Source organism: Ovis canadensis, chromosome 24 (genome assembly GCF_042477335.2).
Source record: "Ovis canadensis isolate MfBH-ARS-UI-01 breed Bighorn chromosome 24, ARS-UI_OviCan_v2, whole genome shotgun sequence".
In the NCBI taxonomy this organism is placed as follows: domain Eukaryota; kingdom Metazoa; phylum Chordata; class Mammalia; order Artiodactyla; family Bovidae; genus Ovis; species Ovis canadensis.
The window spans coordinates 43,265,608-43,396,481 of record NC_091268.1 but is presented as its reverse complement, the minus strand read 5'-3'; the positions used below and the strand labels follow the sequence as shown (position 1 = coordinate 43,396,481).

The window sequence follows — 130,874 nt, the reverse complement described above, 5'->3', positions numbered from 1 at the left end:
CTTTACCGGAAAATGGTATTTAGGTTGGCATTCTAAGCCTTTTCCCTGGTTAGCTCCTGTGTACATGTGAAGGATACATGTTAATACATTTCTGTTTTTCTCTTGTCACTCAAGGATTTCAACCAACTCAGAAAAGCAGAGAGAAAATTATTTTCCCTCCCCTACCACACCTAAAGTGTGCTCTGCTGAGGATAGGAGACTATTGAGGAAAAAAAAAAGTACCTATGCTGAGAAGCTTACATTCTACGGGAGAGGTGCAGGAGCCATTAATAAATCATTTACAATAGTACGTAGGATAGTGATCATTCCTATGGAGGAAAATAATGCAAGGGAAAGGGGTAGCGAGTCCAACCAAGAAATTTGACATTTTCAGGTGAACAAGAAAGCCCTGGCTGAGAAGATGACTAGAGCAAAGGGTGAGGGAGCTAACTATACCACTGGGTTGGCCAAAAAGTTCATTTGGGTTGTAACATTATACAGAAAAACCTGAACAAACTTTTTGGCTAACTCAGTACTACGCAAGTATTTGGGCAAGAATGTTTTAGGCACAGGGAATGGCAAGTGCAAAGGCCCTCCTGACACCAATTTGAGTAGCTGTAGCAGAGTGAATTGAAGGGAGGAAGAGATCAAATGGTAATGGGCAAAGCAAGTAAGGGGCTAACCCCAAAGTCAGTGTGGGAGGGCACTAGCAAAAAGGACACTAGAAGGTCTGACTTGTTGAGGCCATTAATGGAACTAGCACAAAACTCGGAACAGGCAATGGCACCCCACTCCAGAACTCTCACCTGGAAAACCCCATGGACGGAGGAGCCTGGTGGGCTCCAGTCCATCCGGTCTCAAAGAGTCGGACACGACTAACGTGACTTAGCAGCAGCAGCACAAAACTACCACATTCCCCCCTGGGAGAAGGGATAGTGGTGGTGGAGACTACTGGGAAAGGCAACAAAGGTATAATTAACTGAGGAAGCAATGTTTCAGCTCTTGAGTTGGATGACAGGTATATGGATAGTCATTACTTTATTCTTTATTTCAATGTATGTTTTGTTTTTGCCTCTGTGTGTGTGTGTGTGTGTGTGTGTGTGAGTCGCTCAGTCGTGTCCGACTCTTTGTGACCCCATGGACTGTACAGCCCACCAGGCTCTTCTGTCCATGGGATTTTCCAGGCAAGGATACTGGAGTGGGTTGCCATTTCCTTCTCCAGGGGATCTTCCCAACCCAGGGATTGAACCTGGGTCTCTCGGATGCTTTACTGTCTGAGCTACTAGGGAAGCCCTGTTTTTGCATACTAACTTATAAAAATCAGTCTCATTGGGAAAACTGAAAAGAGGGTGACAGTAAATCCTGGAGTGGGTCAAAAGGAAAAGAGCCAGCAAAGAAAAAAAAAAAAGGCAACAAGAAGAAAACTAGAAAAGAGGAGTAACATGGAGGCTAAAAGGGGAGAGAAAGCCAAGGGACTGATCAGTCAAATTCTGCAGAGAGGTTAGATAAGACGAATCTACCCAAGAGAAATAAGAGCATACTAATAGAAGCGGTTAAAGTATGCATCCTCACCTTGTTTCCAGCCTCAGTGAAAAAACGCAGTCTTGCACCATGGTCTGATGTTACCACAGACCCATGGTCTGTGGGTTTTTCATACATGGCCTTTATCATGCTGAGAAGTTTCTTGCTATTCCTAGTTTACTGGGTGTTTTTAATCATCAAAGTATATTAATTTTTAATGTAATTTTTATTGTAAAATAGACATAATGTGAAATTTACATGCAAAAGAATGAAGTTGGACCCCTACCTAACACTGTATACAAAAAATTAATTCAAAATGGATCAAAGAACTAAATGTAAGAAAATTTAGAAGGAAGCACAGAAAAGCTTCATTACATTGGCCTTGGCGATAATTTCTTAGATATACACCAAAGGCACAGGTGATAAAAGAAAAAATAGACATATTGGCACAAAATTTAAAACTTTTGTGCATCCAAGGTAACAGTCAACAGATATAAAGTCAACTCACAGAATAGGAAAAAGGTTTTGCAAATCCCTATCTGTGATAAGGGATTGTTATCCAGAATATATAGAGTACTCCTAAAATTCAACAAACCAATTTACATGATATGTCTTTCAATTTATTTACATCTTCTTTCTTTCATCAATGGTTTTGCCATTTTCAGTCTTTCACCTCCTTGATTAAATTAATTCCTAATTAACTTGTTAATTCCTAATTAATTTTGTTCTTTTTGATGTTATTTTAAATGGACTTCTTTCCCTACTTTCCCCTTTGTTCAGTATTAGAAATGCAATTGATCTCAGTGTGTTGATTTTGTACTACTATATTGCTTGATTCATCTATTGGTTCTAACAGATTTGTGTGTGTGTGTGTGTGTGTGTGTGTGTGTGTGGAGTCCTTAGGGTTTTCTACTAAGATCAGATCATCTTCAAAGACTCCTTCCTTTCCAGTTTGGATGCCTTTTCTTTCTCTCACCTAGCTGCTCTAACTAGACATTGAATAGAATTGGCAAAAACAGGCATCCTTAATCTAGTTTCTTATTTTAGCAGATAAGCTTTTAACCTTTCATCATTGTGTATAGTGTTAGCTATGTGGTTTTTACATGTGCCTTTCTTATATTTATATTCCTAGTTTTTTGAGTGTTTTTATTATGAAAGGGTATTGCATTGTGTTGCAAGCTTTTTCTACATCAAATGAGAAGACTGGGTAGTTTTTTCAGTATCAGTTCAGTTCAGTTCAGTTCATTCACTCAGTCGCATCTGACTCTGTGACCCCTTGGACTGCAGCATGCCAGGCTTCCCTGTCCATTACCAACTCCCGGAGCTTGCTCAAACTCATGTCCGTCCAGTCAGTGATGCCATCGAGTCGGTGATTCAATATAGTGAATAACATTTGATCAATTTTTATATGTTGAACCATCCTTGTATATTCCAGGAATATAGTTCACTTGATCACAGTATGTAACTTTTTTATATGCTTCTGAATTTGCTAGTATTTTGTTGAGAATTATTATTAGTGTTCTTAAGGAATATTGGTCTGTATAGTTTCCTTGTATTGTCTTTATCTGACTCAGTATTAGGGCAATGCTGGCTTCACTGAATAAGTTAAAAAACATTCTCTCCACTTTCAATTTTTTTTTTTGGAAGACTTTGAGAAGGACTGATATTAGTTCTTCTTTAAACTTTTGGTAGAATTCACTAGCAAAGCCATAAAGTCTAGGGCTTCTATTTGTTGGGAGGGTTTTGACTATGGATTCAATCTCCTTACTAGTTACAAGTATTTTCAGATTTTCCATTTCTTTGTGATTCAGAGTTGGTAGGATTTATGTTTCTAGGTATTAGTTCATTTAGTTATTCAATTTGTTGGTGCACAAATATTCACAGAATTCTCATAAATTTTTTCATTTATGTAAATAGTAATGACCCCTGTTCTTTCTGATTTTAGCAAATTGAGTTTTCTCTTTTTTGTAGTCAATCTAGCTCAAGACTTGTCAATTCTGATCTTAAAAAAAAAAACTTTTGGTTTTGTTGATTTTCTATATTCTCTTGTTATCCTATTCTTCATTCCATTTATTGCTACTCTAATCTTTACTTTCTGTCTTCTGCTAGCTTTGGCTCAATTTGCTCTTCATTTTTCTAGTTCCTTTAAGGTGTTTGGGGGCTTCCCTGGTGGCTCAGATGGTAAAGAATCTGCCTGCAATGTGGGAGACCTAGGTTCAATACTTGGGTAGGGAAGATCCCCTGGAGAAGAGAACAGCTACCCACTCCAGTATTCTAGCCTTGAGAATTCCATGGACAGAGGAGCCTGGCAGCTACAGTACAGTCCATGGAGTTGCAGAGTTGGACACGACTGAGCGACTTTAACTTAAGGTGTATAGTTACAGATTTGAGATCTTTTATTTTATAATTTTACTTATTTCTGGCTGTGCTGGGTCTTCCTTGCTGTGTGGGCTTTTCTGTAGTTGTGGGGAGTTTCTAATGTCCTTATCTCATAACCTTTTTAAATGTAAAATCTGTTTAATAATATAACCACCTCAACTCTCCTTTGCTTTCTGTTTTCATGGAATATATTTTTCCATCCTTTTACTTCCAATCTCTTTGTGTCTTTAAGGTAAGTTTCTTATAGACAGCAGATAGATGGAACTTTTTAGGAAATATATTCTGCCAATCTTTGGCTTTAAACTGGAAAGTTTAATCTACTTACACAAGTAATTGCTGCTAAATGATGACTTACATCTGCCATTTTGCTACTTGTTTTCTAAATCTCTTATGTTTTTTCCCCTCAATCTTTCATTACTGCATTTTTGGGGTATTTAAATGTTTTTCTGTAGTCTACTATTTTCATCTTCTGTAAATTTCTAGTTATCTTCTTCGTGGTTACTTCTGTGATTACAATTAACACTTTGAACTTGTAACAACTTAGTTTGAATAATACCAACTTTATTGAAAATAGTATGTACTGTGCTTCCAAAACAACTATGTCCTTCTCATTTTATCCTGTTGTCAGATTTCATCTCTATAAATTGTTTGCCTATCAGCACAGGTTTATAATTAGTGTTTTATGCATATGACTTTAAAATCAAATAGGGAAGTTGTTTAGTCGCTAAGTCATGTCTGTCTCTTTTGCAAACCTATGGCGTGTAGCCCGCCAGGCTCCTCTGTCCCTGGAATTTCCCAGGCAAGAATACTGGAGTGGGTTGCCATTTCCTTCTCCAGGGGATCTTCTCCCAATCTCCTGCATTGGCAGGTGGATTCTTTGCCACTGAGCCACCAGGGATGCCCATAGAAGAAAAGAGAGGAGTTATAAATGTTTAGTACAATGACATTGACCTTTACATTTACCTAGGTTTTCATCGTTATTGGTATTGTTTACTTCCTCATATGACTTCTAGTGTCCTATTTTCTTCAGTTTGAAGAAGTCTTCCTAGCATTTCTTATAGAGCAGGTCTACTAATGACTGAATCCCCTTCTCTCCATGCTTTCAAGATTCTTCTTTGGCTTGCTTTGATTATAATCTGTTTTCTGTGGGTCTCTTTGAATTAATCTTACATGGAGTTTTTTGAGTTTCTTGAATTTGTAGATTTGTCCAATTTTCTTTATCATTTGTGCTCTCTCTCCCTTTTTTCCTGAAGAACGTAAGACTAAATTGCAAACACTTACATATTTCAGTGTGTGTTTCCTAAGAATAATCTCTGAGAAAAACCAAAGCAAAATTATCAAAATCAAGAAAAGTAACATTGATAAAATCCTCGAACTTAATCTATAATCCTTATTCAATTTTCATCAATTGTGCCAAAGATGTCTCTTATAGCTCTTGTTTCCCTGGTCCCAAGTCTAACCCAGGATCACTTGTCATGTCTCTTTGGTAGTCTTTAATCTGGAATAGTTCTTCCATTTAAACTTGTCTTCCATAATCTTGACATTTTTGTAAAGTATAAGTGAAGTGAAAGTCGCTCAGTTGTATCCAACTCTCTGCGACCGCATGGACTTTACAGTCCATGGAATTCTCCAGGCCAGAATACTAGAATGGGTAGCCTTTCCCTTCTCCAAGGGATCTTCCCAACCCAGGGATCGAACCCAGGTCTCCTGCATTGCAGGCAGATTCTTTACCAGCTGACCCACAAGGGAAGCCCAAAAGTATAAAATGGTCATTCTAAAACATGTCCTTCACTTTGGGTTTCTCTGATTTTTTTCTCATGATTAGATTCATACTATTCATTTTTTGGGGGGTGGGCACAGAAAAATCACATAACGTTGTGTTCTTCTCCAGACAGCAAGATAGGTGATGGACATGACGTCTGTCTGTCCCATTTTGGCTAACGACATTGACTGATGGTGAAAGTGGAGTCCTTCAGGTGTCTCCACTGTGAAGTCACTGTTTTTACTTTATAATTATTTAGTAATATATAGGAAAATACTTTGAGACTATGTAAAGATCCTGTTTTTCTTAAAAACTTATTTTAGAGTCCACTGATGATGAATGATGATTCAGTTCTAATTATGATATTTACAAAATGGAGTTCTTTTAATGGGGGTTTTCTAATGCCATCATTCTTTCTATATTAGCTGACATTTTATGCTAATTAAGAACTTTCCTTTCTGTCTCTTTTATGCCATTACTTATTCGTGTCAATATGAATTCATGGATTCTTATTTTATTCAATGGGTTATAACCCATGGGTATAATTAGTTATTTAAAAAATGTATCTGGCTGCACCGAGTCTTAGCTGTGACATGCAAGACCTTCTGTCTTCATCACGGCATGTGGGTTCTTTAATTGCAGCATGCAAACTCTCAATTGCAGCCTGTGGAATCTAGTAATAAATAGTTCCCTGAGCAGGGATTGAACCTGGGCCCCCTCTACTGGGAGTGTGGAGTCTTAACCACTCGACCACCAGGGAAATCCCTGTAATGATTTAGTTAGGTGTTCAAACTGTCCCATTTCAAATTTTAAGAATGTGTGCCTAAGACAGGAATTTTGACTTAACACTGAGCCATTATTTTCTACAATAATTCTATAGTTCCCTGTGCTATACAGTAGGACCTTGTTGTTTATCCATTCTAAATTCAGTCGTTTGCATCTACAAACCCTAAATTCCCAGTCCATCTCTCTCCCTCCCCGACTCCTACCCCCAGCAACCACAAGTCTGATCTCTGTGTCTGTGAGTCTGCTTCTGTTCTGTAAATAGGTTCATTTGTACCATACTTTAGATTCCACGTATAAGTGAGACGCTGCAAGGGGAGAGATGTTTCCTTTCTGGTTCTGGTGTGCTTGCTCACAGCTCATATAGCTTCTCCCACACCCAGCTGCTTCCACACAAGGTGGTCTGCAGTCACAAAAAGCTTTCCCCAGAACTCCCAGGGGTGGTTTTGTAGTAGAGAGCCCCTGACAAGACACCTCCAGATTTTTCCAGCACCTCAGAGGGTAGATTTCCAGCAAGTTTCACCAGCACAGCACCCCCATGACTTCTCTGTCATTCAGTGAACCTGGCCATGCCTTGTCCAAAAAGGTCTGGATACCAGCTCTTGGGGGAGGGGGTATTCATCCTTGGACCCTCTATCTCAGTCTTAGTGGCTGCTTCTTAGCTATTCCTATATTCTTTATAGTTATCCCTACTCTTTATTAGCCAATCCTTCATTCCTCCAATTGTATTATAATTAGTAACTATTTATATTCAACATATAAATTATTCAAATTACTGTGTAGCTTTTTTTTTTTCTCCTGACTGATACAAATGACTCCAAATGCAATTCAGGAACAGAGACCTTATAGGTTGATATGTCAGATGTAAGGTCCAAGAAGTCTCTGTTATTTTCCATTTTGAATGGGTGGGACGTGAAGGCACATGGATGGCAAAGAGGTGAGCAGGTGTTCAGCTTCCTCCCCTGGCATGCCCATCAGCTATTGTAAGAGAATATTGTCCCTTTTCGTGTCCACTCTGGGAAGCTCTGGGTTTTGGCTGGCCTCTGCTGCACAGGTGGCTCAGTGGTAAAGAACCCGCCTGCCAATGCAAGAGAGACACAAGTTCAATCCCTGGGTCAGGAAGATCCCCTGAAGGAGGGCATGGCAACCCACTCCAGTATTCTTGCCTGGAAAGTCCCATGCACAGAGGAGCCTGGTGGGCTACAACTGAGCAAAGCAACTAAGCACTGCGGCACGTGGGCACCTGCCTGCAGTTTGCAGTGGCTTCGCTCCGCTGCAACCAGAGCCAGAGTCCTCTGCTGGCCTCCTGGGGTCTTGTACATGTAACATAGCCTCTTCTGAAGCCAAAGTGTTTGGAAAACCAGACCCGCCCTCATTGTGTGAACCAAGTTGCCAGTTTCACCTTGACCACTCCAGACTGCTGCAGACACTCCCTGTAGGGGTTCTTTCACAAGGCGCCTCTGGACCTTGAATCTGTTTATTATATTGCAACTCTCATACCTGGAAGGATCGCCGGCCTCAACCAACTCCAGCATCATGAAGATGTAGGGACAAGGGCCAGAGGCTACTCATGCTGGTGCCTCCTTGTGACCCCCATCGAGGCACTGGAGTGTGTCTTGGGAGTGCAGGCCCAAGACAGGAGAAAAGAGGTACAGGGCTTTCAGCAATGGGGATTCTGGGTCCTCAGTGAAGGATCAGGTGAACCCGCTTCCTAAAAAGATAGAATGGTCAAGGGAGGAATTTGAGGGTCATGAACAAATGGTCAGTACTGCATAAAAACCCCAGAAATCCAGCAGCACAGGTGGGTATGCCTACCAGGACAGAGATCAGGTGAGGGTAGTTGCAGAGGGACCTCCAGGGGGGCCCATCCCCCTTTAACTTCAAGTCTGGGTGGAAGTTCAGCCACATGTCACAGGGAAGGGTCTGCTTGATTTAGCATGGCAACATCAAACATACCACGTTTTAAGCAGAAATCAACACATATCCCAGCAGCCTGGAGGGTGAAGGAGCGACAAGAATACATCTCTAAATAAGAAAGGCACGACACCCAGGTTCTAGTTCTTGACTTTAATGCTAGTGAGGGTACCGAGGCTCTGTGGATCAAAGCGCTCACGGACAGGAAGATGAAGGAACACAGTCAGCATCATACGGCGTACACAAACCCAACACTACAGACGACGAAGGACCCGTGACCTCCCACACCCAGAGGCAACTGCCTGCTCCCCCTCTCGGTCTCCATTCCCATCTCCCGACCCCTCAGCCAGCCCACCCTACCCCAGTTAACATATGTGTATACACGTATGATTCTTCCAAAATTCCAAAAAGTGCCTCTCCCGCCCCTGCTCCCACAACTCTGGCTTCTGATGAATAAACCCTCCCTTGTAATATAAGCATCATGAGGCAGGCACCACCTTCTTGAAAGAGCCACAGCAAAATGGTACCTGAGAGAGCTTACGTCAAATACGGACAGAAGGTATGCAGAAGGAAGATATCTGAAATCCTAACTGGGATCAAAATGCTGGGTGTGAGTGGTTTCTGTTCTGTTGTTATCTGTCTTAACCATTAGAGGATCCAGCTTAGACCAAGATGACACCCTGAGGCTCACCCAACACTGTGGCTTGCGGTTGTCAATTTCCAAGTCCTCCAATGAGTGACCCAGAACAGGAAGATGACATCACCTGAGCAGCCGGAGGCACAAGACTCCAGACAGCTCCCAGAATGTCCCAAATCCCGGGGAGAAAGACAGAAAATTGCAGAGCACAGTTGACTGCCTTCCACATGATAAGCCCTTGACAGCCTGGTGAGCTCACCAGAAGTTGAATAAGGATGCTGACGACCCCTTTATTTCTTCGATTTAGAGCATTACCCAAAGAATTCCCCCACCGTGGGATGGTGGGATGGGTCTCGCTGTGTTGTTGTGTCTCTCTCGTTGTGTTTCAATCTTTGCAAACTGAGTTGCTGTTAAGTTTTTCATTCTTACTAAATTGCAGCTAGCATTGCACCATGCAGTCCTATCTCCTAAAACTTGCACCGTCCCAACAACTGAGCAGAGCTCCTGGGAGAAAAGGTACCCAAAGTCAAACGTAAGGGAAGCTTCAAAGTCCTTTGGTTTGACCAACTGACGTTACGCACAAGAATTCCATGAACATGGACTTCCTTTCACTCTGGGAAGCAGTTGTCCTCTGGAACCCTCCTTCCTGACCCAACCCTTCATATGCTCTGGGCCTGGCCACTGACAGCCGAAAAGGGAACCCAACTGGGAGAGGTCACTTCCTCAGAGATGACCTTTATTTGGAGGCCATCGCCACAAACCCCCATGTCCAACAGCACTTTGCAGCCTGGCCTTGGCTCCTCATAAGAGGATGGCCCAGCGTGGTCATCAAGTTCTCTTACTCCATGTGGAAAGAGCTCTAAGCTAGCTGCTGGTGTCTCCACCCAACCTGGTCTACCGGCCTGTAGCCTTGTCTCCCCACGGAGGCACGGAGCACCCCAACACGAGGAAAACTCAGGGAGCAGAGAAACAGGGGTGTCTCCAGCAAGAGGCACAGGGCCAGTGTTCTTACTCAGTGCCCCTGGAGCCCCTGGCAAGTCTTAAGGGCCTGATTTTGAGCAAACCTGCATTTTCGTGAACCAGTTGCTCCCTGTCTTTTGTGTGTGGACTCTAAACAACTGAGTGCTAACAACAACAAAAAAATAATAAAATAATAAAATAAAATAACAGTGCTGTGATGCTCTGCGCTGAGGAGTGAGAGAGAAGGGGCAGAGGTGGGATTACTGAAAGCTCTGGGCTTCACTGTCTGCTCTCTCCTCACACCGGCTCCCTCCTGAAGAGCCTGTCTCACTGTCTGTCAGAAGACAAATTTTTATAGGAGTTCAAGCTACTGGCCAGTCTGGGCAACTTAAATCAGAGACTTTCCTGTGAGAACAAGGCAAGGGCTGTGCTACTGGGGTCCAAGCAGGGATGTCAGCTCCAGAAAAGTGACAATCCGTTTGTAGATGAGAACAAGGAGAGGATGCATTATTTCGGAACCCGAAGCACTGACTGGACCACCCCTCCGATGTTGGCCTGGACGCCTGCTCCACGCACACGAGAATACAATGTACGAGTGGGAGCCCATGCCTGGAATCTTCTCACACAGTGGCCAAGGGGTCACTGCGTGAGGGAATTCAGCCGAGGTCTGGCCTGCTTCTCCTCAGCTCCCGCCCCCCTCACCAGTCTCCTCCTGGAAGAATGAGACCGATGAGGCTCATAGGAAAAAAATCTTGTAAGAGCACTCGGGAGCGGTTAAGTTCAATTGCGATTGCAGGGAATGCCCCGCTCCAATGACTGGGGCCGCAGAGTATTTCCTGGGGACGCAGGCCCACCCCCGACTGGCGGCCCCAGGCTGCAGACACAGCAAGAAGGAAACACAGTGGAGCAGAAGCTGCTGGATCTTCTTCTCTCCAAACTGGCTTCCTGCTTGTCATCCCTCAGCTCCAGGGACAGCTGCGCCTCTCCCCCAGCCCCTTCTTCCCTTCCCCAAGTCAGACAATCTCCTGGAAGGAGAACACTGACGGGAAAAAGCAACAGGGGTTCCCCATCCAGGGAGGTTCACCGTAAACTGGATCCTAACACGTGGAATAGTGGCCAAGCAGGGATTCTGAGCCTCTAGAAAGGATGTTACATCTCAAAGAAGATCTAGGCATCCTGCCTGCTTGACTGACTTCAGAAGGAGTCCCTGAAATGTACACTCCAGTCCCGGGAGGCAATCACCCTTCAAGCAAGGCAGGTTGGTGGAAAGGAGAAGCCCAGACCCTGAGGCAGGGCTGTAAACATTGTGCTTTTCTAAGGCCAACCTGGTGCATGGCTTTGGCAACTAGGGTAACATCTCTGAAAGGTGGTGAAGAGTATGTCTCGGGAGGAAAAGACTCTTTCCACATCCTAAAATGAAGCATGGGGCCTTCGCTGGGGGAAGAAGGAAACAAGATGCTCCTTCTTCAGCCAGGGGCTGTGGGGGGGCCCGCGGGCAAAGTCCCCCCCACCGTGTTCTAGGTTCTCACTGAGACACTGAGGACGAGGGTGGAGAGTGGTTATGCCTACATCAGCTTGGCAACGTGGCTCTAAAAGGGCACAAACTCTCTTGCAAGGTCAAGAAAATGACAAAACCTCTCTGGACTTGCTGGTCAAGCCCTTGCTAACCGGACCCCATCAGCCTCGGGCAGAGACCGCCATGCCTTGAGGTCCTCCGGGGACCACCAGCCTCGAGTCTGGCCCCGAGGTGTAGCCGGGGAGCCCGGGGCTGCCCCTCCGTCCTCCTGGAGCCGAGCCTCAGGACCCGTCCTCGCCTCAGGAGGTGCTGGGGCAGCCAGGAGCCCCTCCGGGGACCACGCTCCCAGAGCCACCACGGGGACTGGCTACCCTCCCTGACGGGACTCTGCTCCCTGCCAGCGCTACTCACCACCACGTGATCTTGAACTCATAGATGGGGCGCTTGCAGTAGTAGTGGTTGATGAGGTGCTTGTCACACACCCCGATGCACTGGTGGTCCACGGTGAGGCCCTGGGCCGACAGGTCTGTGACCAGGCAGTGCAGCAGGTCGTAAACGTCAGCCACGGCCTCCCAGGGCCCAAAAGACACGTCCACTTCACAGTGGTGCTCAAAGAGCTGCCCATCACTCTCGCTCCGCTCAAACCGCAGAGAGTTGAGCAGTGGGCACTCGTAGGGGGTGATGGGCATCTCCTCCTTGAAGACACAGACCTTGAGCTTGGCAAAGCGGGCCTTCCGCTGCACAGCACGCAGCCGGGCAATCTCCACGATCCGCTCCAAGTGGTCTATGGGGGGTGAACACAGAGCCCATCACTGGACGAGGCTGGAAGGTGGGGTAGGGAGTAGAGAAAGACCACCCCAGTGATGTCTGGAGGGAAGAGACAGATCCCCAGGGAGGGCACTCTGTGGGCCCATGAGGGGCACAAACTTTACCAGGGATGGTAGGCGGTTCTGCAGGGCCAAAGGAAACCAATGGGACAGGATGAAGGTGTCTTTCTGAAATGCAATTTGATGACGCTGCAGGCAAGGTGGGCCCTATTTCACCTGAGTCTCCCCCTGTGACTGAGGATGGCAGGAAGCGAAGCGGGACTCGCTCCCATCCCAAGTATGACAGGTGTGTAGGAAGCCGTGACCCCCCTCTCCTGGTGGAGATCCCGACACTGACAGATGCCTCGCAACCCTCCCTCCGCGCACCTCGACTGCCCCGGGTTGTGGCCCCCTTACCTTTGTAGTAGGGCATGAGCCCCAGGAATGCCTGGCGCACCTTCTCCCCCTTCAGTGGCTGCATGTTCTCCAGCTGCTCCAGGAGGGGCCCGATGGCATAGTACTGGGCCTCCTTGTACACAGCCCGCACGCGCTCCCGGGGTGGCAGGTCCCCTGAGCGCAGGAAGTTCAGCACATCGCTGAGCAGGAAGGAAAGAGGGCAGGTGAAGGGGAGTTAATGGACCCAGACAGGGCCTCCCAGAGGTTAGAACACAGGCTCTAGACCCAGGCGGCCCACTGTGTAACCTCAGGAAAGAGAATTTAATCTCTCTGTGCCTTGATTTTCTACTCTGTAAAATGGGGAGAAAGTCAGAAAACTACCCCACCATGTTATGAAAGGGTTAAATAAGTTAACATATAAAAAGTTCTTAGAAAATACCCGGCACAATGACTTCTAGTGGTTAAGACTCCATGCTCCCAATGCAGGGGCCATGGGTTCAATTCCTGGTCAGGGAAGTAAGATCCCACATGCTGCATGGTGAGACCAAGAAAGAAAGACATCCGGCACAGAGAAAGCCCTCAATAAGTGTTAGTGGTTGTTATCAGTACCATTATTAATATAATTATTAAGTACAGGAAAGTAATATAGGAAAAATGAAAAGATATATTTAACCTCTTTATATATTTTAATTGAGGTATAGTTAATATTACCTATGAATATACCCATAACAACCACCACCTACATCAAGATACAGAACACGCCTGGCTCCTTCCCTTCAACCTAGTGTTTTTGAGATTAATTTCCTACATCGTGTGAAGCAGGATTTCCCTATCTTTGTTGTTTTTCTTCCTTTTACTGCTAAGTATCACACCGTTATATGGGTGTGCTACAAACTATTTACCCATTCTCCTACTGATGGACGTTTGAGTTGTTTCCGGTTTGGGGTCTCTTAAGAGTAAAGCTGTGATAAATATTACCTGTAAACATTTTTGTGGACTTGGGGACCAATCCCTCTTAAGTAAATGTCAGCAGGAGAACTTTTTGGTCATAAATGCCTGTTTGACAAAGTGGCTGTGGCATTTCATTCCCACTAGCCACGTGGATGAGTTCTGCACCCCCCACCCATCCCTGCCATCAGTATTATGCTATACAGAGAAGATGACTGCCGAGCCCTGACACCTGAACAAACTGGTTTCAGGAGTGAATAAAAATGACACACTGTATTTTCTTAAAATAAAAATTCAGCTCTTTCAGTTCTCTCTTTAGATTCTGCAGTGCTAAGTCATTGGACCTATCACCGGTAGGTGTGGAAGGGCTCCTGTGAGGGTGCATGAGTAAACCCCAACATCAAGCTGTTACCTCAATAGTTCAGTTTATGACCATGACGCAACACCAGCCAGAACTCACTAACTGATCATCTGTCGGCCACTGTTCAGGCGTTCTCCCATATAATCCCTTCAATGACATGGGGTAAGTGCTCTCTTGCGTCCGTTTTATAAATGAGGAAAAACTGGAGCTCAGAGCGCTTAAGGAACACTCTTACTAAAGGAGCCACGGCTGCTGGAGGCCCAGATGCAGACACAGGTGACTCCAAGCTCACACCCACAATGGTCCAGACTTTAGTCCAAAGGACTGTGTACTGAGCCTAACTGGAAACCAGCGCAGGGGGAGGCCCAAGCAGCCTCCCCAGTGGGTGCTGGGGGCACATGTGCTCACCCACGGAGAAAAGCCCCAAACTCTTTTATCTGAATCTTTCCACAACTTCACAGGCTGCTGGTGACTCACAGGCCACTGGAGTCCAGTAGCCTGAGGATGAGTGCCACGATATCCTGTTTTCTGCCACACCCTTGCTTGGCCCTGCCACTCTCCAGCTGTGGCCACCTGAGCATGGGCACAGCAGCCCAAGGCCATACCTAGTGCCCCCTCCCCATCACCCCTTCCAAAATTAGTCCTTTAGGCTCGAAGGCAAACTTCAGTGAGCTCTGAAAAACATAACCCTGTGGCCAGGCCCAGCGAGGAGTACTGTGGGAGATGCCAGCTGGGGCCAGCACTTTCCTCCCTCAAACAGCCTGCAAACAAAAATCTTTTTATAGCTCTGCAGAGAGATGTGACACTTTGTTTTCTCAGCATTGGAGGCAGCTGACAGCCCAATGGGGAAACCCAGATGCTTCAAAGCAAATTATTTGACCAGAGGCTCCTTTCTGAGGATGAAAAATGACCCTCTTCCCAGTGTGGGCAAGCCTACTTGGAGGCTGGCACAGAGATGTAGCAGTGGAGCATTTCCTTTTGTTCAAGGTCAAGGACCACGCTAGTTCTCCAGTCATCTCCAAAGTTAGATGGACGGGGCAAAGAGCTTCAGCCATATATGCAAAGGATCCGGCCAGAGGTCACACCAAGACTCTATTTAATAAACATGACAGGCCTGCAAAGCAGCTATAATTATTTCTCATTTCACAAATAAGGAAACGGAAACACAGAGTCTTTAACTTGAGTGTAAAGTTGTCAGAAGTTATTTCTGGGAAAGACTTTTTTTTTGAGATTATGTCTTCCCATGTTTTACTGTTAAAATGACAGTAATAACTGAAGGTTTTTTTTTTTTTTTTTTTTGAGACTTGGCAATACTCTAGGATGGCAACCCTATGTTGGCCCTCCCCTTACCTGTTTTATTTTTATTAATTTATTTATCACTGCACTGTGCAGCTTGTGGGATCTTTAGTTCCTCAACCAGGGACTGAATGCAGGCCCTTGCCAGGGAGACCATGGAGTCCTAACCACTAAACCACAAGGGAACTCCCTGTTTGTTTAAAACTATTGAAAGAAGTCTGGGAACCACCACCATACACCATGTTCCTCCCTAAGGGTGATACTGACACTGGTGGAATTCCACTTTCCAGTCTTTGCATAGCAGAGAAGGGGTTTCATCACACCTACCCAACGTGTGTTACCTGGGATGTCTGGGGCTGTCCTTGCCTCCTCTGGGAAAGAAACTAAGAAGGCCGATCCAGTTCAGAGTGCACATTTATTAAATCCCACCAGCAGGTTATCTCCTCTTCCGGGTGTTACGGAAGGTATCACGGTCCTGGGCCCCAGCCCAGGCCCCTCACTCACCAGGACCGCAGGTGACGGCAGAGGGAAGGACGTACCCGAAGTGCGCGCCGTCGCGGTCGATGAAGTAGCGGCCCTCGGCGTCGGTGGGGATGTAGTGTCGCCCGCTGAACATGGCCGCCAGCATGGTGTCCTCGTAGCGCCGCAGGGTGGACAGGCGTGTGGTGAAGTGAGCCCCTCCGATGTTAAGGGGGACGACCTCAGGGAACTGGGGAGGAATCGCCGGCGCTTTCAGTCCGGCGGCTGGGGAGGCGAGCCCCGGCGGGGCGTCGTTCTGACCGCTTCTCTCCCCATCCCCCTACCCCCTCATCCGTTACCAAGTCCTCCCCTCCTCCTTCCACAGCTCTTAAATCGGGTCTCTTCCCTGCAGTCCTCCTACCTCTGCTCCAGAGTTCAAAGCCTTCGCTGTCCTTCCGCTTTCTGAACTTCCCATCTTTGTGCCTTTGCTCATGTCCCCAGTGCTCCTGCCACGCCTTCTGTCCATTCAGCAAATGCAACTGCCCCATATGGCAGTGTGTGCTGTTCACTGCGCAAGGGCACCCCAGCGAGCAGGCTCCGCTAGCCCAGCTGAGCGCCCTTCTGCTAATTCACACCAAGGCACGGTATGGGTTAGCAGCATCCATTCATTTAAGAGCTTCTATTCAAGATCGCCTGCTCTGTGAGAAATTTTTTTCTTTTACTTTCTTTCAAATATTTATTTATTTGGCTGCTCAGGCGTCTTAGTCACAGCATGCGGGTCTAGTTCCCTGACCAGGTATCTAAGCCGTGCCTTAGGAGCACTGAGTCTTAACCACTGGATTACCAGGGAAGTCCTGCGTGAGCAATTCTACTCTGTCGTCCCTTGCCTGCCCCAAGATAGGTTTAACTAAACACTCCCACCATTGTGCCTTCACTATACCCACATTCTCCTCTGTAACAGTGCCTTGCACAATAGGTGCTTTGTGCTGTTGGTGGTTATGTATTACTGCCCAAGTTTTCCGAGGGCAGAGGCAGCATCTTGTTCACCTATTGTGAGGCCACCCAGAGCAGAGCTCACAGATGCTTGTTGAATAACGCCAGGCATCCACTCCTCACCCTCTCTCTGTACCGCTCTGCTTCTCTCCTTAATCTGTGCAGTGAGATTAGTCCCCAGTCCAGTTATAGTTCTGGAGTCAAGGGCAGGGAATAAGGGTACCAACATTTGCCCTGAGAAGCTCTAGGTTTTCCCTAATATGCTCAGGGTTTTGTTTTGTTTTGTTTTCCCCCCTAATCTCTTCACTGCTTGTGGCTTTGAAAGAAACCAGGCCAATTCTCTCTAATTTTCCCACAGACCTCCTCCAGGTTAACTAAAATTGCATCCCACTGCATACTTCAATATTACGACATCACTCTGGCTCTGTGAAAGTCTGTGTGTATTTATCTAGACAGTCCTTTCTCCCAATATTCAAATCCTTTGTGAAATAAAAGTAAGAACAAACACAGTACATCAAAGTGGTCCAGGGTCTTGTGGAGTGTGCCTGGCTCATAGTGAAACCTCAAATAAGCATCGAATGAATGGATGAATCAGACAGACAGGCATTTACAGTTCTGTGAATGTAGGTGATATTACTCATCTGCACCCAAAGGACATAGGAAATGCCTTCTGCTTATTCAACAGCTAGCTCCTCTAAAACTATTCTATGTGCACATCAAAGACTCGAATATTATTGGGGGATAATAATACTTTATATTACTCACATGAAGCCATGTAACATTTTACATTACTCACATGGAGCCACGTACTGTGAAAGAGCTTGCATTGGAGTGCTGGCCTATAATCTCCAGGTCCTATGCTTTTTCTCTCAAAACAGACTGTTTCCCAGTGACAGAGCACACACACACACACACACACAAATGGCACCCCGTGTCTCCAACGGCTCTTTTCTTTCTTCAATTACAAAAGTCCTCCTGGAGTTTTGCCCATCTCACAAATGTCCCATGATGTTTAGAGCACAGCCTCCTAACCCCAAGAGGACACTGAAACTTCCCAAGAGCCTCACCCAGGTCCACCTTGCCCTTCTGGGGTTGAGTCCCTTCATCTAGAATGCTACCTGTCACATGTGTCCACGTCTGCCACTACCTTAACCCCTATCTCCTAGCCTCTGTCTTCAGTGTCCAGCAGGGCCCCTCCTTCTTTCCTCCGGAGGGTCATTTCAGGTGTTCACAAGATAGTGTCACATGCATTCAGTAAGACCAGTGGACACCACTGTGCGTCACAGCACAGCATCTAGGAGGGAGAGCCCTGGAGCTGTCAGGTGGGTAAGGCTACAGCTATGAACTGGCCTGCTTTACATCTGCACACTGCCCCTGACCCCACTCTCTGGGCAGCTGGATACTGGGTCCGCACAAGTACCCAGGCGTCTTCTTGGATTCTCTAGAAAACACTATCATCTCTTGGGGCTCCAAGGGTCCCTTCCCATGGCCTACCCTCCCTCCTACAGTAGATAAGGGTGGGACAAAGGGATGGGAGTACCAACCCAGGGGGCAGTGAATCCTGGAAGGAGGAGGATGGGAGGGCCAGGTGCCTCCTGGGACAGGGAAGACACACCTGGTGCGTTTGACAAGGGGGCGGGGGATCGGTGGGTGGTGGGAGCGGGGTGGGTAGGGCAGCAGAGAGGACTGGCGCCGCCCTCGGCCCGACCCCCACCCTCCACCTCCGCGCTGCTCACAGCCCAAGGTCAGCTCTGCCGGACACTGGCTCCTCGTTCTGCGGCCCTTCCCGCGCCCCCAACCCCTCCCCGGTCCAGGTACCTCCTGCGGCAGCAGAGGCAGTGCGTGCCCCGCCTGCGTGGCCGTCGGGGTGGCAGGCTCCAGAAAGTCGTCTTCGGCGTCGGAGCTGGACATGGCACCGTCCGGGCGACGGCTGTCTGGCTCCCGCCCCGTGACTACCACCATCCCTCTGGCTCTGGGCAGTGGGCGCGGCTTTGGGCGGGCGGGCGGGTGGGAGGGCGGCGGCCCGGGCACTAGCACCCAGCAGCTCCTGGCATGACGCGGCGCGGCCGACAGGCGGGGCCGGAGGGGCCGAGAGCGCAGCGCGCGCAGGCTGGAGGGCGGCGACTCCCTCAGCGCCGACCCGCTCGCCGACCACTGGTGGGGACCACAGGGCCACTGGCCTGACCCGGCTGCCTCACGCTATTGGCCGAACCCCGCTAGCGTCCGCCCCCGATTGGCAGGAAGCTCGACCAATCTCAGGGCAGACAGAGCTTTCAGCCCGCGCCTGAGTAGCCATCAGATGCCAGACCGCTGGCCTTCCCGGCTCTGATTGGCCGTCTGGTCAGCGGGCTCGCCCTCTCCACCAGCTACCACTCGCGCTCCGCGCAACGGGAGCGCGCGTGGCCACCATCTCTAAGCCGGGCCTTCTTGTTGGCGGGGAGGGTGGCTCCCGCATCCCAGTCGACACCTAGAAACTTGAGGAGAGAGAGGGCTTGCGACTTAATCGTTCGTACGTTTCCAGGGCAATGCGTCTTGCGCATCCTTGGGCGTCGAAGGCCGGGGAAATGCGAATCCGGGAGGACCGGGGCTCCTCAATGGAGAACCTGAGCATCCTTTCCTGAGGGAGGAGGCTGAGGTCACTGAGGTTGTCGGAGAGGAAGGGCAGCACTGCGACAGAGGCTGGCCCTCCTCTAACCGCAGAGACAGAACCTGGGTTTCCAGCCTTTCCCGACTGACTCAAGCAGCAATCCGAAAAAGGAAATTCAAAACAGGGGCAATTGAGTTCTATTAAGAATGGCCGTAACTCTTCACCGTCTACGCGTCAGGTGTTCCTCTGGACACCTGGAGACACGGATGGAGACACGCACGCCCTGTCCAAATAAGCTCACAGGCTGCCGAGGCAAAGTCCAGCCTGGCCCAACACGTCTGTCTGCAGCCTTAGATGCCATGTCTCCTGGTATGACAGTCAGCTCAGGGACTCTCCTAGGGGGTCAAGATTTTAGCTCTTTCAAACCATTTTTACATCCGGCTCTTCATTTGAATCTCACATTGTTGTGTCAGAAAAGGAAACTGAGGCCTAGAGGATTAGCACAGCTTCAGGGAGGTCAGCCATGAGCAAGAGGCACAACACTTCCTCTGTTGGACCAATCACACTCCCAGTTGTAGGAGTCTCCCAGGTCAGTGTTTTCTCTAAATACAGTTTCATCAAAATTACTGGAGGGAGAATTTCTTAAAACAAAGATTCCCAGCCCAGTTTCTCAGTCGTGTCCAATTCTTTGTGACTCCATGGATTGTAGCCTGCCAGGCTTCTCTATTGGTAGAATTCTCAGGGCAAGAATAGTGGAGTGGGTTGCCATTCCTTTCTCCAGGGGATCTTCCCCTTCCTGGGATGGAACACTGGTCTCCCGCATTGCAGGCAGATTCTTTATCATCTGAGCCACTAAGGAAGCCCTTCTCCAAATATAGTTGCATCAGAATTACTGAAAGGGTAAAATACAGATTCCCAGCCCCTCCTCCAGAGACTCTGATTTGGTGCATCTGGGGTGAAGCCCTTTAATTTGCATTGCTAACAAACGCTCAGGTAATTCTGATGCTGCAGGTCCTTGAACCGTGTTTTGAGCAGCACTGCCCTGATGACGGCCCCTTGAGGCCATCTCTTAGCTCTCACTACCTGCTGCAGCCTTTCTGAACAGTATAACATAATTTCCTCTTTCCATCCTTAGGAAGTTTCAGCTGTAATAGAAATTGCAACCAAAGGTGGCTGAAATCAGTGGTCCCCAGCCTTTTTTGCACCAGGGGCCAGTGTTGTGGAAGACAATTTTTCTGTGGATGGGAGGGTTTCTGGATGATTCAAGCACATTACATTTATTGTGCACTTTATTTATATTATTATTACATCAGCTTCACCTCAGATCATCAGGCATTAGATCCCAGAGGTTGGGGATCCCTAGCTTAAAATAATAGGAGAAGCTTATTATCTTATGTAACAAGAAGTCTTAGTAGTAGATCCTGGGTTGGTTCAGTAGGTAACACAACAAGGAGTTACCTGGACCACCTTGCTTCATTTATCCCCTCTGCCAGATGGCCTCTCCTCCCCTAGGAATCCTTGGAGAAAACCACAGAGCTAAGGGCTATTGGGGTGACATTTAGTCCTACATCTTAAAGCAAGGCTGTATAAAAAGAATAGGAAGGGAGCCCCAGAGACTTGGGATGTAGGAAAATCCATGTGCCATCATGGTTACGTTACTGAGTGTGTTCGAGTTTTCATCTTCCTTTTTGGTTGAGGAATATATTTCCTTCCAGAATATAGTTTCCCAGTTGGTTTCTGTTTACACGGTGAGGGGACATCCAAGATCAGCTGCCTGGAATGAGGACTTGCTGAGCAAGTAGGCAGGGGTTGGAGCAGGTTTTCTGGGAAAGCAGGGCACTTCACTGGCAGCGGCCACCTCCAGCCTGCAGTGAGATGATTTCCAGGCCAGTCTGCATGAGGTCTGGAGGAAAGGGTCAATGAGCCTTGGAGGGGGCATGGCGTGCAGGGGTGGGTTCTGCTTTCAGAACACAGACACTTACAGTGCTGGGATTATTTTTCCCCCAGGAGTCACTCAAACAGATAGTCCTACAGGCATGGAACCCTGCAATTAGTCAAATGGATTCTATCCTCCATGCCTCATTAAAGAAAAGAACTTTTGAATGGCAACAGATTTCCAAAGTACTGATCCAACTACTGAATTTTCTCTCCCAATTCTAATTCAGTGAATAAGAACAATAAAGGAAATAAAAATGGGAACAAAAGCATCCATTTTCTTTTCCTTCCAGTTGAAGGACTGGCCTTTCCTTTCTCTCCCAGCTTTGAGGAGGAGGCTGTTTGCCAGCAACTTCCCAAGTCCCAAGGCACAAAAGCTTGGCTAAGGACACACTTGCTCAGAACTCAGCTCAGCTCTCCCTCAGCCTCTGACAGACCAAGGACGACTGGAGAGAGAAAGCACAAATCTGTATGGGGTTGCATTGTGGATACCAGTCTGAGTGTTCTCAATTTGGTCATCGTGAAAAAAGGGGAGAAGGATATTCCTGGACTCACTGATACTACAGTGCCTCGTCGCCTGGGTCCCAAAAGAGCTAGCAGAATCTGAAACCTTTTCAATCTCTAAAGAAGATGATGTCCGCCAGTATGCTGTGCGAAAGCCCCTAAACAAAGACGGTAAGAAACCTAAGGCTAAAGCACCCAAGATTCAGCGTCTCGTGACTCCACGAGTTCTGCACCACAAACACTGGCGTATCGCCTAAACTTTTGGCCAAGAGAATAAAGGAGGCCAAAGAAAAACAGCAGGAACAGATTGCCAAGAGATGGAGGCTGTCCTCGCAGAGAGGTTCTACTTCTGAGTCCAGTCAAAAATGAGATGTTCTAAGAGTAACAAATAAATAAGATCAGACATCAAAAAAAATTTTTTTTTCCAATATGATTCCATCAAGTGGGAAAAGAATTTATTAGGAAATATAATCCCCTGTGCCCTGATAAAATGCACCTTGTCTGCTGGTGTCCCTATCTCTTGGGACGGCTCCACCATTCCACAGCCTTTCTCCCCTGCAGGGACCCCCGCCTGCTTAGAAACTGCCCTAGATTTGAGGTTGGGAGTGGCTTGCTCCTCTGAGGCAGTAAAAGAGTATTGGAAAAAAACAATTTGCCATTTGGGGGCTTCCTAGCGCTGATATTTATTCTGACATTTGTTTGGAACTGTCAGCTAAGAGTCCTTTGCTGCTGCTGCTGCTGCTAAGCCACTTCAGTCGTGTCCGACTCTGTGTAACCCCATAGAGTCTGGCAGCCCATCAGTCTCCCCCTTCCCTGGGATTCTCCAGGCAAAAATACTGGAGTGGGTTGGTGAAACGTTAAAATATCCTGAGGCAATATAGGATTAAAGTAATCTATAAGAGTAGGGGGTCTGAAAACTTTTTCTGTAAAGGGCCAGAGAGTAAATATTTTCAATTTACCAGGCCATAGAGTTTGTCTGTATTTAGCTCCGTTGCTGTTGAGGAAAAGCAGCCATGGACAAGACGCAAGTGATGTCATAGGTTACGTAGTAAATTATGTTATAAGACATAAACAGCGTGGTCAGATTCGGCTCAATGCTTGTAGTTTACCAACCCCGACACTTAGCCAGTGGACCACGTTTTGTCAGAGCTCTCCACCATGACCCGTCAATCTTGGGTGGTCCTACACACCATGGCTCATAGTTTCACTGAGTTAGACAAGGCTGTGGTCCATGTGATCGGATTGGTTAGTTTTCTGTGATTGTGGTTTTCAGCCTGTCTGATCTCTGATGGAGAAGGATAAGAGGCTTATGGAAGCTTCCTGATGGGAGAGACTGACTGAGGGGGAAACTGGGTCTTGTTCTGATGGGCGGGGCCATGCTCAGTAAATCTTTAATCCAATTTTCTGTTAATGAGTGGGGCTGTGTTCTCTCCCTGTTATTTACCTGGGGCCAAACTACGGTGGAGGGCTTCCCTACTGGCTCAGAGGTAAAGCATCTGCCTGCAATGTGGGAGACCAGGGTACAATCCCTGGGTCGGGAAGATCCCCTGCAGAAGGAAATGGCAACCCACTTCAGCACTCTCGCCTGGAAAATTCCATGGACTGAGGAGCCTGGTAGCCTACAGTCCATGCGGTTACAAAGAGTCAGACATGACTGAATGACTTCACTTCAACTTCAAACTATGGTGGAGGTAATGAAGATAATGGCGACCTCCTTCAAAAGATCCCATGCATGTACTGCTATACCCAGTGCCCCCAGCCTGCAGCAGGCCACCACCGATCCACACCTCTGCCAGAGACTCCTGGACCCTCATGGGCGAGTCTGGGTCAGTCTCTTGTGGGGTCACTGCTCCTTTCTCCTGGGTCCTGGTATGCACAAGGTTCTGTTTGTGCCCTCCAAGAGTCTGTTTCCCCAGTCCTGTGTAAGTTCTGGTGGCTCTATGGTGGGGTTAATGGCTACCTCCTCCAAGAGGGCTTATGCCATACCCAAGTCTGCTACACCCAGAGCCCGTGCCCCTGCGGCAGGCCACTGCTGACCCGTACCTCCACAGGAGACACTCAAACACAGTTCTGTCCCAGTCTCTGTGGGTTTCTGGGTCCTGGTCCACAGAAGGTTTGTTTGAGCCCTCTGAGTGTCTCTGGTGGGAATGGGGTTTGATTCTAAATGCCAATTCACCCCTCCTACCATCTTGCTGGGGCTTCTCTGCCCTTGGATGTGGGGTATCTCCTCACAGCTGCTCCAGCACCATGCAGCCGCCACTCCAGTGCCTACCGTCTTAGGAGAAAGCAATCTAGAACTTTCCCAATGCAGAGGGTCTAGGTTCAATCCCTGGTCAGGAAACTAGATCCCACTAAAGATCCTGCATGCCACAACCATTACGGAGTCCCAGTGACAAATGGAGTAGTGACCACATCTGTTTCACAGGGAGTCTAGTAGGTTCACAGAAGCATCTGTGGTTATTTCTCCAGCTCACAGTCAGGACGCCTGGTGGCTCACAGGGCACAGCCTGCAGCCATCCAGGACAAAATGTGGTTCACTGGAGAAGGAAATGGCAAACCACTTCAGTATTCTTGCTTTGAGAACCCCATGAACAGTATGAAAAGGCAAAAAGATAGTACACTGAAAAATGAACTCCCCAGGTGAGTGAAGTCAAGTCACTCAGTTGTGTCCAACTCTTTGTGACCCCATGGACTATAACCTACCAGGCTCCTCTGTCCATGGGATTTCCCAGGCAAGAATACTGGAGTGGGTAATATGCTACTGGAGATCAGTGGAGAAATAACAACAAAAAGAATGAAAAGACAGAGCCAAAGCAAAATCAACACCCAGTTGTGGATGTGACTGGTGATAGAAGCAAGGTCTGATGCTGTAAAGAGCAATATTGAATAGGAACCTGGAATGGTAAGTCCATGAATCAAGGCAAATTGGAAGTGGTCAAACAGGAGATGGCAAGAGTGAGCGTCAACATTTTAGGAATCAGCCAACTAAAGTGGACTGGAATAGGTGAATTTAATTCAGATGACCATTATATCTACTACTACTGTGGGCAAGAATCCTTTAGGAGAAATGGAGTAGCCATCATAGTCAACAAAAGAGTCCAAAATGCAGTACTTGGATGCAATCTCAAAAACGACAGAATGATCTCTGCTCATTTCCAAGGCAAACCATTCAATATCACAGTAATTGATAGACTGTGCCCTGACCAGTAATGCTGAAGAAGCTGAAGTTGAAGGGTTCTATGAAGACCTACAAGACCTTCTAGAACTAACACCCCAAAAAGATGTCCTTTTCATTATAGGGGACTGCAATGCAAAAGTAAGAAGTCAAGAAACACCTGGAGTAACAGGCAAATTTGGCCTTAGAGTACATAGTGAAGCAGGGCAAAGGCTAACAGAGTTTTGCCAAGAGAACGCACTGGTCATAGCAAACACTCTCTTCCAACAACAAAAGAAAAGACTCTAGACATGGACATCACCAGATGGTCAACACCAAAATCAGACTGATTATATTCTTTGCAGCCAAAGATGGAGAAGCTCTATACAGTCAGCAAAAACAAGACCGGGTGCTGACTGTGGCTCAGATCATGAACTCCGTATTGCCAAATTCAGACTTAAATTGAAGAAAGTAGGAAAAACCACTAGACTATTCAGGTATGACCGGAATCAAATTCCTTACGATTATACAGTGAAAGTGACAAACAGATTCAAAGGATTAGATTTGATAGAGTGCCTGATGAACTATGGGTGGAGGTTCGTGACATTGTACAGGAGACAGGGATCAAGATCATCCCCAAGAAAAAGGAATACAAAAAAGCAAAATGGTTGTCTGAGGAAGCCTTATAAATAGCTGTGAAGAGAAGTGAAAGGCAAAGGAGAAAAGGAAAGATATACCCATTTGAACACAGAGTTCCAAAGAATAGCAAGGAGAGATAAGAAAGCCTTCCTCAGTGAGCAGTACAAAGAAATAGTGGAAAACAATAGAATGGGAAAGACTAGAGATCTCTTCAAAAAATTAGAGATACCAAGGGAACATTTCATGCAAAGATGGGCTCAATAAAGGACAGAAATGGTATGGACCTAACAGAAGCAGAAGATACTCAGAAGAGGAGGCAAAAAAAACACAAACTATATAAAAAAGATCTTCACGACCCAGATAATCACAATGGTGTGATCACTCACCCAGAGCCAGACATCCTGAAATGCAGTCAAGTGGGCCTTAGAAAGCATCACTATGAACAAAGCTAGTGGAGGTGATGGAACTCCAGTTGACCTATTTCAAATCCTAAAAGATGATGCTGTGAAAGTGTTGCACTCAATATGACAGCAAATTTGGAAAACTCAGCAGTGGCCACAGGACTGGAAAAGGTCAGTTTTCATTCCAGTCCCAAAGAAAGGCAATGCCAAAGAATGCTCAAACTACCACACAACTACACTCATCTCACATGCTGGTAATGTTCAAAATTCTCCAAGCCAGGCTTCAACAGTATGTGAACTGTGAAATTCCAGATGTTCAAGCTGGATTTAGAAAAGGCAGAGGAACCAGAGATCAAACTGCCAACATCTGTCAGGTCATCAAAAAAGTAAGAGAGTTCCAGGAAAACATCTACTTCTGCTTTATTGACTATGCCAAAGCCTTTTGCTGTGTGGATCACAACAAACTGTGGAAAATTCTGAGAGAGATGGGAATACCAGACCACCTGACCTGCCTCCTGAGAAATCTGTATGCAAGTCAGGAAGCAACAGTTAGAACTAGACATGGAACAACAGACTGATTCCAAATAGGGCAAGGAGTACGTCAAGGCTGTATATTGTCACCCTGCTTAATTAACTTCTATGCAGAGTACATCATGAGAAACACTGGGCTGGAAGAAGCACAAGCTGGAATCAAGATTGCTGGGAGAAATATCAATAACCTCAGATACGCAGATGACACCACCCTTATGGCAGAAAGCGAAGAAGAAACTAGAGCACCTCTTGAAAGTGAAAGAGGAGAGTGAAAAAGTTGGCTCAAAACTCAACATTCAGAAAACTAAGATCATGGCATCCGGTCCCATCACTTCATGGAAAATAGGTGGGGAAACAGTGACAGACTTTATTTTGGGGGGCTCCAATGGCACCCCACTCAAGTACTCTTGCCTGTGGAAAATCCCAGGGATGGGGGAGCCGGGTAGGCTGCAGTCCATGGGGTCGCTAAGAGTCGGACATGACTGAGCGACTTCACTTTCACTTTCATGCATTGGAGAAGGAAATGTCAACCCACTACAGTATTCTTGCCTGGAGAATCCCAGGGACGGGGGAGCCTGGTGGGCTGCCGTCTCTGGGGTCGCACAGAGTCGGACACGACTGAAGTGACTTAGCAGCAGCAGCAAAATCACTGCAGATGGTGAGTGCAGCCATGAAGTCAGATGCTTGCTCCTTGGAAGAAAAGTTATGATCAACATATTAAAAAGCAGAGATATTACTTTGCCAACAAAGGTCCATCTAGTCAAAGCTAGGGTTTTTCCAGTAGTTATGTATGGATGGGAGAGTTGGACTATAAAGAAAGCTGAGCACTGAAAAATTGATGCTTTTGAACTGTGGGGTTGGAGAAGACTCTTGAGAGTCCCTAGGACTGCAAGGAGATCCAACCAGTGTATAATAAAGGAAATCAGTCCTAAACATTCATTGTACAGTCCTGAATATTCATTGTACATTCAAAGTACTGAAACTCCAGTACTTTGGCTACCTGGTGTGAAGAACTGACTCATTTGAAAAGACCCTGATGCTGGGAAGGATTGAAGGCAGGAAGAAAAGGGGATGACAGAGGATGAGATGGTTGAATGGCACCACTGACACAATGGACATGAGTTTGAGTAAACTCCAGGAGTTGGTGATGGACAGGGAAGCCTGGTGTGTTACAGTCCATGGGGTCTTAGAGTCAGACCCAAGTAAGAGATTGAACTGAACTGAATCCCCACACAAGAGAAATAGATCTAAGTGCACTGTGATCTTTTCAAATGTGCTCCATCTAAATGCCTTAATAGTTAATACCCAGCTTCATGTCTTTTTAGAAATTTTTCTTTTTTATAAACCCTGTGTCAAGGGCTGAGTTTCAATAGACTGCAACAAGGGAGCTGCTTGTTATGTACAGAAATACCAAAGCTTCATTTCTAATTCAAGTCTCAGCTACTCATTTGTGACGAACAACCGATAGCCAAGACGATTATTAATATTACTGATTTTTCATCAAAAGGACTGGCTAAATAATGAGACATCAAAAAATAAGTGAATGGAAAGTCCCTGTTAAATCTAACTAGATGGTTCGTCTTGGGTAAGTCACAGCACTACTCTAGACCCCAGATTTTCTAAGATTAGGGCATTCGATCCCATTTCTTTTAAAAAGCTCTCACTGCTTTTCACTTCTTTACTGAAAGTAATTCACGCTGATTGTAGCATTTAGAAAACAGGGTTAAGCAGAAAGACAATAAAAATACCCACAACCCCACCACAAAGAGATAAGATTGTTAATATCTTGGCACATGTCCTTTCTGTTGTCTTTCAATTTAGTGACTCCATTTAGTTTTCTATCCATCCTTTAAATAATAGAAGTGGGAGCATACTAAACAGCTTTGTGATTTCAAATTTTCACTTGATGTAATGTGAACATTTTTCTTTGTTATGAAAATTTTCTACAGTATCATATTAGCTGAATATTGTTATGTGGATGTACCATAAATCGTTTAACTAAACCTGCCTTTCATTAGTTTTCCAGTATTTTCTCTAAACTTCATTGCAGTGGACATCTTTGTGGGGAAACTTTTACACACATCTATGAAATATTTCCATATTTCAACTTAAAAACTTTTCTGTACATTCAGCAGTTATTCCATGTTTGACCAACAGAGGGCATTTAGAGCTTTCCATCTCAGGGAAAGGTCATAAAGCCATTTCCACCGGACATAACAAAATAGTGGTTTTATTGTGAAAAATGATTTAATTTTGGATGTCCAGTAATAATCAGCAAACTCCAAAGGGAGAATCAAAGTCATTTATTTTTTTAAGAAACCCTCAGTGTGCTTTATTAGGACTTAAACCCAAAACGAATACAAATTATCTCTTTTGCCCAATTCAGAACAAAAGGAGAGCTCAGCTTTATGCAAAGACCTAAATTCTCCACAGAAGACTGTAGGATAATGACAAACAAGCAGGGAAGGGAGCTCAATGCCCCAAATACAGATCCTGCCAGAGAAAAGCCCAGACAGCCCCAGGATCTGGAGGTCCCTAGGAAGACAAATTTGGGGGCAACACTGGAGTCCTGCCTAGACTATCACTTATCCATCACCTACCAGCCAGGTTGTGGTAGGCAATACTATAGGTTTTGTTAGCTAGAGCCTGAAATAATTGTTTTATGTCCATTCTTCTTAATTTTCACCAAGATCATAAATTTACAAGGCAGCACTTCTTGGCACAACAATTATACCCAGCAAATGACTAAGTACAAGGGAGGTATTTAAATAGTTGTCACTCAGTGCTAATGACAAGTTTCTATTCTAGTAAAAAGATGATTACTGAGAGGCAGAGTGCTGGGTAAGGGTGTAGGCTCTAGAGCCAGATTGCCTGTACTTGCATCCTGATTCCATCACTTACTAGCTGGTCTGGAAAGCTAGTACTGCCTCCTGACCCAGTGTCTGTAAAAATGCAGGTAGAAATAATACCTACCTCTGGTGTGATTTTGAGAATTAAACGAGTTTAGACATGTGCACTCAGGCACAGGGCTCGGACCACGAGAAGTTCTTGATAAATGTTTCTAGAGTGATTACTAAGATTTTTTTCCTCTCATTTTGGAATACTATGACTCTTCACAGATGCTGCTCTCACCAAGCTCCTCCTCAGATGCTAAGGACCCCGGCCTCTCCCTGGCTCCACAGGTTCACCTGATGGCTGCAGCCACGGCTTTGTGGGCCGCAGGCAGCTCTCTGACCTTCACAGGTGACACATCTCCCCTGGTCCCTCACCCGGTTACCTCTTTTTAAATTTTACTCCACGTGTCTTTCATTTGTTCAACAGGAGTTCCATTTGATTCCATCGAATCATAACATTTCACAAATAATAGTCATCTTCATAGGGGTGCTCTAAGATGTTCCATGGAACAGAAAATGTGCTCAGATGGGAAAATCAGGCTCTGAGAAGGAAGGAATGTCAACGGGGATGCAGACACCATAGCGTCTGCTTCTCTAGGCCACTTGTGCAGCGGTTCTTCTTTCCTGAGCCAGCTGTTCTGTGCAGTTGTTCCTTTTCCTATTCCAACACAATCCCAATCCTGAAGGTGGAGTCTCCAGAGGTGGGCAGGCATAGGGAATAAAAATCTTTATGTTCACCTGCTGCTGCTGCTGCTAAGTCACTTCAGTCGTGTCCGACTCTGTGTGACCCCATAGACAGCAGCCCACCAGGCTGCCCCGTCCCTGGGATTCTCCAGGCAAGAACACTGGAGTGGGTTGCCATTTCCTTCTCCAATGCATGAAAGTGAAAAGTGAAAGTGAAGTCACTCAGTCACGTCCGACTCTTCGTGACCCCATGGACTGCAGCCCACCAGGCTCCTCCGTCCATGGGATTTTCCAGGCAAGAGTACTAGAGTGGGGTGCCATCACCTTCTCCGTATGTTCACCTAGGGGTGAGTATTGGAGTCAGGCTGGGCTATAGTTTACAAATGTCCTTGCCTCCCATTCCAATAGGCTCTGGAAGGGTGTGTGACCTCCTCCCTACAATGCTGGTAACATAAGACTAATACAGGAAATAAGGAAAAAACGAAAACACGAATTATGTTATGCTAAAGCTGATTTTATTGCTTTCTGGAGGCTGGAGCAGTAACTGGAGCAGTAACTGGAGCAGTAACAAGCAATGGGACTTAAGACAGCTGAGCCCATAACAGAGCTGGGATTTCCCAGGGAGATGGGAGAGGGACTGGGTTTCTGGGCATCTGGAAGAAGCAGAAAATAGTGTAAGGACCCTGGGAGGAAGTGTGCTGTTCACAAGGGGTGCCAAGGCCACACTGTGGAGGCAGAATAGTTCAGATGTCATGTGTGAGGCATTAGAGAATCAAAGGGTTTTGAACGAAAGAGTGACTTAAGACATAGTGCTGAACAAAGGACTGATCTGGCAGCAGGATTCATTTTCAGTTGAAGGGGACAGGGCTAGGGGAGTGGAGCGGAAAGAAGGATTGTAGGGTCAGGCTTGAAACCATGTCCGTGGCACTAGCTGAGGGGCCTCGTGTAAGTGGCTTGACCAGGCTGGCCTCTGTTTCTTCATCTGAAATGGATACGTTAGAGGCTTCTGGGAAGATTAATCATTTACCAAATATTTTACTAGGTTCTTACAATGTGCCAGACATTTTGCTAGGTGTCAGGAATACAAAAATGAACACAGAAAGACACATCTCTGCCTTCTAGGATCTTACTATCTAATGTAAGAGACAGAGAATTTAAGAAGTTAAGAAACATTAAAAACTGCAAAGTGTGATAAGATATTGTGAATGAGGTTGGCAGAAAGGGCATCAGGGGAAGTCTCTCTGAAATTAGACTTTATGAGACCAGACAATTGAGAAGGAAACAAAAGAACAGGATTCTGAGACAAAAGGATGGTAGTGGGTCTCTCTGAAATAAATTACAGCAAAAACTCCACTCAGAATATCTGAAATACAGGAACTGAAGAAACTTTGGTTTATTAGATCATCTGATACGTCTTATTGCTTCTCTAAAATCACAGCAATGAAAACATGTAAACTAGCAGAGTGCTTCACATTTAAAGCTTTTATTTTGAAAAATAAAATACAAAAGTCATCAAATTGTAAATGTATGTGGTAATTCCTCAACTTCTCAGAAACAATACAATGAGTTATTTAAATAATTAAGATATGTAACATTATCCACATCAAACATTTCAACAGGCACAAGTGTTCTACAAAACATTAGAACATGTACAGACAACCTAGTCCAAGATGAAACTGCCCAATTTTGCTTACAGGATCCCATTTTTAAACCCTCCCCTTGAAAACAAAGTTTGGAATCTGGTAAGAAAAGATGAGGGCCAGAGCAGTTTTAACAGAAAGCACACATCCCCGCTGGGTTCCTTCTCCACAGGGCTGTGCGTGTAATTAGGATCGAGAGCGCTGTACATGGGAGGCAGGTCACTCAGGAGGGTCCCAACGTGTGCTGATATCCCACTCTCTCAGGGGAAGGAGACTGGCAAATAAGCAGGAGATGTAGGCATGGTACATACACTCCACTGATCTCAGCAGGGGACAGCCAGTCCTGGAGATTTCTCTGTGGCCAAAAAGGCAGCAGTCTTCCCTAGGGCAGACAAACAGAATGCATCAGAGGTACGTACTCTAACCTCACTTTGTTCTTCTCTGCACGACACCACTTCCTTTCCAGCTGTGAGCCCAGCACAGCAGGGGAGACAAGCAGGGGGATGGACCATTGAGAACAGCTGCTTCAGAAGGACTACTGGAGAGGCACACTCTCCCTCAGTCTGGGATGCTTTTAGATGCCTGCCAGGAGCTTTGATATGCAAAACAAAAGGATGGAAGCCAAAGCAAGGACTGCTCCTGCCCATTTCCAAATGACTGCAACCGTCGTCTGCAATTGAAGCAACTCTGAGGGCATTTGACAGGGATGTCAAACGTCCAAGGGTTGAATGCTGACTGTTTAATATCAAAAGGTGGATACTGAGGTTCTTTAAAGCAAACTTTAGGAAATACAGTGACTGCTGTTCATACACCAAAGGGATCCCAAAGACAAGACAAAAGACTATGATTTGTCTTGAGATACTTTGGTGTCTTCCTAGCTTCTCCTGAGTTCTTCTCTCATCGCATGGGGGCCACTACAGGCCTCGACAAGCAAACAAGGATGTATTGCTGCTGTAGTGGCAACTCAAAGCTGGAGTCATCTGTCCTGTAAAACAGCTTGTCAATAATGCATCCCTGTATGAATGTTTCCAGGAAGGAATTCATCGAATACTTTTTTTTTTTGGCTGTACTGGGTCTTAGTTGTCGCACGTGGGATCTTTAGTTATAGCATTTGAACTTTTGAACTCAGTGGTGGTATGTGGGATCTAGTTCCCTGACCAGGGACTGAACCTGGGCCCCCTGCATCGGGAGCATGGAGTCTTAGCCACCAGAGAAGACTCTCATCTATACTTTTGAAAATATTTTGAATAAACAAAATTACAAGGCCTGATAACTGCTGTTATACCTGTATGCCCACTGAGTTTAAGTCTATACATTTTGCTCCTTAGCAAAAGACAATCATAAATCCTAAGACCTATGAATAGTATTAATTCACTGTCATTGGTAATTTTGACATGGTATAGCAGTGTTCACTTTTTTCTATCTGTAATCTATTAATACACAGCACATCATAAAAGTTTTATTCAGACTGAATTTTCAATCTCAGTTTTCTCATCAGCAGAACAGAAAAAATACCACCTACTTGCCAGATTTGAATGAAATCATTCATATATATGTGTGTGTGTATATATATGAATAATTCATAGATCTTAAAGATATCATTTATCATATATTATTCATATACTATATATATGTGATGCTTGGTATTTCATGCCTGGTATGGAGTACACAGTCAATACATGGCTATTATATAAAGTAAAAATAGAATAGCAAACAAAACTATGATAAAAATCAGATTTTAATGAAAGCTTTTCAAGTTCCAAATGGTTGTAATGGTCCCCAACCTTTTTGGCACCAGGGACCTCAACAAGCAAACAAGGGACCGGTTTCATGGAAGATAATTTATCAATGGACCAGGGGTAGGGGGACGTTCGAGATGATTCAAGCACATTACATTTATTGTGCACTTCATTTCTATTATTATTGCATCAGCTCCATCTCAGACCATCAGGCATTAGATCCCAGAGGCTGGGGACCCCTGGTCTACAACATAACCACATTATTCAGACCAAAATGGAATCTTAAAATCTGGGAGAGTGGTGTGAGGTCTGAACAGCCACGTCAGGAGGTCTAAGTTCAGAATCAGCTTTGCCACTGGAATCCAAGACATGTACCTGATGATCACTCAGACAGAAAGGGGGCCAAGAAGGCCTGCCCCACACTGTAGCCCTCAACTACAAGACAGCATGGCTTATAAACATATAACACCTTAATGCATTAACATCAGCAAGGACAGACTTGAAAAACCAACCAAGCAAAAGTATTAGCGCAAAAATGTTGGCACATGCCGCACAAAGAGGAAGCAGCATGGGTGGCGAAAGAATCCCTGGCTGGACGTCAGAAGATGGCGCTCATTACTACTGGGTTCTTCCAACCTGTGATGTGACCGTGACCGATAAACTGGTCTCTCTAGGATCAGTTTCCTTATCAGCAAACAGGTGGTTGAGGGTGTTTCTTTCAGCTAAAATATTTTACCATTTAACACCCCTCCTCATACTGAAAATAACAACTGAGTGCTTACCGTGTGTCAGGCTTCTGGCAGACATTATTATGGCTCATTCTACCAATCTCTTATTTACACTGTCCTCACTTTACAGATGAAGAAACTAAGACACAGAGAAGTTAAGTAGTCTGCAAAATGCCAAACACAGTCAAGATTCCAATCCAGGTGAACTGACTCCAGAGCTGTGCTCCCCACCCCACCGCGCTGCCTCCTACAAGAGTGAAACCCAAAGGTCCAGGCCAGCAGTGTCCCCAACCTCACCTCATGTATGTAAGAGGTTCCTGGCTCTGCTACTCCACTTGCTCAGACTGTGGAAGGAAGCAAAAGATGTTTTAAAGTCGGTCAGCATGAGAAGTGACTGCTCTTATTGAAATATCAGATGTAGCCTGCAGGCTCTGATTAGACTTCCTATTGAATTCTGTCTGCTACTGCTGACAGTAAAGAAGACTGGCTTTTGTCTCTGGTTCTTAGTAGGGAGACTAAATCCTAGGAATTTTCCAGGTAACATGAATGTCTTTGTTATTTATGAGCCCCTTAGATTATACCTGAGTATCTGCTAAGAAATAAGATGACTCAGTATGAGGGCTGATCACAAGGAAGACCAACCTGTGATTTGAGGGCTGGGGCCCTGACCCAGCCCAGCTTCTGGGTAGGGGACTTTGGGGATTGAGTTCAATTCTACCACAGTGAGTCAGTCAATCACGCCTATGTAATTAGACTTCAATAAAAACTCTGGATGCTGAAGTTCAGTGGAGCACCCTGGTTGGTGAACACATGGATGTGCTGTGAGGGAGACGTACCCGCCCACCTCGGAGAAGGGCACAGAAGCTCTGAGTTTGAGACTCTCCCAGACCTTGTCTTATGTGTTTCTTCATTGGGTTGGTCTTGACTTGTTTCCTTTATAGTAAAACTATAATCTTGCTTTTTGTTGTTGTTTTCCCACACTGCAAGGCTTGTGTAATCTTAGTTCCCAGATCAGGGATCGAACCCAGGTCCCTGGCAGTGGAATCGTTGAGTCCTAACCACTGGACTGCCAGGGAATTCCCAGAACTGTAATCTTAAGTACAGTGCTTTCTTGAGTTCTGTGAGAATTCTAACGAAAGATCAGATGTGAGATTCTGTGGGCTTCAGTTTTCTCTTTATTAGGAGTTAAATCAAAGCCTTTTATAGGCTCTTTTTCTAAGTACATATGTGATGCATTAAATGAAACTAACCTGAACAGAGGGCTTGAAGTGCCTATATTAAGCCTTTTACTCTATTTTTTGTTATCTTTTCTTTATTACAGAAATTCTCTATATTGATGAATCTTCTGTTTCAAAATTTTCTCCTACTTAAGGTGTACTTTTTTATATGATGCTTTCTAATAAGTAAACATTCTCAATTTTAATGTAATCCAACTTATCCATTTTAAAATTAATGATTAGTATTTTTTATAATGTTTAAGAAATCTTTGCCTCTTAAGGTCATAAAGATATTCTCTATTGCCTCCTAAACACTTTATTATTTTGCCTTTCACATTGAGTTCTATAATAAACCTGGAAAGGATTTTTATGTATGCTGTGAATCAGGGCTGTCCCATTAATTTCAGTCTTAAAGTCCCTTTCTTGACTCCTTCAGATTTATTATGCAAAACAGCCTGTGGATTGGACATTTCTTTAAGACTGCCTCTTGGATTATTCTCCTGCTCCAGCTGCCATAGCCTGTAAGTGACCACTTGTTCATGAATTCATCCAGGTTTCTGGTGCATCTTGCCCAGCCAAGGCTCAGGGCCCCTGTGCCCCCTTGTTTGCAAAAGTTGATCGGAGTCTTGAAGACACATTCCAATTTCTCACACATAAAAGTGATTCAGTAGACAGTTGCTGAATAAATGAATGGATGGATGGATTAAAATTAAATATATGTTAATGAGCATATACCATGAAAGTAGTTTAAAATACTCAAGTAATATGTATCAATTATTAATGGTTGTTTTAAGACAAGGATCTGAGAAGACAGAGTTTTTGACTTTGGTTGAGATACAGCTACTCTTAGAGAAAAGCCTGTTTACTCTAGTCTTGCTTCAGGCAACACAACTTCATACAGTCTGTGAGGTTCCCCTCAACAATCCAGATCTGGAACACTTTTAGCGACTGAATTCAGTGCTGGGTCCTCATTTCCTATTAACAAGCTAATTGCTGTTAGCAGCAACCTGGAAGCGACATGCATTATCACCATGCTGGACAGGGACATCTTCTCTTGGCTCAGGCAATAGTCACTGACTTCTTCCTACGACTACACAGGAACGGCAGGAGATATGCTCTTGCAGGACACTCTGGGCTACTCTACATCTGTTGGCCATTACATCACCTATTCCTCTTCAACTCAAGGAACAATATTGGAATTCAAGTAAGTGATAGTGGAACATGACAAGGAGACCTCTGGATCTGCTCTAATTTTTTAAAAAGTAAAAGTTATAAGCTTTAAACTCACATCACCCACTCCCAGCTTGGTGAACTTGGTAGCTGAGGGCCAATGGCTGTGTGTAAAATGTACTCATAAGTCTTCTAGGCTCCAAATGAGGAAAACCAAAAGGCAATGATGTACACATAATATGAACAAAGGGTGGCTGTACATTATTATTTCAAGTAAGGTATCAGAAGCCTGGAGAAGATTCACCAAGGCAGGTTCCTTATTTGTGCGATACTGTGAGGCTTGTGAGTGACCTCAAGCAATCAGATTTTAGTTATCAATAAAGTATTTCCCTAGCTTTGGAAGACACTGAGCACTCTGAAATTGAGACTATGTTAAGTGATAAAATCAACAATTACCAGAAGCCAGTCTTTCTACCCCCAGCATATATCATTATCTCATTGAGAGGATGACTTCAATGCAAGAACCCATTTATTATTACACCAAGAGGAGGAAGCAGATACAGTACCTGAGGTTTTTCTTTAAGAAATTCAGGTAGCTGAAATTCTCCTTTATAGACCTAGAAAAAAAATAAAAGCCAAGTATAAATTTAAGGAAATAGGCACTGTCATCATCGCTTTGGGAAGCTTGCATTGCCTGATGGTGGGTGGGTTCACTGCTTCACTCTTGGTGAGTTTTGGAATAGGAAGGAAGTCTGTCAGTTCAAGAGCAGCCAGAGTTGAGGACTGAGTGAAATTTCTATTCACTCTGACCCCACCTGCTCTACTCTTGCCTAGGTGGTCCCAAATGTGGGCTGCCTGGGAGAAGGCTTAGAGTCTCTAAAGAAGAAAGAAAAGCATCCTAATATTCCAAGTTCCAATTATTTTATTAATAGCTGAGAAAGTAAGCCCTTGGCCATCTCTCTCCAGCATCCAGCAAAGAAGTCACACTATTTAGGAACAGGCTCCTCCTGATTTCCTTCTGAAATCTCCAGCTTTACTTTTCTTAACGTACCCAATATTCCCATAGTAATTTGAATATTAGGTGGTTCTTAAAATGATATATACTTTTAACCTCATGAAATCTTATAATTAAAAACTTGCACTTTTCAATATGTAAAGTTATGTTTCTAAAAGCAGCCACAATTAGGGAATAGTTTTTAAAAAGATGTGTAGGATCTTTACATAGGAAACCATAAAATATTATTGAGAGAAATCAAAGACCAGATAGACACACCACTTTCAGGGTTTGTAACATTCAATATAATAAAGCTGTCCATTCTCCTCACAGGATTTCACAGGATTTCCAATAAAAACTCTAGCATGCTTTTTGGGGGAAGAAAAAGGGGTAATTTCAAGCTGATTATAAAAGTTGTGTGGAAATGCATAGGGCCAAAAATTATCAAGGTAATCTTAAAAAAAACAAGGTGGAAGGACTTATTCCAAAATATATTAAGACATTATTGAAAGTGAAGTTGCTCAGTCGTGTCCAACTCTTTGCAACCTCATGGACTGTAGCCTACCAGGTTCCACCATCCATGGAATTTTCCAGGCAAGAATACTGGAGTGGGTTGCCATTTCCTTCTCCAGATCTTCCCAACCAAGGGATTGAACCCGGGTCTCCTGCATTGTAGGCAGACACTTCACCGTCTGAGCCACCAGGGAAGTTAAGACATTATTATTCAGCTATAATTAAGTTACATTAAACATACAAAAGAAGTGGGGAAAGTAGAAAAAGTAGAAGCAGTAAAAGTTTTTCTTTTCGTGGGCTCCAAAATCACTGCGGATGGTGACTGCAGCCATGAAATTAGAAGACATTTGCTTCTTGGAAGGAAAGCTCTGACAAACCAGACAGCATATTAAAAAGCAAAGACACAGTCAAAGCTATGGTTTTTCTAGTAGTAGTTATGTAGGGATGTGAGAGTTGTACCATAAAAAGGGTGAGTGCTAAAGAATTGATGTTTTTGAATTGTGGTACTAGAGAAGACTCTAGAGAGTCCCTTGGACTGCAAGGAGATCAAACCAGTCAATCATAAAGGAAATCAACTCTGAATCAGTGGAAAGACTAATGCTGGAACTGAAGCTCCAATACACTGGCCACCTGATGCAAAGAGTTGACTCACTGGAAAAGACCCTGATGCTGGGAAAGACTGAAGGCCAAAGAAGAGGGAGGCAGAGGATGAGATGGTTAGATAGCATCGCCAACTCAACAGACATGAACTTGAGCAAACTCCAGGTGATAGTGGAGGACAGGGAAGCCTGGTGTGCTGCAGTTCAGGGGGTTGAAAAGAGTTAGACACAACTTAGCAACTGAACAACAACAAAACATACAAAAAACACATACATACAAAAAACATAGCTATAATCAAGACAGTAAGGTTTTGGCACAAAGACTGACACATATATTAATGAAACAGAATGAAGAGTCCAGAAACAGACCCTCATTTACAGATAATTGGTTTATCACAAAGGTGGCCCTGCAGAGCAGTGCAGTTAGAATGAATAAATAAATGTGTTTATGTATATAACGATATGCCATCCTGAAGTTTTATTTATTTATTTTTTCATCCTGAAGTTTTAGAAATGAACTAATGCTATACCAACAACCTAGATGAATCCAAATACATAATGATGAGACTCCAAAAAATAATATAACATATGTTTCCATTAAAATTTTGTTTATATTTATTTATTTGGCTGCACTGAGTCTTAGTTGTGTCATGCGGGATCTTTCAGTTGTGGGGCACGGATTCTCTAGATGTGGCATGCAGGCTTAGTTGCTCCAAGGCGTGTGGGATCTTAGTTCCCCAACCAGGGATCAAACTCATGTCCCCTACATTGCAAGGCAGATTCTCAACCACTGAACCACCAGGCAAGTTTCTCCCTTAAAAATTTTTTAAGTTCAAAAATAGGCAAGGGAACTCTGATGTTAGAAACCAGGATAGTGTTTACTGTGGGGAAGAGTGGAGTGGTAGGGCTTGGGAAGAAGGATGAGAGAAGCTTGTAGGGTGCTGGTGAATCTTCTGTCTTGATATGGGTAGTGATTATAAACATGTGTGCATTTTGTGACTATTTACTGAGCTGTGGTTTGTATACTTTTCTATATGTATACTATACTTCAGAAAAAAAAAACAACTGAACAAATTAAGCCAATAGCTTAAGAATTTACTAGGCTTGCTCTTTCACACACACACAATTTATTTAAGTACAAAGATGTCTCTTTCAACACTGTCAACAACAGCAAAAAATTGGGAACTATTCATGTTAATCAAGTGAGGAAGGTTTCCATCAGCAACAGCTTTGATAAATGTTGAGAAACTACAGAAAGAAACTATGGATTGTTACTGAGAAGAGTCAGTGGGTAGCCGCCCCCTCGCCCCCCAAGCACAGAACAATCTTTTAAATGGTGAATACTAAAGCTTACTAACTTAAAGGGTTTCACTTGGGTATAAGCTGGCTTTCACTTCTAAAAGTAGCACTATTCCTTCTGAGACTCAGAGAATGAATGTACTTTTTTCCTGTCTCTTCCTCTGCAATTTCTAAAACCTAGTCTATTCTTTAGGGTCTCTGCTACAGTCCTAGGAAGCCTAAATTAAAGCACCGAGGAGACTTGCTATTTCTTTAGCAACGCATCACACTGGAAACTGAGGTGGGGGTGCAGGATAACAACGGTGCAGCTGTTGGGAAGGTCAAAAGCTGCCCCCACTCCTCCAAACAGCCCCAGGCCGCTGCAGAGCTAGCCTAGCTGCTCTCCAAAGAATCCACAGGTAAGAATCCTATTTGCTTTACCCCAGCCTCAGAGTCCAGAGATTGCTCCAGTTCTGTTCATTTCTCCCTAGTTTTACTGAGATACAACTGACATCTAACACTGTATTACTGCTCCAGCTTTCTGACAAAGGAAGTGTCTGTATCACGCTAACTACCACGGTGCTTCTGTCTACTATCTCTGGGGCAAGCAGACACTATATCAAAACAGAGGCTCAAGCTATCAGAATAGGCTTTTTGTTTTAGCTTTTTACCAGACTCTCAAGTCTTTCCTTCTCCCTCTATTCAGGGACCTGAGTCCGAAGCCCCCTTCTCCAAGCCCTGGGCATAAGCTGCTCAGACCTAGGGTCCTGTACCCTGGCTCCTTTATGAACCAAAACCAGTATCCTTGCCCCAAGACCCCTTCCACTGTTAGCGGGTTTGGTCCCTAACAAACTTCTTATATTCCTCACACCCTTTCAGGAACCGAGTCTTCTCTCTCTCAGCTTCTTCTGCTAGAATTCAAGTGGAAGGTGCAACACAAGCCCACCACGTCAAACGGCTAGTCAGTGCAGCAGGAGGCTCAGAAGCCCCCAGCTCAGCACTCTCCCTTTATACTATGCTCTGCAGCTATTAGTATTAGAAAATTCTTATCGTTAAATTCTTTCTTTTCTTTTTGGTTCGTTGTAAAAACCAGCAAGACATTACAGAAAATATGAGTGGGAACATTAAATATTATAAGTGTCTTCCAGGAATCAATAGTTTCAGAGAGGTAAGGCTTATATGAAGTGGGACAAAAATACACCAAAACCCTAAATATGTGATATCACAAATTTAATAAAAAAAAAAAAAGGGGTCAGAAAGTTCCTAACTTCTGTCAGTACCATAGCTCCTAACTTTTGAAGCATTTTTTTCCCTAAAGGATAATGAGAAGAGACAGTTTTCCACTTATTTGTTGACTGAGCCTTTTGTTGTTTTTTTATATCTGTATCTGAACTTTCTATTGACCAAGCAGTTTCTATTTAGTGCAAGAAACCAAGTACAGAATCACTTATAAAAACAGCGAAGTTAGAAATGGAATTTCCTCTGGCTAAAGGAATAGTGTTTCTGGACATCCTACCCTCTGGTACTAATGAACTGAGGATTTTACTAGACAGAAATGAGCTAGGTACTCAGAATCTAAACGTTCCTAGAGAACCCTCCCACCTCAAGCTCTGCAAAACAAGGAAACAAAAGTAGGCTTCTGATTTAGAGGGTGCACCGGAAATAAAAATAATAACAGCAGCTAAATTTTATTTTCTCTGCATCAGGTTGGTGCTGAGCATGCGTTTCATGTTTCCCCTTATCAAATCCCACAGTCCTCTGAAGGAGGTATTATTCTCTTTTTACAGATGAAGTAACTGAGGCACAGAGACATAAATTTGTCCAGTGTAGTAAAATGGAAAGTTACTAAGTACCATGATTGAACTTCCGTTTTAAAAGGGTCACCCTAATTGCTCTGTTTGGTCTGCAGAGGATCAAGGACAGGGTGTGGAGCAACAGCAGTAATCTGGACAGGACAGGGAGGTGGTGGAGGTGGTGCACAGCAGTACCCTTGTGGATTTCTCCCCCCTAATTATATCTAGATTTCCTAATAGACTAGATGTGGAATGTGAAAGAGCAGAGGGGCGTCAAGGATGACTCCAAAGTGTTTGGCTTAAGCAATTACCAACTGGAAATATGAAGTTGCCATCAACTCAGTTGGGAAAGGTTCTGGGATATAACAGATTTTGAGGGGTTCAATTTGGAAATGTTAAGCTTGAGCCATCTACTGGACAATACATGAAAATGTCAAGTAGTCAGAAATACAAATCTAGGATTCACGGAAGAGGTCTGTGCTGGGATACAGAAATTTGAGAAACATCAACTTATAGATGGTATTTAAAACTTGACACCTGATGAGATGACCTAGGTGCTCAGGGTAGAGACAGGGAGCAGATGACTTAAGACTGAGTCATGGGGGTATTCCAACATTAAGAGGTTGGGAAGAAGAGGGAGAACCAGCAAAGACTGAGAAGAGGCCACCAATGACAGAGAAGGAAAATTTTTAAAAGTGGTATCTAGAAGTCAGGTGACTCTGACTAACGTCAGATTCAAGTTTGTGGAGTGAGGTATAATCAACTCTATTACAAGCAAAGCCTTCAGTTGTGGATTACCTAGAATACAAAGCTAGAGAAGGGAAGAGAATTTATCTAAGCTGCCTGTGAACCTTCAAAAACCCAAGAAAGAAGAGGTTCTGAATACTGACTGAAGCAAGCAATGCATCTTCTTGTTATTTGTCCTCAGGCCACTTTCCATTTTCCTACAAGATTAATTAGAAGCTGACCAGCCATGCCCAATACCACTTCACCTGCTACCACAGCCTCACCTATAGTAACAGTTTACAATTAAGACGTAAACAAAAGTCTCCATGGAGCTAAAATGGATGTTATTAACATACCTGCAGACTGAAGATTGAGTCTTCTATTTAATCGAGTCTTTTAGGTCCCTTTTCCTTTATACACATTTTTAACCATCACAAGTTATTTGGTTTCAACCTATAGCAATCAGATACAGCAAACAGGAAGGTAATGGGCAAGTACTGATAACTGAGAAGTGACAAATGAAACAAAGGAAGACAAAGAAATTGTAAAAGGCAGACAGGAAGCCTTGAGTTCTTTAAGAAAGGGACCCACAGTTCTATATCCTATATAAAGAGAGGATGGGCATTTTCTAACACATATAGTAATTTCCTTTGGATGAAATAAAAATTCAAATTATGATCAATAATTTACTTAAGAAGGTAAAGAAATACATCATCAAAATGCAGAGGAATTCTACATCAAAATATTAAGGTTTGGTCCTAAACGAGACACATCTACCCAGAAACCTGACTTTCTAAAATGATGGGTTCCCCAAGGATTTCAGACAGTCAAGCGTCTACAATTTACAGGAAAAGGTGGCAGACATGTTATGAGGCCTAATTCTGAATCTGGCTTGATCTTATGGAGAATATGAAACTATTTCTAAATTATTTTCATGCTAAAAGTGTTTGTGGCCACATTCCCTGATGATCCCTGTGTCTGGTATTTAAGACCTGTGTAATTCCTTTCCTTTAAGTGTGAGTTGGATCTAGTGACTAGATTCTAACAACTAGAATATGGCAAAAGTGATGGAATGTTATTTCTGAGATTAGGTCACAAAAGTCTGTTTCTTCTGGCTTGGGTACCCAAGATGAACAATGACTTAATTCAAAACATTCTTTCAAAATAAAAAAATTTTAAACAACGTCCAGAAACACACACTAATGACCATACTACATGCACTGCAGATTTTAAAGTGCTGCTTTTGCTCACTGTTTTCTTCAAAGTGTGTGCATGTATGTACACACATGTGTATACATACACACATTCCAAGGGTTAAAAGATCAGTCTTATAACCTCTGGTTATGAATTCAAATTTCTCTGTAAGCTCAAATCTAATTTATTCCTCCTTTCTGCCTTCTTCCTTCTTTCCGTCCTCTTTCCAAGAGCACTCAAGTGCACAGAACTGGATTACTTCTTAGTTTACGACAAACTTTCATCATTGGTCCAGGCATGGCCTGATATTTGTTTTGTTATGCAATTCACTATTTTTAATAATATAAAAAGCATTTCCCCTCGAGAAATAACAATAGTTTCACATGCAGAGAAAACACAACTCCGGCCAGATATGATAATACAGAAAGGAATCTAGATTTTGAAATTTACATCTTTAATCCCGCTGGGCTCTTCTGGCCCACTAGAGACTTATTATCGCTAAAATATAAACATGAAACAGCTGATAACATGCATGTTTACATATTCTCATTTGTCTTAAAAGTATTCTGGCAGCTTTGCAAACCTTAGACTGGGTTTCTGCAGCATTCAACAGTCGTGTGTTACAAACAATGGACAAGTGTTATTAATACATTCCCTATATCAAGAAGAAATATATTAATCAGTTCATAAGCATCATCTACCCTCCAAAAATGTTTTTAAGAAAAGGTGTATTGACTTTTGGGTGAAGCTGTACAAGATGGATTGGAATGTAAATTGAATTGGGAATGTGTAATAAATGTGACATAGGAACCTCTACAAGAAAGCAACATAAATACAGCAAACTTAGCATCAGGGTGTTGATTTCCAGGGGAGAAAAGTTTAACATGCAGGATGATTAAGAAACTGTATCAGTTTACTACGGGATACTTACCAGGCAAGAATACATCTCTATTCAAAGGTAAACATGTTGAACATAATTTTCAGTAACACTGAAGGACAGTTAATACACACAGGTACAGTCAATAATAATTTCATCAATTTCCTTTCACTGGGGTGCTTTTTCCTTCTTTTCTCAAACTAGGAACTTTTAACTTATCCTTTAAACATGACAATCCAGTAGAGCCAGTTCTGTGTTCACATAGCATCCCAAATGCCTTAAATTTATGGCAGTTATCATGTTGAACTACAGTTAGTTACACATCTGTTTTCAGCATACTTCTTAAGGACAGGGACAGATCCTTAATTATCTGTATATCCTGGATGCAGGGATGAATGGACAGTTGGACAAAAAATAAATAAATGAAGAGATTCCTTCATAATGGTCTCCACTTTTACAGATGATGGACCAAGAATAGTTTCTGAGGCCAATTTACAGTACAGATTAAGCAGAGAAGCAGAAGAAGCAACTTCACTGGGCCCTCCCTGCTTGGAACCTACTGAACCTTGAGGGCTACATATGACATTATGTTATAGAATACTGTTAACTCATTCTATTCAATTCTACTTTTGGAAATAAATGAATTCAAGAATCAACCATTAAAAAGAATGAAATAATGCCACCTGCAGCAACATGGATGGACTGAGAGATTGTCATACTGAGCGAAATAAGTCAGACAGAGAAAGAGAAATATACATGATATACCATGTATAAGCAGAACAGAAAAAGAAATGCTACAAATGAACTTGCTTACAAAACAGAAACAGACTCACAGACTTAGAGAATGAGTTTATGTTTATGGGTGGAGGGATAGTTAGGAAGTGTGGGATTGAGATATACACATTGCTGTATTTAAAATTAACCTTCTGTAATATTGCACAGGGAACTCTGTTCATTATTAGGTAACAACCTAAACCACTGGACCACCAGGAAGTCCCAGGAATTTCTATTCTTAAAAAGACAGCCTTAACGGAGAGAAAAGGCAAAGTGGGAGAACATATGTGAGATACATAAAAACATCACACATCAAAATACGCAGAGAATCTCTAAAAATCATTAAGGAAAAAGCAAATGATTTCATAGAAAATTGGGTAAGAGACTTGAAAAAGCATTTCATAACATAGTTCAGTGGCAAATAGCATGAAAAAGGGTTTGCTCTCTTTAGTTATTAAGGAATACTCATTTTAACCATAATAAAACATCACTATGCTCCTATTAGACTAAAATTTTAAAAGATTGACTCTAATATTGACGATGTAGAACAACTGAAATTCTCATACACCTGCTAGTAAGAAAATCTAGTCACTTAGCATTATCTCCTAAATTTGCACATTCAAATGCCCTCTGACCCATATGTTCATTCATTCTGTGATGGAAAAGATTAACTTAGCAGGGCTATTTTGCTCAAATGTTGCACTCCAAAGAAAGGCCTATTTTCAGGACTACTCTTGGCTGGCTCCAGGGATCTGAGCCTAGAGTGTTCTGTCTATAGGAATGTTTTTGCATGTCTGAGGCCTTGGGCTGGCCTGTCCCAGTTTGAGCAGCTAGTTTATGTTAGTAATTTATTTATGGTGAACATCTGTTTTTTCTCTGGGGGGGTCTACATGCCTACATGACCAATCCCCAGTAAAAATCCTGGATTCAAAAGCTCTGGTGAGCTCCCTGGCTGGGAACAATTCACATGTGTTGTCACACATGTTGCTGGGTGAATGAAGCAAATCCTATGTGACTCCACTGTGAGGGACATTTGAAAGATAGCACCTGGTTTCCTCCAGAGTTTTTACCCCATGTGCCTTTTCCCTTCTTAGGTTTTACTTTCCATCTTTTTGCTATAATCAGCTACACTTGGAAGCATAAGAATTTTAAGACTACTGTCTTGGAAAATCCTAATGTAACTCTCAGGCATATTCTTAACAAAAGTGCATACTCATTTTCATCAAAAGACATGTACAAGGATATTGTATATCAACATTAAAACATCCCTACAACTATAAACAACTCAAATGTCCAAACAGTTGTGCAACTATTGTATCACATTAAAAAACAAAAATGAATTACTGTGAAATGCAACAACACAAAACTCACGAATGTTAAAGGACAGAAACCAGACACAAAAGAATACTGTCAGTACCCTCCAGCTAAAGACTACCAGCAATATAGCTGTAGTTGAACATGTTGAATTCATTACTCCTTTAAGCAAGGGAACACACACACCATGGAAACGTGGGATATCTCAGGAAAAGAGCATCAGAAAGGACTCTCATGATTTTGGTTAGGTGATTTGGGGAAGAGTCCAAGGAAATAGGGTTTTGCTCTGGACTGGGGGCTGCCAGCAGGCAGGGATTACTCTCTAAATAGGTAACTTAATAAATCTTATCTAAAAGAAAGGAACACTAGAAGTGAGAATAAAGCTATTTTTGGTTAAGAAGCAAGAGGTGGGTATTTGGTATTTCATTGTTACTACAAAGTGGTCTTATCTTTTCTCAGTTCATCGTAGTTAAAGAGGACTTCTGCCTTGTGTTGGTGCTCTGTGAGATCATTGATATCCAGGAGAAGACCATCATATTTTAGTGTTGAGCACAAAAGGTCAGTTTCTAATCAACCATAGGCTAGAGGTTGTCTCAGATCAGTTTTTTGATATCTAAGACTGCTTTTTTCCTTTCTTCAAAATAAACTGTATGATTTCACTTCTATGAAATTTAAGAGCCAGCAAAATTAAATCCATGATGGCAGAATTTAGGATAGAAGTTATCCGTGGAAAGAAGGAAAGAAGAGGAAGAAATAATTCGGAGGGGCAGGCACAGGGCTTCTGAGTACTCCTACTGTCTCCCTGGAAAGCAGCAGCATCTCTGGGTTGAAAAGTGGTGGAAAAATAGAAAGGAACTGGCAGTAGTCCGCACAGTCTTCATTCGGTGATAAAGCATGGTCAACAGGTTTCCACTACAAGATGAGGTCTCTGTATGCTCGCTTGTCTGTCAAGTCACTATTTAGGAGAACGAGTCACTCAGTGGTAAAGAATCCACCTGAGATGCAGGAGACGCAACACGAGCCGCATTTTCAATCCCTGGGTCAAGATCCCCTGCAGAAGGAAATGGCCACCTACTTCAGTATTCTTGCCTGGGAAATCCCACAAACAGAGGAGCCTGGCAGACTACAGGGTCGCAAAGAGTTGGATATGACTTAGTGATAAAACAGCAACAGTCACTTGTTGAAATGTAAAATGTATTAAGTGAAAAATATATGAAGAATTCACATGAAGCCCACTGATACTTATTTAAGACTTCAAGTCCCAAAAATGAACATTTGAAAAAAGCAAAGTTGAATGTCTATCAGTGTCACCACATTGATTCAACAACAACAGGAAATAATACAGGCACACCTTGGAGATACTGTGAGTTTGGTTCTAGACAACCACAATGAAGCAAATATTACAACAAAGCTAGTCACACAGATTTTTTTGGTGTCCCAGTGCCTATAAAAGTTATGTTGACACTATCCAGTGAATCATAATTATTTTGCTGGTCTTGCCTCAATGCTAATGACTGCTGACCATCAGGGTGGTGGTGGCTGAAGGTCAGGGTGGCTCTGGCAATTTTTAAGAATAAGACAACAATGATGTCTGCTGCACCGACTCTTCCTTTCATGAACAATTTGTCTGTAGCATACAATACTGTTTGATGGCACTTTACCCACAGAGTAGAACTTCTTTCAAAACTGGAATCAATCCTCTCAAACTCTACTGCTGCTTTATCTACTAAATTTATAATATTCTAAATCCTTTGTTTTCATATCAACAATCTTCATAGCATCTTCACCAGTAGTAGAGTCCATCTCAAGAAACCACTTTTCTTGCTCATCCAGAAGAAGCACCTCCTCATGAATTAAAGTTTTATCATGAGGTTACAGCAATTCAGTCGCATCCTCAGGTTCTATTTCTAATTCTAGTTCTCTTGCTGTTTCCACCACATCTTCTTACTTCTTCCACTGATGTCTTGAACCCTTTCAAGTCATCTATGACAGTTGGAATCAGCTTCTACTAAACTCCTGTTAATGTTGATATTTTGATCTCTTCCCATGAATCATGAATGTTCTTAACAGCATCTAGAATGATGAATCCTTTCTAGGAGGTTTTTAATTTCCTTTGCTCAGATCCATCAGAGGAATTGCTTTCTATCTAAGATACAGTATTATGAAGGTATTTCTTAAATAAGACTCAAAAGTCAAAATTATTCCTTGACCCATGTGCTTCAGAATGAATGCTGTGTTAGCAGGCATGAAAAAAAACAATCTCACTGTCCATTCCTATCAGATCTCTTGGGTGACCAAGTACATTGTCAATGAGAAGTAATACTTGGAAAGGAATATTTTGGGCTTCCCTTGTAGCTCAGCTGGTAAAGAATCCACCTGCAATGTGGGAGACCTGGGCTGTTTGCTTTCTTAATATTTGTGTGTTCACTGGAGGAGCACTTTTAATTTCCTTCAAGAGCCTTCCCTTTGCATTCACAACCTGGCTAACTGAAGGTGCCAAGAAGTCTGGCTTTTGCTGTGTCTCAGCTTTCTACATGCTCTCTTCACTAAGCTTAATCATCTCCAGCTCTGATCTAAGGTAAGAGGTATAAAACTTTTCCTTTCACTTAACACTTAGAGGCCATTGTAGGGTTATAAATTGGCCTAATTTCAATATTGCTATGTCTCAAGAAACAGTGAAGCCCAAGGAGAGGGAGAGAGATGGGGGAATCACCAATCAGTAGAGGAATCAGAACACGCAAAACATTTGTCAGTTAAGTTCATTGTCTTAAATGGGCATGGCTTGAGGTGCCCAGAACAATCACAACAGTAACATCAAATATCATTGATCACTGATCACAAGAAATAAAACAATGCATACACAACAGTGCATTACTATTTCTTCCTGGAGGTTCTGCAGGTACAATGCTCAGTATGAATGAAACTACGTAATGTCATACAGGCTCTGAAAAACACTATCAACAACCCTGATTTAATTTCTAATTGATACTTAAAGGACACCACATTCAACACATGCAGAATACACATTCTTATCACGTGCACATTGTACATTCCCTGAGATAGAACAGATGCACGACTATAAAACAATTATCAACACAAATTTTGATATGTTGTATCTTCTTTGTCATTCAGTTTAAAATATTTTCTAATATCTCTAGTGATTTTTTCCTTTGGCTCATTAATTATTCAGAAGTGTGTTAATTTCCAGATTGTCTGGGCTATGACTTCAAATGTTGCCTACAAGAACTTCACATTAGGACACAGTATTTTTGGTCAAAGAAATATTCTTCTTTCTATGTCTAAGGTTTATTTTTGCTTTTAATAATGATCATTTTACTGAACACCTACTAACTCTCAAGTGCTCAAGATACAAAATTTATATATGGTCCATGCCTCTGAAAAATCCTTAGTATAAAAGAAGTAGCAAATAATATAAACGATACTATAACTGCAAGAGCAAAGGCAGGCACGAAGAATAGTAGAAGAATCTGTGGCACATAAGAGGCGTCATGTGAGCTGAGACGCAAGTTAATCAAGGCAAGAAGAGCAAGTGCCAAGTTACAGGGTTATAAGAATGTGCCAAGAGAATGAAAGGCAGGTAGTGTGGTGTGACTAGAAGGATAAAAAGAGATGAGGTTGAAAAGGAAGACTGAATGCAGCAGACAAAGAATCTTAATGCTGTTCTAAGGAGTTCCGTTATGGCTATGAAACAGAAGATCTCATTGAAACGATAAGAAAACATCGGATAAACTTTTCTTTAGAGCCATCAAAGAGCAGTGGATGCAAAGAAGCAATGAAGTCTAAATGACTTCCTGAGAAGGATGAGTTCTTCAAAGGTGAGCAAAGAGCCTCTTTCTATCTTGAATCAACAGACAGGCAGAAAAGCAAGCCCGCCAGAGGTGAAAGACTTTGCTGATAGGACAAAAAGAAGCTGAACTTCCAGTGGCAGTGTAAACTGGTATGATGAAGTCAAATCTAGAAGAGGCTCAGGTGTAAAAATAAATCTCTTGGCGTAATAACTATGACCCAAGGGACTTCTGCTGAGTAGGCAGCAGAGGAAGCAGAGCTAGAAAGGAGAGAGATCTAAACTTGTGTGGTCCTTAGATTCCAGGGCCCTGCTGCAGCTGCAATCCAGAGGTGAAACAAATTAATTTAAGCTTCAACCCACTCCCTGCCAGCTGCTATTTTTAAAAAGCCAAAGAAATCAGCCTTTCATCCTCAGAACACAGGAAACTGCGGGTTGGGCTAAAGATCCAATCTCCATAATTTCATTTAAATCTAGAAGTAAACTGACTAAAATTGCTGCTCAGACCCAGCTCAGTCTAACTCACTGAAATTTGAATGATCAGCCAAATACCCCAGCTGCCTGAGAGAGGAAAAAATATGCCCTATCTGGGAAAAATAAAGGAAAAATATTATCTAGGTTACTTCTTTTATACAAAAGGTCCAGTATGAAACAAACCATAAAACATGCAAAGAAGTAAATAAGCATAATTTATAATTAAGAAAAAGAGCCAAAAGAAAGACCCATGTATAAGGACTTTAAAATAATTATAAAAATGTTAAAAGAATTCAGAGGAGAAGATGAACATAATGAGTGAAGAGATGGGAGGATTCCAGCAAAGAAACAGAAATTCTAGTTCTGAGAAATATATTATCTGAAATGAAGTCGTTGGATGGGATTAACAGCAGGTTGGACACAGAAGAAGGAAGGATCAATGAATTCAAACGTAAGTTAATTAAAAGCAAATCAAACCCGAAGCGAGAGATGGCAAAAAGAGGATCAGTGAATCTGGCACTTTTTAGTCAAACTGGCAAAAACTGAAGAGAAAAATCTTATAGCAGTCAAAAACAAAAAACAGGGCTTCCCTGGTGGCTCAGCAGTAAAGAATCTGCCAGCCAATGCAAGATATGCGGATTCAATCCCTGGGTTGGAAACATCCCCTGTAGAAGCAAACGGTGACCCACTCCAGTATTCTTGCCTGGGAAATCTACAGACAGAGGAGCCTGGCAGGCTACAGTCTATACCGTCAAAAAGAATTGGACACAACTTAGCAACTAAACAACAGCAAATTCTATCAAGTGAACTATGTGTCAAAGAAGTACAGAACTGCTGAACTTTAGCACTCAAAAACAAAGAACAAACAAAAGAGCTATTACATTCATAAGAATTTTAGTTGACTTCCCATAAAAACAATGACAACCAATAAAATAACATATTCTGAGTGCTGAAAGTAAAACAAGCAAACAAAACTAAAAAACCTGTCAATCTAGAACTTTACACCAAGCAAAATATTCTCATATAATGAAGAAGAAATAATGACATTTTCAACATGGTTGCATAAAAACAATGAAATGGCTACGCTTACATGAGACAAAGGAGATTTCCAGAGAGAAACATCAGAGATGATGAGACACACTCCATAGTAAGAGCTAATTACTTACAAATATATAAAAAGGTATGCTCCTAATGATACAGATTCAAAGCACAGGAAGCAAAATAGATAGAAATAAAAGAACAAATTCACATCTTTATCCAAAAACTGATAAAATTAGGCCCCCCCCCCCAAAAGCAATAAGAATTAGAAGATCTGAGCAACACCGAAACAACAGGACCTAATCAATATTTATAGAATTCTGCAACAATTGCAGAATATACATCCTCTCAAGTGACATGTGAGAACATATGCTGGCCACAAAGCAATTTTCAATATATTTCAAAGGACTGAAACCACACTAGCGTATTCTCTAATTGTAATGGAATTAACTTAGAAACCAACAATAAAAAGCGCATCAGAAAATTTCCAAAGATTAGGTTGAAAAGCACCATTCTAAGAAGTCTGGGCTTTATCCTATAGTACTAGTGGAGCTACTCAAGGTTTACACAAGGGAATAGTGTGTTCAGATACATTCAGATTTGAACTTTTAAAAAAGTAATTGTCACTGAATATTTTTTTAAATGTAGAAGAATGAATACACTCACATACACAAAGGAGAATAAAGCATAATTCATGTGAAAAATGAGGAGAAACTGAAATAAGTAAGGTAGCTAAATAAGAGCTGAGTCAAGATACTTTCAAATATATAATCAAGGGGGCCTGGTGATTAATTAATTACATATCATCTGCAAAGCTAGGTAATCCTAACTAACTTTGATCACTAGACAAACAAATGCTATGCATGGAGACAGGAAAAACATACAGAAGTTTTTGAAAACACAGGTGTGCATTACAGGCTCTCCTGTTAATGCAAGAACATTGATTCCAACAGCTGTAGCTTCTCTTTTTTTCAGTGTGTCCTTTTTTTAAAAAAAAAAAATTATTTTAATTAGAGGATAATTACTTTACAATATTGTGATGGTATTTGCCATACATCAATATGAACTGGCCGTAGGTATACACGTGTCCCTTCCATCCTGAAGCCCCCACCCTCTTCCCTCCCTACCCTATCCCTCCACGATGTCACGGAGCACCAGCTTTGGGTGCCCTTCCTGTCTGGTTCAGGAATATAAACCAACTCTCTCTCCCACCTAACTTAATATTCAAGTTCCTTCTTGTTTGCTCTGTCGGTTCTGTACACTGATATGTGCTTTTCTATTTGACTCTTTGTTCTTCCTTAGTACTATCTAATCTGGTTTTCAACTGGATATTCCATTCACACTTGGATTTGCTTTTCAGCTCACTGTTCAGGTTTAGTAACCAAGTCTGTTACCGCTCTGTTTGGGGCTTGACCCATGTGTCCTGAGGACTCTGCTTCCTGGCTCACAGACAGTGCAAATATAGATAAACACAGCCTAATCTCGCCCCTATTCTAGATTCTTGCTCAGTTTAGAGAACAATCTGTCGAGCTTCTATCAGGGAACAGGTATGGACAATAAATTCATTTTGGACATTGAGTTTGAAGTACTTGCGAACAACCAGGTGGAGCGATACAGAAAGCAGCTGAAAAAAATGAGTTTGGGGCTCAAGAAAGAGACCCTAGGAGATACAGATTTATGATAATCAGCAAATAGATTGTAATCAAAGTCACACGAGTGAATGAGCTTTTCAAGGAGACTATAAAACAAGTTCTTAATCTGATGGGCTTTAGAGACATCTATGAATCCATTAAAATTATAGAATAAAATTTTCTCTCTATATATGTTATCTTATTTCTCAGACAGGGACCCATAGTTTTATCAGATCTCAAAAGTCTATAAATCTAAAAAGATTAAAAACCCAAGGGGAGGGAGATTGCTAGAATGTAACATGGGGAGGGAGATTGCTAGAATGTAACATGGGGAGGGAGATTGCTGGAATGTAACCTAGAGGGCGCTATTTACTGAAATGTGCTACAATTTGGGGATTAGAGACCTCAGTGATGGGAAAGGACATGGAATATTAGTTAGCATTTCATTTCCAGTTTACCATCTGAGTCAGAATAGCCATGAAGCACATGATTTTCTATTTAAAATTGAGCAACATGTCTCCAAAATACACTGACTCAGACACCAATACTTCTAGACTATCCAAAGTTGTATGAAAAACACAATTTTTAGGCCTAGAACTTTGGATTCTATATTCCCAGTCAAAATGTGAATTTTTCCCCTACTCCCAACCCATAAATAAAGGGCACAATCTCCCCAGCCATCTTCTTTCTCTGGAGTCAATCTCATGTCACAGCTGACAAGCGAAGATCAATTTTTAAGCATTACTTTATGAAACTTCACAATCATCAATGCTGGATATATTAGCATCTGAGCTTTTACAGAAAAAAGCCTTGAAAATATATAGCTTTGAAAAACCACAAAACAAGGATGTCGGCTGTATGTTTTATCACAAAAAGCTCAAAAATGCAACTATGTTTCACACTTTATCTTTTTTCTCCCAAAATTACTTGTTACTTTAGAGATAGACAGGGTTAGGGAGGGAGGCTTTTTCCAGCCTATACTTTGAAACTCTTCAAAAGCCACAAATGTGTATGAAACAAACTCTCTAGTCACAAGGATTCAAACCACAGCATTCTTCCCTACTTAACCACTCAAGCAAGCCAAGAACAGTCTAACCAGCCAACTCACATGTAGGAAAACTATAATGTCTACTGCTTAGGAAACCTCTAAATATAATTTATACATGTACCTTGGTTTATAAAAACCATTTTAGTATGTACAAAAGCAAAAGCTACGAATTACCAATCACCAAGAAATTAAAAACGACTATGATAATGGATGCTGGACTGTGTACTGTCTTTAGCAGAACATAACTGACAAAACTTTAACACACATAAAGCTTTTTTTAAACTTAGGAAATAGTTTCATAAAAGAATATATAGATGCAGGTAATAACTGGAAATGTTCGATTATATTAATCAATGAAACCTATTGAAATTAGCAAAAATCTAAAAGAAAATCACCTTTATTATGCTGCTAGTTCAAAAGACTAAAAAATCTTTATCAACATATATCATGCACCTCAAAATTTTAGATACTCTGACATAGTTTAATTCCACTCTCATTATTCTAAGCTTTAAAAAAAGAACCCACTAAAATGCAGTATGTGCAAAGATGTTCACTGCAGCACTGCTTGCCAAAGAGTAAACTGTAAACAACAAAAGAAAAACAGTGAAATGAATATACAACACATACTAGGGAAACCTCATTCATTCATTCACTTTTCATTCATTCATTCACTTTTCATTCATTCATTCACTTACTGCTGTGTTTCAATTTAAAGTGGTTCATATAATGATTTATTTATACAACCATGAAAATTATGTTAAAAAACATGTGCACAATGAGAAAATGCTCATGAATATTAAGCGGAAAGGGTGGGATACAAGATTTTGTGTGTGCAAAAGTAAGATTAAAAGTTATGTAATCTTACCTTTGTTTAACATGTACAGAAGAAAGGGAAATTCATCAAAACACTAACAATGGTATTTGTCTGGGTGGTAACATTATAGGTGAATTTTTTCCTATCTTTTTAATTTTATAAATTTTATAAACTGAGCTTATAATTTTATAATAATGCTTACATATAGGAAAACTATTAAAAGGATAAAGATAATTTTAAAACCAAAAAGAATCTGCCTCCTTATATGATGGTTTATAAGAAAACAGCTCATTCCAAATAGCCACTAATGACTTGAAAAGAGAAAAGTAATATCTAAGAGTAAAAAATCCACATGGAAATCCATTATGTGAAAAAGTAAATACAGAAAAATGTTAATTGTAGCTAGTGGATATAATTGTTTCAGTTTTTTGTATGTTTGAAATTTTTCATAATAAAATGTTAGGGGGAAAATAGTCAACCACTCACTATCCACTAGCCTCATGAAATATATGTTAGTCAGTTAAAAGTATCAAAAGGAGGACAGAATAAAGAGGTGATATAAGACTATGGGGAGGGGAGAACACTACATAAAAAGAGAATACCAGAAAAAGGCAAGAAATTTTGATCTTGAAAATCAAATAGCCTATCAGTGACTTATGCTAACATGGTTGTCTTATTTAAACTGAAGTTTCAAAAAAGACTAAATCTAGAGATTGAAAGTAGAATTGTGGTTGCCAGGGGCTGGAGGAAGCGGGAATGTGTAATGAGTTTGTAGTTTCAAATTGAAAAGATGAAAGAAGTCTTTGAGATGGATGATGCTGACAGCAGTACAACAATGCAAATGTACTGAACTGTATACTTATAAGTTGTTAAAACAGTAAATTCTGTGATTTGAATTTTACCACAATAAAAAAAGAATACATTAAGATCTGATTTGAAACAGATTATAGAGGTAAGGTATATATTCAGATTTTTTGAGTTTTGAGCTTTTCTCCAATAAGATTATAGAGATATGAACATAACTTATTAAAAGATATAGTTGTAGTCACACTTTACTAGCAACTTTCTCTCGATCAGAGGGTAGTTTATTGTACCTATTTATAATAATTCTTCTCATATGTCAATGCTTAGTTTTCAAATACCAAGAAAGCATGCCTCATCTAACCAAAGTAAAGCAGCCATTAAATTCAGAGAAAAAAGAAACTAGAAGTGAGGTCACTAACAATTCTGGTGTTTAGACTAGTTTATGATAATCAGCTAATAGAATAAATCTCTCCAACAGTAAGCACTATTCTTAGAAAATGGGAAAAAAGAGATTGAAGAATTGTCCCCACAGTCCCTGGAAAGAGCCATAGTTATCCTTAAAATGCAGTGGAAGATTTCTGACGATGAAGCATTTTACAAATAGGATTTTTCTAATTTAAAACAATTTTCTGATCATAAAAAAAGCAAGAAATAAAATGAAAAACTTTCCTGGACCCAGATTCCATACCCAGTTTTCTCAATTCACTTTGAAGTTCCCACTTACCCTTCTGGTGTTTTCAAGGATTTTGGGATCAGGTTTTCCATAGTTAGGTGGATTGGCATACGGGTCATATCCAAGTTTGGCAAGCATGGGTGCAATCACTGCCATGTCTTGTAAAACATCCGGAGGTATCTTCCCAACCCATTTTGATAGAGCACCCACATTGACTGGCTTGATGACTTGGTCTGTAGATCTCTCCACTCTGAAAACAGTATAATGTGAATAAATATGTATTTAGAATACCAAAAACTGTACTGGAAATTATTTTTGATGACTTTAAAAATTACAAGTCTCTGGATTATAAAGCTATTGAAAAAGAGCACATTTTTCAGGCTTAACATTATTTACTAGACTTTTTAAAAATATTCTCAATTTGGCAGCAATTATTGGCAGTCTCAGATTTCTAGAAATAGGAAAAAGGGTCAGCTGAAAACATCTGCACAAAATGTATTACTGACACTTTGATTACAACACTCAGAAAAAAATAACAAGATGCTCAGAAAAACAGCTTATCAACTTACTTGAAATACATCAAAAAAACACAGGTAAATAAGATGGCTTGATGAAAGATGAGCAAAGGGACAGAAAGATGTACACATCATGTGAAAAAGTAAATACAGCAAAATGTTAATTGTAGCTAGTGGATATAATTCTTCCAGTTTTTTGTAGGTTTGAAATTTTTCAAAATAAAATGTTAGGGGGAAAATAGTCAACCATTATCCACTAACAATGCAAAAGATTCCTATGTCTTATTTTTCTGTTGATTTCCTAAAGAACTCTATTTTTTAAGGAAGAAAAGTGTTCTTATGACTTTTGCTATTACAAAATAAATGCGTTCTAACTCGACCTAGATATTTACTTTAAGCCTATAGTGATACTATGTTTGAGCAAAAACTCATAATATCAGTGCAAAATATAATATAAAAAGACATCTGTATTTAAATTGGATCTGAACTACCAGATTTTGGCCTAATGACTATCAAACAAAAGTGACAAAAAAATGCCTAAAAGAATTTTATATTAATATCATAATACATAAAAAGTCATTCGAACACAGTATTCTAATTAAAGGTTAAAAAAAACCTTTTCCTTTTTCAATCTCTCACTGAAGATAAACATTATCTAATAAAGAATCCCTCAAAGGGGCCACACTCCTTCAAAATTACACAAGAGAAAATAAAATGACTCTTCCCTGGGATTCTGTGAGGCCACTAGACCCGTTTCCTCCCTGTCTTGATGGCCACCATTTTTCTATCTCAAGAATTTCTCCAGGGCTTCACTGCTCTCTTCACTCTATGCATTTCCCTGTATGGCTTCATCTCTATGATATTTTCTTGATATTTTTTTACCTGAGTGAAGAACATCCTAGTATGTCTAGGACAGGTCCAATTTATATCAATTGCCCCCAGCTTAATGATGAACAGCACATCACACTCACACCCGTAAATGTCCAAGTGTGTATGATATATTATATGGTCACCCTACCCATATACCCTGCACACACCCAAAAACTAAGGTGGTCCAAAACTGAACCCCTCATCTTCTGTTCAAAATCTACTCCTCTTCATGTATATCTTATCTTGATAAATGGCACCACCACCTGTCTACAAAGCAAACCCAGAGATCTCAGATGGGACAGGGAGAAAGCAAGATCACTCCCAAATTATTCAAGTGCTGGAGGCTCTATCTTTGAGTAGGAAAAGCTCTCCTGCTAGTCTTACTGCCACTAACCTTAGTTCATGTCACCATCATTTCTCACCCAGATTACTACAAAAGCCTCCTAATTTCCCTGCATTTAAGTAGCTGGCTTCCTTTTCCAACTATCTTATCCTTGCACCAGACTATAAGGCGGGGCAATGTTTTATTAAAAAGGGCTTCCTGGGTGGCTCAGTGGTAAAGAATCCGCCTGCCAGAGAAGAGAAGCAGGAGACGTAGGTTGGATCCCTGGGTAGGGAAGGGCCCCTGAAGAAGGAATTAGCAACCCACTCCAACCCACTCTGGATAATCCCATGGACAGAGAAGCCTGGTGGGCTACAGTCCACTGGGTCACAGAGCTGGACACAACTGAGCGACAATGAACACATATGCATGCAATGGTGTAAATACTCCCACTATTGCTAATTTCAAGCTACCAACATAATGTCATCAACCACAGAGCTGAGAAGAAACGCACAAACAAGGTTTCTCTATGCTGGGAAAGAATTGAAGGCAGGAGAAGGGGACAACAGAGGACGAGATGGTTGGATAGCATCACTGACTCAATGGACATGAGTTTGAGCAAGCTCCAGGACAGAGAAGCCTGGCATGCTGCAGTCCATGGGGTCGCAAAGAGGCAGACATGACTCAGCAACTGAACAACAAACAGCTGAGGCAATCCAGTTCCAAGAGACCACTGGGTATATAGGGCCACAGTCTCTTATGCAAAATTCTGAAATCCAAAAAGTTTCCAAAACTAAACATTTTCCTGTAACTCATATGGTAGCAAGATATAACCTGAACTGATAAGAATCTATTTATAGTCTTTATTTTTCTTGGTGTAAACAATCAGTCTTTGATGCAGAAACATGTACTTGATTACAGAGTGTTGACCCAGAATGCACAGAGGATGTTATGTGTTACGTACATCATATGATACGACCTTTCTAGAATCCAAAAATTTCTGAATTCTAAAACACATCTGTGTTAACCAATGAAGTCGTACATAGATAGGGTCTTGTATGTTGTGACTGGGAAGTTGGTTTTATCTTGAAAATGATGGGGAATGATAGAAGGGTTTTTATTACCGAACTGACAAGACAAGATTTTATTACAGAACTGACACGACCAGATCATCCTTATCTGCATTCAATATTGATAACGATGGGAAGAGTAGATTGAAGGAAGAGGTAACTGCAGTCAGAAAACCCAGTGAAGACGTTCAACCATATACTGAAAGAACTGAGAAATAATTAAAGCTTCAACTACTATAAATGACATAGAGATGGATAGAAAAAAATCTGCACCGATTTTTTAAACTGATAAGACAGTGGCTAATTAGATATGGGGAAGAGAGAAAGGAGTCCAGATGAATTCATATTTGACTTGAAGGACTGAATGTACAATGTTATCACTCATTAATAGAATGATCAATAGACAACATAGAGGGAAAGCTTAAGTATTATTGCTTAGTTTCATTTCAGATGCAGGGAACAAAGGAGAAGAGATAAATTTTTTACTTGTCAGGTTTCCAAAAGTCTAAAGGAAAACTAGAGCTGACTAAGAGACTGAAATGTAGTATGTAGTATGTAAACAGCTATTATTATTTTTGCATCCAGATTGTAGCACTGATTCAGAAGACAAGTGAAAGTCATTATTTATTATGACTGCATAAATGATTTACAGATAAAGTTTAACCATCTCCTGTCTGACAGACAGAATTCTAAAATGAAAAGGCTTTTTGTTATGTAACCACTGAGTCACAGGCTCCATTAGTAATGAATGCAGTTGCTATGGACTTCTTAAGGGGAAGAACTTGGGAAGGCCTCCTGCACAGTGATAAGGTGTTTCTCTTTAAAGGAGCAGTAATGGCATTTTATGTTGTTGAGCATAAAATCCAAATCAAATATTTTTTGAGCCCAGTACGTGTCAAGTGTTAGATATTAAGGATGCAAATATGACATGACTAGGTCATGGCCCTTCTCTCAAGAAGCTCAGAGTCCCTTAAGAGAGATAAACATATACATGATTAATATGCAGCATGATAAGTGTGATGTCAGAGGTTAGAAATCATATTATGGGAATGTAGATAACAGAACTAGGCCATTCTTCTCCTGGAGTGGGACACGGGTCAGCATAAATTACCAATAGCTAGGGCAAATGTCAGCAATCTATGGGTCACAGCCCAAATCCAATCCTACTGCCTATTTTTATCTGTTCTTCAAGCTAAGAAGGGCTTTATATTTTAAATGCTTTTTTAAAAAATCAAAAGAATATTTTATAACATGTGAAAATCATATGGAATTCAAATTTCTAAAGTTTTACTAGAATATAGCCACACTCATTTGTTTACATACTGTCCACGGCTGCTTCTGTGCCACAACGGCAGAGTTGAGTAGTTGAGGTAAAGACCCTGTGGTTGGACTTCCCTGCGGCGGTCTAGTGGTTCAGAATCTGCCTGCCAATACAGGGGACATGGGTTTGATCCCTGGTCCAAGATGATTCTACATGCTGCGAGACAACTGCTGCTACTAATAGTTGTGCCGTGTACCACAAGTACAGAGTCAGTGCTCTAGAGCCCAGGAGTCACAATCACTGCACCTGCGCTCTGCAACAAGAGAAGCACCGAAAGGAAAAGCTCGCACACCACAACTACAGAGTAGCTTGTCTCATCTCAACTAGAGAAAGCCTGTGTGTGGTAATGAGGACCCAGCACAGCCAAACATTTTTAAAAAAAGAAAAAAAAGGCCATACAATTCCCCAGACTTAAAATATTTATTATCTAGCCCTTCGCAGAAAAAATTCATCAACCCCAATCTAAAACTGTATCTTAAGGGCATGGAGGGTCTGTGGTGGGTAGTGATCTTAGGTGATAGCCTTTCTCAAGAAGGACCATATCAACTTTCACACACTTGAGAGCCTGGTACATTAGAAGGCGACACATAAGGAGAGCTCAGGGTGTATTTGGAGCAGCTTTTGGGTGGAGAGGGAGAGAGAGGAGGAAAGAAACATACTGCTTACTTTCTACTTATCAGATTCAAGGAAGACATTTGTTGTGTGATGAGTAGGATAGGGGAAAATAAAATAGAAAATAAATTGAAAAACAAGAGAAAGTGTGATCCCAATCCTCCAGGAGGTCACTGCTGGTTGGGGAGCCACACAAACTTTCCACTCTTAAACTCAGAGAATTGCTTTGTAGTTCCAAATCATCCCTTTTGGCTCATTTTTTTTCTTCCCATGGTTTTTAGGTATTTAGTCTGCCTTTTTTTCTAAGAGGCACCAAGATGTAATGGTAAGAATGCGGACCTGGAAGTTGGGCCTGTGTGCTCTAGCTTTGTGATCTATGAAAACTCTGATTCTCAGAGACTGGAGATAATGGCCACTAGCAGGTAGAGACGCAGTTTGTAACACACTGCTCACCAGCACAGACTGGCGAACTATGACCCAAATCTGGCCTGCTTCTTGTTTTACGAACAAAAGTGTTATTGGGACAAAGCCACATCCACTTGCTTCTATACTATCTATGGCTGCTTTTGTGCTGACATCAAAGCTGAACAGTTATGAGAGAAATTATATGGCCTATAAAGTAAAAAATGTCTGGTCCTTTACAGAAGTTTGTCATTCTCTGTTCAAAAGGATACAGTTAGGACTTCCTTGGTGGTCCAGTGATTAAGAATCTGCCTGCCAGCGTCGGGGACTGGGGTTCAATCCCAGGTTTGGGAAAATTCCAACTAAGCCCGTTGTCTAGACTCTGTGCTCTGTAACAAGAGAAACCACAGCAAGGAGAAGCCCACACACCGCAACCAGAGAGTAGCCCCTGCTTGCTGCAACTAGAGAAAGCCTGCGTACAGCAATGACAGACCCAGAGCAGCCAAGCACAAATAAATAAAAACATAAATAAATATTTGTAAAAAGAAAACAGTTATTTGAGAGCTATAAAATTCCTCCAGAGAATCGAATTTTCTTCTCCAGACAACAATCTGCAGGCAGGATGGAGTTCACCCAATCTCCTTTACTCCTTCAGTTCTTCAAGAAGTTAACTAACACTTAGGCCTGAAGAGTACCTGAGTATAAATTAGTCCTCACTCCCATACCCTCTAGTCTCACAGGGACCATAAAACAGAGCCTGATAGATATATATTTCAACACCCACATCCCAGGCACAGCACTGCAAGGGTAAGGCAAGATATCTATGAATCATATATATTTCAACACCCACATCCCAGGCACAGCACTGCAAGGGCAAGGCAAGATATCTATGAATCATATATATTTCAACACCCATATCCCAGGCACAGCACTGCAAAGCAAGGCAAGATATCTGTGAATCTGCAGGTAAGGAGCTTGACGCAGGAGTCTTAACCGTCCAGGCTCCCTTACTCTGCAGCATTCACAGCAGAAGGCACTCTTCCTCGGGGAATGGAGACAGTGCCAAAGTCTTGAACGACTGAGGTGAACATTATTCTCCAAGACACTCATTTTAAAAGCATGGAGCTTCCACGCATCTTAGCTAAACACTACAGCTAGGCGGGCTGCCAAACCACAGGTCTGAATGATATGATATGTAGCAACTACTAGAGGAAACCAAATCCTCTGGACTAAAGCATCAGGGCTGGAATGGACATGCAAAACAGAATGGGTAAAACATAATCCACACAGCTAGACTTATTAGAGTAAAAAGATGAAACACCATTAAAAGTCATGTTTTCAAAGTCTATTTCACTCTTAGAAATTGTTCAGGTTATGTCTCGTGAAAGTGGATTTTTAAATGTGTACACAACAGAAATTCAATTTTGTAAAAATGTGTTAAAATTAATATATGTGTGTTTTACATATATGCATAGAAGCACAGTAAAATGCTCAAAATGAGATATGATTAAGTGTGACTTTTATTAATACATTCTCATCTGACTTCTCAGCATCTTCCCATTTTCTATGATAAACCATCTTTCTTTTTTAAGCCCATGTAATAGTGGGATGCACAGGATCACGAAGATTCACTTCAAAGTCTAATAATTATCTCAAGTTCAACACAGTCCAAACTGAACTCCTACTCTTACCTCCCAAATCTCCTATGCCCACAGCCCTCCCCATCTCAGTTAAAAGCAGCTTTATTCTTCTGGCTGTGCAGGATAAAACAAAGTAAAGTGGAATTGTCTTTTGACTACTCTCTTTCTCTCATACTCCACATCCACTTCACCAGAAAAGCTTGTCAACTATCCTTCAAAATGTATCAAATATGATCACTTCTCATTAATGTCACTGCTACTCCCAATTCAAGCCAACACTGTCTCTTGCCTGGATTTCTATCATATTCTTCTAATAGTCTCCCTGCTTCTTCCTTTATGTCTCTGTGGTCTATTCTCATTACACAAGCAGACAGAGCCTTTAAAAATACAAGGCAGATCTTGTCACTCCTCTACTCAAAATCCTGCAAACTTCACCCGTTCCCCCTGCCCAATGTCAAGTATTTCGAATCCATATCCCGAAAATGAGAGGGAATCTGAGAAACCACAGAATATTGTTTCATCTTGCCAAATATTCCCTAAACACGAAGAAACCAGATAGCAAAACCAAAACCCCATAACCAACATTTAAAACAAAAGTAGATGACAAAGTAGCCCCACAAACGCCCAAATTCAAGTGTGGAAACAGCCAGCACAGCCATAATACTTGCACAGAAGGAATGTTTCTGTGGGAGGAAAGAGAGGGAAGCAACATGGCATATGAAAGACAGCTGTACTCTGAAAACCAGAACAGACCAGTCTGAAAACACTAAAGTGGAAGGGGTTTCACCCAAACCAAAAGATGAGAGCAAGAGGCTCTCATAAGTTGAGAAAGGGATCAGTAGGATGGGAAAAATGAATTCTTAAAACCAACCAGCCAAAGCTCCTATCCAAGATGGGGCACCACACTGTAGGGAAACTTCTGGAGAAGAATTAGAATAGGGACGGAGACAAAGGAGTGAGCAAGTTCAGATACGTTTGACAGAGGGGTACAGAGCCAGGAATCTCAGTAAAGCAACCCATCATATTATTTAATACTTTACCAAAAAATGAGAAGAGGGTGATCTGTGCAATTGATAAAGATATCCTGAACCATTACTCCTTCTAAAAGTTTAAGAAAAGTATTTTTATGTACAAATGAACAATAAGAAAATACAAGACCAAATCTCAAGGTTTTTTTTATTGTAAGGAAAAAAGGAAATAACATCCCTATGGATAAGGAAAAGCAGTCAGAAAGACAAAGCCACAAAATATTAAAACTGTAACTTACTATTTTATTTTTTAAAAAAGATTTACTTGGTTGTGCCAGGTCTTAGATGCAGCATGTGGGATCTAGTTCCCTGACCAGGGATTGAATCCTGGTCCCCGTGCAATGGGAGTATGGTGTCTTAGCCATTGGACCACCACGGAAGTCTGTAACTTACTAAGTTCTTTCTTAGTGTAAACATGACATTTTTTGCATTTTTAAAAACTTTTTATTTTGTATTGGAGTATAGCTGATTAACAATGTTCTAACAGTTTCAGGTGGACAGCAAAGGGACTCAGCCATTTATATATGTGTGTGTGTACGTGTGTGTGTGTGTGTATACACACCTCATAACATTATTTTTAAACAGCTAAAAGACATTTAAAAAATGATATAAGATAGGAAAGAACAACATAAATCATAAGTATACAAACTAAGAAATGAAGTGATAGAACTCAGGAACATCAGAAATGAAAAAAGATTATTTCATAACTGAAGACTAATCTTGAAGGAAAAATAAATATAATAGATACTCTTAAAAGATATTACAAGTGAAACAGAATAATGCTTTCAAAAGACTTAAATGTTTTCCAATTTTAAATTAATTTTAAAAACTGGAAATAGAAGAAATACTAAAAAATAAAAAATTAATGAAGAGACAAAATTCAAGACAAAGTGATCAAATTATGAAGGTCAAATAAAGAACAAAATGGAACTCAGCATATGAATAATAGGAAGTAGAAAATGAAAGTTAAGAAATACTAAAAACCAAAATTCAAAGAAGACACTCTTTAAAAAAAATTTAACTACATGATTGACAATGTACATGGTCTATCTGAGAATATCTGTTTTTTAATGATGAGTATCAAGACATGTTCCAGTAAAATTAAAGTTACAAATAAAGAATAAGAATCAAAATTAGATTATCAGATTTTTCAACATCAACACTTGTTACCAGAAGAAAATGGAGCAATCTATTTAACATTCACATAGAAGAAAATTGAGCCAAGAATTTTATATCCAGCAAAACTGACTTTCAGGTATAAAGGGCACAGAGAAGCTGTTATCAAAATTAAGGACTCAGGGAATGTTGTTTCCATGGACAGATTCTTCTTCTGAAGAATCTACTAGAGCATAAGTTGGCAAACCAAACTTTCCCTGTAAAAGACTAGACAGCAAATGTTTTAGACTTTCAAGCCACATTCTCTGTTGTACATCCTCCTTTAAAAAAAAATTACCTTTTAAAACTTAGTAAATATTATTACTGGGGATTCCCAAGTGGCACAGTAGTAAAGAATTCACCTACAAGGGTTCAATCCCTGAGTTGGGAAGATCCTTGGAAGTAGGAAATGGCAATGGGTTTCAGTATTCTTGCCTGGAAAATTCCATGGACAGAAGGAGTTTGTCAGGCTAGAGTCCATAGGGCCACAAAGAATTAGACATGACTGAGTGACTGAACATGAACACAAAATACCATTATTGCTAACAGGTCATTCAAAAACAGGTAGCAAGCCAGTTTGCCAATCTCTGTACTATAAAATGAGTTTCAGATTAAAATAACTAGAGGTATGACAGAGGATTCAAATATCCTGACCAGGCAGAAGTTCTGAAACACCATTTTCTGTCAAAGGAAACTAGGACATATTGAAAAAATGATTCCAGGTCTGAGCTGAGCCTGTAATATCTCATCATGCCAGAGAGCAAGAAGTTATTAGACATTATTATGGTATGGCAAAAGTACACAGACACCAATTTGAAGAAGTTTCTAGTGGCCAGAGATGGGACAATTTGAACTTCAATAAAAATAATAATTGCAATAGATTGAAATCATTAAATTGGTCTCTCGAGAAGATACACCAAGGAACCAAACTCATTACCTTAAAAACTAGCAAATTAAGAATAAGAATTAGGGACTTCCTGGTGGTCCAGTGTTTAAGACTCCATGCTCCAAGTGCAGGGGGCACTGGTTTGATGCCTGATGGGGGAACTAAGTTCCTACATGTCACACAGTGTGACCAAAAAGATAAAAATAAAAAATAGGATGCAAAGAATGTACATTAAACAATCTGTTTTGGAAAAAAAAAAGAGTAAGAATCAAGTATTTACCATGCTTTTTTCCTATGTGAACTGTAACCCTGGAAAACCAAATAAAAGATACAAGAAGGTATCTTGTTATAAAATTTTTCCAATTAATAAATAGAAATCTGAATTGGAATAGAAAAATTTTGCAAGATACAAAAAATTGATGAATCCAGGCACTGAAGACCAATGGTTGCTAAAATTACAAAAAGAAAGAAAACTATACATAATGACGGCCTTGCCAAATCAGATTTCTACAGATCTTGAGCCTTTGGATTCAGCTGCCAATCTGCACAAAGTACAGAATCAGAAGAATATGTTGGGGCTTTCCTGGTAGCTCAGCACTAAAGAATGTGCCAGCCAATGCTGAAGACACAGGTTCTATTCCTGGCCCAGGAAGATCCCACACGCCGTGGAGCAACTAGCCTGTGCACCACAACTATTGAGCCCTCGCGTAGAGCCTGTGCTCTGCAACGAGAAGCCAGCACAGTGAGCAGCCCACGCACTGCAATGAGAGCAAAGCCTGAGCATCAGCGAAGACCCAGCACAGCCAAAAATAAATAAATAAAATGATAAACCACAGTACCATAAAAAAAAATAAGAATATATTGAACAATCAGCAGTTTGACTGAAAAAATGTTGCAATCATCAAAATTCAGATTATTAACTTTACAGGCTAAATGACTCAAGCTCTTCAAAAAATAAAATGTATGGTAAAGAATGTTTTTGGCATGCCACACCACTTGCAGGCTCTTAGTTCCCTGACCAGGGACTGAACCCAGGCCACCGCAGTGAAAGCACAGAGTCCTAACCACTGAACAACCAGAGAACTCCCTGAACCTTTAGATTAAAAGAAACTTAAAAGACACATTAAATTATTTTTAATGAGTGAGACTATAATATATAGAGATGCATATTTGGGTGATAAAACTATAAAGGAACATAAGAAGGTGATTTCTATAAAAGTGCCAGAGTAGTGGATAGTCTGGTGGGGAAAGAGAATATTTCAGTTAGGATACATGGAAAGGCTTCTGGACTAACATAGTCCAATTTCATGATACTGGTGATAGTTATAAGGGTGTCTGCCTTATTAAAATTATTAAACTAACTTTAAAACATATTTATCATTTATTTGGCTGCATGAGGTCTTAGTTGTGGCACGTGGGAACTAGTTCCCTGACCAGGGATATAATCCCAGCTCCCTGCATTGGCAGCATGGAGTCCTAGCTACAGGACCACCAGGAAAGTCTCTCTTAAACTAACTTTTAAATAGTTCTTATGATGGTCTGCAAGGCCCTACAAAAAATAAGCTGACTTTTACATACTCCCGTATCTATCCTGTTTCAGCCCCATTGACCTTTTTGCAATTGCTTGCCTAGGCCACGCATCTCCTCACTGGCATCTTTACAGAGGCTGTTTCCTCTGCCTGGAACACTCCCCAGATATCCACTTAGCTAAGTACCTCACCTTCTTCAAGACTTTCCTCAGATCTCACCTTCTCAATGAGGCATACCCTGACCACTCTATTTAACTACTAATACAACCTGCCCCTCAAAATCTCCTAGGCCACGGTCCCCTTCATTCTTCTGATCTTTCTTTTTTCTGTGTTTGTAACTTCCTATTATACTACTTTTTAAAAAAATTAGTATAGATTTTTGGTGCCTCCTCTCATGAAGGCAGGAATTTCTGTGTTTTGTTCACTTGCTCTTGCTTTCCCACAGGGCTCTGCTCAAATTGTCACCTTACTGATGAAGACTTCCTTCTATTCCTACACCCCAGGTCTTGGCAACTACTTATTTTCTGCTTTCTCTCTTTAGCATTTATTGTGCTCTGTTTAGTCGCTCAGTCATGTTCGACTCTTTGTGACCCCATGGACTGCAGCCTGCCAGATTCATCTGTGCATGGGGATTCTCCAGGCCAGAATACTGGAGGGAGTTGCCATGCCCTCCTCTAGAGGATCTTCTCCACTCAGGGATCAAATCCAGGTTTCCCGCATGGCAGGTGGATTCTTTCCCATCTGAGCCACCAGGGAAGCCCCTCGTACTTATTATTACCTGACAAAAGAGACATTCAACTTGTCTATTTATTTATGGTTAACTCCCAAATGCTAATGTGAGTTCCATGAAAAAGAGGATTTGTTATTTTGTTTTGTTAACCGCTATAACCCCAGCATGTAGAACTTTGGTAGCACTAGTGGTAAAGAACCCGCCTGCCAACACAGGAGACATAAGAGACATGGGTTTGATCCCTGGCTCAGGAAGATCCTCTGGAGAAGGGATAGCAACCCACTCCAGTATTCTTACCTGGAGAATCCCATAGACAGAGAAGCCTGGTGGGCTTCAGTCCATAAGGTAGTACAGTTGGACACGACTGAAGCAGCTTAGCATGCAAATACAATGCCAGCATGTAAAACATTACCTGGCACACGATAGGTGCTCAGTAAAAACATTTAGGTGAAATTTAAGTAGATTTTTCTATTCTTTAAGTTTTTTTTAATGAATGACAACTGAATTTTGCCAAGAGCTTTTTCAGCATTGAATGCTATGATCATATGGTTTTTTCTTTATTGATGTAGTGATTTAATAGATTTTCTGATAGGAACCATTCCTTCATTTTTGAAATGAAAACTATTTGATGATAGTTGCTTATCAGTCTTGATACACTGCTGAATTTTGTTTACTAATATTTATGATTTTGGCATCAATGTGTATAAGATAATTGGTGTCAGGTTTTCTTCTCTGTAACTTCTGTTGGGTTCTGTCATTAAATCATGGTTTCATAAAATGAACTGGGGAGTTTTCCAATTTTTTCTCTATGACCTAAATTAATTTAAACAGGCTTGGGTTCATCTGTTTTCTAAAAGTTAGAAATAATTCAGTTCTTGATAATTCACAATGTTTTTATGGTATCTCTTAGTCACATTTTCAATCTCTTTGAAGCTAATCAACCTATTTAAGTTCTCCATCTATCCTGAAAAATCAGCTATTGTCTCTAGGCTTTCAACTTATTACAAAAGTCCATCCATGTAGCATTCTCACACAATTCTTTTCTATCTGTGATTATATCCCCTTTCTCATCCTTTATGTGATATATATTTGCTCTCTTAGGCTTTTATCAATACTGCAAAGGGTTTACCCTTTGATCATCTCAAATACCGACTTTGGTTTTTATTCTTTCTACTATTTTTCCCTCTTTTATTAATTTCAGCTCCTAGCTACATTGACTTTAGGATCCAATACCACTATTCCTTTGTGAAAGATATGCCACTATCCTAAATTCCCATATGATTTGGGTCTATTTCTTATTTATCATTTATCAGGACAGATCAATCTTGATTCATACACAATATTTTACTACTGAAGTACTGAGCAAAGTCTCATTAGAAGGGGTAATGAGGCTTTGATAGCAGCATTAAACCAGAGGCCCCATAATGTATGTTTAGTTGAGGCTAAGCAAGAAAGGTAGGTATCTAATGTAAGCTCACGGCAACATGATAATGTGTGTATGCCTTCCTGGGCTATCCTCCACCCAGAGAATACATGTTCCATAAGGACAGGAATTTTTGTCTCTTTTGTTACTATACATAAACTGCCTATAATAGTCCTAGGCACACAATAAGAGGTCAATAAGTATTTATTGAATAAATCCATTTCTGATTCTTCAGATAAAAGCAGCATTTTTAGGTTTAGATTAACAGTGCATTTTTAGGTTTAGATTAACAGTTAGCACAAGGTCAAGAAATAAAAAAATCTCTCCCCTCCCCTGATTACCCTTCCTCTCCACTGTTCCTGGTCACATCTCAGGCCTTATTCTTCAGTTCCTTGACATTCTGGGATGAAAGCAGCTCTGTTGTGGTTTTGTTTCAGGTTGTTTTCTGTGTAGCAACATCGTGGTGTTTGGCCAGACTTGCATTCTTCAAAACGAACACATTTCATTTCTTTTCTATGGCTCACAAGTAGTTGTAAAAATACTGGCACTTCATTTCTTGAAAGTTCCCTCACTTGTTCATTCTGCTTTGTTCCTCCAGCATGAAATAACAGACCCAAGGTGGTTAAAGGTTGCTAGTAACTGCCCTTAGTCTATTCTGGACTTCAGGAATAAAATATTTAATTATTGCAAGCAAGCATGCTCAGTTGCTAAGTCGTTGCTGATTCTTTATGATCCCATGGACTCTAGCCTGCCAGGCTCCTCTGTCCAAGGAATTTCCCAGGCAAGATTATTGGGATGGGTTGCCATTTCCTTCTCTAGGAGATCTTCCTGAACCAGAGATGGAACCCATGTCTTCTGCATTGTTAGGTGGATTCTTTACCATTGAGCCACCTGGGAATCCCTTATTTAATTGTTACCTAAAAGCAAATAGGGTAATCAGCAGATTCATCATTAGAATTAGGTATATGTTTTTATCTCCTAAAGGTAAGTTGTTTTAATATGTTATATTTTAATTTCAGGCTTTTAGCAGTTAGAAGTAATGAAACTGTAGTTGGAATTTTCTTACACAGTGATTGAATTGTATAGTATTATTTATCTCTATTTAAATAACACTGAAGGACAAGAAGGATATATATATTTCTTCAAAGTCTTAAATTATTATCTTTCACAAGTACAAGCAGGACTTCAAGAACAATAACTTTTATAAGGTGTTTAACTTAAATTTTTATGAATATGTCCAAGTAACCACCATCCAGAATAAGATAAAGAACACTTCCAGACTCCAAACTGGTCTTTGTGTTACATCACAGTACTAGCCCTATGATGGGCTTCCCTGGTGGCTCAGAGGTTAAAGCATATGCCTGCAATGCGGGAGACCTGGGTTCGATCCCTGGGTTAGGAAGAGCCCCTGGAGAAGGAAATGGCAACCCACTCCAGTATTCTTGCCTGGAAAATCCCATGGACAGAGGAGCCTGGTGGGCTATACTCTGCAGGGTAGCAAAGAGTCGGACACGACTGAGCAACTTTACAAGCTTCACAAGCCCTATGATAACCATTGTTTTAACTACTACATAGATCAGTTTTATCTACTTTTGAACTTCATATAAATGAAAACACATTATAAATTCATTTGTGTCTGGATTTTTATGAGATTCAACCATGGATTTATGGATTTATGAGATTCAACCATGTTGTATCAGCAATTTGTTCTTTGCTGAATAGTATCTTATCACATGAATATATTACATTATCTATTCCCCTGATGATGGACATTTGGATTTATTTTCAACTTTGGGCTATCAGTATAAATAGTGCTGCTATGTATATTTTGTAAAGTTTTTTGGTGTGATTTTCTTAAGTTTATAACTTCTACTGTTGTATATGTATCCTGGAGAAATACGATGGGTCATAAGAGAAGCATACATTTTGCTAAACAGCTGTAACAAATAGTTTTCCCAAGTGCATTTACTATTTTACATTAACAATAAGAATTCCAGTTGCTTCACATCCTTGCCAACACTGTATTGCCTACTCATTTAATATTAACTATTCTGGTGGAAATGTAAGGGTATCTCACTATGGTTTTAATTTGTAACTCCTGTTGATTAATATTAACCCTACTAATTCATTCATTCACTATATCTGTTTATTTACTTAAGTAGATTTAGAACAGATCTCACCTCATTAATCTATTCAGAAATTATGTACTGAATGAAAGAAGGGAGCAGTGTGGCTTTATCTTTGCCGTCTTAAAGTAAGTGATTGTCTGAAGATCTCCTTTTTCTATGGACCAATTTGGCCATTGCTAAGTCAACCCAGGTAGTGACTTTACCCACGTTCTTTATTATTTTCTAAATACAGATTTGAATCTAGTGTTCCTTCATTTCAGCTTGAAAGACTCCCACTAGCACTTGTTGTAGGCAGTTCTAGATGACAAATTTATCACTTTTTGTTCTGGGGGATCATCTCATTTCTCCTTCATTTTTGAAGGATAGTTTTGACAGGCATATTGGGTTGGCCCAAGTTCAGTCAGGTTTTTCTGTAACATCAACTTTGAGTCAACCCAATGAAAGGTTTAACTGATTTTTTTTTCCTTTCAGCACTGTGTATATGCCATCCCACTGCCTTTTAGGAATCCATGATTTCTAATGAAAACACAGTTGTTCTTCTTATTGGGGATCTTTGTATGCAATGAGCCCTTTTCTCACTTTAAAGATTCTCTTTATCTTTCAAAGTTTGACTATGATGTGTCTAGGAATGAATCTCTTTGGTTTTATCCTAGAGTTCACTGAATTTCTTAGATGTTTAGATACATATGTTTCATGAAAATTGGGGTTTTCATTCATTATTTCTTCAAATATTCTTTCTGACAAGGATAATAAATTCTATAAAAAAAAAAAGAGGGAGAAAGGAAGAAAAAAGAGGAAGGAAGGAAAGGAAGGAAGAAGAAAAGAGAGAGAGAAGGAGGGAAGGGAGAGGCAGAGAAAGACTATACTTGAGCAGAAAACCAAAGATAAGGAAAAACTCTTGAAAAATGCCAGAGGATTAATTATCCTACCTATAGAAGAGCAAAGATAAGAATCACATGTGACCTCATCAGAAACCATGCAAGCAAGTAGAGAGTGGAGTAAAACATTTTAAGTGCTGAGAGAAAAAAGTCATCAGCCTATAATTGTGTATCTTGTGAAATTATTCCTCAAAAGTGAAGAGGTAAAAGACTTTCACAAACAAATATTGAGGGAATTTGTTGCCAGTAGACCTGCCCTGCAAGAGATGTCAAAAGAAGCTCTTTAGAGAGAAAGATATTGATATGGTTAGAAACCTGATCCATATAAAGGAGGGAAGAGCATTAGAGAAGAGGTAAGAAAAGGTAAAGAAAATTTTTTACTTTTTTTCTTGTTCTTAATTGATCTACCAGATAAGAATTTGCTCAAAATAATAATAGCAACTATGTATTTGATTATATATGCTAACGTATTAGTTCCTGGAGAAGGAAATGGCAACCTGCTCCAGTATTGTTACCTGGAGAATCCCAGGGACAGAGAAGCCTCATGGGCTATAGTCCATGGGATAGCAAAGAGTCAGACATGACTTTGCCACTAAACAGCATATATAAGTGATATTAATGATAGCAATTATACAAGGGACAGAGAGAGGAATCAGGAATACTTTGCTATTAGGTACCTCAACTACCCATGAAGTGGTATAGTGTTATCTGAAAGTGGATTTGCATTAGTTGTAAATGTATATTGCAGACTCTAGGGCAACCACTGAAAAGTATAACTGATATGCTAAGAAAGGAGACAAAATCAAATTATATAAAATGGTCAATTGAAACCACAAATGGCAGAAAAAGAGTGGAAAACAAAAATACAAATAATAAAGAACAAGGGCAGCGAATAGAAAACAGTATCACTATAATAGACATTAATCCAACTATGATAAAAATCACTTTGAACATCAATGGTCTAAACTCACCAATTAAAAGAAAGTGACTGTGACAGTAGATCAAAAAACAAGCCCCAATTGTTTGCTGTCTACAAGAAACCCAATTTAAATACAAAGACACATATATATTAAAAGTAAACAGATGGAGAAAGATACATCATGTTAAACAATAATCAAAAGAAAGCTAGAGTAGCCATATTCATGACAGAAGCCTCAACTCTGAGAAATATAATAATTCTTAATGAGTAGGTGCCTACAAAAAAACACGAGACAAGAAAGGATAAAAATATAAGGAGGAAGATGCCCAGAGAGATGTTATGGGGAGGGAGATGGGAGGGAGGTTCATGTTTGGGAACGCATGTAAGAATTAAAGATTTTAAAATTTAAAAATAAAATAAAATAAATAAAATTTAAAAGAAAAAAATATATATAAGGAGGAAGATGAATTCACCATTATTGTTAGAGACTTTAACATGTCTCTATCTGAAATGGACAGATTCTATAGGAAGAAAAATAGCAAGGACAGAGTAGAGTAAAACATTTCAAATGCTGAGAAAAAAAAAATGATCAACCAACTGGATATAATTGACATTTATAAAATACTTCACTCAACAACAGAATACACACATCTTAAGCACAAATGAAACATACAACAAGATCACATTTGGGCTATAAAAAACAAACAGAAGTTACACAAGGTATTCTCACAGACTAAAATGGATTCAAATCAGAAATCAGTAACAAAAAGACAGCTGGAAAATCTCAAAATTCTTGGGAGACTAAACTATACACTGCTCAATAATACACAGATCAAAAAAGAAATCTCAAGAAAAAACATTTTTAATATTTAAAACTAAAGGAAAATGAAAATACAATTTATCAAAATCTGTGGAACACAGTGAAAACAGTGCTTAGAAGGAAAATTTTACATCACAGAGAATGCATATGTAAGAAAAACAGCAGCAGTCCTCACACAGCCTGGTGGAGTGGACTGCCAGGACTCCAAGATGGCATCAATCATACTACTGAAGGAGAAGAAGCTCCTGAAAGTCTAACTAGGGGAGCTGCCAAGCTGGATACTGATGTAGGATTTCACCCATAAAGGCACTGCTGGAGTGTTTCAAAGAGGCTGTGTGCTTAGTTGGTCAGTTGTGTCCAACTCTTTGTGACCCCATGGACTGTAGCCCACCAGCTCCTCTGTCCATGGGGATTCTACAGGCAAGAATACTAGAATGGGTTGCCAGGCCCTCCTCCTGGGGATCTTCCCAACCCAGGGATAGAACTCAGGTCTTCCGCATTGCAGGCAGATTCTTTACCATCTGAGCCACCAGGGAAACTACTGGTATTAAAACAAGTACATCAGTGTGAATAGAGGGAGCATCACTGGGCTTTCTATGCTGTTTCAAATCCTGAAAGATGATGCTGTGAAAGTGCTGCACTCAAAATGCCAGCAAATTTGGAAAACTCAGCAGTGGCCACAGGACTGGAAAAGGTCAGTTTTCATTCCAATCCCAAAGAAAGGCAATGCCAAAGAATGCTCAAACTATTGCACAATTGCACTCATCTCACATGCTAGAAAAGTAATGCTCAAAATTCTCCAAGCCAGGCTTCAGCAATATGTGAACCGTGAACTTTCTGATGTTCAAGCTGGGTTTAGAAAAGGCAGAAGAACCAGAGATCAAATTGCCAACATCCACTGGATCATCGAAAAAGCAAGAGAGTTCCAGAAAAACATCTATTTCTGCTTTATTGACTATGCCAAAGCCTTTGACTGTGTGGATCACAATAAACTGGAAAATTCTTCAAGAGATGGGAATACCAGACCACCTGACCTGCCTCTTGAGAAATCTGTATGCAGGTCAGGAAGCAACAGTTAGAACTGGACATGGAACAACAGACTAGTTCCAAATAGGAAAAGGAGTACGTCAAGGCTGTATATTGTCACCCTGCTTATTTAACTTATATGAAGAGTACATCATGAGAAACGCTGGACTGGAAGAAACACAAGCTGGAATCAAGATTGCCGGGAGAAATATCAATAACCTCAGATATGCAGATGACACCACCCTTATGGCAGAAAGTGAAGAGGAACTAAAGAGCCTCTTGATGAAAGTGAAAGAGGACAGTGAAAACGTTGGCCTAAAGCTCAACATTCAGAAAACGAAGATCATGGCATCCGGTCCCATCACTTCATGGGAAAGAGATGGGAAGCAGTGGAAACAGTGTCAGACTTTTTTAGGGGGGCTCCAAAATCACTGCAGATGGTGACTGCAGCCATGAAATTAAAAGACACTTACTCCTTGGAAGAAAAGTTATGACCAACCTAGATGGCATATTCAAAAGCAGAGACATTACTTTGCCGACTAAGGTCCGTCTAGTCAAGGCTATGGTTTTTCCTGTGGTTATGCATGGATGTGAGAGTTGGACTGTGAAGAAGGCTGAGTGCTGAAGAATTGATGCTTTTGAACTGTGGTGTTGGAGAAGACTCTTGAGGGTCCCTTGGACTGCAAGGAGATCCAACCAGTCCATTCTGAAGGAGATCAGACCTGGGATTTCTTTGGAGGGAATGATGCTAAAGCTGAAACTCCAGTACTTTGGCCACCTCATGCGAAGTGTTGACTCATTGGAAAAGACTCTGATGCTGGGAGGGATTGGGGGCAGGAGAAGGGGATGACAGAGGATGAGATGGCTGGATGGCATCACGGACTCGATGGACATGAGTCTGAGTGAACTCCGGGAGATGGTGACGGACAAGGAGGCCTGGCATGCTGCGATTCATGGGGTCGCAAAGAGTCGAACACGACTGAGTGATTGAACTGAACTGAACTGAACTGAGCTGAACTTTTCAACTAATGCAGTTCCTACAAGGACTCAAACATGAGCAGCTATGCAACTACCACTGAAGAGGGGCACTCTGCATTCCTGACCATAACCTTAGCCCAGCACCCTGAATCCTTTCATACAGTAATGGAGAATTAACACCCAACAAAAGGTGACTGGTTAGGGACTTCCCTGGTGGACCAGAGGTTAAGACTTCAGCCTTGCACTTCAGGGAAGGTAGGTTTCATCCCTGGTTAGGAAATGAGGAGCCTGCATCCCAAGTGGTGCAGCCAAAAAGAAAAACAAACTTAATTATATTAAAAAAATATTGGTTAAAAAATAGGCAGCAGAGAGAACAAGATGGTGGAGGAGTAGGTGGGCGTGGAGTACATCTCTCTCCACCAATACCTCAGGAACACACCTTCAGACACAGAAGTGCATGCAGTACACCAGCTGAAAGCGGACAGGAGTACCTGACCAGTGGAAAAGAATATATAGAACCAGGAAAAACTCGGTAGGATGAAGGAACTAGGGGAAAAAACAGGACTGTTAGTAAGACTGGACCTGCCCTAGGCGGGTGGGGGAACTGAAGCAGGGGTCTGATCCCCACAGAAGGGCAACTGTCTGAGTCAGAGGAGAAACATTCAGGGCTGAGAGTGAAACAGCTGATCTGTGGCAGCCTAAATGGAATGAGAATCAGACAGTCCTTGCCGCAGCCATATACACCCTGGGCAGAAACACTGATCTCCTAGAAGGGGCAGCGGCTGGGAGCTGGAGTTTAGGGATTGTGGAGCAATCCCAGGGGGAGGGCTGCTGTTGACTGCAGAGGGAAGAGATGTGAGGGAAGAGATCGTGGTGGGAAATTCTGGTAGAGGAAAGCCAGGCAGCCACGGAAGCAAGGCGATACTGCTGAGTGGCGTAGGGGGTGAAGCCATCACCACAGCCTCTCTCTCACCACACACCAGCATTGGTAGCTGAACAACAGAGAGGCTGGCCCATCAAATGTCTGACGCACTGAACTACAGAGTAGGACCCCAGTCAGGCGGTGCCCTCTATGTCCCTGATGCCCTGAACAACAGAGAAGGACCCCAGGCAAGGGAGCCCTCTAAGTGCCTGAATGGGTAGAGCTACGGACAAAGACTGGCCAAAGAGGCCTTCTGATCGCCAGCTACATAGTGGCTCAAAAAAGACTCTGATAGGACCATAACTCCTGCAATGGAGACAGTCCATATCCCTGTATACCTGGTGCGGCCAGGGTTCCCGCCAAGCCAAATAGTTGCACCACCTTCACACTCAACTCTCACTGAGGCAGAACTGTCACGGGCAAAATAGTCACATTCATGCACGCAGGGTCACTTTGGTCATGTCCGACTCTGCGACCCTGTAGACTGTGGCCTGCCAGGCTTCTCTGTCAGAGAGGGGGTTCTCCAGGCAAGAATCCTGGAGCGTATTGGCCAAAACTGGTAGCCATACCCTTCTAGAGCACTGTATTTCCTACTACCCTAGCCGCCAACTCCCCCTGAGTACTGGTGCCGCCCGAACCCATGACCCAAGCAGCTGCACCACCTCCATACCTGGCCCCCAAAGGGGCAAACCCAAGCCCTCCAGGGCAGCCTCAAGAGCTAAACCTCAGTGGATGACCCAAATGTAGAGGTGGAAATAAAACCACAATTGAAACCCAGGGGCATTGTGGCTAAGGAAAAAGATCCAAATCCCAAACATTCCCACCAGCTGTACAAGCTGCAGATTAAATCCACACGATCAACTAAGCAGACTCTGTGTCTATGGAATATATAAAAGGCCATTGAGAGTGCCCACAAAGGAAAATGCACTAGCTCTGAGAGCTGTGGACACTGGAGACAAGAACACACAGGAGTAGAACAGATTAGAATCTGAGCAGCCCCCACAGCAGGTCCAGAGATCAGCAGTATTGGAGGGCATCCTAGGGAGGTAAGGTGGACTGTGATTCCCAGCTCAGGAAAGGACTCTGACAGCAGTGCCTCAAGAAAAACATTTATTATTATTTTTTGACTTGTTCTGTAGATTCTTTTGGATTTTTTTTTCCTTCGGTTTCCTTTTTTCCCCCTCTGTTGTAGTTATCGATTATATTGGCACTAAGAACCCCTATTAAGCTTTTGAGCTTTTTTCCCCCTCAGTCATATTTTTAATTGTTGTCATAAACCTTTGCCTCTATGTTGGGCTTTTGCAGTTCTGTGGAGTTTTCCTTTTTTCTTTTTTTAAATTTTTTAAACCTATTACTATTTTTTTCTACATTTATTCCTTTGTTTGCTTTTCCCAATGTTCTTTTCCTCTTGCAGTTAATCTTTAACATATATAGAATCTTCTTTATCTACCTCTATTTAACTCTGCATATCTATTCTTTTCTTTCTCTCCTTCCCTCTCAACATATTTGTTAGTTTTATTCTCATTGCTTTATTCCCCAATTGTTACCTAGTTTTGTTTTCCAGTTTGTGCTTTAATTAGTTTTGTTCTGGTAGATATAATTTTTGGTTCCCTTTGATCAGCTGGTCAATCTATTGTACTTTATTTTTGCTGAGCTGTTTTGATTTTGCCTACGGGTGTATATGCATATGTGTATATTCTGTCACATTTTCTATTGTTGTTATAAACCTCTGCCTCTACATCGGGCTCTTGCAGTTCTGTGGAGTTTTCCTTTTTTTCCCTCCTTTTTCCTTTCTTCTTCCATTTTTTTCTCTGTTTTCTTTTTTATAATTTTAATTTCTAATTTTTTAAACCTATTACATTTTTTCAACATTTATTCCATTGTTTGCCTTTCCTACTGTTCTTTTCCCCTTGCAGCAAATCTTTAATGTATACAAATCTTCTTTATCTATTTCTATTTAACTTTGCATATCTACTCTTTCTTTCTTTCCTTTCCTCTCAACATACTTGTTAGTTTTGTTTTCATTGCTTTATTCCCCACTTGGCACCTTGCTTTAGTTTTGTCTTCCAGTTTGTGCTTAAGTTAGTTTTGTTCTTAACTGGTAAATATAATTTTTTATTTCCTTTGTTCACGGATCAATCTACTGTATTTTTGTTGGACTGTTTTCACTATGCTCATGGGTGTATATGACATTACTTTAATTATTATTTGCCTGATTTTGTAACTGCCATTAGTCTGGGGTTCATCTTTGGTTTCTCATTTTTGGATATTTGTTTTAATCTCAGTGCCATAACAAACCACTTGTGGAATCTTCGTTCCTGACCAGAGATCAAGCCCTGAGCCTTTGGAGTGGGAGCACTGACTCCAAGACTCTAGACTACCAGAGAACTAATCCTAGGGAGTATCAATTAGTGAAAATTCACACAAAGGAAACCACTTGAATACAAGACCTGGCATCACCCAACCACCAGTAGCATCCTGTGCAGGATGCCTCATCTAAACAACAAACAAAACAAAAATACAAACCCAGTCATCAGCAGACAGGATTACCACCTCACTCAGCCTTTTCAAGGGAAAAACAAACAAACAAAAATTCAGCACAAATCTCACCTACAGGAAGCTCACACAAACTACTGGACCAACCCTAGGAGGACAGAAATTAAAAGGAAGAAAGAATTCAACCTTCTTCAAGGAAAGAATTCAACTTTCCTTGAAGCCTTGGAAAAGGAGACCTCAAATACAATAACTTAAAAAAAAAATGAAAAGGACAGAAATATTGCACAAATGAAGGAACAAACTAGAAACACAGAAGTTCAAATCAATGAAGAGGAAACAGGAAAATTATCTGAAAAAGAATTCAGAATAATGATAGTAAAGATGATTAAAAACCTTGAAAAAAAATGGAGAAAATGCAAGAGTCAATTAACAAACACCTAGAAGAATTAAAGAATAAACATACAGAGACAAACAACACAACTACTGAAATTAAAAATACTCTAGAAGGAATCAATAGCAGAATATCTGAGGCAGAAGAACAAATCAGTAAGCTGGAAGATAAAATGGTGGATATAACTTCTGAAGAGCAGAATAAAGCAAAGAATGAAAAGAGCTGAGGACAGTCTCAGAGACCTCTGGGACCATATCAAACACACCAACATTTGAATTATAGGGGTCCCAGAAGAAGAAGAGGAAAAGAAAGGGTATCAGAAATTTTTTGAAGAGATTCTAGTTGAAAATTTCCCCAACATGGAAAAGGAAATAGTCAATCAAGTCCAAGAGGCACAAAGAGTCCCATATAGGATAAACCCAAGGAGAAACACACCAAGACACATACTAATCAAACTAACAAAGACTAAACACAAAGAAAGAATATTAAAAGCAGCAAGGGAGAAGCAACAAGTAACATACAAGGGAAACCCCATATGCTTAACAGTTGATCTTTCAGCAGAAACTGTGCAGGCCAGAAGGGAATGGCAGGATATATTTAAAGTACTGAAAGGGAAAAATATACAACCAAGATTACTGTACCCAGCAAGGATCTCATTCAAAATTGATGGAGAAATAAAAAGCTTTTCAGACAAACAAAAGTTAAGAGAATTCAGTACCACCAAACCAGCTTTACGACAAATGTTAAACAGACTTATACAGTCAAGAAATACAACAGAAGAAAAAAGATCTACAAAATCAACCCCAAACAATTAGAAAATGGAAACAGGAACATATATGTCAATAATTACTTTTTTTAAGTTAATATGATGTTATTTTTTTTAATTTTTATTTTTACTTTATTTTACTTTATAATACTGTATTGGTTTTGCCATACATTGACATTGATCCAGAGAGATGATATGGGGTGGGAGGTGGGAGGGGGGTTCATGATTGGGAACTCATGTACACCTGTGGTGGATTCATGTCAATAATTACTTTAAATGTAAATAGATTAAATGCTCCAATAAAAAGACACAGGCTGGCTGAATGGATACAAAAACAAGAGCCATATATATGCTGGCTACAAGAAACCCACTTCAGACCTCAAGACACATATAGACTGAAGTGAGTGGATGGAAAAATATATTCCATGCAAATGGGAAGCAAAAGAAAGCTAGAGTAGCAATCCTCCTATCAGACAAAATAGACCTTAAAATAAAGAAGATCACAAGAGATAAGGAAGGCCACCACATAATGATCAAAGGATCAATCCAAGAGGAACGCATAACAATTGTAAATATCTATGCACCCAACATAGGAGCACCTCAATACATAAGACAAACACTAACAGACATAAAAGGAGGAACTGACAGCAACACAATAATAGTAGGAGACTTTAACACCCCACTGACACCAATGGACAGATCATCAAAACAGAAAATTAATAAGGAAACACAAGTCTTAAATGATACATTAGATGGGATGGATCTCATTGATATCTTCAGGACATTCCATCCAAATGCACAAGACTATACCTTCTTAAGTGCACATGGAACATTCTCCAGGATAGATCACATCATGGGTCACAAATCATACCCCAGTACACTTAAGAAAATTGAAATCATATCAAGCATCTTCTCTGACCACAATGCTATGAGACTAGATATCAATTACAAGAAAAAATCTGTAAGAAACACAAACACATGGATATTAAACATGTGTCTAAATAACCAACAGGTTACTGAACAAGTAAAAAAAATTTCTAGAAACAAATGACAATGAAAATGCAACAACTCAAAACCTATGGGATGCAGCAAAAGCAGTCCTAAGAAGGAAGTTTATAGCAATTCAATCCTACCTCAAGAAACAAGAAAAACACAGAATAGACAGCCTAACATTACACCCAAAACAACTAGAAAAAGAAGAACAAAAAACCCCAAAGTTAGTAGAAGGAAAGAAATCATAAAGATCCAAGCAGAAATAAATGAAAAAGAAATGAAAGAAACAACAGTAAAGATTAATAAAACTAAAAGCTGGTTCTTTGAGAAGATAATAAAAATTGACAAACCCTTAGCCAGACTCATCAAGAAAAAAAGAAAGAAGAACCAAATCAACAAAATAAGAAATGAAAAAGGAGAGGTTAAACAGACAATGAAGAAATACAAAGGATTATAAGAGACTATTATGAACAACTCTATGGCAATAAAATGGATAACCTGGAAGAAATGGACAGATTCTTAGAAAAGTTCCATTTTTCAAGACTGAACCAGGAAGAAATAGAAATTATAAACAACCCAATTACAAGTACTGAAATTGAAGCTGTGATCAAAAATCTCGCAGAAAACAGAAGCCCAGGACCAGATGGCTTCACAGGAGAATTCTATCAAACATTTAGAGAAGAGCTTAGGCCTATCCTTCAAAAAACTGCAGAGGAAGGAACACTTCCAAATTCATTCTATGAGGCAACCATCACCCTGATACCAAAACCAGACAAAGACAACACACAAAAAAGAAAATGTAGGCCAATATCACTGATGAACATAGATGCAAAAATCCTCACAAAATTTTAGCAAACAGAATTCAGCAACACATCAAAAAGCTCATACACCATGATCAAGTTGGGTTTATTCCAGGGATGCAAGGATTCTTCAATATATGGAAATCAATCAATGTGATACACCATATTAACAAATTGAAAGATAAAAAACCTATGATCATCTCAACAGATGCAGAAAAAAGCCTTTGACAAAATTCAGCACCCATTTATGATTAAAACTCTTCAAAAAATGGGCACAGAAGGAACCTACCTCAACACAGTAAAGGCCATATATGATAAGCCTACAGCAAACATTATTCTCAACAGCAAAAAACTGAAAGCATTCCCGTTAAGATCAGGAACAAGACAAGGGTGTCCACTTTCACCACTATTATTCAGCATAGTTCTGGAAGTCCAAGCTACAGCAATCAGAGAAGAACAAGAAATAAAATTAATCCAGGTTGGAAAAGAAAAGATAAAGCTCTCACTGTTTGCAGATGATATGATACTGTACATAGAAAACCCTAAAGATAGTATAAGAAAGTTACTAGAGCTAATCAGTGAATTCAGCAAAGTTGCAGGATACAAAATCAATACACAGAAATCACCTGCATTTCTATATACTAACAATGAAAAATCAGAAAGAGAAATTAAGGAATCAATCCCATTCACCATTGCAACAAAAAGAATTAAATATCTAAGAATAAATTTACCTAAGCAGACAAAAGAACTGTACACAGAAAATTATAAGACACTAATGAAAGAAATCAAAGATGACATAAACAGATGGAGAGATATTTCATGTTCCTGGGTAGGAAGAATCAATATTGTGAAAATGACTATACTACCAAATGCAATCTACAGATTTAATTCGATCCCTATCAAATTACCAATGGCATTTTTCACAGAACATTTTTTGTTCAAAAATTTCACAATTCATAAGGAAACACAAAAGACCCCTAATAGCCAAAGCAGTTTTGAGAAAGAAGAATGGAGCTGGGGCAATCAACCTTCCTGCCTTCAGATTATACTACAAAGCTACAGTCATCAAGACAGTATGGTACTGGCACAAAAACAGAAATACAGACCAATGGAACAAGATAGAAAGCCCAGAAATAAACCCATGCACCTATGGGTACCTTTTTGACAAAGGAGGCAAGAATATACAATGGGAGTAAAGACAGCCTCTTCAATAAATGGTGCTGGGAAAACTGGATAGCTACATGTAGAAGAATCTAATTAGAACACTTCCTAACACCACAAAAGATAAACTCAAAATGGATTAAAGACCTAAATGTAAGACCAGAAACTATAAAACATCTTAAGAGGAAAACACAGGCAGAACACTTGGTGACATAAAACAAGATCATCTATGACCCATCTCCTAGAGAAATGGACATAAAAACAAAAGTAAACAAGTGGGACCTGATGAAAGTTAAAAGCTTTTGCACAGCAAAGGAAACTATAAGCAAGGTGAAAAGACAACCCTGAGAATGGGAGAAAATAATAGAAAATGAAACAACTGACAAAGGATTAATTTCCAAAATATATAAGCAGCTCATACAACTCAATACCAGAAAAACAAACAACCCAATCAAAAAGTGGGAAACTAAACAGACATTTCTCCAAAGAAGACACACAGATGGCTAACAAACACATGAAAAGATGCTCAACATCGCTCATTACTAGAAAAATGCAAATCAAAACGACAATGCGATATCACCTCACACTGGTCAGAATGGCCATCATCAAAAAGTCTACAAACAATAATTACTGGAGAGGGTGTGGAGAAAAGGGGAACACTCTTGCACTATTGGTGGGAATGTAAATTGATACAGCCACTATGGAAGACAGTATGGAGATTCCTTAAAAAACTAGGAATAAAACCACCATATGACCCAGCAATCCCACTCCTAGGCATATACCCTGAGGAAACCAAAACTGAAAGAGACACATGTATGCCACTGATCATTGCAGCACTATTTACAATAGTTAGAACATGGAAGCAACCTAGATGTCCATCGACAGATGATGGATAAAGAAGTTGTGGTATATATACACAATGGAATATTACTCAGCCATAAAAAGGAATACATTTGAGTCAGTTCTAATGAGGTGGATGAACCTAGAACCTATTATACAGAGTGAAGTGACTAAAGAGAAAGATAAATACCATATTCTAAGGCATATATACAGAATCTAGGAAAATGGTACTGAAGAATTCACTTACAGGGCAACAGTGGAGAAACAGACATAGAAAATACGGACATGGGGAGAGGGAGGAGAGGGTGAGACGTATGGGAAGAGTAACAAGGACGCTTACAATACCGTATGTAAAATAGATAGCCAACAGGATGGCTATCTGTATGGCTCAGGAAACTGAAACAGGGGCTCTGTGTCACCCTGGAGGGGTGGGATGGGGAGGCAGAAGGGAGGAAGGTTCAAAAAGGAGGGGATATATGTATACCTATGGCTGATTCATGTTGAAGTTTGATAGAAAACAGCAAAATTCTGTAAAGCAATTATCCTTCAATAAAAAATAAATTAATTTTAAAAAATAGGCAGCAGAAGAAAAGAAAAAACAATAATAATTATAGCAGAATTCAACAAAGTTGAAAACAGAAAATCAGTAGGAAAAAATCAACAAAATCAGAGGCTAGTTATTTGGAAAGACCAATAAAATGTTTCACTCAGTACTAAAAAGAAATGAGCTATCAATCTATGAAAAGACTGGGAGGAACTTTAAATGCACACTATTAATACTAAGTGAAAGAAGTAGTATGAAAAGGCTACATACAGTATGATTCTAACAAAATGACATTTTGGAAAAGGCAAAACTATGGCAACAATAAAAATATCAGTAGTTGCCAGGCACTAGGGGCACAAACAAGCAAAGCACAGGGAATTTTTAGGACAGTGAAACTACTCTGTATGATTCTGTAACAGTGGGTATGTGACAGTACACATCTGTCAAAACTTGTAAAATGAACACCACCAAGCATGAACCCTCAGGTATAATATGGACTCCATATGATAATGATGTATCAATGTTGGTTCATCAACTGTAACAAATGGACCAGTCCAGTTTGGGATTTTGATCCCAAAAGGCTGTTCCTGGGGGAGGGGCTGAGACTATATAGGAAATCCCTGTATTTTGCACTCAATTTTACTGTGAAACTGAAACTACTCTTAAAAAAGTCTATTTTAAAAAATTAAAAAAACATAATCTTGGATTAGAAGAATTAATATTGTTAAAATGGCTATACTACCCAAAGCAATCTACAGGGTTAGTGCAATCCCTATCAAATTACCAGTGACATTCTTCACAGAACTAGGACAAACAATCCTAAAATTTAAATGGAACCATAAAAAACCCAGAATTGCCAAAGCAATCTGAGGAAAAAGGATAAAGCAGGAGACATAACCCTCCCAGACTTCAGACAACACTACAAAGCTACAGTAATCAAAACAGCATGGTATTAGCACAAAAACAGACATATGGATCAATGAACAGAATAGACAGCCCAGAAATAAACCACATACCTATGGATAATTAATCTCTGACAAAGGAGGTAAGAATACACAATGGAAAAAAGTCTCTCCAGCAAGTAGTGTTAAGAGAGCTGGACAGCTGCATGTAAACTGATGAAGTCAGAAAACACAAAACAAATTCAAAATGGCTTAAAGACTTAAATGTAAGGCAGGACATCATAAAACTCCTAGAAGAGAACATAGGTAAAACATTCTCAGACATAAATCATATCCATGTTTTTTTAAGTAAGTCTCCCAAGGTAACAAAAAGAAAAATAAACAAATGGGACCTAATCAAACTTACAAGCTTTTGCACAGCAAAGGAAGCCATAAACAAAATGAAAATACAACCTACAGAATGGAAGAAAATAATTGCAAATGATGCAGCTAACAAGGGCTTAATTTCCAAAATATACAAACAGCTCATACAACTCAACAACAACAACAAAAGAACAAATAACCCAATTGAAAAACAGAGGACCTAAATAGACATTTCTCTAAAGAAGACATACAGATGGCCAACAGGCACATGAAAAGATGCTCAATATCACTAATTATTAGAGAAATGCAAATCAAAACTACAATGAGATAACACTTCATACTGGTCAGAATGGCCATCAGTAAAGTCTACAAATAACAAATGCTGGAGAGGGTTTGCAGAAAAGGGAAACCTCCTATACTACTGGCAAGAATGTAAGCTGGTGTAGCCAGTATGGAAAACAGTTACAACGGTTCCTGAAAAAACTAAAACCAGTGGCCGTATGATCCAGCAATTCTACTCCTGGGGGGCTTCCCTGGTGGCTCAGCAGTAAAGAATCCACCGGCAAATATGTAAACACAGGTTCAATCCAGGAAGATCCCACAGGCCATGGAGCACAACTACTGAGCCTGTGTTCTAGAGCTCAGGAGCTGCAACCACTGAGCCCACACACCCTAGAGCCCATGGAATCAAATATGACACAAATGAACCTATATATGAAGAAGAAAGAGAGAGAACAGATTTGCAGTTGCCAAGGGGGAGAAGAAGTGGGGGAGGAATGGAGTGGGAGTCTGAGGTTAGCAGATGCAAACTGCTGACTGGATAAATAACAAGGTCCTACAGTCTGTCTAGTCAAGGCTATGGTTTTCCCTGTGGTCATGTATGGATGTGAGAGTTGGACTGTGAAGAAAGCTGAGTGCCGAAGAATTGATGCTTTTGAACTGTGGTGTTGGAGAAGACTCTTGAGAGTCCCTTGAACTGCAAGGAGATCCAACCAGTCCATCCTAAAGGAGATCAGCCCTGGGATTTCTTTGGAAGGAATGATGCTAAAGCTGAAACTCCAGTACTTTGGGCACCTCATGCGAAGTGCTGACTCAATGGAAAAGACTCTGATGCTGGGAGGGATAGGGGGCAGGAGGAGAAGGGGACGACAGAGGATGAGATGGCTGGATGGCATCACTGACTCAATGGACATGGGTCTGAGTGAACTCCGGGAGTTGGTGATGGACAGGGAGGCCTGGCATGCTGTGATTCATGGGGTCACAAAGTTGGACACGACTGAGCAACTGAACTGAACTGAACTGAACTGATTCACTAATAAAGAATCCATGCACTAATGCAGGAGACACAGGTTTGATCCCTGGGTCAGGAAGATCCCCTGGAGGAGAAAATGGCAACCCATTCCAGTATTCTTGCCTGGGAAATCCCATGGACAGAGGACCCTGGCAGTCCATGGGGTCACAAAGAGTCAGACATAACTTAGCGACCGAGCACACATGCATACACTGGATAGCACAGGAAACTATATTCAATACCTTGTGATAAACCATAACAGAAAAGAATATAAAAAAGGAAGTATATTTGAATCCCTGTGCTGTACAGTAGAAATACAACATTATAAATCAACTATACTTCAATTAAATTTTTTTTAATTTTTAAAAGGCATTAGTGAGCTCTGGAACAATTTCAAACAATCTCACATATTTATAGTTGGGGGCCTTCAAAAGAGAAGAGAAAAAAATATACCTGAAGAAATAATGTACAAGTTTTCCCACATTGTATAGTGAAAGTGAAGCCGCTCAGTCGTGTCCAACTCTTTGCGACCCTGTGGACTGTAGCCCACCAGGGTCCTCTGTCCATGGGATTCTCCAGGCAAGAATACTGGAGTGGGTTGTCATTTCCTTCTCCAGGGGTCTTCCTGACCCAGGGATCGAACCCAGGCCTCCCACATTGAAGGCAGATCCTTTAACCTCTGAGCCATCTGGGAAGCCCCACATTGTATAAAAACTCTAAAATCCAGATTCAAAAAGCCCAACAGACTCCAAGTAGAAATTACCAATTTCAGGAATGACAGTTTCCACAGATCATTATAGTTTCTACAGATATAAAAATGACAATAAAGGAATGCTATAAAAAATTTATGCCTATAGATTCAAGAACTGAGAAAAAACAGACAAACTCCTTCTGAAAGATACAAAGCATATTCAAGAAGAAATTATTTAAATAACCTTTATCTTTTAAGGGCTTCCCTCATAGCTCAGTTGGTAAAGAATCTGCCTGCAGTGCAGGAGACTCCAGTTCAATTTCTGGGTCAGGAAGATCCCCTGGAGAAGGGATAGGCTACCCACTCCAGTATTCTTGGGCTTCCCTGGTGGCTCAGCTGGTAAAGAATATGCCTGCAACGTGGGAGACCTGGGTTTGATCCCCGGGTTGGGAAGATCCCTTGGAGAAGGGAAAGGCTACCCACTCCAGTATTCTGGCCTAGAGAATTCCATGGACTATACAGTCCATGAGGTTGCAAGGAGTCAGACACACAACTGAGCAACTTTCACTTTCAATTTCTATATTTTAAAGAAATTGATACCTATTCACAAAATATATTAGTAAAAACACAGAACACAAAAGAAGAGATCTTAAAATGGTCATGGAAATGTCATATAAAAAAAGAACTAGAAAAACAAAACTGACAATTAGACTGACAGCATATTTCTCAAGAGCAACAACTGCAACTAGTGGACAGTGGAATAACACCTTCAAAGTACTAGGAGAAAATTACTGCCAACCCACACTGAATCTGGAGAAGGAAATGGCAACCCACTCCAGTATTCTTGCCTAGAGAATCCCAGGGACAGCAGAGCCTGGTGGGCTGTAGTCTATGGGGTTACACAGAGTCGGACACAACTGACGAGACTTAGCAGTAGCAGCAGCAACAGACTGAATCAAACAAAAATAATCTTCCAAAAATTAAAGACATTCCCAAATAAAACTTAGAAACGTTAACATCCTTAGAATAAAAGAAAAATCATTAGTACACCTGATGCACAAATGTAAGCAGCAAAAAACTGAATAAAACCCCATCTTTTAGGCAAAAAATAATGGGAAAAGGGAGCACTGGGGTCTGAAGAGTAAAGGAAACATCCTCGTTATTCTTGACAGTTTTCTCTCATCTGTTTCATGGTGACACCCAGCATGCAGAAATGCACAGTGATGGTGCAAGCAGCTAAAACAGAGAGAAAGCCATACTTCAGGCCAGAATAACAAGAAATGTAGCCCCAGCTAGTATGTTGGGTGGGGGGCTGAAATCAAGGGAAAGAGAGAGCCAGAAAACATGTCCCATAATTTAGCGTATGAATTAACACAACTTCCAACTCATACCTGGGAGAAATGGAAGTAGTACAGCAAAGCCTTTGAGAATTAAACTATGAAATAAATTGCCACCAATGCTCCAAACTCACAAATGATTTGTCAGTGACAAAACCCAAAGCAGTATAGCAAAGTCTGAAAAGTAAAATGATACTGCAAACATTATTCATAGGAGACACAAACTTGAGGTTTAGAAACTAACCAGACTGATTACTCAACAAAACAAATCTTCATTCTCCAGAGGATTTTAGCAGGACTCAGAGACTCAAACCATAACTTCAAAAATTACTCAGATACACAGAACCAAGAAAATGTGATCCAATAATAACGTAAAACACCAAAAGGTGCACAGAACAGGAGGGAACACTCTCTAAGTAATTTGTAAGGCCAGCAGTATGATATAATGAAACTGAAACCTCACATCTCAGATTGAGACTTGAACCCACAGGCTGAGACTTGAACCCAGCCAAACCCCAGAGTGGGATGCGAACCCATAGTTTTTAACTAGATTCACTCACCTGGTGTCAGGACTTACTGAGGCTCAGGTTCTATATGTCTCAGGGCAGAAGAAATTCAGTGAGGGGCAAAGTGATAGACAAGGAGTAGATTTATTAATATAGGATGCTTGTGAGAGATATAAGCGGGTAGGCAAGGGGGCTCTGGCCCGAGAATTAAGTGAGTTTACAATCAAACGAAAGTGGGGATGGGAAGAGGACTACCTTCTTCCTCATTCTATGAGTAGACATTAGGCTTGTATCACTAGCTTCTCCTTCACATCAGGCAGGAGACTGATCGTATAAGGTCAAACCAGGACTGTCCTGGTTCTTACTCAAATCAGCAGAAGGGTGGTAACATATACTAAAATACATTAAATCATCTCTGGTTTCATTATAATGAGGGTCTTCTACTTTGGAATGTCATCTTTCCCTTATAGTTCTGTCCTTGGTTCTAAGGATGATTATCTTGCTAGACTTGACTAGCAGGATGCAGGCCTCATTTAACTTAGTGTGAGGCATATCTCATGCTTTCATTGATAAAAGCTTTATAGTTAAAGTGTTAAGCTTCTCAGTCATGTCTGACTCTTTGCAACCCCATGGACTGTAGCCCATCAGGCTCCTCTATCCATGGGATTCTCCAGGCAAGAATACTGGAGTGGGTACCCATTCCTTTCTCCAGGGAATCTTCCCGACCCAGGGATCGAACCCTGGTCTCCTGCATTGCAGGCAGATTCTTTACTGTTTAAGCTAAAGGAAAGTCCTTTATTTTGGACCAGGATCTCCCAAAGTTCCTAAGGCTCCCTCTCTATCTATAATCCCCTAGTGAGATTTCTAAAACTACCTACCTACTCTATCCCTATCAAAACCAGACAAAGAGTGTAAGAATAATAAAAACTACAGGTCAGTATCACTCATGAAATAGATGTAAGAATTCTAAACTAAAAGTTAGCATATCATATGCAGCACTAATTAGATAATCAGTGCTCCACTAAGTTGAAGCTTTACCAGAAATTCAAGGTTAAATCAATATTACAAAATGTATTAATGTAACTTACATAGTAGCTTTAGGGAGGGAAAAAGAAGTCATATAACTGCTTCAATCAAATAACCTCAATGGCAGGTCACTTCTAAATGGCTCTCAATTCAGTCACACAGTCATTTAAACAAATTAAAGGTGTGCCTCACAGGTCTTCTCAATTTAACAATAAGGCCTCTAAGAAGCTTAAGCACATTATCCCTTAGGCATCTCAGCAGGAGTCCAAAGCAAAGAATGGTTTATCTCAGAGATTTGTGGCGAAAACTATTATCCAAATGGAACGAACCCCAGTAAGATTCAGAGAGGACCCACACAGTTTTTGAGAAGTTTATCACCAGCAACATTACCAACTTGGACTGAAAGAGACAGAAACAGTACAAAATGAAAATACACATTGGATTTCCAGAATTCTTCTGGCAGGAGGCAGTCTGATAAAACCACACAGCGACAAAATATGTGCTATCTTTCATGAAAAAGAAATGATCACTCAAGAGCCCAAAGAGCAGAGCTGAGAGACATGGAAAATAATTCCTAGAATTATTTATATTCAATTGAGACCTAATCAAAGAATGTCTAACATTTTCCCAGATGGATTTCAGAATTGAGTATTGACTATGCCAAAGCCTTTGACTGTGTGGATCACAATAAACTGTGGAAAATTCTTCAAGAGATGGGAATACCAGACCACCTGACCTGCCTCTTGAGAAATCTGTATGCAGGTCAGGAAGCAACAGTTAGAACTGGACATGGAACAACAGACTGGTTCCAAATAGGAAAAGGAGTAAGTCAAGGCTGTATATTGTCACCCTGCTTATTTAACTTATATGAAGAGTACATCATGAGAAACACTGGACTGGAAGAAACACAAGCTGGAATCAAGATCACCGGGAGAAATATCAATAACCTCAGATATGCAGATGACACCACCCTTAAGGCAGAAAGTGAAGAGGAACTAAAAAGCCTCTTGATGAAAGTGAAAGTGGAGAGTGAAAAAGTTGGCCTAAAGCTCAACATTCAGAAAACGAAGATCATGGCATCCGGTCCCATCACTTCATGGGAAATAGATGGGAAAACAGTGGAAACAGTGGCAGACTTTATTTTTGGGGGCTCCAAAATCACTGCAGATGGTGACTGCAGCCATGAAATTAAAAGACGTTTACTCCTTGGAAGAAAAGTTATGACCAACCTAGATAGCATATTCAAAAGCAGAGACATTACTTTGCCAACTAAGGTCTGTCTAGTCAAGGCTATGGTTTTTCCCATGGTCAGGTATGGATGTGAGAGTTGGACTGTGAAGAAGGCTGAGTGCCGAAGAATTGATGCTTTTGAACTGTGGTGTTGGAGAAGAGTCTTGAGAGTCCCTTGGACTGCAAGGAGATCCAACCAGTCCATTCTGAAGGAGATCAGCCCTGGATCTCTTTGGAAGGAATGATGCTAAAGCTGAAACTCCAGTACTTTGGCCACCTCATGCGAAGAGTTGACTCATTGGAAAAGACTCTGATGCTGGGAGGGATTAGGGGCAGGAGGAGAAGGGGATGACAGAGGATGAGATGGCTGGATGGCATCATGGACTCGATGGACGTGAGTCTGAGTGAACTCCAGGAGTTGGTGATGGACAGGGAGGCCTGGCGTGCTGCGATTCATGCGGTCCCAAAGAGTCGGACACGACTGAGCGACTGAGCTGACTGAACTGAGTGATACCTTGCTTACCCCAATACTTTGGCCACCTGATGCGAAGAAATGACTCATTTGAAAAGACCCTGATGCTGGGAAAGACTGAAGGCGGGAGGAGAAGCGGACAACAGAGGATGAGATGGTTGGATGGCATCACCAACTCAATGGACACGGATTTGAGTAAACTCTGGGAGTTGGTGATGGCAGGGAGACCTGGCATGCTGCAGTCCATGGGGTCACAGAGTCAGACACGACTGAGCAACTGAACAGTGATACCCTGCCCTCTCCCCCATTTACCTTAATTTTAAATAAAAAGGTCTACTATCTTATGCCTGTTTCACCATTTTATACTGGCATTGGGGGTGGGGTGGGGACATAAACTTGTATCTTTAGATGTATCTTCAGATTGAAAACTGTTGTATTCAAGGACCTGTATTTAATAAGGAACTACACCCAAAAGCCTTAACCACAACTAAACCTAATTTATATGGCAAGATGAAGGACTCTGAGCTTGTAACAAGATGAGAATTTTGGCACTTGGCAGAAAATATATTCTGCATATGAGTCATTGGCAACCAGAGGGCAGATTGGTTGACTTCTTCTAAAATGATTCCCAACTCCAGGTATTCCTTTGTGTAATCCCCTCCCCTTGATTGGGGCTGGACCTAGAGACTTGCTTCTAATGAATACGGCAAAGATGACAGGATGTTATTTGTGAGATTAGGTTAAGAAGATGTGAATTCTGTCTTGCTCACTCGCCTTGACTCTTTTCATTTGCTTGCTCTGATGAAGTCAGCTGCTGCGTTAGTAACCATAGACAGAAAGCTTCATGGCAAGGAAGCGAGGTCCTCCATCCAACACCCATAAGGAACTGAATCCTGCCCAAAACCACATGAGCTGGGAAACAGTCCCTTACCAGTTAACCTTGACTGCAGCCTGTATGAGATTCTGAGCTATGAGACTCAGCTAAGACAAGCCCATATTATCAACCCACCAAAACTGTGACAAAATACACATTTGCTATTTCAAGCAAACACTAAAGTCACTATATTTTTAGGAACTTCCAGGTTGGTGAACATATCCATATGCAGAGGGCAGAATATCCTTATATCATGGGGCCAGGAGCTTGTTTTGGGACCCTTCCAGACTTCACCCTATGTACTTCTTCATCTGTATCCTTTCTAAGAATAGCACCAGATTTTCTTTCTTAAATGAAACCTTTTAAGTGGGAATAAAAGAGAACTACCAATAACCAATAAAAATATAAGGTACTCAAATTCATTAACAGAGAATTACAAATTGAAATTTCAATGAAGTACCATTTACTCTTACTCAATTAGAAAAATTAAAAAGCCAGGCTGTACTCTATAGTAACATTAAATAAGGTTTGCTGTTTCTTTTTTAAAAAGCCATGTTGATGAGGATATAGATTCCTGGGGATTTTTATATTGACAGTAGCAGTGTAAGCTACTGCAAACTCTTTGGAAAACAATTTGGCATTACCTAATGAAGCTGAATATGAATATCCCCCATGGTCCAGCAATCCTATGCTTAGGTGTGTATCTTAAGAGAAACTCTTGAAGAGAAGAAACTTAAAAAAATGTACATAGCTCTAAACCAAAAACAACTCAAATGGTCATCAATAGTATAAATAATAGTATCTATTATTAGTAATTAATTATATCAGAATAGAACTATGGCCATAAAAACAAATTAAAAATAGCTATACACCTCAGAAAGATAAATCTCAAGATAATGTTAAAAGAAAACAAACAAAAATGGACAGAAGAAACAGACTATAATCCCATTTATCTGAGGTTCACAAATAGGCAAACTAAACAAACAAAAGGGGAAAAACATGACAATAATAACAGATGATCACCATAAAGTAGTTTCAAATATTGCTACTGTAAGGCCAATCTGCCCTGTCAGTGTTCCGAGAAGAGCTGTTCAATCAGGTGCCCATTTTGCTTCGTTCATGAGTTAAGACTAGTGGCTCAGATGGTAAAGCGTCTGTCTACAATATGGGAGACCTGGGTTCGATCCCTGGGTTAGGAAGATCCCCAACCCACTCCAGGACTATTGCCTGGAAAATCCCATGGACAGAGGAGCCTGGTAGGCTACAGTCCACGAGGTCGCAAAGAGTCGGACACAACTGAGTGATTTCACTCACACTCTCTCTCTACACTAAAAAGCTTATAGAAAATGTGTGGCAACAAAAGCTTATGAGGCACTTGGTACTGTACTAGGTACCATGCTAGGTGTTTCATGTGCATGTTTTTGTTTTTTTGACAGAGCATAAGCATTTAATAATAATTTTAAAATATATACTATAACATTTATGCCAGGGCCTGTACTAAAGGCTTTACAGTAATTTTAATTTAATCCTTACAACAAATCTATGAAGTACAAACTATGATCATCATCCACAATGGGTACAGTTATCATCATCTTGACAGTAATAATAATAAAGATAACAGGTAACACTTTTTGCCACACTGTGCAGCTTGTGGGATCTTAGTTCCCGGACCAGGGATTGAACTCAAGCTCTTAGCAGCGAAAGAGCAAAGTCCTAGCCACTGGACCACCAGGGAATTCCCAATAGGTAACATGTTTGATCACCTACTAATGCCAGGCACTGGGCTAAGATTTCATAGTCACCTAATTTAGTCTTCAGGATAACCTTAATGGATATTGTGTCTATCTCCATTTCCAGGATAAGAAAACTAAGGGTGAAGATGAGGTAACTAAGAATGAGCAAAATCAAGTAAATCACTCAAGGTCATACAACTAATAAAGGACAGAGCTAGGATTTGGACCTTTGTCTGACTGTTCAGCCACTTTCACAGTCGTAATTTTATTTAATATTCATAAGTCCTGTAATGTAAATATAACACAGAGGTTAAAAGCACAGTTTCTAAAGTTGGAGAGACATGAACCCATATCCTCTTTCTACTGTTTCAACCGTGGAACCGAGAACAAGCTCCTCAACCTCTATGAGAGGGATAGGCCTTTCATCCATTAAATGGAGGTTTTTAAAGTATCCATGGGTAATGGTGAAAGGGTAAATATGAAAACTGAGATAAAGCATATGTAAATAGTGTTATTTGAAATATCACATAGTAATGGAAAAAGAAGGAACTATTGCTATGTAAAATAATATAGGTGAATCTAAATGTTACATGACAAAATCCAGGAACAAGATAGTAAACAGACATGATAGCATTTATATGAAGCTCAAAAACAAGCAAGATTGTCTTTGAACTTCATATGCAACCTCATCACCTCTGGTGAAAGAGACTGAAACAGTGGTTACTTTGGCGATGAGGAGGATATTGACTAGGAAGGAGTAAACAGGAGTCTCCTAAATGCCAGTTATTTTTAAACTAACTTTATATGTATGGTGAGAACACAAGTGTATAGAGATGTAAGCATTCACCAAATTGTACACTGAATATTTGTAATTTACTATATGTGTTAATTAAAAAATAAAAACTCATAGTGGCAAGTCTTGGAATAGGCACTGGAAGTTCTAGTTCTGCCATGTGTGATTCTTGACAAAGCCTAAAACTTCACAGGGTATGCATTCCATATACTACAGCTAAATAAGGTCTCTTCCCCTTCTAAAGTTCACTGATTCAAACTTCCTATGAATTTCCTTGGCCACCCATGAGGCATGCAAGAGTTTAGTTCCCCAACTAGGGATCAAACTCATGCTCCCCTGGAGTAGAAAGTCCAAAGTCTTAACCATTGGACTGCCAGAGAATTCCCTGCAAAATTATTTCCTCCTGATTTCCACGGAAATTTAACTTCAGCTAATCTCTTTACTCCCTACTTGGAGAGATGGGGGGTGTTAATAGGCTTATTTTATATTAATAGATGGAACCAGCATCAGAATTTCTGGGCCAACATATAGGCATACAGAATAAAATGCTTACCTAGAAATACAGATGATTAGAAACAAGTTATGGTCTATTATATGGAAAGAACAATAAACTATGATGACAGGAGCTAAAACTGTAATTTTTTTGAATCAATGTAAATAACCTAGAGCCACTAGAGTGATGACACCTAATAATTTATAGTCAGTAACTGAAAGCTAGCTGCAGAAAAGTAGCTGTTCCTTTCAAATTATCCATATGAGGAAGCAATGTCTACTGTACAAGTTCTACACTTGAAAAAAGTCAAGAAGACATTCCTTGATAGGGGCAAGTAGGACACACGAGGGAAGTTCGTTGCTTTTTCTTTATTTTACAGGGGATATATATCACTTTTATAAATGGAAAGATAGAGTCAAAGTCAACTTTTCTTCATGAGGAGATGCTACCTGAATTTAAGAGTACTTTTTATATCATTATGTCCTTATTTGATGTGTACGTCATCTTATCAGATCAAGTCAACCCAACCTAGTCATCACTTTATGAGAAAGGAAGAAAAGTGCAATGATTTTAGAAGTATTTTAATTCAAGGAACTTCTAGTATGGATTATGGATTAAACTTCTAAATTTCAGTGATTCTCTAACCTTTTATAAAATTCAAGGGAAGATGTATTCATCAGATGACTAAAGAAAACACTAGATGCAATAAAATGCCATGGACAAAAGTACCAGCTCATTTAGACCAAAGCACAGATTCTAATTCTGGCCCTGCCACCTAAATTTGAGTAAATCATTTTGATCTTTCCGACTCAGACCTCTTCCCTATAAAATGAAGGGACTGAGTTAGATAATTGTACCTTTATTTTTCCTCTCACTAAAATGTTCTATATACTTGGAATTTACTATCTATGGGCTTCTCTGGTGGCTCGGATGGTAAAGAATCTGCCTGCAATGCAGGAGATCCGGGTTCAATCCCAGGGTCAGGAAGATCCCCTAGAGAAGGAAATGGCAACCCAGTGTTCCTGCCTGGAGAATTCCAGGGACAGAAGAGCCTCAAGGACTACAGTCCATGGGGTCACAGAGCAACTAATACTTTCACTTTCAATATGGTAGATGCTTTTCCTCATATTGACCATACTCTACACAAAAGTCAACTATCCTTATTAACAAAAATATCTGGAAATTAAATATCAGAAGCCACTAAATTTGAATGATGGACTTGAAAGTCTGCAGTGCTTTTACTGCTATAAACTGGGTTTGCCTCCATCAAGTACATAAAAAGGATAATTCATCAATTCAAAAATGAATTAAGTAAATGAAAGTGTAATGAACCAGTTAGAGAACTTTTTAAGAACTCACTGATGAAGCTCTCTCTATTCCAGGAAAGGGCTATAGTTTACACACACACACACCCCTTTATTAGCTGAATATAGGGTCAAATAAAAAACATAAAATCTACTCACTTTGACAGAGATACTCCCCCAGCTTTTCCAATCATCTCTTCATGGTGTAATACTGAGTGGTTCCAAGGAATTTGGAGGAACTTTAAGACTGTTCTCATCCACCGTTCTGGATGTAAGACAAGTTGCTCATAGTGAACTAACATGCATTTTTTATAGCCAACCTCCATACACTGGTTATACATGGTCTCAATGGCACGATTCCACTTGGTCAAACAGTCCCTATAGCTGTTCAGGTCAAATCCAGCTATAGTAACTTTTCGAGAAATCATTGAATGCACTGATGCCCGGCCATCTCGGACCATCAGGAGAAATTTGGCATTGGGGAATAACCTAGCAAGGTAAGTTAAGGATTTCAGGGCAAAAGGATCTTTATTACATAAATAAGGGGCTGGCTCCCCATGCTTCACAATGATTTCCAGTAAGAAGGCCTGCATGGCAGAATCCAGCACTTCATCGGTGACACCAGCCTCATCCAAGCGTATTTTCTCCTTACTCGACCGTGACCATATCTGCTTCAGAGCCAGGATTCGAGGAATGACCCTGGTTTCCTCTCCACAGCGAATATCAGGGTGTGCATCTAGCATGGCCCTCATGAGCGTGGTTCCACTCCGTGGCACACCTCCAATAAATATTAAAGGCATATCTTTGTGATAGGCAAAGGTTTTATTGGCTTTGATGTCCAGGGCAGTTCGCACAGTGGTCTTTATGTTCTCCAGTTTGAGGGGCTGGCTACGTTCTTCTATTCGGTGATGGCATTCCATGGCGTGTTGGCCCAAGTAAAATACAGTCACAGAACTAATCACCAGACATGCCAATAGTAAGTTCTGCTTCAGTTTTCCAACCATCTTGATGTGATTATCTTGCTATTAAACAGATATTTTGCTTCAAATGATTTTCAGAAAACATTCAGGCCATTGACAGTGCACTTCAGAAAGATGACCAACATCTAATAGAGAAGGAAAAAGTTATTTTACCATCACACTGAGATTGTTGACAAATTTAATAATCAGTTATCACCATTACATTTGAGCTAGAAAGAAGGTGAAGCAGTCTTAAATACACTGATATTCTTAGAATACAAACATATATAAATGAAAGCAAAAATAAATCAACATTTCTAATCAGAAACAGCTTTTCTTTATGTAACAATACTGAAGCTACAGACATTGCACAGAATGGAAAAATAAATAAAATTATTTCTAGTTAGTCAAGCAAATATTCAATATTCCCAAGTATGTTTCAAGTCTAACTCAAGGTTCATCTCTGATAATCAGAGCTGCTTCATCCCCAAGAATTCATTATCTCCACATTCTACTTTAAAGATAAATTACAGAAGAAATATACAACTTTCAAAATTTTAACACAGTTTATTCATTCTTTAAAGTATTTATTTAGATACAGTCCAGATACTTGGGCTTGGCTGAGGATAAACTTTGAAAAGGACAGCAGTGCAATGACCCCTGCTCTCAAGAAACATAGTCTCATGGGCAGACAGATACACAATGACAGTAAAATGTGATCAGTGCCTTAATAGAAAGCAAAGGAGACCATGGGAGTATAATGAAAAAGCACACAAAGCATGCCTCAGGAAGCTACAAAAGCCTTATATGAAACAAGAGGAAAGACTACACTAAGCAACAGAAATTTGTGTGCAAAAGCACAATGGCATGACAGAACACAGAGTAATTAGGTGACAAGAAGTAGTTCAGAAGAGCTAGTATAGGGTGCAAAGAAAACTGTGTGTGTCTGTGATCTAGCCTTCAGAAGAATAAATAAGATCTGGGCACAAAGAATATTCTAAACTGAAGATACACCATGACCAAACACACAGACACATAAGAGCAGAGGCATACATGTTAGACACATATACTAGTGCATGTAAATTTAACCTGAATTTCAGAGAGCAAGCGTGGTGTTTAATTTTATCTGTCAACTTCGCTAGGCTATGGTGCCCAGTGTTTGGTCAAACACCAGTCTAATGTTTCTGTGAAGGTTTTTTTTTTTTTTTTTTTGAAATGACTAACAAATCAACAGACTGAACTGTGAGTAAAGTAGGTTATCCTACAAAACATAGGTGGGCCTCATCCAACAACTGAAGTCCTTAAGAGAAAAGACACATTTCCTGAAGAAAAGGGAGATTTTCCTCAAGACAACAAACACCAGGGAAACCCTGAGTTTCCAGCCTACTGCCTTGAAGAATTTAGACTCAAGGCTAACATCACCTCTTACCTGCCAGACTGTTGTATGGATTTTAGAAATGCCAGAGCCATAATCACGTTCCTTAAAAACTCTCGGTTATATATATACAGATATATATGTATGCATATATATATATATATATATACGCTGCACTCAATATGTCAGCAAATTTGGAAAACTCAGCAGGGGCCACAAGACTGGAAAAGGTCAGTTTTCATTCCAATCCCAAAGAAAGGCAATGCCAAAGAATGTTCAAATTACTGTACAACTACACTCATTTCACATGCTGGCAAAATTATGCTCAAAATCCTTCAAGCTAGGCTTCAGCAGTATGTGAACTTCCAGAGAACTTCCAGATATACAAGCCGGATTTAGAAAAGGCAGAGGAACCAGAGATCAAATTGCCAATATCCGCTGGATCATAGAAAAAGCAAGCAAATTCTAAAAATACATCTACTTCTGCTTCATTGACTAAGCTAAAGCCTTTGACTGTGTGAATCACAACAAACTATGGAAATTTCTTAAAGAGATGGGAATACCAGACTACCTTACCTGCCTCCTGAGAAACCTGTAAGCAGGACAAGAAACAACAGTTAGAACTCGACACGGAACAACGGACTGGTTTAAAATTGGTAAAGGGGTACATCAAGGCTGTTTGCTGTCACGCTGCTTATTTAGCTTATATGCAGAGCACATCATGAGAAATGCCGGGCTGGATGACTCACAAGCTGGAATCTGCCGAGAGAAATATCAATAGCCTCAAATATGCAATGGTACCCCTTTACTGGTAGAAAGTGAAGAGGAACTAAAGAGCCTTTTGATGAAAGTGAAAGAGGAGAGTGAAAAAGCTAGCTTAAAACTCAACATTCAAAAAATGAAGATCATGACATCCAGTCCTATCACTTCACAGCAAATAGATGGGGACAAAGTGGAAACAGTGACAGATTTTATTTTCTTGGGCTCCAAAATCACTGCGGATGGTGACTACAGCCACAAAGTTCAAAGATGCTTGCTTCTTAGAAGAAAAGCTATGACAAATCTAGACAGCATATTAAAAAGCAGAGACATCACTTTGCTGACAAAGGTCCCTATAGTCAAAGTTATGGTTTTTCCAGTAGTCATGAACAGATGAGAGTTGGACCATAAAGAAAGGTGAGTGCCAAAGAATTGTTGCTTTTGAACTGTGGTGTTGGAGAAGACTCTTGAGAGTCCCTTGGACTACAAGGAGAGCAAACCAGTCAATCCTAAAGGAAATCAACCCTGAATATTCATTGAAAGGACTGATGTTGAAGCTCCAATACTCTGGCCACCTGATGCAAAGAGCTGACTCATGGAAAAGACCCTGATGCTGGGAAAGATTGAGCGCAAGAGAAGGGGGTGACAGAGGATGAGATGGTTGGATGGCATCACCAACTCAACGGACATGAGTTTGAGTAAACTCAGGGAGATAACGAAGGACAGGGAAGCCTGGCGTGCTGCAGTTCAAGGGGCTGCAAAGAGTCAGACACAACTTGGCGACTGAACAACAACAATCCTGACTGACAGTGAGTACACCTGGGGAAATTACTAACTATACTGGAAAAAGTACATTCTGAGAAGCATGACTTCCAGCAATGAACTAATGAGAAGGTAGGCTAATTCTCGCTCCCTGTTGCCCCCTCCCCTACCCCCAGGCCACAGAAACAAATTATAAAACAGGATGAAACTGACCAAAGAAATACAACAACCCAAGAAGCATTTATGTTTTAAAAACTGCTCAACACTGAGTAAGAACAGTGAGAACCGCCGGTATTTGTGCCTGACTACTCCCACCCCACCATTCATCCACTCAGCAAATGCAGAAGTTCGGCAGAGTAGGGCAAAGCAGAACAAACTACAAGGCCTAGAGCCTTTGAAACTGGAATCAATGGAGATCACTCAGGCTGAATGGGAGCGCAATGCACATGCCCCACTGTGCTGCCAGTGTGACATTTCAGCCAGCACGTGTGCAAGGAGCGAGAAGAGCTCGAGTAGGTTGAGGCTGTAGCTCATACACCTGTTTGCCACAACTACTGATCCGGCACGCTGCAACCACTGAAGCCTGCACACCTAGAGCAGCCTGTGCTCCACAAGAGAAGTTGCCACAATAAGAAGCCCACACACCATACCAAAGAGTAACCCCTGCTTGCCACAACTAGAGAAAGCCCAAGCAGGGCAATAAAGATCCAGCACAGCCAAAAATAAATAAATAAAGCCTGTTTTTAAAACAGACTGCAAAGAAAAAATTAAGACAATTGGTAGCAATATAGCATTGAAATATCTATGCAGAAAACTGTATCCATAACATAGAAGGCAAACTTCAGATGTTACACCAGTATTTAATTTAAAAGGGAGTAAGTGGGAGGGAAAGAAAATAATGGAGAGAAAAGCTAGCAATATAAAGAATGGAGAATTAAGATTCAACCTGAGGAAAATAACATTTTGGCTGAAGAAACTAAAACTGTATCACAAGCACAAAGGGGAAAAAAATCTTTCTGAAATGAAGAAAAGAGACATTAGTTTAGTTTATACATGTGAGGGCCTACCTTTCAAGCAAAACAAACGACAATAAACTCAATCTGGAAACATCCTGGCAATTTCAAATACGATGATTTCAAATTTCAAATACAGTTCAACTTCAAATGTGAATGAAACAGTTCTGCAGGCTTCCAAACAGAAAAAGAAAATAAAGCCAAAGGACCAAATAACAAAGTAGCATTAGATGTTTCTACAACATTAAATGCTTATTCTCTGGTTTTCTTGTAAGATACCTTTCCTTATTTTTCAAATTTGCTACAGTGAACATGCATTACCTTTCTAAGTGGGAAAAGAAAAACAAGTATTTTAAAAATAATTGGAATAGCCTTTCTTAAAAACTGATAGGTAAAAATCTGAAGAATGAGTAGGAATTAGGTAAAGAATGCTAAGAAGAGCATTCTAAGCAGAAGTAAATGGATACACAAAAGCCCTGCAATGGAAAGGCATTTTTCAAGCTTTCAAGGAGCAGGCTAAGGCTTAAGTAAGCAAGACAGGAAGTGAATGAAAAATGAAGCTGGAAAGATGGGCAAGGGTCAGATCTTATGAGTCAGGGACTTGCCTGGTGGTCCAGTGGTTAAGAATCCACCTTTCATGGGAGGGGGGTTCATGTTTGGGAACGCATGTAAGAATTAAAGATTTTAAAATTAAAAAAATAAAAAAAAATTCATTTAATGAAAAGAAAAAAAAAAGAATCCACCTTTCACTGCAAGAGACACAAGATTCAATCCCTGGTCAGGGAACTAAGATCCTACATGCTGTGGGACAACTAACCCCACATGCTGCAGCTAGAAAGCCTACATACCACAACTACAGAGTCCACCTACTCCTGGGTCTGTGTGCCACAGTGAAAGATCCTGCATATCCCAACTAAGACCTCAATAAATAAATACATATTTTTTAAAATAAAAACATCTTGTGGGTCAGGTTAGGGATATAAAATTTTATCATAGACACCATCAGATATGACTCATGTAAAGATTCTAAGCAGGGAGTTACTTAATTCTATTTAGGTTTGGCCAAAACTATTTTAAAAAACAAAGTTATAAGATTCACAATTCCCAATTTCAAAACTTACTACAGGGATTTCCCTGGCAGTCCAGAGTTAAGACTGTGCTTCCAGTGCAGAGGGTGCAGGTTTGACTCCTGGCCAGGGAAACTAGGAGCCCGTATGCTGTGCAGTGAAAAATTAAAACACAAAACTTAAAAAAAAAAAAAAAAAACACAAAACTTACTACAAAATGACAGTAATGAAGTTAATGCAATACTAGCATTATAAAACAGGCATACAGATGACTGCAAGTCCAGAAACAAACCATTAGATTCATGGTCGACTAACTTTTGACAAGGATGCCAAGATAACTAAGTGAGGAAAGAGCACTCCTTTCAACAACTGATGCTAGGACAACTGAATATCCACGTGTAAAGGAATGAAGTTGAATACCTATTCACAAAAATTAGCTCAAAATGAGCTAAAGACCTAAATGGAAGAGCTAAAATGATAAAATTCTTAGACAAAAACAGAAGTGCAATTAGGTCATAGTTTCTTAGATACAATACCAAAAGTACAAGAGAAAAAGAAAGAACAGATAAACTAGACTTCATCAAACTTTAAAACTTTTGTACTTCAAAGGACAATATCCTAAAGGTGAGAGACAAACCAAAAACTGGGAGAAGATATATGGAAATCACATCTTCAGTAAGGGAATTGTATCCAGAAAATATAAAGAGCTCACAATTCATCAATAAGGACAAATAACCCAATAAAAAATAGACAAAAACTCTAAACAGCTCTTCTCCAAAGAAGGTATACAGATAGTTAATTAGCACATGAAAAAATGCTCAACAGTGTTAGTCTTAGGAAAACGCAAATCAATACCAAAATGGGATACCACTTCAAACCCACTAAACAGCAACAATAAAAAACACAGACAGTAACAAATGAAGATGCAGAGAAACTGAAACCCTCATTTATGCCAGTGGGTGGGACTATAAATCGGTGAGGGCATAGTCACTTTAGAAAACAGTAAGGCAGTTGCTCAAAAAATTAAACACAGAGTTACCATACCATCCAGCAATTCCACCCAAGAGAACTGAATACATGTGCCCACAAAAAGAACTTGTACACAAATGTTCGTGGCATCATTATTCATCACCAAAAAGTAGCAACAACCCAAACTGAGTAAATAATAAATGGTACATCCATGCAATAGAGTATTATTCAGTCATAAAAAGGACTACTGATACATGATGAACCTTAAAAACATTATGCTAATCGACTAAAGAAGCTCATAAAAGATCACATATTGTATGATCTCATTTATACAAAATATGCAGAAAAGGCAAACTTGTAGAGACAAAAATTAGTAGGTTCCTGGGGCTGAGGGGAAAAGGAAGACGGAAGTGACAAACATGTGGTTTCTTTTTGGGGTGATGAAAGTGTTCTAAACCCAGGTTGTGGGAAAATCTATGGTATGTGGATTACATCTTAATCATACCGCTTTTTAAAAAAAGGACTACACACTTATTACGATGGCTCAAATAAAAAATTCTGACAGACAATATCAAGTGCTGACAAAGATAAGGAGTAACTCGTTCTCACACACTGCACAATGGTACATCCACTATAAAAGAGTCTGGTGGAGTCAAATGACATATATGGGCAAAGAATCTAAAAAGGAGTGGATATATTGGACTGCAAGGAGATCCAACCAGTCCATTCTGAAGGAGATCAGCCCTGGGATTTCTTTGGAGGGAATGATGTTGAAGCTGAAACTCCAGTACTTTGGCCACCTCATGCGAAGAGTTGACTCACTGGAAAAGACTCTGATGCTGGGAAGGATTGGGGGCAGGAGGAGAAGGGGACAAGAGGATGAGATGGCTGGATGGCATCACTGACTCAATGGACATGAGTCTCAGTGAACTCCGGGAGTTGGTAATGGACAGGGAGGCCTGGTGTGCTGCGATTCATGGGGTCGCAAAGAGCTGGACACGACTGTGCAACTGAACTGAACTGAAGCGTAACTGACTCACTCTTCTGTACAGCAGAAACTAACACAACATTGTAAATCAATAATACTCCAATAAAAATTAAAGAAAAAGAGAGTCTGGTAGAGTCTAATAAATGTATACTTATCATACAACCTAACAAGTGCACTCCTGAGTTCTATAGAAATGAAACCTACACTTCGGCTTGAGGCTCCAGAATGCTCAGTAGTTGTGGAGCCTGGGCTTAGTTGTTCCGTGGCATGTGAGATCTTCCTGGACCAGGGATCGAACCCATCCCCTACACTAAAGGGAAGTTCTTCTACTCTGAATTTTTAAAAAAGAAATTGCTAGGTCAAAGGGTGTAAGATGCGCTTGATTTTAAAACTTTTAATACATATTTTATTTACCTCTTTCTCATTACCCTACATTCAAATCTGACAAAATTTCTGCCAGCTCTCCCTTCAAAATATAGTCAGAATCCCACCACTTAACACTTCCACTAGGACCATCCAGATTCTCCACCAGGATTTCTGAAAGGTGCCCTAACTTCTACTCCTGCCCCCACAGTCTGTTCTCAACTCAACAGCCAAAGAGATCTTTCCAAAACTTAAGTCAAAATGTGTCAATCCTCTGCTCAAAGCCTGGTATTATCTTTAAAAATGGTCTTGAAAAGGTTTATTTGAAGACATCCAACACTAAATCTCACGTTAAATTCCTGTCTCATTCTACTCATTCTGTCAATAGTTATCAAAAGCACTGATGGAAGTCAGGCTTATTAACACTATTCCAAAACAGTAATTTGCTGTTCAAAGTGAAAATTAGAGGCTTAATAAGGACTCAAATGAAAGCAACTTCCTCTTCACTAAGGGACAGTCTGGAGTAAAGAAAACCCTGCCATGTATCCCAGCATGTGTCCTCACAACTTGATGGTTGAGTCAATTAACATAATTTGAGGTGATTTTTTTCAAGCCTTCATTACTGTTGTATTTTAAATTGAACACTGTCTTCCCCAACACACTTAGCGGAAAAAAGTATGTTCTATCTCCCCTTCCAAATATTCAAAAGCAAGTCAGACAGTAGTCAAAGGCCTTGTAAGAGATACAGAGAAGGAAAAGAAGAGGATTCTTGGCTTCCCCATAAATATTCCCATTACTTTTCACTGTTCATGAAGCCTAAGGTCCTGTCTTTAGATGTTTCTTAACTTGAAGAATCATAACACATGAGTGCTACTTTACATCATTTGGTCCAAGGCCCAAGTAGCACATTCTTCTCACCACCTCTTTAAATCTTACCTGTTCTTCAAAGGTCACTCTTCATTTATTGGGTATATTTTACTTACTCCAAAAGATTTTAAAGATTTCCTGAAGCTCAGAAACCTTGTCTATGTCCCGTCCCCTACTACAGCATGCTTCACAGAGCTCAAGGTCGCAGTGTACACTGAGCCTTCAAAAAGCATCAGTAAACTACTCAGACTGAGAAGGAAATCTCTACAGAAAAGAGACTCTGCAGAGCCTGAGGCCTCTATTCGTACCTCGATACTGAGTCTTCTCAATCTCCGGAGAAAAGCAGCTCTATAAGAAGGAAGCACAGTGCAAGCTTGTCTGATAATCACCGCTACACATCTGACCGCTGTCCACCTGCACGTGCACACACATGCACTCTTACACTGGCCTCTTTCCACTTCCTCAAGTCCACATCACTGTGTTTTCAGACAAGGAGGCTCAACATTTTCTCATTTGGGACATTTACAAAGCTGAGGCTGAGCTAGAAGGAAACATGAGAAAGTTGAGTCTCATTTTTATCTCCAGGAGGAAGAAAAAGCACAGCCTCAGACATATTTGAAAAATTACTATTAACAAGACTTCTCTTCCCCAGAAAGCCAAATGAAAGACTCCCAGAAATAAAGTTCTGGAGAAAAAGAAAAGGCTGACATTATACTTCCATACTTGGATCACTGTAAATTTTACAAAATTTTCTAAGCAAACAGTTTCAGTCAACAAACATAGGGGTGTAAGAGACTGGTAGTCAGCAGACCATGCCCAACACTCGGCACATACACACAGGCCCACATGTGCTCATGAGCACATTCTTTACACTCTTCCTTTAAAATCTGGGAAGTAGCCATGTGCTACATACAAAGATATTCTAGGTAGATTTCCAGCAAAAGATAAATTATAGGAATGCAACAATCCCCTAAAGCTTTCTTTCCTTTGTTAATCATTAGCTTCTTGCTTTCTGTGCTTATTCATGCCAACCAATGTGGCAAACAGAAACAGCCAATGGTACCTTGCCTTCTGTCCAAAGTCCCGTCTAGAGATGGTTTCTCTATTTGCTTCCAGCTTTTTAGCAAAAGGAAAAATTCATGTGTTTGAACTTGACGATTAGTAAGTGTCCAAGGCTTAATTTGAATGAGTTTTGTCATTCAGCAGAAATTTCAAATAAGCCCACTGCTGTAAAACCAATCTTTATGTCCGCTCATGATGAGAGTACCAACAGAGGAACATCCATTTCTAGCCACCCCCTGGGGACCGGCACTAAAACAAATGGTGAGAAGACTACAGCATACACAACTGCTGATCTCTGGGAATCTACTGGGACTTTGGGAGTGTACTGGGATTTTGGTTTCAATAAACCTCATGGCCAGAAGGGAAAAAGCTGGACCTAGTGCCTCATAGTCAACAAAAGAGCCCGATTGCAGTACTTGGATGCAATCTCAAAAACGACAGAATGATCTCTGTTCGTTTCCAAGGCAAACCATTCAATATCACGGTAATCCAAGTCTATGCCCTGACCAGTAACGCTGAAGAAGCTGAAGTTGAATGGTTCTATAAAGATCTACAAGACCTTCTAGAACTAACACCCAAAAAAGATGTCCTTTTCATTATAGGGGACTGGAAAGCAAAAGTAGGAAGTCAAGAAACACCTGGAGTAACAGGCAAATTTGGCCTTGAAGTACAGAATGAAGCAGGGCAAAGGCTAACAGAGTTTTGCCAAGAGAACGCACTGGTCATAGCAAACACCCTCTTTAAACAACACAAGAGAAGACTCTACACATGGACATCACCAGATGGTCAACACCAAAATTAGACCGATTATATTCTTTGCAGCCAAAGATGGAGAAGCTCTATACAGTCAGCAAAAACAAGACAGGGAGCTGACTTTAGCTCAGATCATGAACTCCTTATTGCCAAATTCAGACTTAAGTTGAATAAAGTGGGGAAAACCACTAGACCATTCAGGTATGAGCTAAATCAAATCCCTTATGACTATACAGTGGGACTGAGAAATAGATTTAAGAGACTAGATCTGACAGAGTGCCTGATGAACTATGGATGGAGGTTCGTGACACCGTACAGGAGACAGGAATCAAGACCATCCCCAAGAAAAAGAAATGCAAAAAAGCAAAATGGTTGTCTGAAGAGACCTTACAAATAGCTGTGAAAAGAAGAGAAGCAAAAAGCAAAGGAGAATATTAAAATTTAAAAAATAAAAAACTAAAAAAAGCAAAGGAGAAAAGGAAAGATATAAGCATCTGAATGCAGAGTTCCAAAGAATAGCAAGGAGAGATAAGAAAGCCTTCCTCAGTGATCAATGCAAAGAAACAGAGGAAAACAATAGAATGGGAACAAATAGAGATCTCTTCAAGAAAATTAGATACCAAGGGAACATTTCATGCAAAGATGGGCTCGATAAAGGACAGAAATGGTATGGACCTAACAGAAGCAGATATTAAGAAGAGGTGGCAAGAATACACAGAAGAACTGTACAAAAAAGATTTTCACAAGCCAGATAATCACAAAGCTGTGATCACTCACACTCACCTAGAGCCAGACATCCTGGAATGTGAAGTCAAGTGGGCCTTAGGGAAGCATCACTACAAACAAAGCTAGTGGAGGTGATGGTATTTCAGTTGAGCTATTTCAAATCCTGAAAGATGATGCTGTGAAAGTGCTACACTCAATATGTCAGCAAATTTGGAAAACTCAGCAGTGGCCACAGGACTGGAAAAGGTCAGTTTTCATTCCAATCCCCAAAAAAGGCAATGCCAAAGAATGCTCAAACTACCGCACAGTTGCACTCATCTCACACGCTAGTAAAGTAATGCTCAAAATTCTCCAAGCCACGCTTCAGCAATATGTGAACCGTGAACTTCCTGATGTTCAAGCTGGTTTTAGAAAAGGCAGAGGAACCAGAGATCAAATTGCCAACATCCGCTGGATCATGGAAAAAGCAAGAGAGTTCCAGAAAAACATCTACTTCTGCTTATGCCAAAGCCTTTGACTGTGTGGATCACAATAAACTGTGGAAAATTCTGAAAGAGATGGGAATACCAGACCACCTGACCTGCCTCTTGAGAAACCTCTATGCAGGTCAGGAAGCAACAGTTAGAACTGGACATGGAACAACAGACTGGTTCCAAATAGGAAAAGGAGTACGTCAAGGCTGTATATTGTCACCCTGCTTATTTAACTTATATGCAGAGTACATCATGAGAAATGCTGGGCTGGATGAAACACAAGCTGAAACCAAGATTGCCGGGAGAAATATCAGTAACTTCAGATATGCAGATGACTCCACCCTTATGGCAGAAAGTGAAGAACTAAAGAGCCTCTTGATGAAAGTGAAAGTGGAGAGTGAAAAAGCTGCCTTAAAGTTCAACATTCAAAAAACTAACATCATGGCATCCAGTCCCATCACTTCATGGTATATAGATGGGGAAACAGTGGAAACAGTGGCTGACTTTATTTTGGGGGGCTCCAAAATCACTGCAGATGGCGACTGCAGCCATGAAATTGAAAGACGTTACTCCTTGGAAGGAAAGTTATGACCAACCTAGACGGCACATTAAAAAGCAGCACATTACTTTGCCAACAAAGATCCATCTAGTCAAGGCTATGGTTTTTCCTGTGGTCATGTATGGGTGTGAGAGTTGGACTGTGAAGAAAGCTGAGTGGCAAAGAATTCATGCTTTTGAACTGTGGTGTTGGAGGAGATTCTTGAGAGTCCCTTGGACTGCAAGGAGATCCAACCAGTCAATCCTGGGGTGTTCATTGGAAGGACTGATGTTGAAGCTGAAACTCCACCTGATGTGAAGAGCTGACTCATCTGAAAAGACCCTGATGCTGGCAAAGATTGGGAGCAGGAGGAGAAGGGAATGACAGAAGATGAGATAGTTGGGTGGCATCACTGACTCAATGGACATGGGTTCGGGTGGACTCCGGGAGTTGGTGATGGACAGGGAGGCCTGGCGTGCTGCAGTTCATGGGGTCGCAAAGAGTCGGACACGACTGAGCAACTGAACTGAATGTCTAGGACACAAATGGAGACAAGAGCACACGTTAAACTCAAGCATGGCATTTCTAAAGTTCAAATCCAATGAAATGATGTCTGGGAATTACTTCAAAAATATCTGAAGGCAGATGTGTGGGAAGGAGAGAAATTAGATGAGTACGAGTTAATGACTGTTGAAGCTGAGCAACGGGTACTTGAGGGCTCAACATAATTTATTTCTGCATATGTTTGAAAATTTTTATAATAAAAGGGTTAAATGAAATAAAACAAAATAAAAAGTTCAAGTTACCAAGTTCTAACCTTCTCAGACTTATAAATCAGAGGGCCATGGCAGGCTAACCATTCCTATCCTAGATTCTTCACTTATGTTTATTGTCTTAGTCACCCATGAGAGACAACCCAAAGAAAAGAAAAAACAAATTTGCTCAAACTATACACTCTTATTCAGTTATTCAATTGGGCAATTTCCCCACCAACCTCTCAAGTTTAGAATATGAAATTATTCAAGTAACTACAATAGGAAAAATAGGAAAGAAGATGCCACTGAAATAATATAAAGGCAGCCTAGTTTATTAGTCAGAAGACTTGGGCTCTAATCTGAAATTGATTTTATCTTAGCCATATGGAACTAGACAAATCACTGAGCATCAAGTTCCTCATTCATAAAACTGGGATAATGATAAACTCTTTTCCAGATGTAATTAGAGTAGAAAGTATAAGAAGTAAGACTGAAGAGACAATGCAAAGATAAAGGAACACCTGCAAGTTCCCTTGTTTCCCACTGCTGCTGTGACCATCAGGTGAGCAACGTGTGACAGGACCTCTGAAGAACACAGGCCTGTGGTACCCCTCATACACGGGCTTCGGCTCGTCCTCTAGCTTCATGTCTTGGCACTCCCCGCACGAAGCCTGCCCCTTTCAGGACTACCCCACACCCATGCCAGGCCCTCCACACACACCTGGCCTCTGCCCACGCTGCGGCCTCCTGTGTCAAGCCCCATTCTCTTTCGTACATGCCTCCTCAGTGCTCTTTACTCATTCCCCTTCCCCTCAAAATCAATTGCTTCCTCTTCTGTAACCTCAAGCCTTGGTAAAAACACTTTGGTTTGCACACTCCTGCACTGTATTGTGGTTAGTTTACCCCCACTAAACTATAAGCTCCCTTAGAGCACAAATTAAAACCCATTCAGCACTCATGCAGCAGGTGCATTATTATCAAATAAAATATAAAGGAATTTATAGATGAATGAGCACTAGTGAAATCTTCTTTCTTAAATCTCCTTAAAATGCCTTTCTTCATCTGAAAGAAAGCAAATGTTCAACAAATAATGTCAAAAATGAAACCAGGAACTACAAATAAACAAAACCAAAGTAATCTGGAGGCCATGAAACAATTTTGCAATCCAAGTCATTATTCCAACTGAGTTTTTTCAATTGAATCTACAAAATTCATAGCAGATGGGGAAGACAACTTTTCCAAGACTTTGGAAAGAACAATACAGATATTAAGGTGGTAGCAAAAATATTTTAACTGTTATGATACTAATATTAATCAATGGAACAAAATAGAAAGCCTCAAAAAACAGCCCCAATTACATATATAAATTTTTAAACCAGTCACAAAACATTATTTAACTTATGGCATTGGTTTTTCTGGGGCTTCCCTGTAGCTCAGTCAGTAAAGAATCTGCCTGCAATGAAGGAGACCTAGGTTTCACTCCTGGGTAGGGAAGATCCTCTGGAGAAGGAAATGGCAACCCACTCCAGTATTCCTGCCTGGAGAACCCCATGGACAGAGGAGCCTGGTGGGCTACAGTCCATGGGGTCACAAGAGTTGGACACGACTTAGTGACTAAACCACCACCACCATTGGTTTTTCAGTAGTCATATACAGATGTGAGAGTGAGACACAAAGAAGGCCAAGCACCAAAGAACTGATGCTTTCAAACTGGAGAAGTGCTGGAGAAGACTCTTGAGAGTCCCCTGAACTGCAAGGAGAGCAAACCAGTCAATCCTAAAGGGAATCAACCCTGAATATTCATTGGAAGGACTGCTGCTGAAGCTCCAATACTTTGGCCACCTGATGCAAAGAGCCAATTCATTGGAAAAGACCCTGATGCTTGGAAAGATTGAAGGAGAAGCCGGCAGCAGAGGATGAGATGCATTACCAACTCAATGAACATGAATTTGAGGAAACTCCAGGAGATAGTGGAAGACAGAGGAGCCTGGCATGCTCCAGTCCCTAGAGTCACAAAGAGTCAGAACACAACTTAGCGACTGAACAACAAAGAATAATTGGGTTCCCTCAACCACACTCCTACACTCACCCAGCTTCATCTATGGCAACCCACTATTTATTTTCTGATGCCTCACAAATCCATATGCAGCCGAAACTTCTATGCTAAATCCCAAGAACTGACCATTCAAACCGAAGGGATAAAATCTATCTGGATGGTCCACTGGACCTGTCAAATTCAAAGAACACCAAATGGAACATATCTTCTCTAGTAAATCAATCCTCCTCTTCAGTCTTCTCTACTGGTAAATGAACCACTTCCTCCCAAATGCACAAGCTAAAAATCTGGGAGCCTTTCTGTGGCTTCCTCCTTCATCTCTTCATACACAGCAGGTAAAGTCCTGTCAATTCTTCCTCCTTTATAGCTCTTGAATCTTTTCTTCTCCCTTTTCTTCCCTTGCTGGTATGGCTTTAATTCTCACCCTCATCTTATTCTCAAAGATAATCCACAGCCTACTGACTAGTACTCTCTGACTTCCTTTTATCAGTTCATTCACTATCCTGTTTCAGGAGAGATCTCTCTAAAATGTAAATAAACTTATGACACTTCCCTGCTTAAAACCCTTCAATGGCTTTCTACTTCTTTCAGAAAAAAATCCTTACCGTAACATAAGGCCCTTCATGATCTAGTCCTCACCTGCCCCTCAGCCTCTGCTTTTACTACTCCACATCATCAACACCCTCAACGCGCACACACACACTCTCACCCAACGCTGCCTTCATCTTAACAACCTGAGCACCACTTACGACTCCTACTCGTCCTTCAATATTCAGTTTCAAGACTATCTCTCCTAGGAAGCTTTCCTCACAGCTCTCTGCTTCATATGACACAGGTATCCTTCCTAGTGCCCTTGTACTTACCCATATCTTATTTCTTCTTATGTAATTCATCTTTTTTCAGTAGATTGTGAACTCCTTGAAAATAGGGACTTTTGAATGAGTTAATGGATTCTTGATTGCCAATAAGTTAATATAACTAGATTCTATGAGTGTAATTAGTTGTAAAGATACTGACTACATCTTTATCCTACCGGCATATTAAACATCAATAAATAAGTGTTTCGTGAACCCACTAAACTTTTTTTCTCACTAAAACCCCAGACAGCTTCACTATAATTACACTATAATTAGAATATTGATCAGTCTTTCTTCCTGATTCCAATGTGAAAATACGGTTTGACTATATTCAGAAAGACTAAAGTATAAAGTTCAATTCTTGTTTTTCCCCCTCTGGCCCTTGCTCTTCTAATCCACTTTCTTTATTGATCAGTCTATTTCATCTGCCTCTATCATTTCACTCTCATTGATGAATAGATCAGAATCTTACTTTTTTTTGTACTCTCTTAGTCTCACTGCAACAAACCAGAAGATAAAGTAGCACTTCTGTCCCAGAATCATTTTACATAAAAGGAAACTGAAGCTCAGAAAGAATAAGTAACTCATTTAAGATATCAATACCTGGCAAACCAAGCTAGAACCCAGGTCTGGCTCTAAAACTATGATGACAATTCCATGGTGTTTCCCTAGGCCTGGCATGAACAAAAAGCAACACAGGCAACATGAATATGCAAATGAAGTGAACTTAAAATCTGGCAGTGTCATTAGCCTATGGTTTAAAAAATGCACCTAGCTTCTGAATTATCCTATTTCAGTCATCTCAGATCTAATTAGAATGATAGAAGAAAACTCTAAATCCATGTATGCATTCTGCTTTATTTGCATAAACAAATACCATGTGTTTTTGCACACTTTCTGCAAGTCCCTGATGACTTCATCAAGATGGGATCAAGAATGGAGAGCTAGATCTGATGCTAAGAGATAATAGACATACATGAAAGGCAAAAACTAGCAGGTCAAGTAGCTCTACAATTCCTGTGTTTTTCTGCAGTTTAGTTTTGCTTCAGCACAATCACTCTCAAATGTAAATAAATTCCCACTTCTGTCAAGAGAAATTATGTGTCTGACACAAAGTTACTCAGAGCTGGAATTCTGTGACCTTCTTCATAAAAATTTGGGTATCAAATCTTTGATTAGAAATCACTATTAAAATAATTTATATGAGAAAAATTGAAATTTGCCTTTATACTCTTATATTCCTGTACCTTACTAAAGATTATATAGTATAGGGTGTGGTTGGTATATTTTTCCAGAGTAGACCTCTTCCTTCAGTTCAATAATAAATGGATAAAATGCAATTCCCAGTAACAATACCCAAAATGTGGAGCATTCTTGCTATAAAACCTTACTCTTACATGTGAAATGCCAGGCTGGATGAAGCATAAGCTGGAATCAAGACAGCTGGGAGAAATATCAATAACCTCAGAAATGCAGATGACACCACCCTTATGGCAAAAAGTGAAGAACCAAAGAGCCTCTTGATGAAAGCGAAAGAGGAGAGCAAAAAAGTTGGCTTAAAACTCAACATTAAAAAAACTAAGATCATGGCATCCGGTCCTATCACTTCATTGGAAACAGATGGGGAAACAATGGAAACAGTGAAAGACTTCATTTTCTTGGGCTCGAAAACACTACTGATGGTGACTGCAGCCATGAAATTAAAACATGCTTGCTCCTTGGAAGAAAAGCTATAACCAACCTAGGCAGCATGTTAAAAAGTAGAGACATTACTTTGCTGACAAAGGTCTGTCTAGTCAAAGCTATGATTTCTACAGTAGTCACTTGTGGATGTGAGAGTTGGACCATAAAGAAATCTGAGCACCAAAGAATCGATGCTTTTGAACTGTGGTGTTGGAGAAGACTCTTGAGAGTCCCTTGGACTGCAAGGAGATCCAACCAGTCCATCCTAAAGGAAATCAGTCCTGAATATTCACTGGAAGGACTGATGCTGAAACTCCAATACTCTGGCCACCTGATACAAAAAACCGACTCATTGGAAAAGACGCTGATGCTGGGAAAGATTGAAAGCAAGAGGAGAAGGGGACAACAGAAGATGAGATGGTTGGATGGCATCACCGACTTGATGGACATGCGTTTGAGCAAGTTCCAGGCATTGGTGATGGACAGGGAAACCTGGCGTGCTGCAGTCAGCTAGACATAGAAGGCAGGAGGAGAAGGGGATGACAGAGGACAAGATGGTTGGATGGCATCACCAAAGAGCTGGACACAACTGAGCAACTGAACTAAACTGACAGGATGACAAGTGGGAGTTGGAAGTGACAGGTAAGGAGTGCAGTTTCTTGAAAATGTTCTAAAGTTGACTGTAATAAGGGTTGCACAGGACTTCACTGGTGCCTCAGTGCTAAAGAATCTGCCTGTCAATGCAGGAGATGAAGGTTTGATCCCTGGGTCAGGAAGATCCCCTGGAGAAGGAAATGGCAACCCATTTCAGTATTCTTGCCTGGGAAATCCCATGGACAGAGAAACCTGGCGGGCTATAGTCCATGGGACTGCAAAAGAATCTGGCACAACTATAGCAATTAAACAACTAAAATATACCAGACATACTAAAAAAAATTATACCTTAAATGGGCGAATGTATGAAATGTGAATGATAGCTCAATAAAGCTGCTACCAAAAATAGAAGAAAGTAGGCTGGGCCCTATGCATGAAACTTTTTAGGGCAACTGCTACTAAAACAGAAGACTTTTTCTTTTTATTTAAGGGTAGCTGACTTACATTACTATATTAATTTTAGGTGTACAACACAGTGATTTAATATTTTTAAACATTACAAAATGGTCACTACCATAAGTCTAGTTACCACCTGTCACCATACAAGTTATTACAATATTTAACTACATTCCCTATGCTATATATTACATACCCAAGATTTATTTTATAACTAGAAGTAATTCTTAATATCCCTCACCTATAAAAGATTTAAATAGGATCCAGAGTCTCCTAACAAAATACACAAAGGTCCAGGATACAATCAAAAGTCACTCATCAAAAGCCAGTATAAAAGTATGTATAACCATAAATTTAATCCAGGAAACAATGGAGTCTCAGTTTCCCTGGAACCTCTTAATAGCATATGGAATGGCTCTCAGAATTTTGTTGTTCAGTCGCTCAGCCATGTACAACTCTTTGTGACCCCATGGACTGCAGCATGCCAGGTTTCCCTGTCCTTCACTATCTCCCAGAGTTTGCTCAAACTCATGTCCATCAAGTTGGTGATGCCATCCAACCATCTTGTCCTCTGTCATCCCCTTCTCCTCCTGCCTTCTATCTTTCCCAGCATCAGGGTCTTTTCCAATGAGTCAGTTCTTCATATCACGTGACCTAAGTATTGGAGCCTCAGCACCAGTTCTTCCAATGAATATTTACGGTTAATTTCCTTTAGGATTGACTGGTTGGATCTCCTTGCAATCCAAGGGACTCTGGAGAGTCTTCTCCAACACCACAGTTCAAAAGTATCAATTCTTCGGTGCTCAGCCTTCTTTATGGTCCAACTCTCACATCTGTCATGACTACTGGGAAAACCATAGCTTTGACTAGACAAAACTTTGTTGGCAAAGTGATGTCTCTGCTTTTTAATACACTGACTAGATTTGTCACAGCTTTTCTTCCAAGGAGCAAGCATCTTTTAAGTTCATGGTTGCAGTCCACAGTAACTTTGGAGCCAAAGAAAATAAAATCTGTCACTGTTTTCATTGTTTAGTCAATGGGTAAAGGTAAGTAATGAGCTTTCCTGAATTCTGTGAGCCTTTACAGCAAATTACACACCTGAGGACGGAGTTGTTAGAAGCCTCAATTTATTGCCAATTGGCTTCAAGTACAGGTCACAACCTAGGACTTGGGATTGGTCTGAAGTTGAGAGGAGTCTTATGGGACTGAGTCCTGAATCTACGGAGTGAAGTGACTCAGTCGTGTCCGACTCTTTGCGACCCCATGGATTGTAGCCTACTATGCTCCTCCATCCATGGGGTTTTCCAGGCAAGAATACTGGAATGGGTTGCCATTTCCTTCTCCAGAGGATCTTCCTGACCCAGGGATCGAACCCAGGTCTCCCACACTGTAATCTATGGGGTCTGCACTAAATCCAGGTATTAACAGTAATAATTAAGTTAAAGTGTAGAATACTCAGTTGCTGTCTGGAGAATTGAGAACTATTTAATGAGGGAAAAACCTACGTATCTGGTATCAGAAATGTCGTGAATAGTGTAAGAAACAATAATTTACCTTTGGGCATAATCACAGACCTCAAGAAAATCCTAGTTATGAGAAAAATGGGCCCATGAGAAATGATTTAAGTAAAATCTGGGGGGTAGGATGAGAGGTGGGAGGAAGGCTCAAGAGGAAAGGGATATAAACATACATATATATAAATATAAAATGATGACTGACTCGCATTGTTGTATGGCAGAAACTCACAAAATTGTAAAGAAATAACCCTCCAATTTAAAAAAATTTTTTTAATGTGATAAGTACTTTAACAGGTAAATGCACAAAGTCAGGAAAGTAACCATGCCAACAAAAGTGACATTTATGTTGATTTTTAAAGGATGAGTTAAATGCTATATATAGCTCCTCACCATTCTCAGTCCCTCTTAGAGCTCTCAAGCCAGTTCTCAGCCTTTGCTGCCTATTACTGCTGCATGGGAAAGATTTTTTAAATGAAAAGGTCTGGCCCCACCGCAGACCAAGACTCAGAATCTCTATGGAGGCCTTGATCCCCTCATCCTCAACCTTTAAAAGCTCCCAGGTGGTTTTAAAGTAGAGCCTGGGTTGAAATCTGTTCAGGAAAAACATAACCCAGGCCACAAGCAATCTTCTGGCAATGAGGAAAGAAAAGAAAAGGATTTCAGATAACAACAATAGGATCCATGGCAGATATAATGATAAGAGAGAAGAGGATTCTAAGGTTTCTAGGGTACAGAACTTAAAATAGGAGGTTTGTGGATGTCCTTGAGGCAGCTATGAGTAAGAAGAGAAAGGACAAAATACCCAAGTTTGAAGTACAAGTATCCAAGTATAGTTATCCGACAGACAAACATATGAAATACCTGAAGTTCATGAAAAATGAGGACTGGATATATACCGTTACAAACCAAAAACATACAGGTGCTACTAGAAGCCATGAATGGAAGTGTAATAACACAAACTAGAGGACAGGGGAGAGAACAGAAAACAAAATCCTAAGGAATACCACTAATCTGAGGGAAAGTACATCAAGGCAATGTTTTGTTTTGGTTTGTTTTGGATGGTGAAAACCTGAGCATGTGTGCAAGCTGAGAAAAAAAGAGAATACAGAATATGAAACATGTTAGCCTCAGAAAGTAATACCTTCTTCCTCTGATAAAAGAAAAGGTGATCAGAAATCAGACAGGTACAAGCACACTGAAAAACGACAGACCCTTAAGGGTTCAGGGCTGATGCTCACCAATTTGCGAAATAAGAGGCAAAATAAGCAATGTAAAGAAATCAAGAGTAAGATAAGCCAAGAAGAGGAGAATGGTAAAGATCTAGAAATAGCAAAGAGGTCTAGGTACATAAGAGGTACATGGGGAGTGAGTCAAAGGATCTCCAGGCAGCACGACCAAAGTTGAAATCCAAAAGTTTCGAGCAGCACCAGCAGCACACGCTTTCCTCAAGCCTCCAGGAGCAGAAAAAGCCAACTGTTTGATTCATCCAGGCTTGGAAATCATCAGAGCAAATGAGCAAGAATGGCTTGAGGCCAGTAACACGGCTTTTATAATTTTCAAAAGTCAAACTTATTTTATTCTTTTTAAAAATCGACTCTAGTTATTTCCTCTGATAGCCAGAAAGGGGGACGGGGGTGGCTAATTCCTCTTTCACTCTGAGAGAACTTGTCAGAACTTCCACTCCTAAGCATTTCTGATCCCTTCCACGGTTGATTCCAAGAAATCTAAACCTGATTTCTCCAGGCTCTTAAAGGATGAAAATTCACTGCAGGGCTGGACTATCCAGCTGGGAGGTAAACACGCTAAACCCTTCTTAGACACAATGCAATTTCAACTAGGAGGTGGGGGCTCTTCCTTCCCTAAAAATAAAAGTTCAGCAAACACTGGAAATGGGGTGGTGGGACTAAGTTGCAAACCTCATTAAGAACTCTTTACAAAGCCAATTATTATAAAACAATTCATGACCCAAAGATGGCAAAATGCAATTCTTCGGAATGACTGCTGTAAGTAAATAACTGACAATGCAATCTCTTCGTCACACTTGGAGGTGCCTAATTCATCCTGCCACCTCTCATACTACTCTTGAGGTACTGGTTACTGGACGTCTTGCTACCACTATCTGGAGGGCACAAAGGCCTCAAAGGAGGAAGAGGGTAACATGCGTAAGCACCTACCACGTACCAGACCTACTGTGTGCCAAACTCTAAGCAACACACTTTACATGTTATGGGTGTAGCTCATTTAAAGACGACTTATGCTTAAACTATAGACGGGGCACTCAGGAGAGGAGCAGTGTCTGAAGGTTTAAGCGCAGAGGAAAAGATGTGTTAGCGACGGTGGGTGATGAAAACGGAGAGAGAAGGGGCGAGTTGGGAAAGGAAAGCATCTGGGGGCAAAAGGCAAAACCCAGGGACACATGGCGCGGGGTGGGGGTGGGGGGGGCGGGAGGGCGCGAGTGAAATGCCTAGAGAACCCAGTATAAGGGGGAAAGAATGGGGTGAGCCTGGGGAAGGGAAGTCCGGGTAGAGATGAGGGCAGAAGTCCGATCTCATCCCCGGAAGGCGCCCCGAAGGACTGCGGAGGCTGGGAAACTGCCGGCCCAGCCTGAGGGACAGGAAGGCGGGGAGGGGGCGGGAGAGAGCGGAGGCCGACCACGGCGGGGGCAAGTCGGGCCACGGGGAAGCCCGAGGCAGGGAAACGCGGGCGCCGAGGACAGGGGTGCGGGCTCCGGAGCCGGGCCCGGCCGGGCCGGGACACGGGGCTCCGCGCTGAGGGGGCGGGGCTGGACTAGCCCCGGGGGAGATACGCGGGCCGGCGGCGACTGGGGCCGAGGGATGCCGGGACAGACGCGGCCGGGACAGACGCGGCCGGGACTCGGAGCCAGGTGAGCGGCGGCAGGAAGACAGAGGGGCCGGGGCGGCGCGCCGCCACGAGCGCGGCGTCCCCCTTACCTGGAATGAGTGAGGAGCCGCCGCGCCGCCTCCTCAGCATCCTGGGCTCAGCCGCTACTGCCACGGCCCTAGGTGGGGGCCATTCCGCCCACCCCGGGAGCCCGCCCTCACCGCCAGGCGCCAGCTGCTGCCAGCCCGGCCCGGCCCCCAGGAGCTGCGCTGACACGACCCGCGCCCGCGGCCGCCTCAGCAGCGACTCCCGCCGTCGCCGCCTCAGCGCCCGCAGCCGGCCTCCCGGGCAGGCACGGGATCACACACGTGCGGCGATTGGTTGCCCGGCGCCCGGCCGGGCGATGTGTCGGTCTCTCTGATTCGTGGGTTCCACAGGCTGCCCTCCGAATGGGGCGGGGCTCGGCCTCCCGCCGGGCCCGGCAGGCACTGAGGAGAGGGGTGGGCCTGACGTCGGGGCCGCGAGGGCGGCCCTGAGTCCCGGCGTGTGCGCGCGCTCCCCGCAGGGTTCTGGGGCCGCCACCTGCGTGAGGGGGTGGTTGCCGAGCAACGGTGCGCGCGACCTAGCTGGGGGTAGGGGGGAGGCCGCGGGCAGGTGGCGGTCCACGCAGCCCCAACCCCCACGGTGGGTGGCCTTCATCCTGGAAACCTGGGACCCGACAGGAGAAGGAGCTTTTCCAAGAAATCCTCCCTCTGCCTGTCCCTGCTTCAAATAGCGCCTCAGTGCTTGCTACTAGCAGAGGAGCTTTCACCTCATCAGGGTGATTCGAAAGTGCAAATATCACATTCGCACAAAATTATATTCCACACCAAAGTGTAAATGAGTGAGAGTGGATTCTGTACCCACCAGAGAGGCGGAAACCCCGATACTTGAAAGAAAGTGAAAACTAGGAGAGGAGGGAAAAGGCAAAGAGAAGGGGGACACTGGGAGAGGGCTGAAATTTCACAACTGAAAAATAACCATTCCTGTTCACAGGTCCTTCCTGCGGACATATCCACAGCACGTTCTGTCGAAACAGTCATTTCAGCTCTGTGAACACAGACTGGAAAAAGCATGGGCTCAGAAATCTAACAGCTGCATCAAAAATTCCTGTCTACAGTCTTGGAATGAGTTTTGTTGTCTGTAGAATGAGGTCTGTAAACCTCATGAGAGTTGCTGTAAAGATCAAGTGTACCTATGTGCTTGGTCATATCTGACTGTGACCCCACCATGCTCCTCTGTCCATAGGATTTCCCAGGGAAGAATATTGGAGTGGTTTGCCATTTCTGCCTCCAGGGGACCTTCCCTACCCGGGGATAGAACCGCATCTCTTCCATTGCAGGCAGATTCTTTACCGCTGAGCCACTGGGGATGCCCAAGTTCAAGTGAGGTCCACACAAAAATGTCTAGAGGAATGTTCACAGTACCCTTAACTCATTATAGCCAATAAAGTGGAAAAAACCCAGATGTCCATCAGCTAATTAATGAATAAGTAAAATATGACATAGCCACACAATGGAATATTACTTGACCATAAACAGGAGTGAAGTACTGATAAATGCTACAACAGGGCTGAATCTTGAAAGTGTCCTGCTAAATGAAAGAAGCCAGTCTTGAAAGACCACATACTATATGAGCCCCTTTATATGAAATGTCCAGAACAGGCAAATCCATAGAAAAAAACAAGTATATTAGTGGATGCCTTGGACTGAGGGGGAAGTAATTGCTAATGGCTATGGGGCTTTTTGATGGGAGGGAGTGATTGATGAAAATGTTCAAAAATTGATTGAGGTGATAGTTGTGGAATTCTTTGAATATATTTAAAAAAACCCACTGAATTGTTTTCTTGAAGTCGGTGAGTTATATGGTATGTGGATTATATCTGAATAAAGCTGTTATTTAAACGAGCAAATAAGGTAATAAACCTCCAAGAGCCTCAGGCTGTGGCGCCTCTCTAAGAACAAGGGATCAGTATATCTGGTTGTTTTCCCTTTATTTGATTGGCAAAATCTTGTAAGCAATTCGATCTAACGAAATTTAAAGAAATACCCACCTTGATGTTTTCTCTTTGGAACATTTAAATCAAATTAGGAAGCTGATCTTATCTGACCCAAGCTCCTTTGGGGTAGCAGAAATGGACCACTAGGATTAGAAAGCTCATCAAAAGAAAGGGAGCAGGACTCCCCTGGTGGTCCAGTGGCTAAGATTCTTTGTTCCCTATGCAGGGGACCCGGGATTGATCCCTGGTCAGGGAACTAGATCCCACAGGCCACAACGAAAGACCCCACATGCCGCAACAAAGATCAAAGATTCCCTGTGCCATGCAACTAAGACCCGATACAGCCAATTAAATGAATAAAACAAATATTAAAAAGAGAAGAAAATGAGCAACTTTGGCAGGCAGAGAGCAAGAGGAAAGGGAAAGGACACAACATTCTACAAGGTGATTTAGATACACCTGCACCCAAAGTGGTTTGACTAACCAGTCTTTTACCATTAAGAGCTGTGTCCCATTCCACTTCTTGCATTCCAGACTGCGTCAGGGAAACAGCTCACCCTGACCTGAGTAATCTTGAAGCCACAGACAGCACCATGGGGCATTAATCCCTTAAACACAGCCCCTGCCAGCCTCTCTCCATGAGCCAGAAATGCAGCTTCTGAAATGACCTCCACAACACCCAGAAAACACTTCACCCACCTACAAGACCTGGGGGGAAAAAAAAGTTGAGTAGCCAGGTAGGAGCTTGGTGCTGGTATCTCTCATATAAACTCTGAGAACAAATTCCAGATGTAAGGAATTCCATAAGAATGGGGGACGTGAATCCCGGTGAAATCTGGCAGGGATGTCAGCTCCTTGCGTGTCCCATGACAGGATGCTTCCCTGTACAAGACAGCTTCAAGTCACCCAGGGACCACACTGTCTCTAAAAAAAAAAAAAAAAAAAAACAGCTGCAAATAAGGAGCTGCTTGATCTGAAGTAAAGCTCCATGGCTGTAAGGGAACAAGGTTTTTCTGCTTTTGAAAACTACCCCAACCCATACAGTATATGTAAGAAAAAAGACTCCAAAATATACTCTTAAAAGAACACAGTTAAAAACAGTATATATAGTATGCCCATTTGTATTTTTTCAAGTACACAAAGACACACAAACACACGCATACTTGTGATTTTCAGAGATCAAATCAGTCAATCCTAAATGAAATCAACCCTGAACATTCATTGGAAGGACTGATGCGGAAGCTCCAATACTTTGTTTGGCCACCTGATGTAAAGAACCAACTCATTGGAAAGGACCCAGATGCTGGGAAAGATTGAAGTGGTGACAGGATGAGCTGGACAGCATCACCAACTCAATGGATATGAGTTTGAGCAAACTCTGGGAGATAGTGAAGGGGAGCCTGGCGTGCTGCAATCCATGCCAGGATCGCAAAGAATCAGACACAACTTAGCGGCTGAAAAACAATAATAAAAACTGACAATGGTAGTTGTTTCTGCGAAGGAAACTGAAGAACTTGGGCACAGGAGAGGGAAAGACATCTATTTTTTACTATGCATACCTTCTGGCACTTTTTGAAATGTTGTGCCCTGTGCTTGGATTATCTATTTGAAATGAATAAATATGTAATTTTTTAAAGACTCTTTTCTGGAAAACTCACTGATCAAGCCTTTATAAACATCCAGTTCAAACGGCATATGTATTGCCCTGTGTCATTTAGTGACTCTCAGGTTCACCACATATACTCTGAATGCCCTGGATCTCTTTTCCCTCCCCAGCTATATACCTCTTCCAGGTGATCAACTCAGATTCAGAGACCTCACCTGAGAGCCTAGACAGCTTCTTCCTCTGACCAATAGGTAGTTCAAAGGACTCAGAGACTGCTTCTTCCAAACAGTCTGGCAGGTCCAAGAAAAGAGACGAAGTGGACGAGTGTTCACTGACACCCCGCTGAGCACCCGGAAGCCACTGCCATCTTCTAGGTCAACCTTTACCCTGCTTCTGCCTCAGAGAGTCATCTCCCAGCAAGCAGCCCAGCCCTCTAGAGCTTTTATTTTCTTCCCCAACTTTCCTTTTCTGAGACCCTCTCCATCTCTTCCTCTCACCTCTGCCACCACTCTTTGGTTTTGCTTTGGTTTCTTTTATTTGGACTGAGCCATGCAGCTTATGGGATCTTAGTTCCCCAACTAGGGATCAAACCTGGGGCCTGGGCAGTAAGAGTTCTGAGTCCTAACCATTGGGCAACCGGGGAGCTCCCTGCTTTGGTTTCTGGAAGGACAAAAGTACAGCAGCTCCCCACAAATGGCACTTCCATTCCAGGATCTGGCATAGAGAGAGGATAGGGGACAGAGAGGGTCTCAGAAAGGGAAAGCTGGGGAAGAAACTCATGCCAAAAGTATTACTTTTTTATTCTCTGTCTCAGACCAAGAGAGCTGGAAATGAGGGTCAGCAGCAAGGGGTTTAGAGAAGGCATCTGGATTTAGAAAAGGCAGAGGAAGCAGAGATCGAATTGCCAACATCCGCTGGATCATCAAAAAAGCAAGAGAGTTCCAGAAAAAAACATCTACTTCTGCATTACTGACTAAATGCAGTACTGGCCAAAGCCTTTGACTGTGTGGATCACAACAAACTGTGGAAAATTCTGAAAGAGATGGGACTACCAGACCACCTGACCTGCCTCTCAAGAAACCTATATGCAGGTCAAGAAGCAACAGTTAGAAGTGGACATGGAACAACAGACTGGTTCCAAATAGGAAAAGGAGTACATCAAGGCTGTATATTGTCACCCTGCTTATTTAACTTATATGCAGAGTACATCATGAGAAACGCTGGGCTGGATGAAGCACAAGCTGGAATCAAGATTGCCAGGAGAAATATCAATAACCTCAGATATGCAGATGACACCACCCTTATGGCAGAAAGTGAAGAAGAACTAAAGAGCCTCTTGATGAAAGTGAGAGAGGAGAGTGAAAAAGTTGACTTAAAGCTCAACATTCAGAAAACTGAGATCATGGCATCCGGTCCCATCACTTCATGGTAAATAGATGGAGAAACAGTGGCAGACTTTATTTTTTTGCACTCCAAAATCACTGCAGATGGTGACTGCAGCCATGAAATTAAAAGACGCATGCTTCTTGGAAGAAAAGTTATGACCAAACTAGACAGCATATTAAAAAGCAGAGACATCACTTTGCAAACAAAGGTCCATCTAGTCAAGGCTATGGTTTTTCCAGTAGTCATGTATGGATGTGAGAGTTGGACTGTGAAGAAAGCTGAGCGCCGAAGAATTGATGCTTTTGAACTGTGGTGTTGGAGAAGACTCTTGAGAGTTCCTTGGACTGCAAGGAGATCCAGCCAGTCCATCCTAAAGGATATCAGTCCTGAGTGTTCATTGGAAGGACTGATGTTGAAGCTGAAATTCCAATACTTTGGCCACCTCATGCGAAGAGCTGATTCATTGGAAAAGACCCTGATGCTGGGAAAGATTGAAGACAGGAGGAGAAGGGGATGACAGAGGATGAGATGGTTGGATGTTGGATGGCATCACCAACTCAATGGAAATGAGTTTGAGTAAGCTCTGGAAGTTGGTGATGGACAGGATGGCGTGGTGTGCTGCAGTTCATGGGGTCGCAAAGAGTCAGACATGACTGAGCGACTATACTGAACTGAGCAAGGGGTTTGGACACAGATAATGGGGAGGACAGGCTCCCTTTGCTATGCAAGTGAAGGAGCAGAGGTTCTTCAGAGAGCACAGAAATGGCCTTGGGAGGAAGTAGAGAAGTGGGGACACAGAGTTCTCAAGGGTAAAGGCAAAAATGGTGATGATACAAAGTCGTTTGTCTATCTGATCCTCCATCCTGTTTCCAGGATAGGGCTTGGCACTGGTCAAATGAATGGATGAGTGAGTGAATGGATAGATGATTAGCAAAAACTGCAACTGGGGCTTCCCAGGCGGCTCAGTGGTAAAGAATCTGCCTGCCAATGCAGGAGACATGGGTTTGATCCCTGATCTGGGAAGATCCCACACAAGCAGAACAACCAAGCCCGTGTACCACAACTATTGAGCCTCAGGAAAGCTCAGGAACTGCAACTACTGAAGCCCACATGCCCTGGAGCCTGTGCTCTGCAAGAAGAGAAGCCACTGCAATGAGAAGCCCGCCCACCACAACTGGAGAGTAGCCCCCGCTCACAGCAACTAGAGAAAAAGCCTGAGCAGCAACAAGACCCAGCACAGCCAATAAATAAATAAATAAAATTATTTTTTAAAAAAACACCTGCAGCTGCTAAATAGACATTTCTCTAAATGGCATATGAGAGTAAAAGTGAAGGTCACTCAGTCGTATTCGACTCTTTGTGACCCCATGGACTATACAGTCCATGGAATTCTCCAGGCAAGAATACTGGAGTGGGTAGCCTATCCCTTCTCCAAGCAATCTTCCTGACTCAGGAATCGAACTGGGGTCTCCTGCATTGCAGGCGGATTCTTTACCAACTGAGCTATGAGGGTATCCCAAAAGATGGCATATGGATGGCCAATAAGCACATTGAAGATGCTCAACATTGCTAATTATTAGAGAAATGCAAATCAAAACTCCAGTAAGGTACCACCTCATACCAGTCAAAATGGAGAACTTGTGATACAGTACAGAGAACTCAGCTTATTGCTCTTTGATGACCTAGATGGCTGGGATGGGGGTTGGGGAGGGAAGTCCACAAGGGAGGGGATATACGTATACATATAGCTGATTCACTTCATTGTACAACAGACACTAACACAACCTCATAAAACAATTATGCTCCAATGAAAAAAAGAGTCTACAAATAAATGATGGAGAGGGTGTACAGAAAAGGGAACCCTCCTACCCTGTTGGTGGGAAGGTAAGTTGGTACAACCAGTATGTAAAACAGTATGGATGATCCTCAGAACACTAAAACTAGAGTTGCCATATGGTCCAGTAAGCCCACTCGTGGGCATATATCCAGGCAAAACTACAGTTCAAAAAGATACATGCGCCTCTATAATAGTGCTCACAGCAGCACTATTCACAATAGCCAAGACAAGAAAACAAATGTCCATCGACAGATGAAAGGATAAAGTAGATGTAGTATATATTTATGGAATACTACACAACCATAAAAAAGAATGAAATAATGCCTTTTCCACAACATGGATGGACCTAGAGATGATCATACTAAGACAGAAAGAGAAAGACAAATAAAATATGATATCACTCACATGCGGAACCTAAAATATGAACCTATCTACAAAACAGAAAGACTCACAGACACAGAGAACAGACTGGTGATTGTCAAGGGGGAGGGGGCTGGGCGAGGGGTGGAGTGGGAGGGTGGGTTAGCAGATGTAAGCTATTGTATAGACACTGTGTGAACGACAAGGTCCGACTGTATAGTACAGGGAACTCTATTCAATATCCTGAGATAAACCATAATAGAAAAAATATGAAAAATACGTACATACGTATATATAACTGAATCACTTTGCTATACAGTAGAGATTAGCTCAACACTGTAAATCAATTACAATTAAAAAAAAAAAGCTGCAGCTCTCAGTGAGGATGAAGGCAGCGGGGCAAAGCAGAGAGAGACGCAGGGGAGAGAGTAGGAGGGCACTCAGGGTCCTGCCCAGAAGGGCTCCAGAGCCAGAGATCCTTGGTGGAGAACTGAAGGTTAAACTCTCACTCAACTTAAAGTGACCCTAGAGCCCTGGCTGATTTGAGACAAGATGAAACACTTACCTGCAAACAGCGTCTAGGAGCCAATGAACTGCGGGAGATACTTCACGATTCTCTTGAAGCTTGTGGGTTAGAGGGATTTGAGACAAAAAGAAAATGGTGACACAATTTAAAGAAAAAGGGGGAAAAAATGAGCATGTCTCTTCGCCTTCCCCATCCGTAGATCCAGGAAAACTGGCCAGGTCAGGCCCTTCAGCCACATCATCATTTAAAATGAGAATCCAGCCCAGCCTATGAGCAGGCATTTTCCAAATGGCTACAGAACTCCTGCACCTTCCAAAAATACCTCTTCATGCACCTCCTGCCAGAGAAGGAGGGCCACACGCCCAGGCTGGAACTAACCCACCAGCCTTCCTGAGCCCAGGAGTTGCCCCTCCCGTGTTCTGCAGGCCCCAGATACAGGAAATGCCCACTGCTTCATGGGGAAACCTAGCCAGACAGCTACTGGTGCTGAGCCCAAGACTGGGAATACAGCAGCTTCTGATTCCACTTGCAACAGAGATTATGTGACTTCCAGGAGTAGTTGCCAAACCTCGCTATGCACGTAAACCACCTGTGCAGCTTTGACACCGGGCCTCTGGTCAGTTTC

General features: G+C 41.3%; 2 protein-coding genes across 6 annotated transcripts; both read right to left on the bottom strand.

Annotated features, from left to right (window-relative positions):
• Positions 1–7,137: 7,137 nt before the first annotated feature.
• Positions 7,138–18,881, bottom strand: KCTD7 (potassium channel tetramerization domain containing 7). Of its 4 annotated transcripts, XR_011252796.1 has the most exons (7): positions 18,529–18,881; positions 15,798–15,967; positions 12,675–12,853; positions 11,863–12,235; positions 8,240–8,417; positions 7,925–8,135; positions 7,138–7,502 (listed from the first exon to the last, which is right to left on the bottom strand). XR_011252796.1 is itself a non-coding variant. In XM_069570958.1 (5 exons), the coding sequence occupies exons 1-5, from the start codon at positions 18,670–18,672 to the stop codon at positions 8,108–8,110; spliced, it is 894 nt and encodes a 297-aa protein (XP_069427059.1). In that variant the 5' UTR covers positions 18,673–18,881; the 3' UTR covers positions 7,867–8,107. The 4 variants fall into 4 exon arrangements, 1 of the variants encoding a protein (XP_069427059.1); XR_011252797.1 differs by lacking the exon at positions 8,240–8,417; XR_011252798.1 differs by lacking the exon at positions 7,138–7,502 and having other exon boundaries at positions 7,867–8,135; positions 18,529–18,868.
• A 12,622-nt stretch (positions 18,882–31,503) lies between these two features.
• TPST1 (tyrosylprotein sulfotransferase 1) lies at positions 31,504–130,467 on the bottom strand. Of its 2 annotated transcripts, none has more exons than XM_069570957.1 (6): positions 130,289–130,467; positions 99,223–100,168; positions 56,934–57,132; positions 37,100–37,150; positions 34,444–34,490; positions 31,504–32,061 (listed from the first exon to the last, which is right to left on the bottom strand). In XM_069570957.1, exons 2-5 carry the CDS (start codon positions 100,065–100,067, stop codon positions 34,473–34,475), a joined length of 1,113 nt encoding a protein of 370 aa, XP_069427058.1. In that variant the 5' UTR covers positions 100,068–100,168; positions 130,289–130,467; the 3' UTR covers positions 31,504–32,061; positions 34,444–34,472. The 2 variants fall into 2 exon arrangements, with proteins under 2 accessions (XP_069427058.1, XP_069427057.1); XM_069570956.1 differs by lacking the exon at positions 130,289–130,467 and adding an exon at positions 122,607–122,952.
• Between the last annotated feature and the right edge of the window lie 407 nt (positions 130,468–130,874).

Excerpts from the sequence above, each read along its gene's own strand:
- KCTD7 (XM_069570958.1), bottom strand. The coding sequence starts at position 18,672 with ATGGTGGTAGTCACGGGGCGGGAGCCAGACAGCCGTCGCCCGGACGGT. Across the intron at positions 15,968-18,528 it reads TGCCTCTGCTGCCGCAGGAG|TTCCCTGAGGTCGTCCCCCT; the intron begins GTACCTGGACCG and ends ATTCCTCCCCAG. Across the intron at positions 12,236-12,674 it reads GCTCATGCCCTACTACAAAG|ACCACTTGGAGCGGATCGTG; the intron begins GTAAGGGGGCCA and ends CACCCCCCATAG.
- TPST1 (XM_069570957.1), bottom strand. The coding sequence starts at position 100,067 with ATGGTTGGAAAACTGAAGCAGAACTTACTATTGGCATGTCTGGTGATT. Across the intron at positions 57,133-99,222 it reads GGGGGAGTATCTCTGTCAAA|AGTGGAGAGATCTACAGACC; the intron begins GTGAGTAGATTT and ends TACTGTTTTCAG. Across the intron at positions 37,151-56,933 it reads TCCTTGAAAACACCAGAAGG|GTCTATAAAGGAGAATTTCA; the intron begins GTAAGTGGGAAC and ends TTTTTTTTCTAG.